Raw genomic sequence first — 144,179 nt, forward strand, 5'->3', positions numbered from 1 at the left:
CAGTATTTGGAAAAAAAAAAAATAAATTACTTCACTCTGTTGCTAAATGCAGCTTGATACCATTCAGTGACCCTGTTAGGAAAGCTCAGTCTTCGAAAATATACCCCTCGGTAACCTTGTAGGCAAACTGCAGAAAATATAAGTGGCTTTGAACTCTGAAGTCATCATAATCCACAGTCATAATTATGTGAAGTGAATAAATGAAGCTGGATGAAGTAATGATCTTTGATCAGCTGCCCAAGGAAAAGTCGTTGCACCAATGGTTAGCGAAAGGAATCAGAACGAGTCCATCTTCTCAAGAAGATACTGGTCAACTTAACATGTTTCATATGTGTTTGTGCTTTAGAAGTTATTAATTTTTCATTTACCATCATGACAATGAGCGCCTCAGAACTGCACATGAAATTTCCACCACAACTTCCATGGTGCAACTCACTATATATCCCCTTCTGGGGACTCCTCTGGATCTGCTGAGAGGCTGGGAAGGAAGGAGGTGGCCCTGGAGTTTCCTTTTGCCTGACAAGAGGACAACAGCTCGGCCCCTCGACCGGCAATGCACCACCACAACTGCGCTGAGCAAAAGCAGACGAACATGGTCAACAACTTATTTCTGCATCGTTGCTGCAACCTTCTGGAGCACAGCACCTCTCAGCCGTAATTCAAAACATCCCTGAATTATCAACAATGTTTCCAGCAAATCCAAAACATATCCCCATACCAGCTACTATGAAGAAAATTACCCCAGCCAAAAGCAGCACACATATCAAAAGTCTCACATCTTCACCCAGCATAGCAGATCTGGTGCATCCAGACCAAGTATTTTGATTTTACATTGACTTACAGAAAAATATCACCCAAGAAATCTTTGGCTTCTCAAATATCCTTTCTCCCACAACCCTTGCTTCAGTATTTCGAAATATATCCACTTTAACATTAAATGCTTAATACAAAGACAGGGGAAGAGAGGATGTTCATGGAGGCAAATTGTTTTTAGAACTATAAGCTCAAATCATGCCTGCAAAAATAAACTTGAATGCATCTAAAAAGGTCTTAAGATTAGAACAAACTTTACACTTTATTACTGATTCTTAAATGAAGAAAGAACAATGAGTTCAGGGGAGAAAAGCTGATAGGAAGTATTGCATCCTTCTCAAATTACTAAACCATACTTAGTGCAAGAGACATGAAACACACTGGAATAATGACATGCAAAGAACAAAAGGACAACTCCTACAAGCTACTGCAAGCATCGGAACTATTGTCTGATTGTCGTTATATCCATACAAAGGTTCAGCATACACCACAGCAGTGGTTTTCATCTGTAGGTCACTGACTACAGGGAATCAGGCTGCATGTGATCTAAACCCAGGTCTTAGTACTCTCTCTCTTTTAGTTTCTTCTGTGCCTTTAAATCAGGAACAGTGTCAAAAGCAACGTGTATTTGACAAATACAAGCCTTTATTTTTTATTATTTTTGTTGTGTACTTTACCTAGCAGGCCATAAAGTACCCTCTGAGCAAGCATTTCACATTTTCTCTCCAGAAACCAGGCAGTTCTTCTGTAACGAAACACCCAAGCAAGCAAAAATTTAAAATATTCCACAATCTTTGTGGCTCTCACAGATCCCTTGATTTCTCACTTGTACCCACAATTCTGCCCTCCCTCCTTTCCCAGCTTATATAGCCTGGATTCAAATCCTCTTCTAGAAAATGTGAATGAAGCAGTAACAACTGATTCTCCTTGCACAGACTGTTGTTTCTTCTCAAAGCGTTCTCTTGGTTTCTGCTGCAGGCACTACCACCAAAACCTGTGGGATCACTCGCAGACCTTCAAAGCAGCAATCTTTACCTCTCCTCCCCAGCCAGTACCACACAACTGCTGTGGTCCCACCACCGCAGTGGGAAAGACAGCATCTCTGGAGACACCCAAGAGACCTCAGCTTTCCCTTTTGTCATTTTAAAGTGCTTCTGCCTTTCCCACAGGTAAAACTCAATCCTTATGGTAAATATGTAGAAACTCATCACACATGGGAAATTCTGTCTATTTGGATGGCTCTTAATACTTTTTAGCTATTATAAATGAAGAGGAGAAAACAAATACCGTTGGAATGTGAAAGACCATCAGGCCACGAGGAAAACATTACCATTTTTTGCCTATTTTAAGTGAAATATAAATAAATCATAAGGAAGGGAGCTAGACAGCCACCTCTTCCAACAGAAGGCAGCTGCAGGGCGCTGTACACATGATGGACTCATACCTCCGCTGACTTGCCAGGGGAAGAAAATGGTGCAAGAAGCGGGTGCTCACACGGCAGGACACGTCTTGCCATTTTTGTATGCATGGCCAAGCTGCAGAGGAATAATTCACCAAGGGTGATGTGCAGGATTTGTCCCACTTGGTGCCTTTTCTATTGTAAATGCCAAAGATGCATCAATCTGGACTGCTTTTCACTTTTAATTTCCCAAGAAAGCACTTTCAAAAAAGAAGACGAGGCAACAGCAAAAAAATTGCCACTTGTTTCTGTTAGTGAGAGAACACCCACCATTCACAGGTACAGTAAATGTCTGCTTTCATTCACTGCTATAATGAGCCTGTATTTCTCCCAGTTTATAATGCTGCTTGCAATGCTAGACTAAAGAAACATCTTTCCCACTCACCTCCCAGAAACAGATACCAGCTGGCACACATGGAAAAGTACACAGCAACACCTCATACTTTCCATTATTTAAATGGCATGTCTTCATTTAAAACGGAAAAGAAGAAAAAAAACAACAAAAAACCCTTGCAGCGAGACATACACTTGTCCTTTCAAACCCAGCAAAACCACATGCATATTCTTTTGAGAAGAGATTGTGGCCATTATTGTTAAACAAGATTTTTTAGTTTTCCAGATTTTATGTTGATATGAATTTATTGGGGAAGAAGGAGCTACTTGCCCTCATTTTTAGCCCCTCTGTGCAAAAGGCTTTCTAACCTTCTCCACGGAGATGCTGAACGTGATGCAGCTGCCACTGCCCTCTTGGTAGAGCTGGCGTTACAGAACAGAAGCAGTCCAGGATCGCCTTTAATCAAAAAGCAATAAAGGACCTTAAAGTTTGCAATAAGAAAATTCTGTCAGTTTTGTAGCTAAACTTTTAAATCCATGTCATATTTTAGAAAATGACATGAAAAGAGTGACTGTCTCCGGCTTCTCCAAGCACGTAGTTAGAAGCAATCACCATTTGCGTTTCAGAAACTCTCAGGTTCTCTACTGCTTTCCATCACTGTGTTGTTAAATGTCATTCCTCACTAGCTGTCAAGCACTTTGCATTTTTTGAAACCCAGACAAATTATTAAGGAGCCTTAACAAGGTCTTCAGGACATAACTGTCAAGTCTCTCTTTTTTCTTCGTCGTCTTTTTTTTTTTTTTTTCTTTTTTTTTTTTTAATATCAGGAGCTGTTTTAATTCACTGCATTTTCAAGGTAGGTGTTTCTTCTTTTCTCAGCTACACTGCCAAAATCCCAAATTTACCTGAATTCCAGGGTCATATGTGTTAAAATTGTCTCAGCAGGATATACTACAAATGCTTAGAACATGGGAAGGTCAGTGAGAGCGAGAAATTTGTTGAAGAAAATCTACATGCTTGAAATTTGCTTGAATCACAGCAGCATGACTGGAAACCCCCAATCTGAATTTTCCAGTTAGCTTTCAAGTCATTAAGAGTCACTAAAATATATAAAAAATTATTTATTTATTTATTTATTGAAGTCACTGGTGCTAATCATCCCAAACATGGGGCTTGCCAGCTGGACCATCCTTTGAGTGTGAGCACATGGGCAATATCTTTCCTCCAGTTTTCTTGGATTTTGAAGACATTTCTTAGCTCATGGCTTAAAGGAAGGAAACATCAAAGCAGCAGGTAACGTCATGCCACAGAAACGCCTGGGTTGATTGCAGCCATGAGGACAGGGCTTGGCACAAGATGACTTCTGTGCTGACAGTATCTGTGAAGAACCTGTCTTTTGTCTCCCTGGGAGGAAAGTTTCTCCTAAACAACATACTTAAACCATTAAAGAAAAGAAAGTACAAGGTCTAAAAGCACTTAGTGCATAATTTTCAGAAACTGCTTCTGTCTTCGCAGCTCATACAGTATAAGTATTAATGAGCATAAATGTATTTTTTTGCTGCAAATCAGTAGTGCCTGGGTATAACCAATATAAACCTGTAAGTACATTTTCATGGTGAACACCCAGCATATTAGGGGTACTTCTACACCTAACACACACCAGCAATATAATTATGCCATGATTTAGTAAGCACGCAAAACTGTAGGTAGGAAAATCAGTGAATACCTACTAACAAGGCCAGAAGAACCTGGGGAAAAAAAAACCAAAACAACCAGTAGTTGCATTGTACTGCAAAATGAATCAAGGTAAAAATAATTTTCTTCCGAAGAAAGCAGAATAAATTCTAAGTGATAATGTAGCAGTATATTTTGCTCTGACTTGCATCTCCTTGCCCCATTAATGTGCACGTATCACTAGAAGAGCAGAACTCACAATCCTTAGAGATTTATAAAAGGGAAATATTGATTGCACTAAAAAAATGTATTATAGTAATGGCAAACTGCACCTATATTATTTATTAATTGATGCTTAATGTCCAACAGAATGCAGTTCTGAAACTGATAGATTGCTGGATTGTTATCTCCCTTAATTTCTTTTTAATAAATTAAAAAACACCACTCTGTTACAGACATCGTTTTAGGTACAGGGAAGGCATTTGATTTATACTGTTTCTAAATAGATGGCACTGTGATGAATTACTGCTTCAGAAGATCAGTAGATTATTAGGTTGTGTTCACTTTTAAAGCTATGATCCCAAGAAGAAAATCCTTGTAGGTGTTGCTGCTTTTATGGGAAAGGTGATGTGTGGTGATACACAAAATCCTGGTTATCTCTTTGTTGGCATGGGTAAAAAAGTAATACATTGGTCAGTGTCCATGGAAACCGTTCAAGGAAGCAGCACCTGCCTCGGTACAAGGTTTCCATTCCTTTGAGCAGGGCAGTCATTCACCCAGACCAGGTAAGGGAGGAACTGGATTTGAAGACGAGGATGATGCAAGGGGATGAGGAAGACGCCGTGATCAGGTGATGCACGTTGTGCACATTAATTTTCAAAAATACATTAAAGAGGTTTGCATGTATGTGCAGCAATGCATGGGCATCCTTTTGGGTGTGTAGGTCCGAGCAGGTGCATATTGTGAAGAAATAGGTGGAAAGGACCTCAACCATCAGCTCAGGAAGTTCCTCTTGAGAAACCTCATCCATTTCTAAAGTTTATGGTGGTATGCTCATTAACAGAGATCTCAACGCTTGCCTAAACAGTCATTCCAGCGCTCATGTGCACAAACATGTGCTAACACACATATGAAGATACTATCTTTCAGTTTGCTGGAAATACATATTTTAAACAAATCTAGAACTTGTTATTTAAAATTGTTCTATTAAAAGATTAATAAATTAAAAGACTGAATTACATTTTTCAAGCTGGCAGTAGTCTTCTGAAATTAATTTTTAATATCTATAATAGCATGTTTTCCTATGGATTAATAAAGCCATAACCAAGGGGAACTATTACTATCAACATGAGTCCTGGGCATCAGACAGCTAATTAATAGCAGATCGCTCTTCTCTCGATTACAGGTTTTTTAAAATGTGAAGATCTCCATAACTGAATGTCATACAGAATATTATGCAAAGTGTCGCACTTTTTTTTTTTTTACAAGATCAGCAGGAGCTGAGTGCCATCGGAAGGGATGTGACAGTACAGCGTTTGAGAAGCTGTAATGTTTACCCATCGAAAGCCTACAAATGCAAATCACAGTAGGACTCAAAATGGAGCCCCGGGGGAATCAGAGAATAACCGAAGCCCAGCTGGAATGAAAAATCCTCTGGAGCAATAAATTCAATATGCCAGGGTAAAAATAAAATAAAATAAAATAAAATAAAATTAGACCTGAATCGAATAAAGCCTTGTGAGCAGATTGGCAAACACAGTAGCAAAAGTTATGCTCAGCGATGAAAACCAAAATAAAAAGGATTGTTACCATGATGAGAATGGAGACTCGAAACATTAATCTAATCGCATTCTCGCGAATTAAAACTAGGACATTGTCATCTTCAAAAACACGGCTGTTAACAAATACTTCAGCCTCCTGTTGTCCATGTAGAACTAAGCCTTCTATGCGTCCTGTTAATGAAATATGTGTAATATCCACTTACCAATCAGTTTCCAATTAAAACACTATTTCCAAATAATGTGATCCTGCTAACTGAATTTCCAAGCGAGCCCTTGGCATAATACTTTACGAGCAGTTCTGCCATCCATCAGTTATTTTGCTGTCAGGTCTAGGGATGTGCTGAGCAGATGGCCGTGGATGCTGCCTGAATTCAGACTGCCGGTGTCCTGCAAGCGGAGGCGGAGGTGATGGGAAGGAACATCTCCATACAGAGTACGCTTAAAATTAACCCACAAGATGTCACTGTTGCTCCAGAGAAATGTAGCAGTCAGGGGATTTTTCTGGGCATAAATGGAGACTGGGAGTGGGGGGCTGACTCCAGCGGGGCTTCCCAGAGAAGGTCTGAGTGGTGCCATCACCTTGTAGCTCCACCATTGTGCCAGTCCCGCTCTCCGGCTTCACCACACTGCGAGGCCAGGGAGCTGCCACCAGCAGGGACCATCAGGACACCTGGCTGGAGGGCCAGTGGGAAACATCCCCACACTTACAAGGACATCAGGCCTTTGGAGATGTTGTGCACACCGGGGCCTTTGTTTGTTAGGGGCCAAGAAGGTCCCATGGTCATGGGAACATGGGGAACTTTGGGGCATGCAGGCAAAGTCTTGACCCTATTGGCATCATCAGGAGGTTTGACTACTGTTCCTCACATTCCTGAATACTCAGTGTGCCTGCCTCTTTGAAGAAAACAAAAAGCATGGAGGAACCACAGCACTACCTGCTGGAAGGTCATCGGCTCCTCCCTCCTCCTGCCATCTCCTCCCTGCTTTCTGCCTGACTCCCTCGCCTCTTGTAGAATCTCCATGCTGGATAAAAGTAAGCCTATGCTATTGCTCCAACTGGTGAAGCTGGTAAAGCGAAGGCAGCTGGTCCCTGTAGCTGCCAGACCCCAGTTTGAGCCACCTTGGTGAACTGGGAAGGCAAGCTAACACAAACACAAACCTGCTGCTGCTGCTCACAGCACACAACAACCACCAAGGTCTTCCTCAGGCCTCCCTTTTTCTTCCCCCAGCAGTAAAATATGGACAGCAAAAATAAATACTGAAGCAAAACCTTCCAGAACATACTGTCTCAGAGCATGAATGGCTTTATTCAAACCTACAGACCCCCAGTTTTAGACAAAAAAAGGGGTTTATAGCATTTACCCTGTATGGAAACACACCTACTGCAAGTATTCCAACATTTGTAGGGGCAAAGATTCAGACTAAGCAAAAGCACATCCTCACAGTATCATAACATCAGGCTTCCCTAAAGAGTTGCCTAGGGATTAGCTGTGCCAGTTTATTTTTCCCCAGCTGTAGATGAGGTTTCTCTAAGAGAGAGAAGGTAAGTGGCTCGTCTGTGCGTTTGGCAGGATGATTCCACTGAAACTTCTCAGCACCGGGGCTGTGGGTAGATGTACCAGCGACCTCCATCAGTACTCGCACGTGGGGTGAAAGGACAAACCAGCTAAAACTTCCTCAGGAGTACCGAGTTACCCTGGGGCTGATGAAGGCACTGACATTCCCAAAAGCAAAAATACTTAATTTTCTTGTTAATCCAGTCTCAGCAAAAGAAACCACAGCTGCACTATTTTCCAGCATTCACCCTTCAATTTGCTTCAAGATAATGGGTTTGTTGGAAACAAAAATGTCAAGGGTTTGTAATTTCAATCAGCCCCATAGACCAGCCATGCTATCTTTTGCTATGGAAGTGATTTGCTACTGCACTGACAAGGATATCTAAGAACAGGAAAGACCATGAGCAGAAACCTGTTTTCTCTCTTCAGTCACCCTGTAATGTCGGCTGCATCTCTGCTGTATCGGGATGGGGAAGATGGCCTAAGTATACACACATTAGAGGGCTTCCATATAAAGGGGTGTTGCTGCTGTGTGGCTCAAAGAATCAGACCTAGGTTTGGTACAACTGGAAAGAAACCCAGTTTGTAGCACAGTGCTATCCTAGCTGGTATTTCTCTGAGCAAGACCCTCAACAGAGCTAATGCAAAGAGAATCACAACCTGCATTAAAATCAGGTTTTCTGTCATGCGCTGCAATGGCACTCCAGGGTTCACTGCGAGTCCCCACCAAAACTGCGGAATAAATGGACACTACATATGGTAGAGCAGTTCTCAGTATGACCACTAACTCTGTTTTCATCTGAACGCATTAAAAAACCCTCCAGAACCACGTCAGTGTCTGTGCCCAGATACATGTGCATTTACAGGGCGCATGAGAATTCCACTAAAAAAATTACGTGATCTCCTCTGGGCTGAGTCCCTGCAGTTTATTCATACCATGCCCATGAGCCACCGCTGCACCGTGCAGGGAGCTGTACAGCTCAGATTATCAGCACCTCATTTACTTAGTGCGGACGTGATAATAAAGTCACCCCACCGATCACTGCCAAGCGTCCCGGTCACATGTCACGCTGGCTCTGGGCAAGATGGCAGTCCTGTTCTCTTACAGCAGGTTATAGCCAACATTAATCGTTCCCTGCGCCTGCCGAGGTGGCCTGAGGCTCAGCCTGCGCCTCGAGCATCCCTGCCACAGGCAGGCAAGGGAAGGGAGGAGAATACGACTGGCAGCTGCTGGCTGGGAGCTGCAGATGTGGGCAGCACGCGAGTACGCTAACAGAGATGAAATGGAGCTAATGGAGGAGCTGCGTGTGGAGAACGGTCTGCCCAAACAGACAGATCTGTGCTTGCCTGATATTCAGCTCCAGCTCCCTGAGCTGTTAATAGCCTTAGCTCCTCCCAGTGTTAGACACAGACATACCGTTCGGGAAAAGGGACCATTTCCTTTTGGAAAAAACAGCCTCTACAGACTGGGAACATCCTTCTTCTGCCTTGTTGTCTCTGTGTTGTCCAGCTGCTGGGGAGCAGCATCATTTGTTTCAGTGTGACTGCCGCTGGGTGCACGAGGCATGGCAACAAGCCCATTCCCACCTCAGTCCTGCTTACAACACATTGGGATGGCCACCACAGCCCACCCCCCACGTCACTGCCTGGTGGACACAGCAAACACACAAAATGAAAGAACAGCAAGCCGGGTTTGGTTTTAAGGAGGTAAATTATTTCTTAAATGGAGCACAGGCCAGCGACAGCCTGCAGCGGGGGCTTGGGAGAGATGTGAGTAGATGGGGCATGTTTCAGGAGGTGGTGCCAAAATCACCACCATGAATGTGTCCCTTGCAGGGATCAAACCCGCCCTCGCTGGGTGCCTCTGGCAAAGGGGAGTGAAAGGGGGGCTCATTTTTTACCAAAAGGCTTCTCTGAGGAGGTGTCACTGCTACATCAATACCAGGACCTTACACAACAAGGAGAAAATGTCTCTGGCCACAGCCTTACTGGATTTCTTCACAAGTAAATACAGCTTTGGAACAGATGTCTGTCCTCTGAACTGCCATAGCAACACACCTAATGCTAATTTGTTTTATTTCAAAGACTAACATTTTGCTCTGTATCTGCCGGCACCTCCTATAAATATTCCTAAAACTAGGTTAGTATGGAAAATGTGGAAAAATTGGGTTACTTTATTTGAATATGTTATCTTTTCTGTAGACAAACAACTGACTCAATAGTGAGCTTTCCTGTAAGATCAACCTGCTGTAGCAGAAACAACAAATGGCACTCAATTGTTGCCTCAAAGACACAGTAACCTTACCTTCCACTTCTCTAAAAGAAAGAATGACCCATGCATACTGCAGCATGAATTACTTTTCTCCTGCTTATTATCCAGGGGAGGTCTTTACCCATCACGTTACAGAATCATCTCATAGTATTTCAGAGTTCATATTCCCCCAGGTGCTTTCCACTATGCTTGATATTAATTATGCCTGATAGTTAACATTTACTGAAAGGTATCGTAATAACCCTCCTAGTCAAAGGGAAAGGTACTAATACCACAGGTAAACAAAAAGGGCTTTTCCCTATGGAAAAACGGCTATGCAATGTGTGGAACTGATTTCAGAGTGAGCTGGCTGCTTCACATCGGCACTGACTGGAGAGGACTGGATGTGGGTATCTGAAAGAAACACATCACAGGTGGGCTGAGATCTGACACAGGAAGACAGAGCAATGCAATCAGATGTCCAATCTGTGCAATCACCTCTTTGTATAATTCTCCAGGTGTCAAAAATATCACAAATCTGAATATAAATATTTTTATCATGTCGAACTGGTAGCAATATAGTTGAGAAAAATCTCAGTGCCAGGCCTTCCCCGACTACAGTGATGTTCCTCTGGTATAAACAAATAAAAATCAAGATCTTGCACAGCTCTTTATTTTCTCAGAACCTCTTACATTTACTCCTTCTTTCACTAAAACTTTTCCCAGCCCCCTTACCTTCCTTGTGTTTATGTCTGTTGGGCTTGCTTGCTTTAGGAGATCTGAAGGGGGCCTGGAGAGGAAAGAGGGGCTACTCTTGCTTCTGTGACTCTAAGAATGACCGTTCTAAATCACAGCAAGCATCTGTCCAGGATACTGTCTCTGATAACAGATAACTGCAAAGTGCAGGGACTTAGATCAAACATACAGTCATATTTCTCTTCAGTGATCTCCCAGTTTCTAGCAGAGTGCATCTGAGAGACAGCATGAAGCAAAGACATGACCTCTGACTATAGGAAATGGGGCAATGGCTATTTCCTTCATGCATTTGTCTGGTCTCTTTCTCACCCTGATGAACAACACGTGGCTGCAACCCCTTCGTGACGGTAATTTCCAGCTGAACCGCATGTGAAGAAGTCGCCCTTAGTTTGGTTTGCTTTTCCTTCCTCTGAAAGGACAGGAGTGGGCTCCTCAACCCTGGGCTTTGGCTTTTGTTCGGGAGCTCATCGCCCACCGAGGGGAACAGACTGGACACGCAGCTCCCACTTCAGCTGCAGCAAGAGGGGAAAGCAAGAGCAAGAGTGCTGGTGACTCCAAGTTCCTGATCCCAAGCATTCAGCAGGGACAGGAGCACACGTATGAGGCGGAGAGGAGGGGGAGGAGATGGGTCTGCCCTGCAAACGACCATCTCACTTGTCACTTCTTCTATTCTGTTGGTGCTAGACAGGATAAGCCAAAGTTAATCATTCCGATGGGACAGGTTAAAAAGAGCCACAAGACTGCATTTATAAGCAATCCGTTGGTTAGCTGAGCTAGGAAAGGGTTTGCTGATACCAATTTTAAGGAAGTTTTTTACAACGTGATTTTTAAATTGTTACTAATGACCTAGAATATTTTTGCATGACTGCACATATTATTTATAGCTTGGGTAGAGTTTAATCCCAGGTATGAAATGGATGATTGATGAGTAAGTAAGTACTAAGGTATAAAGTCACAATTTATCCTGGATTAAGCATCAAGAACTAACTGAGAACAGTACACTGACGTGCTTCTTAAAGCCATAATTCTCTTCATATTTGGCTTACTGCACTTTCCTGAATTGAACAACACACTTCATTATCATCCTGCCAATACTTACTATTATATAAGTACCTGAAAAGTAAGTTACCTAAGCTTAAAGTAACTTTAACCTACTTACATACTTAACTAGCTTACATTACTTAATTACTTTCACAACCGTATTGCAAAAACAGGTTTATTCTGTTGGTAACTGACAGCACAAACCCAAGTTGTTAATTCTCATGACACAGGGCAGAAAAAAAGCAATAGACTACTGTTTATAAACAATAAATTATTGTGAAATGGGTAGCCTATTAAAGGCATCATATAACGTGTCCTGAGATTCCTATAGTCAACGCAGTTTTGTTCAGCTTGGTCCCTTGCCACCTAAAAGTGCAGAGACAACACTTGATTTATGGCCCACGAAAATGTGAGCGGGGATGAACGTAACAGCAGAATATTAAGCTCTTGTAGCCTAGTGTTAACGGACCTGCTAGCATTGCTTTGATCAGAGAGCTAGAATTGTATACAAGTTTTGCCACTGCTGATAACGCTTTACACTCTGTTCTAATATTCATAATGAAACCAAATAAACTGAAGAGCAAACCAGCAACTAATTGCATCAGCTGGCTTACGGGTAGCAGCTTACGAAAAGCTGATGTCTTTTCTTTGCCTCCAACAGTCCTATTTATGGTGCCAGGCTCCATTCAGAGGGGCCAAGCGCCACGGTTGTCCCTCTAGCCACTGATCTGTGATGACCATCTTCAGCTTCCGGAGGGATGGCTCCCCCTCAAACACACACATAAGCCATGGTTCAGAGAGCAACACTCTCCGAAAGGCACTTCACACCCTGCTGACCACAAGGGCCAGCACCTCACCCACGCGAGCACCGGCACAGCCGCCACTGTGCCCCGACCTCGCGAAACCTGGGAGATGGTGTGGCGTGGGGCTGGGCTGGGACAAACCAGTGGCTCCAGGGTATGCAGGCTCTCCTTACACAGCTCAGGGCCCTGCGGCTCAAAACTCAAAGTCAGTGCATGTTTACATGTTTTTTAAAAGACTCTAATGCTGAGATCATTTTTATGTGGAGTTTTTGCTTCAGGCAGCAAGGGGTCTCTGATTTAAGTCTAATAAAGCAAGCCCCTGCTGTTCTGTGGCATGCCTCATGCTCTTCTATGAATCAAACCATGTGCTATTGTCTCCTGTCTGGATTTGCTTTCTGAACCCAAGCAAAATATGGTGCTATGGTATTTATTCTGCTTAAACAGCAAGCAACCACAGCTCAGAACTGCAAGTATCTCCCATGAGTCACAAATTATTCTAGGAGTGTCACTACAAAAGGAGGTCAATAATGAATTAAAATAATACAATTCCTTATAAACCATATCCACAAATGCATTACAAATTGGCAACGCAACCCCCTGACCATCAGTAGGAACTAATGACTCCCAGTTATTTTCTCTGCCCAGCAATCTGGCGAACATTTATTCTGAAGACTAAACAATGGCGATTTCAATTCACTGATACTTGAAAGATGCCCAAGATTATCCAGCTGAAAGGGCACTTTCGTTCTCCTTCAAGTAACAGTGCCACACAAGGTCAAAGCCATTGTCAAATGCACAGCTCACAGTGACTTCACTGCTTGTAATCCCTGTCAGGCTAACTGAACCCACGGCCACGTGGGCTAGGAGTTACACTGAGATTTATTTAGCTCACAGTGCTCCAGAAAATGCCAGCTTTCAGCACGAGAGACACATGCACATCATTTTCCAGCCAACTTGGGGTTAATTTCAATAACAGAGGCTGCACATTGCAGAAGCTTTTTGCAGAAAGATGGAAGCGAGGTTTACGCAGCCCAGGAGATGCATGACCAACTTCATGTAACATCCAGCCTGGAATTAACGAGCTGTGTTGAGAGTCATGCCTTACTAATTCCTAGAGCATCTCACATCTCTATAGGGAGCCCCAGCTGTTCTAGGTGGCTAGAGCTGCTTAGGACCACAGCAGCCCCTGGAAAGGGCAGCAGGAGGAAGAGGAGGAGCAAGCAGCCACTCTGAGCAAGGGGAGCGCTGTGCTTCTCTTGGACCTCAGGGAACCACACTGCTTTGGAAAATTTAGGTTTAGACATAAATTTAAGGCGGCTTAGCTGTCCCAGCTTGGTATGAGAGCTGGTTTGTATTCCACTTACTCAAAACCCATACTGATATTAGGTCCCCAGGGTGCAGCTGGGATGCTGAAGTCCCACCAACAGCTCTTGCTTGTTCTGGGTTAGCAATACAGATGCTGCTCATTGCTTGGTTTATAATGCAAAAAATAGGGAAAACTCCCTGTCATTAAGATGGTGCTAAGTTGTCCCAGCTGATTGGAAAATTCAGGCCCAGTTGTCACATCAATATCCAGGTTTTCTATTTGATACCATTATTTTCATAAAAGTTTGTCAAGGGAATTAGTGCTTTTCTTGTGTTTGCCATAAAGACGTATGTGAACAGGTATTTCATCGCCTCCTTTATTTGAGCTGGCCCAGCAGAGATTTTGCATGTATATCTAACCTGGAACTGTGTTTCAATTTGGACTATTTGCATAAACCTAAACCCAGGTAAGTATCAGGAAAGTCAAAATTCAACAGAATTTCAGCTTCAGTCCGGAACTGAAAAAGCAAGGACCCTGGCTTTCATCTAACTACTATTTTGAAGTTTCAGCACTTGCTAAGTATTTTATTTGGGATGCTCCTTAACAATCTGAAGTCTCAAATAGCACTATTACCAGGGCAATAAAATGGAATTTTTGTAGATTGTTTAGGATCCCCAGACAATACATGGCAGGGTGAAGGGTGGTAAAGCCTGGTGAATTGAAATATAAAGTGAAATTGAAATTGAGGCAGTTAGGGAACATTGCTGAGCTGAATGGCAGTTCAAAGAACCCTCACTAAGTGATGTATAAAACTTCAATACAGTTTTATTTAGGCTTGGCTGCACAAAGAAGTATGCGCTAATGAACTGAATCATCAAAAATAAATTGTTTCAATGTCCATTTCTTTTGAATTAATATCTGTAAGCTCAGTTTCATCACATTTATTTAAGCTTGTGTTCTGATGTTACACATGACAACATATTTGGAGGAACAGTATTCTGTTTGTAGAATTGGGCTACTTTGTTTTCTACAATGATTTTTTTCTTTTCCTTCCCAGTTCGGTAGTTATCTACAATGCCAGTTTTTAATTAGGGACAACACTTTATGTACAAGAAAGCATACACTGTTCAGTACTAAAGCTGCAGGGGGACATTTTGAAAGGACATGAAGGAATCTAGACACATAATGCCATCAGCTGAAATATTGAAGAATATTACTGAATTCCCTTATAAGGAACTAAAATTTACTGGATAATGTTACTTACACTTTGGTAAACAGCAGAGGATGCAACGAAGGCAATCCCTGTTCAACCAGCCCTCTTGCAGCAGGGGAAGAAAAGGTGACGACTGTGAACTGGAAGACATTTTAGCATCATCTGTGTGTACACCCTGGAGGTGAGAGTTACTGCTCTCATTAGATAAGCCTGGGAGGAAAGCACCTTTCCCCTCCTCTTTTTCTTTCACTGGACTGGGCAATCAGCAAACTGGGCAAAAAAGAACTGTCACAAAGACGTATGGGCTCTATTTTGAGCCCCCTGTGCCGGCTGGCCCTGCGGCTTGGCCCTTGCAAAGAAAGCCAGAGGAGTCAGAAATGGCAAAGCCACATTGGCTTCATGGCTCCACCTGCTTCAGCTCACTAACTCCAAACTCCAGTTGCAGATCATGAACTTTATCGAAGCAATACACTTTTGTTGGTCAAGGACAGTTATAAGCATCTTTCTGTTAGAATTTCATGGCAGCTTAAACAAGGGATAGCTACTACAAATGCTTTTTCAAAACTAAAACACACACACACAAAAAAAGAAAAAGAATCAAGATTTTACAATTATTTTACCCAAAAGGAAAAACCTGAGTTCATTTCATCTCTCATGTAAAGGAATTAAAATATTTAAGTACTATCTGCAGATTAAAGCTTGCTATTTCTGTTTCAGACTGGAGACATACTAGTGATCGAAACAACTGACTGGGCTTATCCTGCTATGTATTTTAACCTAACAGGCGATATTCTCTCTCTTCACAAACCCTACCTCTTTACAGCATCACACCATCATGCATACAACAGTATTCTTACTAATTACTCTGCACAAAGCATTGCTTTGGGGTGAGAGACGCGTTTTTTTAAATGACTGAAGTTCCTGAAGTCAGTGGCAATAGAGCCTTTGGACAGCATGATTGTTTCCTAAAGACAACTGATGATTTTTCAGTGTTAATAGATAAAGTTGTTCCTGCATATTTCATGGAGTCTGATCAGATGATAATTTTGCCTGCCCTAGCATAGCAGCGTTCCCCCAGCAAGGACATAATTTAAATAGTGGAAAGCCTCCCCAGTGCCACCGTGAATTCTCTGCCCTGGGCTGGATTGCACTCGAGAGCCCACCCCCTGCTCACTTCCAGACTATGTGGCAAGGTACATCTAACGAGCACATGCAAGGTCTAATTCTGAGTGCTTCTGTATTTGCAGTGTCAAGAGACAATACTGTAAACCCTGAAGACAGTGGTCTTAAAGATAGCATGCTGCCCGTCTAACCCCACCGGTGAGATCCAAGCATGTGCGTGGCCGAGACCGTTGATGAAGAAAATAAACTACACACGTACGCATAAACGGTCCGCTGTGGCAGCACGATGCTAGACTCGGCTGCACTGGAACAAAGTGCCTTCATTACATTTCTATGATAAATATTCCCCCTGCACTGCTGCAATTATCAACAGGCTTGATTAAGGGATTGATTTGAATGCAAACAGCATAATTGACCCAGGAGAAAAGATGAATGGATATGGCCAACACAGCCTTTAAATAAGTGTGTTACAAATAGATGGTAGCACAGGGAAATGTCACCAGCCACAATTTATTATTTTGCCATTCTCCTTCCAATGAAAAAAAGATTTGCTTTTGTTACATACAGCATCTGTACAGTTTTCCAGCATACAATGCCTTTCATACAGTCTCCCAAATTTTTAAATGGGTCATTTTATTTAGCGCACCCACAAAGTCATGATATATATTAGTTGGGACATAAAAAAACTGTAATGAACATTTAGCCAGAAGCTCTTTTATAAACAACAACAAACAAGAAGATATTGGAATAATACTTCAGCTTGTTGTCACTTTCTACTGAGGGGGGGAAAATGAAACAAAGAGACGGAACTTCTGGAACTACCAAGATCTGAACTCTGAAGCATTCAAAGGGTATTAAACTTTCCACAGAGTGTACCTATCAAATAATCTGGGACATCTATCCTTCATTTGCTACAGTTTTATCCCTGTATGGACTTACATTAATAGCAATTAGCATTTCTTTTGTGTTTTTCATCTTCAAATTGCCCTATGCACAACCTCTGTGAGACAGGCAAGTGGGGGGTGGTTTATTATCCCCCGTTTTAAAGACAGAGAAACTCAAAAGCGAGGCAAACACTGACGAAACTTCAACTTGATGTGTCAAAGCAGCTTCAGATGTGGGTCTAGCTGGATCCCACCGATGAATTAAAGGGGAGGAGAACTTATCCTCCAGACCTGTGCCCTGAAGCAGCTCCCTCAGTTCTCACACTGAAGGCTTTTGAGACCGGCCCATCCTGAGGTCCGCTTTGCAATTTCAGTTCACGTTACTTCTGCGCCTCAATGCACCTGACAGGGCTGTGTTTCAGAAGAAAGCCTCTGAGAGTCTGCTTTCAAGTTGTACCAGAAATAGTTTTGTTCATCTGGACACCTCCTCTTGTGGGCAAGGGGAGGGACAGACCCAGGAGTGTGGGAAACCTCACCCAGTGTGAAAAGGATGGGGCCGGCTGCAAAACACAGAATTTTCACAGATTTCAGAAGAGTATAAATGGAAGTGTTTTTTAGCTAAGTTGCATACGCTTTGTGTGGCCAGCCTAAAAACATGGAATGTCCTTAGGTGTATACTGCCACACGTTGGAGGGCTTTGGGACTTGGAAACTAATTCCTTGTTGTCACTTGGCAACTTTATTTTGCAACTTTGCTAGTATTTTGAACTCAATGAAGGCATAGTCTCAAGAATAAAAACTGCATCAAGAAGTACATGATGGAGTTAATAAACAAAGGAAAATAGAGCAGCTCTTTGTTTATGAGTATACCTTCCAAAGGCTGGTCCCTAACCTATTTTTCTAAGAAAACTAAATTATGAATTCAGTTAATGTACAAAAGAATAACCAAGCTCATACAATTACTGAAATGACAACATCCATCTTGCTTCTCAAAATTGCTGATGAAGGATGAGTGACACTCTGAAAGGTAAGGAGATTAATGGCATTGCTTTTGTTGTCCTGGAGCACGAGGGGAGACTGCTCCTTTCACAGCAAATAACTCCTAAACCCACAAATAAAACATTTTTTAATTTTTTTTTCTCCTCAGAAGAAATGGGGGTACATTTACATTAGCTTGAGGTTGATCAAGTGGCATGAAAAATGTACTCTCTTCTCTCTGCGTCATGGCTGCTTGGTTTGTAACGGCATCATTTCCATTTCTACTGCTAGAACTCATTCTATTCTTAGCATCACTTAATTCATTACATACTGAAAAATAAATCTCTAAAATTCTGCCATTTTAGTCCGTATCAAACCAAAACAGAATCAGATTTAAAAAAAAATAAAATCACCTTGTATTGAAAGTAAAAAGCCCCCAGAACTAAGACCCCACACTCGGAAAGTCTTTTTCCTTGTTGTCACCTCAACTCTGCACACTGGTTAGGAATAAGACAGTTATAAACTAAAGGCATCTTTAATTTAGTCAAAAATAATTCAGACAGCAGGCTGTGCTGTTTGGCACCTCACAAACACTTGTGAAGACTTGCTCATCCCTCCCAGTAACCCTGAGCGAATACCTGCCACCAGCCCAGGGTGCTGCCCAGCAGCCCCACCAGCACAAACAAAATGCACGAGGTGAAACTTGAATACACCTGCTGATTTGGAGGGGAACATATTCTCTGTCCAGACTGCATGAATGCATTGCCAAAAAAGCCAGGACTTCGCGTTTTAGAAATGCTGTCGTCCATTTTTGACCCTTGAGCAACACACTAGTGAGGCTAAGCTACATGGAAGCTGTATTAGGCTCTACACACTCAACATTTTAGAAGGAAATCCAGCTCTAGACACAAAATCCGAGTACCAGCTTGAGCTGTATTTTCTTTCAAAGGCCACCTAATTAATGTCTCCTGTTTTTTTCATATTCGTGCACCGACAATACAGACAAAGCCAGAACCACAGAATGGTACTACGTAACAGGTCATAGTTATTGGATCCATACACTCAGATTATTGAACAAAAATCTGAACTAAATAAAGTTAAATGAGTTTAAATATGCCTGTATAAAACACAGGTACTCAAAGTCAGTGGATTTTTTACTATTAGGTATTGCTAAATTTAGTTATTTTTAACCAATACTTTAGGCAGTCTGAAAGGTTCAGGCTGTTTGTGTCAATTCCAACCAAAAAGAACAATCACGTGACCAATATCAAACACAAGTTAAACCAACATCAGTCACCTAGTAATCTGAAAGGACAGGAAAAGCCTTTTCACACTACGAAATAGATACTTTAAGACCATGCTAGAAAATCTCCATGCCACTTAGAAACCAAGTTCTAGGCATTGAAGTAATGTAAATCTCCAATTGAATAAGCAACACAGCTCTCCAGACATATTTATCATATAAAAAGAAAAGATACAGATAGAAATTATTTTGAAAGAATGTCTCATCTCAAATCTCATGAAAACATGTGAATTATGGAAATGTGGTAAATGATACTAAGAATTCTCATGCATCCGAGGCAGCAGTAATCATGCTACATGCTTTGAGTAAATACCTGCATTTCTGTCCATATTTCAAAAAGGAGGTAAAGAGATGTGAGTAGGCAATACAGCAAAACAAATTAAGCTTACGACAAAATATATTTTTCTTTTATAGGACTGCCTGCAGAATTTTGCTATCTTTAAAATGGAAAAGCAGAAACAATGCCATCCTGAAAAAGAGCTGAAAAATATTTACTTAACAAAGTTCACTAAGTCTAGTAAGTTCCTGGCTTCCAAGGAGGATACAGTCAGTGCAAGGTCTGTGTCTCCGAATGACCTGAATGTCAACACGTAATTACCTTGCTCATGTTTTCCAAACCTGGCTTGACCAGAGTCCCCAGTTTCAAAAAACTCCATTTGCCAGCTACTCACAGTTACTGAAGTGCCTCTGGATGTGTAAACTGAGTGTAGAAAGATAGCCAAGCCTCTCCTTGTGAGCAACCGCTGAAAAGAAAAGCAGTGTAGCTGTTAACATAACCTGTGGTGGTGGTGGCAACAGGGCAGCAATATTGTATCTGATAACTAGGCTGAAAGAACTGTGCATTTTTTTCTACTGTATAATATGGTTAAGTATTAATTGAAGTAGCCACTGGAATTCGGATCTTTCCCTTGTCTCAGTAGATCCCTCTGACTACAGAGTCATTCATTCTCACTGGTCTAATACATCTTCACATATTTTACAAAACCTGGGGTGGATTCATCAAAACCAGAGAGAAACAACCCTTTTAAAACTGATCTACTTATTGCTGACAGGGTTCCCCAACTCCAAAGTGCCAAGTTCCAAGGAAAAAAAGTTACACTGGTGCACCCACATCCCAACAGAGAGCTCTAATACAGACCTCTGTGTTCAAAAAATGCCATTATTACCTGTAGCCATCTCAACGAAGGCTTCCTTCAGTTTTGTAAGGAGAACCCCAAGCATTCACCTAAAAAAGTTGGTTTATGGTTTGACTTTTGTGAATACTCAATACAGCCATTGATTTAACCAGATCTATAATGAAATATAATTATATCATAATCAATGATAAATATATTTATAAATATATAGCACTTATATGTGATATGTAATATGTAATTATAATTAAATATACTAAAATATAATTAAACCAGCCACCCAGAGTCTGTAGAGTTACTGATTAGCCTCTAGCTTGCAGATGTAATTCTAGGACAACACTGCTCTGTGAAGAGCAGCTGGGTTCTAACTGGTAGGAGGGGACAGAGAAGATGAGAACAAATCACACTGACATTACCTGTATGCTGTATAGTGCCTGAAATCCTACTGCCTACATAAATATACCAGCAAAATATTAAGTACAAGAGCCCTTAATTGGATTAGTTAACCAGCCATTAAAAAAGAAATCCAACTTGAAGCACTTAATGTTGATTTTTCAAGCCAGAGCCCTTGATTGTTATGATTAATACAACTCTACCCAGGTTTCCCAAGCCATTTATTACCATGTAACAGGGATAAAATTGAGCCAGGGGAATGCAAATCATAGTGGTAAGAACACTTTACAGCACAAAGCTATGCAGACAGAGGTCAACCCACCATCCTTCATGCAACACCTAGCAGCAGTGGCAATACACCAGCTCAACACCCAACAGCAGCTGAAAAATATGGATATCCCAAACAATTCCACTGCCTTCAGCTAAGCTACATGAAATCAAACACAAGGAGATGAGAAAATGTGAAACTCTACTAGTTATACTTACCTGAAAAGATATGCAAGAATGCTTAATCACTGTCTGGGCTCAGTTATGCTTCTGCCAGCACACACCGGCTTAGCCCCAGTATCCTCACCTGCATAGCATTTTGCCATTCTCTTAATGCGTTTGTGGTGTTCCATTACAAGGTGAATCCTGCAATAAATGTATCCTGGATGTACCCATCTTTCTCTTTAGATTCCTGCTTCATTGCTCGCTTTCTTAACTTTTTCCTCCTTTTGCCTCCTTCAATCATTTGAAGACGCAGTGTTTAAAATATTTATTATGTGCACATTCAGAAGAACAAACTGAAGATGCTTTGGGGCTAGAGATGCTAACTACTCTTGAATAATTCAAGTCATGTTTTTAAGTGAAGCACTTCATGTATCGAAGCAGCCACCAATACCCAGTGCTCTGCTCCTGCAAGTATTTTATCCCATTCTGATCTCTAGTTGCCCTAAACAGGCTTAATTTACCTTATGTTACCTTTCATCTGGTTCATTTTCAAACGTGTTTCAGATGAATAAATAATACAGAGTATGAGATAAATGCACACAGGCAAAGTTGACAGCTGTCAAGCCTCCCACCACCACCATATATTAATGTTCTACATCTCTTCATCCATCTTTTTTATGTATTACTCTTGATAACTGACTTTTGTACTAAATGTGTTAAGAACAGATCTGAAAAGGCCACTGCAGGGGAAAAAAAGAAATATTCAAATGCTAATCAACTTTTTAAAACCTGCATGTTCTACATTCAGATTAGCCTTCCAATTTAAAAAAAATGCAGACATTTTAAAACCGAGAATCCAAAATATAACATCCCCTGCTAAGCTCTCAGTTGAAACACTAGCCTAACGCTTTCATTAACCATATCGGTGACATTTCTTATAATAGTGATGAAGTCATTTAATTACTAAGGAGAGCTTTAGAAATATGTGAGCTGCCTTGGAAAGATGTGGTATTTGATGACTGGGTGCTTTCATGACAGGGTTGTAGATGCAGTCAGGTAGTTTAGATTTGGATCTGGAGATCATCAATCACACTTTAATCTTATTTAACAATACAAAAAATATTCCAAGAGGTAGACTAAGCTATTTTGAAATAATGTAGATTACATGCTTCTAGGCTTTTTTTCTGCATGTGCAGATGGACTGCTACTTGTAAATTGTTACTAATTAAAAATTGTTTTCTCTGCCACTCTGTCCACTGCAAACATTCATTTGTGTGGCACGTATCTGAAGGGAACAGTTGAGAAGAGCCAGTTATAATGTACCGAGGAGCAGGAAAGCAAGGATGACACAGGTGTCTTGCCGACACGTGGTGAAGCAGAGATTCAAAATCCCACCCTATGGCCCCCCAGCCCCTCATTTGTGCCCTCTGAGGAGCCTCGCTCTGTGCAGCGGGCACAGAGCAAGAAGGTAGGTGAAGCCTCTGGCAGGAGAGGGAGGTCACCCCTGCCTGGGACTGAGCGTGGTGGGCATTCATAATGGAAAGAGACACCTGGGAGGGTAATAGGTGTCCATACCCCATCAATTTGAGACAAACAGAAAAAGCCCCTGGGGAAGGAGTGACTCCTAAAGCCTCTCACAGGACCTTGTGCTCAGCATTCCACTCACCTTCTCCTTTACAAAGACTCCCAAACCCATTGCCTCCACTACTAGCTTTCCATTCTACTCAAAATACTTTAAAACTTCCTTGACTGGGCTCCCATCAGCCCCTACCTGTAGAGGAATTATAAAGGAACGAAAGCAGGTTAATTAACATTGACAATACTCAGCTGTGGGCTGGCTTCAAGGTGGTGGGTTGGCTGACATGGATAACGTGCAGTTGTGGCTGGTTCCTGCTAGGCAGTTAAATAGCTCTAACGGGTATGGAAGAGGAGCACTGGATGAAGAGAGATGCAGAAGAAACACAGGGAGGAGAGAGAGTACCCCAGATATAGGAGAGACAAGGAGAAGCAGTGAAAAGAAGGGGTCTGGATGAGGAGAGGTTGGCTGGAAGAGGAACCCGGAGAAGGGATGTAGCAGAGGCAAGAAGCAGGGTGGGCTGGCCTGAAGAGGCTGAAGAAACAGCATGAGCAATAGACAAACTTTTAAAACCTTGTGGGGGATTAGTGGCTGTGCTGGAGCAAGGCGTGGGAACTACTTATTGAAGTTAACTTGGTATGGGATGGCAGAAGCCTTGTTGCAGTCAGCTAGTTTTGATAGTGCTGCGACATGTACCAGCCTTTCACCACCACACTTCAATTCCTGCTGATAACTCAGTGCTCTGCTGCTGCACCAGCACCATAAAACTGAACTCCGAAGAATTACTAGGGTGATACTATCATGATTTTGCATGCTGCTGTGAAATCTTGAACTAGGCATGCATATGTGTGCTCACTTTTCTCTTTACAGTGCTTCTTGTGTATTTAAACATACCTCTGCCCACAAGCATACATATTGATGTGTGCATGCTCAGTTACCCACACACACTTGCTTGGCCTCTCTGAATTAGCTCTTTAGCTTGTAACGTATGTTCACATTGCTGCCTCTGTGTATTTACATAGCATTTGCGAAATGGGAACATTTGCAGCGTCCAGTGACATGCTCGGTTCTACCTGGCATTCCCCAACTCCTGCTATGCTCAGGGTGTTCAGTATCGATTGTCAAAACGGCGAGACAGTGTCTGGGACCAGTTGTTCTACCCATGCCCTAGCACAGGCTGAAATTCTAAATTCATTTCCAGGCTCCAGAATGCTCCCAGTGAGGCCTGGAAGGCTGCCATAGGATGACCACACACTTTTCCAGTTTCTCATCTGTGCTGCACCTGCTGCCCCACACCCTTGGAGACAACATACTGACTTGGGTCTGACCTCAGCCTGTATGCTGGTGGATGGTGGGGTGGGTCAGATCAGTGCCTCTCCCACCCCTTTTATATGCTATTATTTTTCACAGGGTCGGTATGGTTAATTGAGGCAGAATTTGCAGACTGTTACACACATTATGGTTTCATATACGCTTACTGGGCCAAAGTGGGCTCTGGCATTACGAAGACAGATGCTGTTAGGGGCTCAGGTCATGTTGCACAAGTATAACCACTAACGTGTCCTACCTCTGCTTCAATTACTTTTTGAGGAACAAAACCAGGACAAATCTGGAGGTAGATAGGTGACTTGCAAGAAGAAACAATTTTTAAAAATAGCTTGACAGTTCTACAGAAATATTTCCCGAGCCTCCATCCATGCATACTAACCATGCATTCGATACCATCCTTTGTGATGGCCCAGTGGAAGCATTTGTCAATGAAGCTGTTTCTATTTCTTTGTTTTCTGAATGTTTATGGTGTTTTCGTTTGTACTGGACATGACATGATGTCAGTGTAGCATTTTCCTTCCTTACATCTTTGTGATATTATTAGTGACAAGAAGAAAGGCATGCTGTGTGCATAGTAACAGCTTTTCAAAGGCAAATAACCCAGCTGCTGTGCCTGATCTTTATTTTATAAAGGGCAGCATTTAATGATCAATTATAAAATAAAAATAATGCAAGACAGACCAAGGCACCTGCCTTCGCAAAAGCTGTGACGGTGCAGGCAAAATGCCTGCCCTACCACCACGAACTGTGTCAGGCAGGGACAAAGCGGGGGCTGCATCTGCAAGTAACAGGGACCTGAGGAGACAGCTGACTTCTCCAGCCCCCCCCCAACCTTCTCCATCTTCTCCACTTAAACCTCTGGAAGCTGCAATTGTATGAACAAACCAGTTTTCTAAAGCTATAGCTTTTTTTTTTTTTTTCCCCTTTTTTTCATTAAGTAGTTTAAAAGATTTTTGGAACCATTACAAGCTTCAGATACACACGTGCCTTCGCAGGACACTGGCTACGGAATTGAGAATTTTCATCAGCTGGACACCCACAGCCCCACATCCTCGTGCTCATCCAGTTTCTCCGCCCCGCCTTGCCAGTCCCCAGACAGTTGCCTTTAAGGGAGGTGAGACCTTTCCCTGTTAAGATCACAAAATTCTGTGCTGAGTTTTGACAGACTTTTTTTCAATGGCTTCAGACAATTCCCCTCTCTGCTCCTTTGCCTTCCCCACCGAAGAGACTGGAACAAGGATGCCTGGAGAGCCAGTGCTGAAAAGAGCCACAGCCAAAAGCATTTTGAAATCCTACAGCTGGAAATGGGATGAAAGAACAAAGTTTTCTCTTATCGCATCTCTTCTGATTTATTCTATTATGCCAGCCGATTAATACCCTGAAAATTGCCAGCCTTATTTTCACACTGCGTGCCGTTGCACAGTGCCTTAAGCGGCTACATGAAATACGCTTACCAACTGAAAAAGGTGATTCATGTATATTGCACAGGCCATTTCTGATAAGCCAGGTGATCATATTAATTAAAATGGGGGAAAAAAAGGCAGGGGAGGGTCAAAGAGAGAGAAAAAATTATACATGCAGCTCAGTGGCGGATGGCATAAAGCAGCAGTTACATCCAGCAGAAAACCAGTCAGAAAGAAGATGTGTTTATGCCACGCTCCAGATCTGAAGCAAAGCAGTATTTCATTGTAATGACAGAAATGAAGCAATGCAACGAGCTTTACCCTGAGTAATAACTATCGGCTATCATCACCAAATGGCTTCAGGTAAATAGTTCTGTACAGAATCAACTTCCTCTATTGGGTTTTGCATCTAACTATGTAAACAGCTTGAAATAACCAAGCTCAGACATTTCTGCAGAACATTCAGTGTTTTTACCTGTGGGAATCACAGCCACTCACTGCAGTGAAACCGCTTCTTTAGTATCACCTCATACTGATCATTAGTCTGATATACAGGTAATCAGAGGAAATTATCTGCACTCATCTCCTCTTCTGAGTGGCTTCCAGCTCCACCAGGGACAGGAGGTGGCCATTGGCCCATGTGGGCACAGGCTCTGAAGGTACCTGGGGCTGGCACCCATGGTGTGTGTCCATCATCCCCTGGCAGCAGCGTGCTGAGGTACTGCAGAGCATCTCCCCTGATGTGGGATGCCTAGGTTTGGGCAAATCAATCTAGCTCCCTGTATTTTCCACACCACTGAAGCTACTGTGTAGCATCTTTGTTATCATCTCACCAGTTAGCTGGGAGCTATTTCAGAGTTTGGAAAGCCACTATCTTTTTTTAGCCATCTTATTCTGTTGTTTCCTCTTTTTACTCCTGATCTGAAGTCTATACAAATCATTGCAAGGGTGTTTTGGGGTTGTGGGGTTTTTTTTTGGGGGGGGGGTGTCGTATTTTCTTTTCAGGGTGCTGAGACCTAGCTATATTTTCTCTAATGAAATGTTATTTGCCAGTGTCATTGTGAGTTAAGTACACACCAAAATCAATTCCAAGTTCTTTTAAGTTCCTAAATGTTCTCCTTTTTGCTTCTATTCTTAAGGCAGTTTTCATCTAACTACTGCAACATATTACTGAAGCTAATGGTTTGGCAGGCTTCAAGGATGAATAGGATCTCTCTACAGCCAATAAGGGCCTTCAGAGTTAACTCTTAACCATCATTAAAACAGCTTTAGAAAGAACATAAAATCTCGTACTACAATCTGGAGTCTCTGGGTAACAAGGGTTTGAAAGAAATTCATCCTCTTGAAAGGTGAATCTGTAATTGCCTACTGCAGGATTTCTGTAGCTCTTCCCAAACCATCCAATTCCAGTCACCATCAGTGATCCCACAGCCTAGCTCAGCCACTGAGCCCATCTTCTTGCTCAGACTTATTTCCTTTTGCTGTATTTACAGCCTGCCTGTTTTCCTTGTCTGCTGACTAGCATCTTCACTTCTTTTCATTTCCTTTGTTTTCTGAAGAGCAGACTTCCATATTTCGGTATTTTTTATATTAGATACAACTATAAGATTTAGGTCAGAGAAATACAAGTTAAAGGAGTCACTTCCCTCGTAATTAATTCATATCCTTCTCAAGGTCAGGCTATATTAATTGCCTAATGGTTAAGAATAAAGGTAAATTTACATTTGATATAGATACCATATTTTAAAGCTACGAGAAATTAATTATACTGCAATTACCAGGTTCACAGTCTGTGAGTGCTGGTCCTTTGATACACCTGCTAAGCTCTGCAACATGCACTGTTCACCCTTAATGTGTCACTAAAATTACAAACTTAATGGGCAATGAACTGGCAATAATGTGTTTTTCATTTTGACAGGTCCACCAGAGGAATCCATTGGACAGGGCTCTAGTCCTCGTTTTTAGTATTTCAGTGAGTCAGTCCTGCCAGTTTTACTTTTGACTTCATTATTTTTCCTAATCCCAATATTTCATATATGTTTCACTATTTGCGGCTTAAGACTTTGTTGTGGCTCGTTTTCCTTCATCCGTCTCCGCTGAAGTAGCCCGACAGGCGATGGGTATGCGATGTGGCTGAACAGGGAGCAGCATCCCTGGCACCTCCTGCAGGAGTGTGGCTGGGGCACTGGCACAGCCCCTGCAGATGCCGCAGGGGCTGCAGCTGCTTTCTGAGCCTGACCTGATTTCTTGGCACAGCATTGCACCAGTCCATGCAGAGGTGCCCTGTGAGACTCCTTCCATCTATTCAGTGAGGTGCCTGAATAGATGAGGTTTCTTTTTGCTTCTCTCTGGTGTCACCCAGTTTGATTTGTTTGATACTGACTCTGAATCCAAGAGTTGAGTTTGACCACAACAAAGCATTTTTGTGTAAGACTAAAGCAGAGGATGGCATCTAATCCGGTACCTTTCATGCCCCAAGATCTTCAGCCTGCGGCCCTAGTAGTCCTATTCCCAGAATACTGTGAGTTCTTAATCTTTTGCATCGGACATAAGTGTTCTCAATACTACTTACTGCCACATGGGTTTGGGAGGGTGCACGTTGACCTCACAGTGTCACGGCCATATCAGTTCCCTGCCATTTGTCCCGTAAATCATTCAGCAGCTGCAAATATTTTTTTAAATTATTTCCACAGGTTCCTTCCACAGTCTTTGTTTTTCACTCAGACCCTCTGGTGACTACAGGACAGACTGAACGTGGCTTGCTGTTTTACAGACAAACCTGAAATCTGTAAACCCTGTGAGTTTTCCCCAAAGTTCAGTTAATTCTAGAAATACTGATGAACAACATTTGAAATGGTCTTCAAAACAAAACTGTCGTTCTTTTCAAGTTCCATTAATATTGGACAGACTTGCAAAAATCATTAGTGATGCTTTTCTTTTTTATGTGCTTTTGATTTTACTGTGCAGCTTGAATAACAGAGCAGCAGCTTGCCTGGTCTCTCTTTGTCACAGTTAAAAGCACTGGCCACAGGATGACATATCCCAGACAGAGGGAAGAGGTTTGGGATTTGTGGTGGCTCCACAGACCCCTGACAACAGAGGAAACAGGAGGAAATGTGGGAGGAATGGGTAGTGAGGGATACCCACGTGCTGGCATGGGGAGGAAGGGGATCCTGCCCACAGGGATCCTGGAGTCCAGCACAAATGAAAGCACAAACAGGGATTTAACCATGGATGAGAGAAGAAAATTTGGGAGGAAAACCAACAGCTCAGCTAGAACACTGAGCAACCATGGTTTCAGAAACACCAGGGTTTGCATCTGGGGATCAGGCCACATGCAGCTGCCCTGTCCCACGGTCTGTGTCTCACACATCTCTGTGGAGACCATCATCTTACACCACACAAAGTGGAGAGAGGCTTTGCAAAGCTGTTCTTCAGGCACCTTGTAATATCAGAGTTCTCTCACAGGGGATAAAGTTTTTAATCCACCACCAAAGTTTGCCAAATGTCTCACAAAACTAAGTCTAAGCTCCCTCTCCAAATTCAGTTTTCAGAAAGTCAAACATCCTGTTCCATGTTAATGGGGCCCATTTCTTAAAAATAAAACAAATAAAATAAAATAAAATAAAATAAAAATAAAATAAAAATAAAATAAAATAATAATTAAAAAAACCCCAACCAATCAACCAACCAAACAAAAAAACATGGCTCGCTAGTATGTCCCAGCTCTCTCCCCAGCCTCGGAGGTACCCTGCCTACCACTGGCCACAATGCTGAACTTAGTTGCAAGTGATATTCAATATTCTCTTCTTTAGCCTGAGAAATAATTAGGTATTGTATGTCCTTTTACAGACACATTCAGAATGGAGTCATAATGCAGTCCATAAATAAAACCTGTAATAGTTCCGTAGCCTGATAGTTTGACACTCCACAAATGAAGAAAAAAGGACAAACAACTGAAAATGGTTGTTTGACTTGTTTTTTAAAGTATAATTAATTACATGTGTAAGTACATTAGCTACAACCCTGGACAAGCAATTAGACAACTAATTATAGAGAAAATGCAATTGAAGGCTCAAACAGATGACCACCCGTCTGCTAGCCAACCCAGGTGTTTATGTGCTCTCTGGCTTGTTTATTTAGGTTTATAAAAACACATCTGTTCACAGAACTCGGACACAACTACAAAATGCAATACACAGAAGCCCAGAGAAACTCAGCCCTGCCACAAGCAGGTTTTCTGTCCTTCCCCCGGCCACCGCCAGCCCGATGATCAGCTCTTGTGCCCACCAAAGCACAAGTACTTCAACACGCCTGCAGAAACGCTGCTCTTCTCACTGGGTCTTAAAACATGTGGCCAGGCACGCTGCTCACCAAGCCCTAGGCTAGGTCTGTGTTTAATTGCATTGCTTAAAATTGGGAGGGGGTATAGCTTTTGGAACGTGTTTGGGGTTTTTTTGATTCTTCAAGGCAGAATTATTAGCCAGAAACACATTTTTTTAAAGAAAGATCCCCAGAATGGGATCTTTCGCTGTTCTTACCTTTCTGAAACATACCATGCTTGATGCCCAGAACTGCATGTTAATCGACCCGGACACACACAAGGCAGTGCATGTTGGACACACGTGGCATTATGCTGTTTAGAAGAAACTGTAATGCAAAATCTGTATCTTTGCCTGGTTTTCATACATCCATTAGCCACCTTCAGAGGCAAGCCAATGTCCTACTACCTCCACGCTTAAATACTGATGTAAAATGTCCAAAGCAGCCTCTTTTTCTTGGAGGGATACTCGCTTTTTTTTTCCTGTTATGGAATCATTTTCCTGGTGGGGAAAAAAAAAGGGTGGATAATCCTTTACATGAGAATGTGCCATTTCTTCTGGATTGCTGCGGCTCTTTGAAGATCTGCTGTTTTACCTCGCTAAACACAATATTTGGGAAGGGATTTTTTTCAGTAATTTATTCCCTTGAGAGAACTTTACAGCAACTAAACTAATTAGGCATGAGTCTAAGTAAACATGAAAATGCTAATACGCTTCCAAGCATTTGCACCTAATGAATTAGTTTTTGGTTTATATTTATCTTTCAGGCTGTATGAAAGTCTCCCACATGACAGGAACACTTCATTCTCTTTTCATGTTCATTGCCATCTCACCTCCCATAGCTCCTGTCCCAGCCAGGATGGCAGAGGTTGCCCCCATCTCTGCTGGACAGCCCAGCAAGACGCTTCACAGAGAGACTGACAATTAAAAAAATAAAAATAGTGTAATTAGGAAAAATATTCACCTTCCCATAACTGTTCGTAAAGACTTCATAAAGTTAAAAGTGCAAATAGAATTTTGCACTGAAAATCAGGTTTATTTTTAAAATAAATTTAGACTTTATTATACTATACTAGATAGTATTTGCACCTAAAATATTATCCTCTGGCTGCATCAGCACTGCAGTGCCTAAGCATTGAAGATTAAAATTTCTGTCATTTTTTGAAGGTTAGCTCCTAGGTCCTGCACACATATTTCTGGTCCTCAAACTCTTCTGTACACTCAGCCTTTCCTTCTTCTAGCAGCTGACACCAAAAGCCCTTCTCATAGTCAAATTTGAAAATCATGCCATGCACAAAAATACGGACACTCTCCAGGTCACAGACTAGTATGTGATCAGGAACGCGGAAAACACACGGCTTACGACACCCCTTCCAATGTCATCCTCTCACATACTCAATGCAAGTTTCACACTGATAAGATGCTGTAACCTGCTGTAACTCACCCCATCTCAGTTCTGTTTGACTTCCTCACTTTTACTGTTTAGTAAAACACTTATGACAACTGCTTTCTTTACCTAATGAGGATGCAGGTAACCTGTTGAGCTTTCAGTCGTTGACTACTCCAGAGTTACACCACACCTCTTGTTGGTAGAAGACTATCTTCCTTATGCAGGGGTCCTCAAACTACAGCCCATGGGCCGGATACGCCCCCCCAGGGTCCTCAATCCAGCCCCCAGTATTTGCAGACACCCCACCCCAACCCCCCACCCCCCGCCGGGGGTTGGGGGGGGGAACCAAGCAGCCGCAGATGGCTGCCTGCCACTTCATCCACGCACCGGCCCCCTGATTAAAAAGTTTGAGGACCCCTGTCCTAATGTAACAGAAAATTCTGAGCATAACTGCAAGGCTGCTTCTGCCACTATTAAGTACCAGGTAGAACAGCAACACTGTCAGTCTTTCAGATAATATAATTGTATTACTTTCCCAGTATCAAGGAATGCAACCTGCCCACATAGGGTCCTTGATGCTAAGCAAGGGCAGCAATTTTGCTGGATTAAGGGGTTATCGCTCTACTTTCTGCTGATCCCATCGCCCATTTCATTACTACCGGAGGTTACAGCCTTCTCCAAACTGTCGACTAATGGCATGTGTAATTGCTTCTAACCCAGTTCTGCCTAAATGAATCCAACAGCTAAACCGCTTCTAACGACAGGGGTTACCTAACACAGCCCAGCTGGGCAACACCGGCTTACGGAGAGGCCACACATGGAACGACGCTGACGGATCAAAGAGGCTGGTCATTTCAGGGATGGGGTGACGAGCAGCTGAAGATGAGGTGTGGAACAGCAGGACAACTTTAGCACAAGTTACCTGAACCCAAAAGGGCAGCCTGGCAGCAGTGTCACCGCGCTCCCTCCCTCTGCCTCCCAGACAGACCGACGCCCAGTTCAACAACATGCTGACAGCGAACATTGGGCCTTGTCAGCTGGTTCTTCCGCACGCCTTACCTTCTGCATCTCAGAACAGCAGAGGAGGGAACGCAGCTACAGTACTGTTAGTGAAACCGTACAGCCCAGCTGTGAGCTTTCATCTTGCCAGACTTAGGGGGGAAGGAGACACCCACTGAATATAGGGTGTGAATATAAGGCGCTGCCCTTTATATTTTAGTTGGGTTTTTTTTAACAAGAACAAGCCAATATGGACGCAGCAAAGGCAGGCTGAGGTGTTAACACTAAAGCAGGTAATGATGCTTTCTAAAAGCATGAAAAAAGCCTCCCGTGTGCTGAGCGGAAGCGTGCACGAAGCCCCGCTGTGGGAGCCAGCGTGGCACTGATGGAAGGGCTGCTTCACCCCTGAACAGCACCAATGCCGTCGGGAGCAACGTGAGAAAGGCTTACGGAGCCGGGTCCTCCTGCTGCCTTCAGGCACACACCGGCTCAGTATGAGGGTGTCAAAACTGTTGAACAGAGTTTGTCATCGGCTTTGTTCCAGTGAGCAGCTCAAGGGAGCTTCTTGAAGCGCTCTTAACTGGCTCAGGGCCTGAAGTTAATCAGAATGGAAAAGCACAGCTGGGATAGCTGGGCAAAGCACAGCTTACACATGTAAAGCAGGGGAGAGCTTACAAATATAATTCCATAACGACTTCCTCTACCAGAAGAATTCTTCCCTTCTGCTGTGCCAGCTCAGTGCACCTACCCCGGGCACTCCGTCCATCCCTTATGCTGTCAGAGACCACCTTCCCACCTCCAGCAGGTACCTGTGAGCCACCTCACCGACAGCTTAGTAACTCACCCTTCCATCCCCCTTCACAGCATCAGGCCCTGTTAGTGAGAAACTGCAGAGCTCAGGGGCTGCCGTACTGCAAGGCGACAGCAGTTGGTTTCTGTATCTACAGTTGTCAATCTGGTTATATCCAATGGCTTTGTTAATGAGATCCAGAACCACATCCCACCTTAGCATCAACACATTTAAGAAAATGCAACAAAGTTTTGTGTATCAACGAGTGAAACTCTGAAATTCTGTAACTTGGAAGATCTCAGATTGAGCCTTTTTCAAGAGTTTTACAAACAGAAAAGCATCACTGACCTAAATATATGGTTCAGCTACAAATCTCTTTTATAAAGATATCTAACAAGAAGTCACAAAACACAACAGCAAAAGAAAACAATCATGAATGTGGGTTGGTTTTTTTCCCCTTTCAGCTGCATTTAGAAGTCCACAAAGATGTTCCTGAGGACACGAAACCAGTGGGTTTCTAACCTGAAAGATGCGCTGAGTCACAAAATTAGGTGCCTTATTGCTTTTAAAACTCCCCCTTGATACTTGAATTCTTTGACAGATTTCTAGTTAATTTTAAATAAGACTACTTACCTCTACTAGTCTCTTTTTGCCAAGTATTTGTCTGGTTCCATTGTATTTAACATTAACTCTGTTATCAGATCCAAAAGGGTAAGATTTCACTCCGTAAGTCTGATTCCTTTGGGGGAAAATGTCCTCTCCTTTTTTCTACCATCTCAAAATGTTCTCAGAACCATACCTGTATAGCAATGATTCTGATAAGTGAACGACATCTCCCATGTTCTTCCAGCCCCTGATTCTCTGTCTAGCTTCAAAAGATGGTGGCTCATAACTACTGGCTCTCAGCAGGTACCATTATTTTCCAGATAGTGAGATACCAGGAGCTGAGCCAGAATTTACAAAATAAAGCTTAATTTACAATCTTCCTTTCTTGAACTGTAAATATTAAATGGAAATAGTTGGTGTAAAAGAATAACATAGATTCTAAAAAAGGTCTCTTGATGTTTTCAAAAGGAGAATGTTTTCCGGCTCTTTTTAACTTTTAGTTCACAGTGGTTGTTTGCTGGAGATTTAGCATGGGAGACAATTTGGCAATTAACCATCTCAGACATTTTCTAGCTACAGGAAGGTCCTGAAGTTCAAAATTCATGAATCAGAAAAAAAAACCCCTGCATTTAAAGGAGTGGTGGCTGAGAGTTTCTGAGCAGCCATCATAAGGATCTGATGGCTGCAAGGTAGCATCAGCCTCAGCTCTCACCCCCCCAGCTTCTCTCAGGCTGAAGGGTGTTTGAAACCATTTTCATAGAAATCTTTTTTTTCTGCAGAACGATCATCACATAAATCACACAAAGTTATCAGAATAATTACAACGCAGAAAACCTCACAACAAACTTTTGACCTTCACCCATTTCTACAATTGCATCATTTCTCAGTTGCTGCCCATCTATAATTAATAGCTGTAAAAAGAAAAGCATATCTTTTGCAAATTTAGCACATACCTGGTTAAGCTGCCACAGTGATAGCTTTAATAGAAGAGAAAGAGGCAGTGGGTGAGGAGCACTGGTGTGGTACACAGCCAAAGAAAGCGTGTGTGGGATGCTATCCGGCCTCCTTTGCACGCTCACCCCTTGTGCCTTTCCAAAGCATTTCCAGTTTTCCAGGGATATGTTCCAGTGATGAATAGAAAGCCAAAGTGACTGCAGAAAGTAGCCAGGAACAGGGGCTTCCCCATCCCCGCTCGCACCTGCTGTGTGCGATGCTCCAGGCTTGCCGAGCCCCTGCGCCAGCTGACACGGAATGCCTGCTTTGGGGTTAGTTTTACCACTTTTCAAGCATGAAACTCAATTATAAATTTTCTCTCCACACCCCACACAAAAACTTACCATTCCGGAGCCTGGGAGATAACATTTACCACAACTGATAAAGGCAGCGGTGGCAATCCTGACATGGGGTCAGACGTGATCACTTGTGACTTAAAACCCATCCAGGGTTTTTCTGGGAGACAGCCAGGGACTGTGGCTACAAGCAGCGGATCAAACGATGGTACCACCATGGCTCAGCAGCCTGCACCGGGGACACAGACAGCTTCACTGCGCCTCAGGCACCTCCTCCCAGGCACACCATCTCCCACCGCTTCACAGTCCAAGCTTCCAGCAGCCAACAGTGAAACCAGAGGGGTTTGTTAATTTTTTTTTAGGTGGAAGAGATGGGATTATTTAAGTAGCATCACTAGATGCGCTCTGTTACCTCCTGCTCTCGTCCCTCAGCTCAGTGGGAAAGGCCACTAGACCTCAGATGTGCCTGGCATCCAACACACACATCGCCTCAAACAGCAATGCCAGGGATTTTTATGTCACTGTAATGAGGTTTTTCAAGGGATTTTTGTCCAAAATTCAGCATTGCAAGTTCCTGATTGTCACGGACTCTGAGCAAAAATGTCTAGGTCACCTGTAAAACAGCAACTTCTCATTGCATTTGGACTGACACTTTCATTCTTTTTAATTTTTATTTTTTTTTATAAAACAGATCCTAATTCAAAGCCCTGCAGAGAAGCTGTCAAGTTAAATTTATGACAAAGGTAGCTGCTTCTGCAGGCTGGTTTTCAAATTGCTGGCTAGAAATGTGACTGACACGCGTGTCACATGCGTGACAGGGAAAGTGCTCGTTCCAAAGGACTTTTAAAAATCGGTATTTCTATAATTGATCTGAGGTTCATGAAATGGGAAGACAAAGCGGCTTTGCTGTTTTTCACAGCATTTATAGGCCATGTTTCAGGAAATTACTTCCTCAGGAACATTCTCTTAAGGACAGCATTTAAGCGTAAGTTTAAGTCCCACTGAGATTTCAGCAATATTGAAGGCTGAGTACAGATTTAAATGCTGTGTTAAGAGGGCTGATTTTCTGACAGACTTTCAAAATCCATTATTCAGGGAATACGCATTTAAATAGGGGTTCACACCTCTAAGCTGTGCAAACATTGCCAGCAATAATGAAATGTGCTGCTATGCAGACATTTCTGAACCACAAAGTTCCAAAATTTCCTCTTAGCTGAAATTTGTTCACTTCCTTTTGCCTGAAATTTTTTCCCCCAATACTCACTTTAACAGACATTAGTAGATTAATGTATTTTATCAGCTATTGGAGTTCTACTTTTGATTTTAATTAGGCTTGGGTCAGGTCCTTGGAAAAAAACAAGCTATTTCAGAAAATGAATTGAGAAAGTCTTTGTGCCTTGAAAGCTATTTGAATGTATGTTCATCTGCCCTGTTATATAATTACTTGAATAGAAAAATCTGGTTTTCCTTGTTTTCGGGAAGAATTGCAACGTTGCAAAAAATTTCTTAAAGAAATCAAAATTGCCCTTATAGCAACATCTCTGTATTTTTGGATTATTTTATCACATTTTTTTTTCTGCATTTCTTTAAACATCCTGACCAAAAAACACTTATACCTTCAAAACCTTTATTTTCACAAGTCTCCTCATTTCATCAACACATATGTTTTCTCCAAAGCCTTTCAGAAAAGTCCATTATAATCAGAATTTGAATTTAAAATGAAAAAGGAAAGTATGTGGTGAAAAGGGTAGAACAGATGGGAGAATAAAATAAACCCCAACGAAATGCAAGCTCCTTCAGCTGTTGCTTAAATATAATAAAGCCTCTAACATCACAAACAAGGTTTTGCTTTCCTCAGTGCTCTTCTTCCTTGCCTTTGAATTTTTTTTGCAGTAATTCCTAATGTTGCTGCCATAACTTCAGCCACTTGGATATGAAAACCATTGGGAGCCCGAGCACAGGTGGTGCAGGATGCCAACGGTGGTGCGTACTGATTAGACTTGCTAAGGGCAGGCTGCACCATCACACCACTTCTGACATCAGTTCCCTTTGTCGGCGTTATTTTTATCGTATATTCAAATTCCATTATTAGGAGTATTTGCTCTATCCAGCCTTAGATGCTCAACACGGCTGTCTAAACCAGGAGGCTCATAAGGTTTTTCCATAGCAAGTGGAGAAAGACAGACTCCTTCACGGTCTGGGAGTTAATTTCCACATCCATCATCAGCTATGGCCATACATGCTGTCTGGTGTCAGGAAAACACACCCATTCATTTGGGACCTTTATTTCCTCTCCTAGTCACAAAAAGAGAGGAAGGTCGCCAGGTTTCCCAAAGCACCAAAGGAGAAGCCTCATCTGTTGACCTGAGCATTCATACACCGCCACTAGTCTTCACCAGAAGCAGGTGTAATAGATGGACACCAATCTTTAATGTGAATTATTTTATGTGTGGGTGATTGTACCTCCATATGAAAAAGAGCAGCCCAGACTAGACAGTGAATCTGAAAAACTGGACCTTCAATAAATTGATAGGATCTAGCTCTCTCGTTTCTCACGTGAAAGCGGGGAAGGCAAGACAAGCATTCTCCCGTGTGAGCGCTGTACTACACCAGCTCAAGGCATCCCCACGGCAGGCAGGATCTGCATCTCCCCTGGGATGCGCCACCCCACTGTGACCACTTCAGGGAAGGTGTGTTTCAGGGTTGCTGGATCCCCAAGCACCCACTCGTCCTGCTGGAAAACTGCCTTGTTGGAGCACTGCAACAGCCCCACAACCATGCTACATGTATTCAGCGCATGACATTAACAGCTGCGACTGTGCCAGATAGAGCATGGGAGGTGTCACACCACACTCTTTGATACTTCAGCACAGGGGGAAAGCTACAATGGATGGTAGTAACAAAAGGCTACATCATTATACCTGATACCAGGAGTACGCCTGCTCCAACAGATCAGTGAGAATGGCGATGAGCGATGATCTTGGCCTTGGGAGACAGAGAAGTGCTCTTTTGGGAGCTTTCTTGGAATAGAAATAATTGGCAGTTTTCTCAAAGAGGAAATGGCTTGTTGCGCTGGCTGGAATGGGGGAAAATTCTAGATACCTGGACAAATGAGAAATAGAAACGTGTATTAAAAAGAAGAGTTAGCCTAATCCCAAAACTATGAACTACCAATATTTCTATTTATTTATTATAAGTAGGATGTATCTCCAGGACATATTTATCTGTACATATTTATTTGTGCATGTAAATGATGAACATTAAATGAAATGAGACCGTCAGGACCTAAACTCACTAGGATTGTGTTTATAGAGAAAGCTTCAAGCAAATATAAGTTACTGGTATTGTGATTACTTTACAGCAGAGTCAGGTGAAAAGCCGACATCCAGATTTCCACTCCAGCACTAGCAGAACTACTGTGCTATGCTTCCTCCCAGAAGAGCCCAAAGTAATCAATTTATTTATCAGAGCAAAAAATGTTTGAAGTTTTATAATTTCCTTAATATTGATTCCTGCTCACCGACGAGCTCTAAAGAGCCCTGATTTACATCACATTCAGTTAATATTACCACTTCATTTATAGTCTACACCCAGAGTAGCTTATGACTTCATCCCTGTATAGTCACAGAGGCATTGATAAAATTAGATATTTATGAAGCTCTGGCACTAATTATCGGAGACTGGGCTGGCTAAATGATGCCTTGTATCTGCAGGGTACTGCAACTAAACGAGTCTGATCTGTTAAGTTTCAAAACTCCAGCTAGGGGTCCCAATCACAAATCAGCCCACTTCTCCCACACATTAAGAAAAAAACCCCACAATTGAAAACAAACAACAACAAAAAAGCCCCCAAAAAATAAAAAAAGAAAAAGAAAAAAAACCCTGTAAGTCTTCAGATAACACCTGACTGCTGAGACCTGCTGCTGCTGTTTTCACAGTGTTATGAAATCACTCATCCTCCTCGCTTGTTGCCTCCCACCCTCAAACATGCAGTCAAAGGCTTGTTGTTCCTGCAGAGTAAGAAGCGTCTTCGGCTGCTGCCGTGACTGGGTTGGTTTGTTTAAGGGATGCCTCCTTCCAGCTGGTGCCATTCTGCCCACAGTGCCCAAGCAGGGCTGCTGCCGCGGCTTCAGGGCACGAGGGCAGCCCAAGCAAAGGGCACCGTGCCCTGCTGCTCCTCCCAGCTCTGCCCGACCGCCCACCAGGAACTACCGGGGAGGCAGATCCCGCGATCGGAATCTGCGAGCTGATCCCAATGGCTTCATTCTGTCCTCTATGGCTGTCATGAAAGAAACGTATCGGTAGCTGAAATGGAGCCACAAACAGCTGTGCTAATTATACCCAGCCAGTACCTTTATTTAATCACCTTTTAATCATTATTAACTAACTAGTAAACTGAGTATTTACACAACGCATTAAAAAAAATGCAGAGTACACATATCTCAGACAAAATCAGTGCCTTCCCAGAAACCATTACCACCCTGGACTGGATATTTGGTAAGAAAAATGTAGTTCAAGTAGCCTATTGCATAAAGCGCCTGACAAGCATTCTCTCTCAAGCATTTTTTTTTAATTTATGCAATAATTACGGTTGCTACTCGAGCAGTTTTACTTACAGCTTCATTACTTCATTGTATTAATGGTAATTTTATAATACAGTTTAGTACATTCTTCCTTCATATATTGACTTAAAATACTTCCAGTCAATACAAAAATTCCCCCTTCACACCAGTTTACTTCAGTAGTTCTCATATCTAGTACTTTCCATAAATATGTGATTTTCAGTATGTTATTTCATTTTGCACATTTTGGTGACCTTCTCTGAGAACCAAAGGCACTGGATCCCACAGAATACATCCTTTAAAGCAATTTCCATAATAGCCTGGTGATTAAGCACTGCTTAAAGTCCAAAGACTTTCAATGCTTTTGACACAAATAGCTCCTGCTACTTAAAGTATTGACAAAACACATAATAACCATACCGGGTTGCTATGGCAGGAAAATCTGAAGTCTCGGGTATAAAGGATTTGGCATGGCAAAATGGTGGGTGTTAAATGGGAAGGAAAGCTATCTCAGCCAGTACGCACTCGGATTTACAGGAGGAGTGGGTACTTGTGTAGTAAATGGCAGGACTATTCAGCTACTGTAGGGTACGTATGAAACAAACAGCAGCTGTTCTGAGGGAGATACAAGCTAATGTTCAATGCCTAAGGTTTAGGGAGAAACATCTAATTCAATACATTATAAAGCATTAACTACAGTCCTCCTAGACTTTTTTGGGTGAAGTCAGTCAATGAAGATCATTATAGCTTATGCACACTGAAAGACGTAGCTCTCAGTCAGACTACTCACGCAGGTCCTCAAAACACAGATATTAGAGAAAATCAGTAGTAATAAAGGAAAAATAGTGTTTTTCCCAAAATGGACGAGAGTTGCCTGAAACCAAAGGGATTTGAACAGTGCTCCTGGAAGAGGCTGCTATAAATTTGTAATCCCCAAAACCAAAAATACAAATGGTGGGGATGATAGAGAAACACATGGCCACAAGCATCTTCAATAGTACCTTGTACTTACACTAGAGAACAATCCTTCTCGTTTTCATGTAGACGGCACTATCAGTCTTATTAGCATGAGGACAAAAGAAAAAAAGCAGATGCAAAAAGGTGCAGTATTAATCAATTTCCTACATTCAAATACTCTTCTTACCAGCCACTGCCCTTACATGAGTTAACCCATCAAAACCCCTGCCATTTTCCAAAGGGTCTTGATCTGCGAACATTACCAGCAATTGAAGAGTGGTTCATTAAGAACCAGCCCAGAGTAGCAGCATCTTTTGAGAATGAAAACCAAAACAAGTCAAGTCTCAGGAAACACTAACACAACATTTATTCTATTTTTCCTTAAATATAATTACGCTGACATTCATGATGGTAAATCTGTGGTCTGAACATATAAACCATCTGTGTCAAAATTTGACTCCAAATAGTTTAAACTATTAACATGAACCACATGTTAAACCTCTGATTTTCACTGCTTACCTTGTTTCTTTTCCTTCTCCATCGTTTTGACACTCACAATAAAGAGCAAAATCAATTTCACTTTTCCTATGAGAGCTAGTGCTCCTTTTTTATCATATTTGTATCATAAACAACAGACCCTACCAATACAATACTTGGCTACGTTCAAAATATGTATCAGTTAAAAGAGTGACATATTTTAGTCTCAGAAGGATTGAATTGCGTTGAATATCCTACATTATTCTACAAGAGACTTTGTCATCAGAACATAAGTTTTAGAGTAAATTTGGCTCATTATCATCAAAACATGCACACTGTTAAAGCAATGCCTCTTCCAGCAATCCAACAATGGTACCTTATCACTCTCTAGGAGGAAAACATAACTGAGTTTTCTATCTGTCAGTGAGACTATACTAATTCTTTTGCCAAATTCCATGCTTAAAATAATATTTTAAAACATATTTGCATCCTACACAGTTAAATACGCTTCCCACATGGTTCTTAAAAGTTTCCTGAGGTCCTACTACAAGAATTTTGAGTAACTGGTCACAACTCTTCTCCTTGACCATACACTTTTTATCACTGCAAGGATCCTAACAAAAAAACACTGTATTGCAGATGAACAGTTTTCCAGTCTCCAAAATGCTGATTTTCTTCCTGTAGAAACTCTTCATTTACACCTGCTCAGTGCTGCAAAGCAGCCCAGCCTCAGAGCTGACACCCTCCTGGTAGGCTCCTTCTGTCTGACTCATAATTAAGAAGATGCTGAATGATTTTTTCTTTTATTCCCCAAAACTTGAGTTGTCCAATTACAACTATTCAGCTTATTTCAAACAGCTTTTGTCAGTACGAATTTTGTTTCTCTAACAAGGAAGTTCAGCCATTCCTTTCATAAGCACATATATGAATTTGGATGAAAAATAGTCACAAATTGAAAAATACATTCAGCATGATGCCCACCAAATAGAAATATCCTCAGAAATGAATGCTTTCACAACAAATTTAAGATTGCTATCAGCTTCAATTAGAGATTTAGGTGAGAGTAATTACAAAATTTGTTAATGGGTACAGATGTCCAGGAAACATGATCTTACGTACACTTTTCCAGACAGAGCTGCCTGGTCTTCTCATCTCTAGCTGAGAGAATCAGAGTGGCTGCAGGACTAGGACCCTGAGACACCAGCTACTCCTGAAACAAGAATACTTGCAGTTTCGGCTTGGTCCACTTTTGAAAAAGTTGGATAATTTCACAGAGGTGTGCAAACCCCAACCGGTCATTGCCACCGCTGGACAAACTGGTCACAAAGATACTATGTCTAACAGAGGGACAGGTCTAAGCTCACTGTAATGCTTTCAGACCACGCTAACTTGTGGAAGAAAAAGGAAGAATTCACCCAGGGAACTTTCCTAGAACTCTAAACTTGGGTAGTCAATAACAAATGAGAAAATGTCTTTGCAAGACATATGCATAAATTGGTTCCTGTTACATTTTGCATAACAGGGTTCACTAATTATCTTCTCCTCTCTGAAAAACTACATAAACATCACTGCAAAAAAGCAATTAAATCAAGTAATCTGAAAGTGACATAACACTGTGATTCAGAGAAGTGTATTTGATAAATACATAGAAGTTGAAACTAGTATTCATTCTTAACATCCCAACCTGCATTATTTTTTAGCATAAATGTAGTTCAACTGATCTAACCAGAACAATTCATTATGCTAGACTCGCACTTAGCTATCTTTAGGGCCAACATAACCCTATTAGCTGTAATTACTCCACCATTATGTTCACTGAAATCCTAGCATAGAGCATACTTCAGATGTAATTTTAAGACCACCCCCTTTCTTAAAGATTTCACAAATTACGGCACAGCACAATGAAAATTAATAAATATGATAAATGCCCTTACAATCAAGGCTGTCTTCCTTTTCCCTCAGATTTACAGTAAAATGCTCCCTTTGCAGTTCTGTGCTCCAGATGCTAACCTGGAACACAGAAACCTGGATTAGTATCCCCGCTCCAGAGGGACTTCAGGCTAATAACTTTGTACATCCAGGACCTGAGTGACCCTTCTGTAAAAAAGGGGGGCAAAATGCTTCCCAGGGACTGTTATGTTGTCAACTGGGCGGATGCTTAAGGCACATTTACATAAGTGGCTTCCGCGATGTGATAATAATAAGGGGAATCATGGATTATAATGCATTTCATTTCACTATCGTTAATTTTATTGAATCCAGTTTAACAGATTTACTTATCTTCACATCGTTATCTTAGCGCTTCACAGTAGAGTATGAACTGTGAATTTAATTAATAATTTCAATATAGTATGAACTGTGAAGCTAATTAGTAATTTAATTACTATTCCACTTACTTTTTCACAGGATTGTTAAGAAAAATATAAAGGAAAGACTAAACCTAGCAGCTGATCTCGAGATGTCCTTAGTAAAGCGTTCATCGATGTCTTTTGGTTTTATTCTTTTGCTCATTTAATTAGTTTAATTCCCCTTTGTATGTTTCAACTTATTGTAAAATTACTGTATGGTTATGATATTTTCTACAGAAAAAAATAATATGCCCATGCAATTAATACTACCAAAATACAAGTGGGAATAAGTTAAGTATGCCCTCAAACTGCTAATATCAGCTGTTTCCTGATTTTTGAGACACTGTTGATATGGGTTTAATTGAATCTATTTGGATAATATGTATACTCTTGTACATAAAGACAAGTTTTTCTCAATTATCTTAATATGTGTTATACCAACTGTAGCTATGTCTACGGGGAAAATATATTACTGACATTGTTTTTTAATAATTAATCAAATTCTAATCACATTTTTGTGTTTCCAGCCAGCTCAAGCATTTACGTTTTTCAATATTTACCAAGCAGTTACATTTTTATGTGAAAAGTCCCAGTAGAAAAAAACGTTGAAAATGTATACAGACACAATCCCTTTATTTCTCACCATTCTACTTCATAATCCTCTCTTCTTGCTTTATTTTTACATTGCATAAAATCTGTCGGTTTGGGTGTTTTCAGGAGCATATCAATGCCTTAGAAGACACAACTCTCATTTTCAAAATCTGCCTAGATGACTTTAATTTCAGAGTAAAATTTGCATTTGCCATTTTAAATGACAGTTCCTATTTTTAGGTGCTCCACTGTGCTTTAAATCATTCTAACCTCGCTGCCTCGGAATATTGTTTTTTGTTTCCCTGCTCTTCCTCCCTTCACCATATGTTTTAGAAGCCTGCTATTTCTTTGAATGCATTAGACCTAGCTTTCCCAGACAGCTATGTGCACTCTTAACATTAAATGCATACTTGATTATCCTGGTGCTATGCCTCACTGAAAATAGGCATAGTTAGCTAAGTGGAACAGAAGGAGATCAATAAAACATCTATCTGTGTTGTTAGAAGAGTACCTCATGTACTGTGCGTATATGCTGTACATAAAGCAGCACTGTAAAAGATGAAAATAACCTTCCAATTGTCTCAGCCATTAATCACTTTGCTTTATATCATCATTTTCACTTGATATGAGACCAGCCAATACCGATGCTAAGCACACAGCCAAGAAACAGACAGATGCACGTTACCAATATTAACTAACACATTTTGAGGCAATAAACTCACTTTGTATCCTTCTCTTACTGAAGGATTAATTCTCCAGCTTAATAACTGTACACATCCTATCCCATAATGGTTCTCCTTCCAGCTAGCTGTTTCCTCACCTCGTGGTACCTCTTCCCAAGCTCCTTCCCATAAGACACCGAGCTAAATCTCATCCAGAATGATTTTGCTGTGTGCACATAACTGTAATAGTATTTCAGGATATATCTGAAAGTCCCCTGAAACAGTTAATTAATCTTGTCTTTTTCCTGAAAACTTCAGCAGCATGCAAAATTGTTTGGTGAAATCAGGATCGTGGTGGAAAACAGATGCTGTGTCTGGAGTTGACCTTTTTGGTGAATAAATTACAAACAGAACAGCCATTCTTCCAAGGGCTGTGGCATTACTCTGCTGTTAGTATACACCCTTGTGTATTCAGCTTTTTGCACGGCAGAAATGAGAAGGCAACGTTATGCTCCTCCTGAAGGCAAAGTGATCGTCTCCTCAGGGAGGAATTTTTCAGGCAGGCAGAGGGGAGACATGATGCGCTTAATGCTCAGGAAAGAAGCAAGGAGGAAGGAGCGTTCTTTGTAGTCTAACAAGTATTCAAATCTTCAGTGGAAGGCCGCATATGCAAGGTCACTACACTGAAGCTAAATGCCAGATGATTTCCACACACAGACCTTTTTATTCTTCATTGATTCCAACTGTATTTTTTGAAACATATTTTAATAGAAACGAACTGCTCTGTGGGAAAGTTCTGCAAAGCAACAGATACAGTGGGCTTGACCTCAAACAGTAAGAACACATATTTTCTTTTTTTTCTTTATTTTCAACTTGGGTTTTCATTCTGCTTTGTACCTTTCCATGTACTTGTTTCTGCATTTTCAATTCTTACATTTCAGCCTGTAGCTGAATACTCCACAGGCCTGGCAGAGGATCCCAAGGAAATGCCTCTTAAATTCTTTCTCCAAATAACAGAAAACCTCTTAATGATTCCTGCTCCCAAACCTCAACAGTCTTTGATAACAAATTAATTCTAAAACCACAGAACCTTTTCTTCCCGAAAACGTGAGATCGTGGTAAGAATCAACCAAAACTGCATCTTCTTACCTCTGCCTGTTCAGAATCCTGCTGGCTGTACATTTTACCTTCCTTGCTTTTCAGGATTCTGGAAAAATGCAAAATAATTTTCCTGAATCTTGTAATTAGACAACTTAATATATCCACGTAGATGAGTTATAAAGAGGTATGTCAATCCACATGTTTCATACGGATTTTTTCCTCACTCCCACAAGCCTCTAAGACACAGAAAGCATATGAGTGTGAACTCCTGAAATTCATAGTGATGAGGAAGGCTGGCTTTGCCGTAAATTAATATCGGAGGCAGATTTATCGCCTGCCTCAGCAAAGCAGGCCTGTATGTGCTCTTTCTGTCCTACTCCAGAAGTGTGCTCCTCGTTTAGCACCTTCCACGTTTCATTTCTCAGGCTTCTATCTGTACCCTCGTTTGTAAGCGCACACGGCATCTGATGCTTCAGCTGATGCTGCAAAATGCCACGAGCAGCTGATGCCCTCTACATTCACAGACATTTGAAGAATGTAAAAAGATAACACCTTTGGAAATGAATCTTTTTGTACCTCATCACCTACACCTGAAATCTTACAGGGCTCTACCTACAAGATAGCTAACAAGACAGCACTTGTTAAGCTTAGAGGGACAGTTGTTGCTCAGTAAGAAACTTGTTTTGGAGTTACTCAGTCAGATCAAATACACACGTCTCTCATGTCCAGACTTCAGCAGACAGGAGGTTTTCAGCAGCTCATTACATTTGGAAGCATGTGTTCTGCTGAAAACAAATGAGCTTTAAGATCCAAAATCAGTTCTAGTTTGAAGGTTACTGCCCACATTTATCACCTCTTAAAGGCCTTCCCGGAATCCATAAAATAGCAGGTTTTCTAGATGTTTTCTGAGAACACAATAAATTAACACTTGGCACACGTCAGCACTTTCCCAGATGGTATATTGAAGTATTTAAATCATTGCAGCAAGTCTCCCTTTCCCCACGTAAGGCAAAACAGCAGAATGGAACTGATACGAACAATTTAAGTGCATGTTGAAAAGAAAAGAAATGGGGGTCTTGGTGAGATTTTAGTAAGAGGCGAACATTTAAGTCACCTCATAACTGCAGAAATCACTGAAGTGTGCTGTTAATCATCTCCTCCTAGAAAGATTTCTTTCCTGAAGTACTTCCTCAGGACCACAAAGCCCATAGACAAAACACTGGAAGTACAAAAGAACTGCTGTAAATTGAATGTTCAAATAAATACCCTGATCGCACTTGATAGCTAACATTGAAAGCTCACTTATATCCTGTAAATACATGCATTTCCAAGTGTAATGGAGATGTCTTTTCAAATAAGGGCTGTGTGCGTAAAACGGTCACTGCAAAGCACAGCACTCCAACACCCTTCACCAAGTCCAAGTTAACAAGTTATAAAGAGACTGAAACTCCCCACCCTCCATCCCACGAGCCCACAGGAGTAAGATACACTCAGTTTACTTTATTAAGGAATGTTATTAAACCAATCAATCCAGGACCTAGAGACTTACATGAATCAAAAATAAGCTTTGTTTCTGCATGCTGTAACACACTATATGTCCTTTAAATTAACTTTTAAATCACAGAAATACACTACCTTGGATCTGGTCTCCAGAGCAAAGCTTTATAAAAGAAGTCTCAAGGTAGTTATTAATTAAGTAAAACTTGCACATAAGGACAAATAAACGGTAACCAACTGTGTTTTGATACTGACCACTTTCTGTACAGTGAATTTGCTCAGAAGAGTGACAGTGGAGCATGAAAGGATGTGTCACAAACTCCCAGCCCATTAACTAATTAAACCCTACATTTTGAAAGAATGGCCACTATACCCACCGAACTTTTCTTACTAGTGCCAGGTTTTTTCTTTGGTTTTCTGGGTTTTTTTAAAAAGAATTAGTCTTCAGACACAGCATATTACAAAGGTATGTAGAAGTAGCAGGGCTACAATAAATCTCTAAGAGAAATCTTGCTATGGAAGAGCACTAAGTAGTAGGACATGAAAGACGGGCAGCTTCTCAGATGCTGCGCAAAGCTTGAATTATTTAGACCATACAAAATACTCTAAAAAATGGATTAGAAGAGGAGCGATAAGGTCAGGGATAATACAGATGTAGGAAGATAGTAAGTCTCTTTCATTCTTAATCACTGGCAAAGAATAACTTGTTTCTCTTAGTTTGTTATTGACTTCTGATGAGGTACTTCCAATTTATTAATCTAGAAATCCCACAACTGTTACCAAAATCAACAACTATGCCTCTATATGTCATATTGTACGTCATATAGCATCACCCAGACGAGTTGTACTGAAGATCGCACTAGGCTGGTTTGCCTTCAGTGGAAAGCTGGCACTCTCCATATCAGAACACACTTAGCTGTGTTTTCATGAATGTCCTTTTACAATAGTATCTTCTCATGGGCTACAATTTCAGATATTAAAAAGAAAAACAAGACAAGGCCTCTGAGCCAGATTCTGCTGTTGCTCATGCTACCATCTCTCCTATTTTGCACTGCAGTAACTCAACAGCTGCAGCAGCATTTGCATCCAAGCCTGTCTCACCACAGACTAAACACCTTCAAGACTCTTTTGCTAGAGGTCTGCATAAGGGAGTGAATGAAGCAGCTCCTGCAAAGGCAACAATTTCCTCTTGAACAGGAGGGCTGAGAGCAATTAAATAGAGATTTAGCAGGGCTCCACCAACATATAAGTCACCAAAAGAAATAATCTTCACTAGGTGATGTATGGCAGAGTTATACCACTCCTTATACTCCAGGTGCCTTATACTCCTGGCACTGGCCCAGTCTCCAAGCCTCACTCTAAGCCTTATGCTAGCACAACAGGGCAAGCTTGAGCCTATTGATTAGATACCTATTTATGTTATAAAGGTACTTTAATACATAATGTCAATTTTTTTTGAGAATCCTATTTCTCTGTGGAAAAAAATCTATTTAATATATTTTAACTTAAATAAAATGACCAGTTTGAGAAAAATTAAGTAATATATCTAATAAAATCATAAAATGCAATTTTAAGCTACAGTGAGCTGAGTAAAATATGGTATACGAGCTTGCATTTTTTATTAGAGCTCATTAATCTTGTTAATGACTTATTGAATATTGCTACACATTATAAAAATTGATCCCAGTGGCTACATTGTTATATGCTTTAGCAACCTCTTTGAACACCCACCTTTAACTGACAGAGTATTTCTCCAGTCTGTTCTCTGCAACGTTGCAGGAACACTGTAGCAGGTGTGATTTATGACTGGAAACAATTTAAAAGGTTTAACATTGTTCTGAACCGAACATCAATATTTACTTTTGTCCCCCTACATGGATAAGGGGGTATATGGATCATCAACAAGAGAATAAGTGACCCAGGAATGTAAGCTATCAGTTTTGCTTTCTCTGCTTTGCTGTCTGAGTTTCACTTCAAATCTATTTCAGATGTAGAACATCTCAATAAATCGTGCGTAGAACAAGAAAATTTCTGTCCCAAGTTAAGAAGTTTAAACACCCCCCGTATTTCGCCGAGGGTGCCCAGCAATGCGGGAAGACCCTTCAGTTGGCACCTTGGGAAAGAAAGGTTTGACCTGAAGCCCTGCCTTGGCCCGACCTCAACTTCGTGCCTTCCTTACTGAAACTACCTTACAGCCTCCAAAATGGATCCGTGTCTGTACGTTAGACACAAATCCAAAGGAGTCCACCTTCAATAAATTAATATCCCTTCTGTGATAAAGCTTTATGATATTCTAACCCATACCAGCGCAGAGCAACTCAACCACACTGTTCCGAAGGAGGCATCCCCCAGATCCACAAAACCATGTCAAAATACATGCGCATTTTGTGCAGACACTGGTAAAGTATTTGATGTGTTGCAATATAAAAAGAAGGGTCCACATTATAGTCTGCATTCTCCTGTATTATAGACACATAAAGTATAAGCTAACACAATAAATACAAGCTTGAAAGAAGCAATGCCTACGATAAAGACACAAATCCTGGAGGGAGGGCTGTATAATGTAGCCAGCCTTCCATATTAATGTAAACCACTCAGAGGAGAAGACAAGACACAATAAATCTGGTTTTAAATGGAAGGAAGAAAAGCTGACACAGGGTTACTGGCTTTTAATGCCTTTGGTAACCGACATGTCATACACATACTTGTTTCTTTTGAGTAAAGTTTACTGGCTGAATAGTGGAAGAGAACATAACTGTACATTTATCATTCCTTGTTTAAATGAAACTCAGAGATATTTAGGGACAACCTGAATACAGCTAAACGCTAATGTGGTTCATAGTAGGCATTAATATTAATTGCTTCAAACCTTATTTCTAAGGGAAACAGAAGTAATTGACAGCATCATTAAATACTATTATCAACTCACAATTGTAGGAGAAGCAAAAAGGAGGACTGGAAGAAAAATTTTCCTCTAGAAAAGGACAGAATTTGTAATAAAGACAAAAGTAAACTACTTCAGGTGATATATCACTACAGGAAATACATTATTAACTGTATCATAATGCATTTAACTCTAGTAATGATGAGATAAATAGCACTGTTGTTTTATATTTAAAAGAAAAAAATGTGTATTTATTACAACTGGAAGCTATATCCCATAAAATGTGACTCTTTTATTAAGCAAGTCATTGGTCTTTATAGCTTTGCCATACTGACTATGAAGTATCTTTTTATGCAAAATCTTTTGGTTTCTCTAAATTCTCCAAGCTGATTCCTATTCCCTCAGCTGGGCAAAGTCGTCTTTGAATTCATGGACTTTCCCCAGATGTGTGTTACCAAATATGAAACAAGAAATCAGCTCCATCTAATTCCTCTCACAAACTCATCTACCACTTATCAGCTTCCTAGGGCAACCAATAATTAAGTAACTAAAGATGGCAATTAATAATTAAAACATCCAGATAGATTTAATAGAAAATTAACTTCTTTTTTATCTCAGAGCTTTCTGCCTCACTGCTGCAGTCTTCATAGGGCTTTTTCCCATTGTTGTTTTTGCTTGTAGAAGTCAAGAATCCTGACAAAAGGTTGGAGCCAGTGATGTGCTTGCTAAAGCAGTTCACCGTAAAGTATGCCATGCCAATTTATTTGTAGGTGATTCAACCAGCAGAAATAAATATAATCCTTTATTTCAGAAATACAGGAATAAATCAAATGTTTGCGAGAGTAGCCTAAGCAGAGACAATGGGAACAAGCAAAAGCTGCACACTTGTAACAATTGTTTGAGAGGGAGGATTCACATTTCACTAAAATACCACATTTTATGTTCTTGAGATTAATCCTGTTACTCTTTGGCTGGAATCCTGATGCTGCTCCCATTTAGCGGACAGCACAGTTAATCATGTTTTTATATGGCTCATAAAGCAGATGAAGTCTGTCCTACATATGTCACAAAGTCCCTCGTACGTTTGTCACAGCACCCTGTACAGGAGCTGGAAGCTGCTGGTTTGGAGCAAAAGCATTTTCCAACTGGTGACCAGTTGCGGGCTGCAGCGTGTTGCAAGCCTTCCCCCCACCTAGGGGTACTGACAGGAACAAGTACAGTGCTGGAACAGATTAGCTTGTTTGGTTTGTGTTATTACACTTGATGAGCACTGTATAAATCCTTTACACAAGCTGTTGCTTTAATCTTTGATATTTCAGGTGGCGTGATTAATCTCCTTCAGAGAAAAAGAAAATGGTTGCAGCTCTGCTCCCTTTGCTTCTTGCTGGTACAAGCTGGGCTGTCATCATGGTTTAGCAGCACTGTCACTGAGGGGATCATGTAGTTTGTTTTTCAGATCTTTCGCTGCTGAAGCTGGAGAGCATAATGGATATTTACAAAACAATGACATTCCAAAAAGTTTATTCACGTACTCACATCCATCTTCTTTTCTTTACAGTTAGCTTTGCTTCTAGTCATAGTTCTTCTTACTAAAAGTACATGACCTCTTATTTATTCCCTTCTTGCCCTTCCACTTTAAATTCTGCATTATCCTCCATCCTCAGGTAATTGCAAGCTTCCCCTTAGTACCACGTTAAACAGCACCCTAAGCATTCTTTACTTTCACAAAAAACAAATGTTCCTAAAAATATTTTGCTTCTCTTGAAAAGCAAGTTTCCTGGGATTTTATCCTCCTCACAGAGTAAGGCAAGTCACTGCAGCTTATCACATAAAGTTCTGTCATTTCCATTTTGAAAATGGAAACTCTGAGACAGATACAGAGATCTATTATCTATTAGATCTGCTATTACTCCCTGGTACCTTGTATCATACATGATACACTGTTATTTATTGCTGCTATAAGGAGATGCATTTGAAATACTTACTGTGTTAAGAACAATGACGAAGAAAAGTTCCCCAGCCTGAACGCTTTCCTCTCATGCCTCTGACCAGCAGCATTTTGGGGGATAAAGCACGGGTGAGATGGCCATGGGTTCATCCCGGGGGCACCTGTGAAGAGAGCAGCAATAAGAATGCACAAACACATCAATACAGTCCCACATCAATCCACAGGCATGATTTCTAGCTCTCTCAGGACCTTGGCAGGTTTTATTTTTAAATGGATGGTCTGGATTTCATGTCCACTACAAGGAGTTGCCTGGTTACCCATGCTCAGGCTAGGTTCACTGCTGGAGGTGCAGAGCACTTCACCATGTGTCCAGTAGACAAGTTATACCAGGGAGAAGACCCACCCCAGCACGGAAGAGGCATGGCACAGCTGCCATCATTCCCCAGGAGTCCCATCAGGAGGAAGCAACTTCAGCCTTTGCCTGAAACTCCGTGTCTGAAGCCACCCAGAGCCCTCAAATCATTATCGGCTGGCACCAGTTTCAGATGGCATGCAGGGGCTGGGATACACGGTGCGGCTCACCCCATAATCCCAAAGCAGGACACTTGGCTTCAGCCTGTGCTAGAAATAACACAGAAGCATAGAATGGTTTGGGCTGCAAGGGACCTTAGAGACACCCCTGCCACAGGCAGGGACACCTTCCACCAGCCCAGGCTGCTCCCAGCCCCGTCCAGCCTGGCCTTGAGCATTTCCAGGGATGGGGCACCCACAGCTGCTCTGGGCAGCCTGTGCCAGTGTCTCATAGCCATTTCCTAATAGGAAGTAATTTTAAAATATTTTTTTTTCCTTCGGTGTCTCAACAATTATGGCAAAGACAGCATGATAACAATGCATAAAGACCTCACAGTGCATGTTTTTCAAGCAAAATTTGGGAAAAAAAAATCTATAGTATACTTATGTAGTCCTACTTAAGAAAAGATGGTAATACATGAGAAATCTCTATTTACACAGAGCCAGTTACTGTGATAACATTAAGGATAAAACCTTGGCTATGCCATGCAGGTTTTAAATGAGGGTCTCCTGTGCTGGCGACACGTACAGGTCAGATCTGCACCTAGGCCTGGACAACTGAACATGCAGAGGGCAGACCACAGAGCAGCACGGAGCCACTGTGTGCCCCAGGCCAGCAGGATGGCATCGTCCTGACATACATAACAGTAATGCTCATGAGCAGAACTAGAGCAACGCCTGTTTCTCTGCTAGTTGTGTTCAACATTTGCCGACATGGTATTTTTGCTAGAGAGAGCTACACGTGGTGTTGGTTCCAAGTCAGAACTTGACTTCATCTGAAATTTCAAAATTCGAAATTTTTTCTGCTTCAAGGAAAGTGCAATTTGGGGGGAAACAACCACAGCTCCACAAATTTGATTTCAGAATTGTTAAATCTCATCTCAGCCAATTTTAGGGAATTTAATTTCTTTTTCACGTTACTCAGTATTATACTCAGTAGTATTCTTTCCTGAATCATTGAGGAAAGTGCTGCTGTTATAAAACATCAACAAGGAAGAGCTTTGATATACAGAGGATCACACCTATGTGGAAGAAAATGTCATCATTCCCAACAAAACACTTTGTTTCCATAATACTAATTTTCTGTGGGAATTTCCACTGAAACAGATATGATGCCACACATTAAGAAAACATCCATATAAACTAACTGTTCACAATAAAAAAACATTACCGGCAAGAAACTCTGGCCAGCTGTGAGATTAACATACACCTAAAAACACTCTGGATAAGCCCAGCCTTGTCCTCCAATTCTAATTCTAGAGTCTGAAGACATCTTCTCTGCCGAGTTTGTGCTAATGCTTGAAAGCATGCCACAGTCAGACTGACACGTTGGTCCCAAGGGCTCATTTGCAAAGGAAAGCAACAAAAATATCTGTTATGTTGTCGCTAGAACCATGAAAACCATTGTTTCAGATGACGGTAATAGGGGAAAATACTGCAGGATTCAGAAGTAGTAATACAGACCCTAATTATATATATAAAAAAAAAGATATGAAAAAATGCAGATATGATTGTATCAGTCAAAAAACATACTAAAATCAAGAAGCATTTCTAAAACTCTGTCATACTCTGGGGCTGAAGTACCAAGCCCATTTGGAAGCATACCTGGAGCTCCGAAAGCAAAGGCTGACGCCAGTTCTTCCCGATAACTAAAGCAGACATGTTTCCTAGAAGTTTATGGTGACGCCAATCTCACGCTGGTGACAGCGGTAATTTGTTTCCACACAGCTCTGTACACCAAGCAACAATGATGCTATTTGCTTATATAAATAATAACATTCCTGAGCTCACAAAGTTCAAACCAGAGGAGTTTACAGTCTTGGGTGCCTTCTCCTGCTGACTTACCAGATGCCAAACAAGGCCGAGCTTTGAGGCTGGACGCCAGTGTTGGCCACTGGAAGGCCAGCTTAGCTGGCTACAGGACAGAGGCCCTGCAGGTCCCCCTGCCAGGAACAAGAGAAGGAGCCAGTCAAACCCTGGCCGCTTTGGTGCTTGGGAAGAGCCAGTGATCAGGAAAGCATTCACGCCATAGGTACAGCTGGCCCACATGAGTCGCTCTCCATCTTATTGAAGTGATACCAGTGATGCATTTAAGGTCCACAGACCCATGAAAAGACCCAGAAGGCAGAAGAAAAAGTGTTGCCCGACTGGGAAATGTCAGTCTGTGACAGGAAGGCTGTATGTCTTATTTAGGACAATTTCATGTAAAGCAGCCGTTGTCATCTCTTTGGTGGGGTTTTTGCGGGAGTGGTTTGTTGGGTTTTTTTTAAGAAACAATTACCACAGCTGCTTTTGGTGAAGACCCAATGGAGTTTTGGTGAACTCCTTTATGCACTTCCTTCAACAATCTTATCATCCCTGCCTTTCCTTCTTTAGCTAAATTACTGTAACCCAAACATACCTAAATTAGAAATAAACATATGCACAGTGTAATCTGGCAGGGTTAAATCATCAGTGGCTAAGGATCACTTGCTCAGAGCTTTGGTCATGAGCTAAGAGCACGTTTGTTTGTATCAATAACAAAAAAGAAGTTATAAATTAATTGGGGCCACTCATGATAACTGAATTCGGCCTTGTTCATACATCGGGAACATAATTGTATTTTCTATGTCTTCATTTATGCTACGGCAGGCTACGGGCAGGCAGCTGCCACAACAGAGGAGATACAGGGATAGGGAATAAATGGATTAGGACAGACCTGCAAGAGGCTGGCATGGGAAGAACCAGCTGGGGGAGGACAGGGACATTCCGAAAGGTGAACTGCATAAAGCAATGCAAATTTAACAGAATGTTTATTTTCCACAGCAGTTTGTGTCTTCAGGCAATTATTAGCAACGCTTAGCAACACTTCCAGAAGAAGTAGATATTTAGGGAATGAAAATACCAGCTAGTGCTCCAGTGGGCTGGTGAGACAGTTGCATGCAATCTCAATCTTTACATGTCACATTATTTGCTAGGGTGGGAAGGAAATTCCAATCTCTTTTCCTTGCACCCTGCAGTATTTTGCCTAACAAATCAGGGACCAGAGTATTCTTATTTCCTTTCTTCTGAAATGCAAGACATCGATGACTCTCCTCAACTGGATTAAATGCTTTTCTCATGTATATCAGAGGCAGAGGGAAGGGACACAGGGCTGGCAGAGCTGGGAAGGCCAGCTCTCTGCACCCCCACCCCCCCACACCCCGTCCCAGCCTCTGATGGCAGAGGTGGCACTGCTTGCACTAGGAGGAAGCAATCAGCCACCCAGCTGGCAGAGCTGCCCTGGTTTCTGGCAGGCTTTGCCACACTTATTTGCACTGCAGAAAAGCTACTTTTATCCAGCTGAGCTGTGAAAGCCTTTTCTTCGCCAGGCAGGTGCCAAAGGTTTCCAAACCAGCCTGAATCACAGCCTTTGCTGTGAATTCAACAGGGATGGAAGCAGTAGCCTCGCAGAAAGCAAATGACTGTAGCTCACCTCTGTGAGAAGCAATTGATCCTTCTGAACTCAGCCCGGTGCTCAGAATACAATACTCACCCAAAAAAGCGAGCAGAAAACTCAGCAGAAAGTGCTGGCCGGTCAGCACAGAGGTGGCAGCCGGCTCCGCGCGGTGCCCTGGCACGGGAACACTCTCGGCTCCCACAGCACAGCTGAGACATCCCCGTTTTTTGCAAGTACCACCCAGCAAGCTAACTCCTACTTCATGTTTTCACCTCCTGCAATATTCTCTCCAAGTCAAAAGAAAGTCTTTGGAAGTTCTTAATATTCTAACTAGTTGTTCTACATGACTCACAACTGGAACAGATTTGGATATCTCACCACTGAGCTTAAAATGGGGCCAAGAGAAATGCACAAAGTCTCTGAGGCAGCAAAGAAAACTGAACACAACGTTTCATGTAATATTTTTTTAGGCAATTTTCCACATACATGGAGAATTCAAAACAGCTTCTTTGTGTTATTCCATCAGAAATGCTTATTTTTTACCAAATATTTCTTCCTATATGTTTCCTACATGAAGAGTAAAAATCCCATAGAAATAATCCCTAATAAATAAGAATACTGAGGTACTTTATACATATTACCACTTCTTGTCAATCTGACTTATATGACCATTTTTTGATTAATTTACATATGATAGTAAATAAATAAATAAATAGGAGATACTCCATGCATGCCGCTGAAGAAAGGTCATTGTCTGTGTCTGATTTTGCAAGAATATCTGGTTTGGTTCCTTCATCAGGAACCATTTAAAAGCAACACACCAAGCTAAACTGCATACCAGTCTTCCAGAATCCTCATGTTTTCATCTTTACTAAATGTTCATCTAGAATTAATTCAATACTTTTCATAGCCGTATACCAGAAGCTTATTTTTCTTAATAAATATATGAATTAATAAAGAAATAGAAAAAAAGAAGTCTTTGAATTGCAACTTAGGTAGGATTTTCAATTAAGAGTAGATATAAAAAAGAGACAAGATTTGCCCCACTACATCACAATCTCTCAAACCATTCTGATCCATAAATTTTATAATCAAGATTAATCTACCAGACCTTTTTTCCACTAGCTGATTCCATCATTGATCTGATACATGAAGTAATTTACATTAATAACCACAATATTATACAGATTATTTATTTCATAATGGAAGCAGAAATATAAAACCTCAGTAGAAATTGATATTAAAGGGTTTTCAAATCATCAAATTTAAATAGCTGTAAAACAGTTTAACTGTACATATTTGGTAATACAAATCTAATGGCTTCAGGGGGATTCTCGTATTTTGCAAGGCAAGCCAGGACAAGGAAATACAGTCATAAAATGTTCTTTTCACTGCTTACGTCATTAGGAATTGTGAGGATAGTTCTCTTAACTGTTAGAAAACAACAGATGCCATCACTTTCTTCTGCTGCCTTTTTATGCCATAGTACTGTACAGCTGACAAGGAATCCCTGTTTCTAGTGGAATGAGGGACTGTGGAAATCTTTGCAAACACACTGACTGAACTAGACATAATTTCTATGTGTTTCCTTGCCATTAATTATTGAATAGTGTGTTTTATTGATAATTATTATATCATTATTACTATTATTGTTACATTGCTACTAATTAAAATCACTGCAACTAATTTAAATCCAGTTTTAAAGAGTCATAGGCCCTGCACGGACTACACATGCTACAGCGTGGGACGCTAGTGAGGGGGCCTCCAGCTCTTTCGGTGTTGCTCAGGATTTTACCTCTGGTTCCCGTTCAAAGGCTCAGAGGAAAGCCAGAGGCTGTGTGGGTAAGCAAACGAGAAAGTAGGCAGGTTTTAAAAATCTCACCAGGAGGAGATTTTCAATTAGAAGTTAACAAAACCGAATGCTTTCAGGAAAATATTGCTACTTGTGCTCATCAGAAGTTCCTGGCATATATGATTCAGGGAAGTTTTCCATCCCACTCTCATCCTAAAGCCCTGCCTCATGTCCAGGCAGCAAGAAGCCCTAATGAAGAAAGGGAGAAATAAGGAATGAATTCGGAGATATCTCCTTCTTACATACATCGCTCTGCTCTGCCTCCCTGTGGGGTAGCACAGCCACACATACAGTCGTGTATGTATATATATGTACAAGTATGTATATACATACAGCAAACCAGAAAATGGATTTCAAAAGAACAGTCTGTTTGGTACTGGAGGTGAAAAGACACAAATTTTAAGAGCAAAAAAGCATCACTTGATCATTTAGTCTAACATTAGATGTAGCACCACTACCCAGATAATGAACCCCCTACATAATATTCCCCAGCTGCACAAGTTCCCCATTTTCCCTGAAACCTCTTTCTCCCACTGCAGAATTCCCTACTTCTCCACCTCCATCCACTCCCTGCACGTCCCCATGGTGAGGGAGAAACCCATAGGGTTCTTTCCCATTTCCAGCCACCTCCAGCTGCCTTCCACATCCTTTCCTGGTTTGAGGGACCAGAGGCAGCAGAACAGCGCTGGCTGGTGGGGCTGGCCAGTGCCCCCTGGAATAAATGGGCTTTGAATTGTATGGTGGTTCTGCTCAGCAAAACTGTTGTTCTGGCTTTCCCTCCACTTCCCAGCCCCTGCTTTTCATGAAATGCATAGGATAGCTATCTTCTTCTAACTTGGTTAAAATTATCTGGTAAGTTAAAGGGAAGGAGGGAGAGAAAGGGTCTCTACAAATAAACTAGCAAGAACACAGTCTTGTAAGCATCACCTCCTTGAGAAGGAGGACAGACACATGTGTACCAGACAGTGTGCCAAGTTTTTTCTATTGAGACTGCTCTAACACACTAGAGGCACCAGTTCCCAAACATCTTGGGAGCACCTGGTCTTTCCTGGAGTTGCCCAACAGGCAGAGTCTGCACTGCCATCATGTGGAGAACGTTGCTTCATCTTTGCACACTTGCTGAATATTTTTTCCTCTGCACATCCCTTACAAGGTCAGTCTGTCCCAAACCATGTTATTTCCCATTACTATCTCTCCCTTTGTTTGCTCTGAATCCACCAGCTTCATGGACCATGTGCCTGGGCTCTATTAAAATCTAATTGCAAGATACAAATAACAAAAAATAAAAAAAAATTTAAAAATTCCAACATGAAAGCAGTGGATCCAGTAGGGAAAATCTGTAAGATAAAGGAAACAAATAAAGCACCAGATTTAAAAAAAAAGAGAATGAACTAATTAACTTTCTAAGGATTAATTTAGCCGAAGAACATCTGTTTTCACATGTCCCTCTGATGAGATCTAATGTAAAGGCTTGTGTTGGCTCGCTTTGAAGTTGTATTTTATTATCTAAGAAGTTCTGTGCACAGATTTTGATAGGGATTATAGATATCCTAGTAACAGAGGGACCCCTGAGCCCCTTGTATCTGCTGCTGGTAGGCTCTTTATTTCCACCTGACTTGTATCTATCCATACAGAGTTCTCTACTCTTTGTTGAAAAATTCTCCACTGGGCACACTTTTACTTTATATCCTATTTTAAGAACATTAAATGTTCCATCCCTCATCTGCTTCCTCCACAAAACAGACAGGACATTTCAATTCTTCTTTCCCGTATATTGTGCTACACAGCCAGTTAGTAACCTAAAAATCATACAAAGCCCTTACCCATTTCTTAAATTCCTTTGCATTTGCTATTCCCCTAATTTAATAGCTCCTTTTCTAGTAACAATATTTCAAATCATGTTTGCACAGTACAAGTGTGATCCCAAGGTTCTCTAAAAATTAAGAAACCATCTGTAATACCGCAAGAAATATTTTTCCACCTGGAAAGTTTCCGAGTCACCTGCTTGCCCTCCTGATCATTAATATGAAATATAAAATTTTTGACAAATCCAGAAAAACGCTCATGTAGGATGTTCATGTGTTCATGTGGGCATGGACCCTTGCTTCCTGTAGCTATAGTTTAAAGAAAGTCATTAAAGCCAAGATTTCTAGGCAACTTTTTTCAGCTCTTCAGCAGTAGCTGTTTCTGAATCCCTTCCCCACCTCCATCTCAGGTTTGCAAAAGTAATTTATGCAAATTTCAGTTCTCCCCAATTCAAGCAAACAACAACAACAAAAAAAAAAAATCAAGCAAAGCGTAAGGACTGCATTTTGGCCAGGTGTGAGTAGTGGAGGATGGATAAGAATGCAGCACATTGTAAAGACAGGAGACGTAAGATGCAGAAGATGGGAGATGGCTGTGGGCTGAAGCCTAAGCAGGTTCGACACAGACCCATGAACAGCAAATTGTGCAGCTGCTCGGTGCACAGCATCTACCAAAGAGACTTACAGACCAGCCTGAAGATGATGGCAGGTGTTAAAATGCTGGATTCATGATGGATGACCCACAGACCAGCACACACTCACCTTTCTGAGACAGGCAAAGCAGAACTGAACAGTGATGGGCAGGCACCTGCACAAGAACGCAGCACCCCTTCAAACAAAGTATTCCAAAACACCTTGCTGGAAATAGTAAGAAGCTACTGAATTTCAGAGTCACCAGCCAAACAACGGACTGCTGTAGGCTGGTGACTCCGAGCTGAGCTGGCGACCAGGCTTAAAGTTTTTATTGAAGAATAACCATTCAGGAGTTTTGATTTTTTAACACAGCAAATCCGGGCATTTTACAAGGAATCTGAATCAACCGCTGTTTACTGTTTTGCCCAGCCAAAGGTAGCGCACCCAGACATTACCCCGAGCGCCACCAGATCTCCTCCAGCAAGCAAATACACCATAAATTCTCTGTCACGCTCTAAGCACACCTGAAACACCCTACAGTTGTGGCTACACGAACAAGTTAACTTCAAGTTGGACCAAAATTATAGAGTTGTAGTGCATGAGCTATTCACCACGCTACAGCTGTCCCCTTTCTCCACAGTACATGAAGAGCAGTTTATTTATCTACAAAGATAGCTACTGGAGGCAGTAGTGTGACCACCGGCAGTCACAGCAGGTTAGCTAGCCTGCTCTCGAGCCACAGCCAGCCAAAATAAAGCCTCTGCTTAGCCAGAAAGCAAAAAGCAAGACTTTTGGCAAAGCATTGAATTATTTTCCAAACTACATCTTTTAGTGTTCCCAAGACAGGAAACCTGTTATGTATGGTTGCCACAGATTTTTATGGGCATATAACATTGTATATAACTGACCATCCTTGTGTGTCATTCAAGATTGATTATAAAAGTCAAGATGCGTCAGCAAATTTGTATTAACTCTATGATTTAGAGAGAGCATCATCACAACTGGAACTTGGCATTCACACTGGCCACAGTAATAAAAATATTTGGACTCAGCGATCAGCAAAAATTATATACAAATGTCTTTGTCCGTTAGGAATCGGGCAAACTGGTGGGTTCTCAGCAATGCTGGCATCGACAGTTATTTAACACCAGTCACTATATCTGTAACAGATTTCTCAGGCCCCCAGCTCTGGCCTACCTAGACCTCTTTACGAATATAGAATTATTTTCACTGATGAACTAAAATAAAACCCCACCACAATTAATAAGTAACTTCTTTTCCTACCTGCCATAACACAAACTCATGGGTCACTAACTCTTCCTCCCACTAAAGCTGATCATGTCTTTAACACACGCAACAATGCTAATGCGAAGTACAGAAGAATGTTTTCCATCATTCTACATTATTTCACTAAGCATGACAGCTAAAAAATAAAGCGTTGAATTCACAGAAAAATCATTCCAATCCACCTACCCCCAGCGAAACATTAATCAGTCTCTAACTTGGTGATCATACCAAAATAATTTCCCAGAACAAACCCTAAACTTGTTGACTGCTGAAAAACTGAGCAAGGAAATGGTTTTTTGTATTTTTAAACATCTAATTGATTCTGTGGCTCTGTGGTTCCTAGTCAATACAACAGTAATTGGAAACATCATGACTAATGCACAGATCATTTTACAGGCCCTTCTTATTTGCATAAACATCTCCTCATTTGCCTTCTCGCCCTTGCCAGCTTTTCACAATATTTTTTCTACTTCTATCCAAATTACCTCTGATGTGCTAGATGGGCTCCATAGCCAGCACGTTTCCCAAAATGTGGTGTTCTCCTTTAGTCATTCCCCTGCCACTGCTGCTGCAGTACTGCGGCTGTTTTTCACCACGCTGCACCTACGCAGCTGTGCTTAGTTATTGCCATTGACAACCCTACCCTTAGTATGAAGTGTTGTCTTATGGAAGCATTATGCTGTTTAGTATTAGTAATAATACTGATCAGTAGTTAAGCTACATATGCAGTTCTTGTTCAGCAGAGCAAAAAATCACGTTTATGCTTTAGTTTATGAAAAACATTATTTAACTTGCTACTTAAGTATTATTTTGAGTATGCCAGTCTGATTACCTGGGCCCTTCTAGTCAAACAAAAGCTTCCTTTTTCACCTTATGTACATTATCAGTCTCATTTGCCATTTTTATATTGAAAAACAAGATTTCCAAAATACTTCCCACCTTCTTAGTTATCAGGAGATGGGCCTTGGGTCTCTCTGGGAACCAGCCCTTTTTGGAAGCGTCAGTCTGGACCTCTGGCATCCCACTGCTCACTTTTGGAGAACCTGCAAATCAAGCCCAGTGCACCTCCATCCTTGTCAGGAAGAGCCGCTATCCCACCTAACACATAACTCATGTGTTCCTCCCGTACCTTCCAAAACTCCCGTATTTATTAGCGGACAAATCATCCTTTCCTTAAAGACTTTCGTACATTCCCTTGCCCTCAACTTGTACCTGCAAAGCAATTGCGATTCCAGTTGTGTCACTGTTAAATATGCCATTAATTACTTCAGTAAGACATTATACCATACCCAGAACAGACTGTAAACATTTTATGTCATTAGGTAATGCACTGAGGCTTTTTTTAATGCCATAACAGCTCTATTTATATACTATGTTCTGCATAATTAGCTACTAATGAGGCTCTAACTTTCACTGCTGTAAGGCCTAGATATCTGTTCCTCTTTCAATGAATTCATTTTTGCTGTCTCATTAACACACTAAAAAACCTGAAAATTGTATTTTAATTAAAAGCTAAACTACCTCTGTCTGGAGACACTAATGAACAGATACACTCCAAGGGAAATGCAAGAACTTTGTCAGTCAAGAGGACAACATGCACATACTGCAAAAAGAGTAACACAAAAAGATAACAGCTCACTTTCTTATTTTCAAGGGCAGGGTCTTCTCCACTTTCCTTCTTTTTTCCCCACTTAACTTTCTCCTTTTCTTTTTTCTGCCTTGTGACCAACTAATCTTTAAAAAAAACAGCCACAAGTTGAGTTTGTCTTCCAAAAATTTTAGAACTCTCACTTTTTACTAAATCATTTAATACACTGGCACTCCGTTAGATAAATATATTTGGTAACACTAACCCTAATGCACATGGACAATCAAACCACCTCCTGTGTCAGGTTTTTGTATGTCCAGCAATGCTGCCTACCCTCAAGCTGATGAATTACAAGCTAGAGCCTAAGAAATAATAAGACTGCCTTAAAATCATGAGGGGGGGTGGGTGTATTTTGAGTCTTCCTGATGCCTTCTATTTCTGTCAGTCTTCTGAATCACATTTCCTGCCTTTTCTCCATAGCTGCAAGGGCTAAAAACATAATAGCAGAAATACATCTAATTACATGACTTCACAATCATTGCAATAAAATCATGAGCACTGACCACGATGCTTCATTTCCTGGCTTCTGCAAACACTTGAAGCAATTGATCAAGTGACATATTAAAATACGTCAAGTTGTCAGGTAGAAACAGTGAATAATTTTGAAATACACTGGTGAAGGAACAGCATCCCAACCATCTTATCAACACACATACAATGGCAATTGATTTTACAGTGTTCCAGTGGTAGAAACAGAGACTCAGTTCTTGAAAGAGACCTCATAAGAGAATATACAAAGAAAACGTTATCTCCAAATCTAAAATAAATGCAAAGGTAAAAAACAAACAACCAACAAAAAAACAACAAACAAAACACCACCCAAAAAAACCCAAAACCCACCTGTTTGGAATTACTCTGCAGTTGGATGTTCAGTGTGCATTCTGATCCAAGATGTGCCAGCCCCACAAGCCCTGAGCACATGCTGCATGCCTTACTGTTTCTTGCCACCCTTTGGCAGGAGAGGGAAGACTGAAACACATAAATCAGCTGGAAATGCCATTCAGACGGATGAACCAAGGTGCCTCTTGGATTCACCTCACTGCTGCCTAGTTCTTCATAAGAACAGTATTACAGCTCCCTAAGAGCCTGAATTATTTGTTTATTTAAGACTTGCTATTCGACTTCAACATCACAGCCTTATTAGGTTCAGCAGTCACAGAAAGATCCATCAGTAACCAGAAATCAGCAAGATCATTACACACTCTTTTAACTTCAACTCATCGCTGTTTCTAACTAGTAGTTACTATGCATCTGAATGGTAAGTCCTTAGGACTGGTAAATCCTCATGCCACTTAAAGAAAGATGCGCTAGCACACTTCTGCTTAAACCTAATTAATTTTTTAGTATTAGAGCAAAATCACGTTGGCTCAATCTGAGTGAGCCAAACACAACTGTCCCAAATGTGGAATGCCTGCATATCCCACAGGAACACTGTCTGCCACCTCTGCACACCCTCGCCCAACTAGTTATCTGTACACTTTTGCTCTGCTTCTGGTAGCTTCCAAGTGGTGGCTCAGGTAGTAGGAGAGATTGTACAATATACTGTATGAATTCACACATTCATACATTTATACAGAATGACTATTATTAATGATTCAGTCCCTAGAAATAAATTAAGGACATTTCCTCTCATAATAATTAGATAGACTAATGTAGTTTCCAAACTACGCTAAAGCAATGTGAAAAGACGTATCCGTTTGCAAAGAAATAACACAGGACAGTATAAATAACAAATAAAATAGAAGGACTGCAAGAAGTAGGAAGCACAGCTTTAGAAACAATATATACAGTCCTAGAAATATTCTGAAATAAGATTTGATATTCTTACACATAAGCACCCATAAGATACTACAATTAGATGACAAAGAAGGGACTGTATAATTTACTGGAAATTCTTGATATAAGGCATACCAGGGAAGATCATAGTGCAAAGAATTCTGGATTAACTGCCTGCTTCCTTTGCAAACACAGGATTCTGAATTCGCCATTTCACCTCGCTTCTTGGGATAATCTGAAGCTCACTTAGCAGATGATACCAGACCCCCATACACCAACACGGGTTCTGCTTCTTAGTCTTAAATTCAGGTACTTCATTCTGATCTCCTTAATGTGAAGAGCACCTTAATCTCTTATGAAGGCTTTTCCTAACATTAAACTAACTGACGGTATCGTGAACGCTTAGCAGCCTACTCTCCCTAAAGATGAAAATCCAAAGTAAGCCAACTTAATTAAGTATTAATTCCCTATAAATCACAGACTGAATTGTTCATTTCTGCTTCAGTCTCTGATCAATTATTTGTGGCATGAAATGATTTACAAGACACAGGGGCAAATTAATTTAGGTGACAAAAGTGATTCCATCTCTTGTCAGAGATACTCCATTCTGGTTTGTTTGGTTTTTTGTTTTTGTTTTTTTTAAAATCATGAATTAATAAAAAGTTTTGGCCTGCTTACAATGCTCTGTGTTATGACTTTGGTATTTCTTCATATAACCCCACAATAGCATTTACATTCTATTACAACCACCCCTCTTTTCCTACTCAAAGGGATCATTGTCAAAACCGTGTTTTAAAGAATGCATTAACTCCTCAGGAATTCTCTGAAAGTCTTCTGACTTCAGCTGCTGGAAAAGTGCTGGCTTCTTTCAAATACTTCACATCAAGACCGTGAATATAAATAAACTTGCAATTAATTAATTAATTAATTAATTGTTACTGCCCTTCAATGGAATAACTCAACACAAATGTTGATTTTTTTGTTGTTGTTTTTATGGTGAATGAAAGATTGTACTATGTAAGCAGCTGAATACACAAAGAAGGCTACACAATTATGCTAGAACATTTTCATTCCTGAATACTACTTTTTAAATCTCTTGCTATGAGCTTCGGGATACAGAAGTCAGAGGTCATAACAGCTGCCAATATTTTGCCTTTTTTAAAAAAAGCTTGTTGCAAACAAAAGGCAAAGCTGGGAAGTACTAAGGAATAAGTCTCTGACATAAACCAAATAATAAAAACAAACCATTTTTTTTCATGACCAGCTACAAAGACTGAGCAAACAGGATCAGTCAGCAAGCTGCTCTTAGAAAAATAAAAAAAAAGTATTTTAATGTATTCTGGATATCAGTACAGTAGGATAGGAGATAGTAGTCTTCAATCTAAAGTTATGGAGAAGACACAGTCCTTTAAGAGGATCTATGGCTTTACTTTTTAAATATTCTTTTGAATTATGTAGCATATTGCACAAATCTGATCTATTACAAAGGCAATGAGATTGCATTAGGAAACATTTCCATCTCTCTTGCTGATGAGGATTATCTCTTTATAAATTGCAGGATGAGTACCTGACATATTTTAACGAGTGTTTCTTGTAATTCCCAAGGAATCTTTCTCAATATATTACTGGATGATGATTTTTAAACGCTCAAGACAATTTTCATTTGAAATAAATGTATCGTTTAATGAGTCACAGAAAACAAGGACACAAGTAAGCTACTATGCATGATGAAGAGAGGTTCGAAGAGCACAGTTGCCAGAAAGCATGGCTAGAAAAACTAGAAAACATTAGAAATATGCAATAAAAGCTAGGGCTCTGTATCCATGTTTAGGTCATTCCTAAGTTTATCAAAGCATTGGAACGTGATTTAGGAAGAGAAGCTGTACTGAAATTAGCTGGTGTAATGCATCAGTTGAACCAGTTGCTTGCAGAAAGCAAGCTTATTTGTCAAGAGACTAACACTTGCTACACAGAACTCTGCAAGCAAACTAGATGTTTTCAGGGCTCTGCAATGAAAATAGATTACAAATTACTAAATTGGCCAACTGCTTCGTTACCTCAGGTATCGATGACCTGCATTCTTCCAGAACTAACATTATGACAGCTGAATTTTAGGCTAACCATTTAGACAGACATCTAGTCTTGAGTTTCCACTGTTGTCCTGAGCTGAGGCCAAAAAAGCACATACAAACACACACCATTCAGAAAGGATATCATTACTGGAAAGCAAACAGAAAAAAAAAATAGTAAAGTTTCATATTATTAATCATGTTTTGTCCTCATCACTGAATTAATTTTCTTTGCTTCAGCATGGGCATGTTTGCTATCTTTCCCTATCCTCTGCAAAGACAAAAAAACCCACACAACATTAACTGTTTAAGAAAATTTCATAAGAATAACACTTGAATAAAATGGGAAGGTGAAATCCCTCATCGACTTAAATAAACTACAATCTTTCCGCTGCCTGGGGGAGCTGGAGGAGCAATCCTTATGTTCAGTGCCTACTGAGTCAGCCTCTGCCCTACCCAACAACACCCTCTGGTTTCACCAGGAGCTCTGCCAGCATGCAGAGGCAGTGCAGTAGCACTGGACTCAGCCAGTTCTGGATGTGCACCCAGAAGCCCTATACATGCAGTCCATTGCCTTAGACAGAATTTCCTCATAGTTCACTCTTAACCAGAGCTCTGTTGGTTTTAGTACCTGAAGCTAGATCAGGAGAAATAATAATAATAATAATAATAAAAAGATCTGCTTAAAATGCCTTATAAAATTATTTCAAAGCTCACAAGTCTACTCACAGCAATTCACGTTAGAAGGTAACATACAGAACCATGGAATCACAAAATGGTTTGGGTTGGAAGGGATCTTCAAAGATCATCTAGTCCAACATAAGCAGGGACATCTTTCAGTACACCAGGTTGCTCAAAGCCCCATTCAATCTGACCTTTGACACTTCCAATGATGGGGCATCCACAACCTTTCTGGGCAGCCTGTTCCAGTGACTCACCACTCTCATCATAAAATATTTCTTCATCATATCCAAACAAAAGCTATCATCTTCCATTTTGAAACCGTCGCCCCTTGTCCCGTACTAAAGTCCAAGTAAAGTCTTTCTTAATCTTTCTTATTTGTAAGCCCTGTCTCTGTGTTGAAAAGCCACAATGAAGTCTACCCAAAGGTTGAATAACCCCAAATCTCTCAGCCTTTTTTTCATAAGACAAGTGTTCAAGACCTCTGATCATTGCTGTAGCTCTCCTCTGGACTCGCTCCAACAGGTCCATGTCTTTCTTGTACTGGAGACTCCACAACTGGATGCAGTGCTCCAGGTGGGGTCTCCCAAGAGGAGCAGAGGAGGAGAACCACTTCCCTCGACCTGCTGGCCATGCTGCCTTTTATGCAGCTCAAGATACAACTGGCTTTCTGAACTGCAAGTGCTTATTGCCACCTCATGTCCAATTTTTCATCCACCAGCATCCCCCAGTTCCTCTCTGCTCATTGCCCATTCTGTAATGATACTGGGGACTGACACTGATCTAAGTGTAGAACCTTGCAGGTATTATCTAATCTGACTGAGATCTTACAAATTAGTGTAAGTAGTCCCATACCCCCAAGCATCACAGGTTGTCTGCAAAAAAACCCCAAAATCAAACTCTACCTTAATGGGTAAGGCTGTACATGAGGTGTGCCTGTCTGTGGTGTTGCTTGGTACTGAAAGGGCAGAAGAGGTCTCAATAGTTACACTGATGTCTTCTTTAAAATTATCCACTTTCCCAAGAGCCTATGCCTTAAAGAAACAAGGTGGCTGCAAGGTAAGAGAAAGCCTTTTACCAGTCTGGACTCACAAATATACCTGATGCACGCTCTTAGAAGGATTATGTTCATTTGTTTAGGTAAAAAACCCAACTGTGTCCTTCCCTACCACCACCACATCTTCATGCTCTCTCTACAGCATTTTAATTCATGTCATGTGTCAGGGAAGAAAGTGATCATCCACAGAGATCACGAAAGAACTTCCCTCTGTCTGCTGTACAGCACTGAACACTGTAATAGCTAGCTGCATAAAAAGAACCATTATCAGCAAATACTTTAACAAAGAATGATGGAGTTGGTATTTTTCACATGAGTAATTCTTATGCTTGTCCCATTGTCATCTGATTATGCCTGAGTAATGCCATTAGTCAATGGGATTTCTTGTGTGAATAAGGATAACTCTCATGAGAAGTTAAAGAATTAATTCCCAAATATTTAATTTTAATATACAATGTGAGCATTTCAAATGGCCTATTTACACAATTTTAATTTGAATAAAATAGAAAATGTCACCTCAATGCTAATACAACATTCCTGTAAATTATGCACATTTTTAAAGTTAATGAAGTTGTCATTATCTTATTAAAATTTGCCGTAGTAGTTACTTTTAACTTATTACATGACTTTTAAAATATTTTGCAATTAAATAACTGTAATTCATTTGTATTACTTGCAGGCTGTAAGAAAATTTTTTTTTAATCGCACCTGTTAAGATGAATGATGGTATTATATTTTATTACACGTGTTCAATCACATTCCAAAATTTGGCTACTTTCATTTCACACAGCAATATGGATTGTTTCAGTCCTGGTCTCAGTGATATCACCAACAAAATTTCAGTTGATTTCCCTGGAAGCAGGCCTAAATAATGGATTTATGGTGCTGATAATAAGGATAAAGAATTATATTTAACACTACATTTTTCAACAGTTTACTGGTCTATATGGAATAAAACAACCACAAAGAAATACACTGCCTTTAAGTTTAGATGTAGCTAGGTCAACGTAGGTTAGGCTTTAATTAGTAGAAAGAGACATATCTTCATTTGAAAACCTAATCTTTTCCCTTTATCTCAATACACATTTGCTGCACTTATGATCAGGAATTCATAAACACAATGACAATGTGTATTGTTGCTGTGCACCATAATTGATGTGGTAAAAAGTAATCACCCTGGTAAATCCTGGTAATTAAAATTACACATATTCACCCAGCTGCCCTCTTACCTGCACATCCCTGGCACCCATCCTTCTTCCCTCCGTCTCCACACAGATGCCATCTGAACCAGCCGGAATGTACCTATCTGAGAACCAGGCGAGCCTTTTTTGGGACAGAAAGGAGATGGCATCTACAAAGATCAGCTTGGGAAGCTCAAAGTTTTAACTGCTGCCAAATTGTAGCACACAAAATACTTTGAGAGAAGTTCCTTCTGGGAGCTGACTCAACCATTTTTTTCCAAGCTAACAGGATTTATTCATGTGTGGAATGATTGAATTGGAATATCGTCCAGCCTTTATCAGCCAGTGCTCTCACTGCAATTTCAGAAGCTTTGGTTATATGAAGTAAAGGAGAATGGCAGTTAACAGAAAAATCCTTAAGACCTGAGCTTTTTTATGGATGCAATGGAAATACTTTCAACTGGTCATTGAGCAAGTTGTTCTCATTGGCCTTATGAAAATCAATCATACCAACACTGTACTCCAGGCAGCACCTGTCCAAAATGTTTCTATGCTGTGCAGCTGTATTTACATATTTTAAAACATTGTCATAAATAATTAGTGCATGTTTTCCCCTTCCTTTATCAATAAGACTTGGAATGTCAGCTTTGCCCACTGCAATCTCCATGTTTTACTGGCATGGACTTGTTCTAGGACTGAAGTTATGTCCCCAGCTGTGAATGCTGTCTCTCCTCTAATAGCAGGACAACAGCTTCAGTTCTGGGTACATCAACTGCTTTTCTGTTTTCTCCTCGAGCAGATGAGAAAGTAAAAGCTCGATGTCTCCACATCCCATTCTGAGGACTGTCTTAGAAACTTCCATCTCTTATCTCCACTGAACAAACAGTAAGCAGAAACAGCAACACTTACCACACAAAATGAAGTTGAGAGACCAACCAGTCTTCAAAAATGTCAAGGAAACCTGCTCACAGTTCATGGTTTAAACTTAAAAGTCTTGCCTTTTAACTGTGTGTAAGCTGGGGGGGGGACACCACATTTGGATGCAACCTCTCACAACATACAAAACCACTGCAATAAATAACCATTGGCTGTTAAAGTGAATTTGGGTATGGTTTACATACATGACAATTTTCAGGAAGTTACATTTGACTGTGCATGGAACAATTGATCTGTAAACTCAGTTGTGATGTTGCCATTCATTTATCCATTACAGTTTCATGAAAATAACATGTATAATAAAAGAAATTTCCCAATTTCCAGTGGCAATGCCCAAAAAAGAAAGAAAAAGAAGCAACAACATTTACTTCTTATTTGACATTAAAATGAAAAGATAGCTTTTCTTGCATATTGAAATCAAAGAATAGGGCTGAGAATCCAAAACAGCCAAAAGGAAGCCTTGAGATGATTTGTCAGGAATCGTTCATTTACTTAAGGCACACTGCTGCCACAGCCCTGCCAAGGGCTGGCTTAGACCTTCCCGCCCTAGACCATGGCCGAGGCAGCTCAGCAGTCACAGAGGTTTCCAGCCCAAGCAAACCCTTAGGAGGAGTCTAGTTCCCCTGCCAGGGTCTCTTCCCAGTGCTCCTAGCTGGGCCAGGACCTGTTCCTTGCCTGGCAGCGTGACTCCCCGCTGCCTTCATCCCTCCATACTTGTGCCAGCCACAGTGTGAGGCAGCCCAGAAAGCACCCAAGAAACTGGGATCCAAGTTCATGTCCTCTCCTCTGTAGCCCAGCAGGTGCAGAGCTTCCCCTACCCCAGGCATGCTGCAGAGGACCTGAAAGGTGTCCGTGGGGCATTTACCACTTCCTAAGCCCATCTCTGCCTGGATGCATGGTCCCAAGGATGAATCGCTTGTCCTTATCTTCAGCAGATGCCCAAGAATCTATCTGCAGGGCCACCCTGCAACATTTCCCAAGCAGAAGCCGCCAGCTGCACAGCAGCCTTCTGACCCTTCCACAGCAACTCCCACCAGGGCAATGTCCTTCCCTCCTCCAAGCCGGGTCATAACAGCAGCATCTTACCTCTGACTTTGTGCAGGAGGAAAGTTACAAACGCCAGGAAGAGAGAGGAGACCCCTTAGCATGCAGCAGCTATAGCAACTGCACCTTGCCTGGCTTAATCCCGCTCTGCCTGCAGCCCATTAAACAGATCCAAGCAGCAGGAATGATTCACGGCTCTTACTCAGCACAGTTTGCAATGCAGCTTCTCACCCTGCCGCAACAGGGCACGCACCGACGGGGAAACACCAACTCTGTCACACAGCAGCTGCCCCATACTGGGAGCAGGGGGGGTATACCCACCCCCTCTCCTTTTTTGTACCTTCAGACTTCTCACTCTCTTTCTGTGTACACACGTGGCTCTGGCAAGGACAGCTGGACTCATTCAAATCGTATCAATCTTAAGTCTTGAGCACACAGAAAAGCACCAACTATAATGAAAGAGAGAAACTGAGTTTCTCTTTCTACAAAGTGAAGTGTATAAAGACTTGGGCATGCATCATGTATTTATAACTCTGTGCCTGTTGCCGGATAGCTAGACAGAAAAAAAAAAAAACAGTTACTTTAACGTCAATTAGATTACTGGGGAAAGAGGAAGAGGGAGGGAATTTCTTTTCAATGATCACCATTTAATCTATGGCTGAAGATAATACAGATAATGTTAGGCTCTGCTATACCAAGACACCAAGCCATATCCCCATCCTATTTACAGCAGAGTAAATCAGCAGTAACTAATGTCGAGTTCTACCAGTGTTGTAAGTTACAAGGAAATTTCTCCCACTGAGATTTTACACACAAATTCATTCTGCTGGAGACAAATTTGGGAAAATATTGTATTCCTCTCACAGTCAAGTGATGGATTAGACAGCCCCAGAGGATGTTCTGGCTCTGTCACGGTGCTGCTGCGCTGTTTGCTTTCAGATTTAGGCAGCGTCTTAGCAGAGACCTATGAGTGTCATTTGCTGCTACCAACACAGACAGCTGGAAATGTCCCTTGAATAATGGAGAGCTTTCAGTCACCAGGAAGAGTGAAGTAGCAATTCAAGATTAATGTGCAACTAAGTGAGAAAAAGGCTTGCAATTAATCAGATGATTCAGTAATTCCTAAACACTTTTTCTTTGATTCTGCTTTCTCAAGAATATGTAAATAAAACTTTACACACTTATTTTCTTTTCTCTTTATGATGAAGATAAAAATTCTGCTGCTAAAATGGGAGACAGACTTCTAAGGAAAATTAAAATGCAGCTGTAAGGTGCAGTGGGATTAGTTGTCTGCTATGTTATTACCTATTTATGTCGCTGCCACTGATTAAACTGAAGAAGAAAACACACGTAATATTTTGATAAGAACTCATCTCAATCACTGTCCAGTAACTGTGTCCATAGAAGGACTAAACAGCATCTTCCAGGACTAATACTAGATTAGGCAACTGGTAGAAGTACTTTGTAGGCTTCATTAAGCTTAACACAATACAAGCTAGCCTACTGCAAAGACAACATCATATTTCACATGAAGAGGCTGAACAATTGGAAATTGTCTACTAGACAGAAGGAAAAACTTAACTGAAAAGAATATCTTGCAAAATTATTCAGTGGAACATGCTAAACTGATGGAAGTCAATCCAAATGCTCACGCAGACGCCACAGTACAAATGGTGGTGGTTTTCCAACTAACCACTAGCAAAGCGACGTAACTGAGGAAATCCTCGAGACAAAACCCAAGAAGTGACACCTGCCAACTGCTTATCTGCCTTTGAGGATTTCAATGCAAACTGCCACAGCATCTAACGACCTGCATGTCTTTCTGCTATTGCCCCCAGAACAGCAACGAAACCCCAAACTCCAAACCAGCCTTGACAAGAGATGCTTACCTGAAGTATCTGTTATTCTGGCTCCCAACTTAATGAAGTTTTAGTGTGGGAGACCATTTTACCTGACAATGAGGCAACACAAAATTAACCACGCTAAGGATTGCAAAGCGAAGTATTTGACGCTCTGGCGGGTTTATTTTGCTATCCAAATATCATATCCTTGCCTGTGGCCAAGCACAGAAGCTTCCTCATTGCTCTGGATGGAACAAAATGGTTCTATCAAGGAGCAATCTTTTGTGCTACCAGTATTTTAAACACCTCCTATGCAGTTGCAGCATATCGGCTGATGAACACACGGTCCTACATGAACTGCCTAGACTGGGCACTAACCAGCTCTCATGGAGTGGAAGCCCTTTCTCTAAAACCTTAAGAAGATGATCAAATACCCAGTCACCAACTAGCAGTTTCTTGTTTGAAGATCTAGGATAAGAAGTGTATTTCTTCATTATCTTCCAAGAACTTGGGACAAACTATTCCTGTTTGTCAGGGGTGGGGAGGTCAGAAGGCTGCAGACTGCCCCTACACAAAAAAGCGCTTACCCCTCTGTGTGGCATGAAATATTTTGATTCTCTTGGTGGTAAAATGTAAAATGTTTCTGTAGAAAAACAAAGCAAAAGAACTTCATGGGTTAAGGAAAAAAATGAACTAATTTCTGCAGATTATATATACTCTAAAGAGTCAGAAAGACAATTTTTACTGAGTTTCTCTCTGTACTGTCAGAAGTAGAACAGAAGGAATTTTCCACTGGGGTATCTGGATGCTCTTTCTTCTTATCGGATCATTATCTCAAGCCTATTTCCTCATTCGGGAAAGTTACTTTTCCATTACAGACTCTTGGAAAATGGAATTAAGATGAGAAAATGTATATTATGAAATCAATTATAGCCTTAATGGGATTTTACAATAGCAGGCCAGAGAACAGCATTACTTTTTCAGCTTGTTTGTTATCCTTCTACTAACTTATTTGAACACATAAACTATACTGCAAGAAATAAACAACAAATAGGGAAAGAAAGAAATCTAATAAGAATATAATTACATATGTTCCCCATTTGGTGTAAACTGATATGGCTCTAATGAAGTAAGTGAAACTACCAGAATTTTATGAGCTGAAGCTCTGTCAAGTCTTGACATAATTTCTGGCTAGGAGTTTTATACAGCCATCTATAACCAGGGCATTTTTGGTCTTCCTAGGGAAAACCGGCTTATGAGAGGGGCATTCCTTTGTACTTCACTGAACATACAGCTATAATGAATGCTATGCTCCAGGGTTCCAGAGATACTTCTTATTTATAGTACATGCAATGTGAAACAGTAAGTGGCAGCTACATCTGGGTGGGCAGAGACAGCAGGACCTCACATGACTTCAAGTGTATGATCTGCAGTTCTCTGAAGACACCATGCCACATGTTCTGAAGAAAAGAAAACACAAATCGCTTTTCCAGTTACAGAGTTTAGGTTCACTTAAAGTCACTGTTAAGAAAACATGTTTGAGTTTCTGTTTTGCTTCATTTTTTAAGATGATTATGTACAGAATTTATCGTCTGTTTGAAAAGGGAATGGGAGTGGGAAAAAATTGCCATCCATTTGAAAAAAGCCTGGGGCAATGTCATAGTCAGTCAACTGTAATAGTGATAATTTTGAAAAGCAAAAATCAGTTTAACTGTATGATTTGTATGGGGTCAACTACAGGTTCCAGATTATCACTCCCAAGGGCTTTAGTCCATCAGTTCAGTGAAAAACTTCACCTACAGAGGTTTTGTTTGTATGTAGCAACTGTGGAAGCGATTGCCAACAGTCTCTGTTCGGTCCTGAACTGGAAGCATGGGTCTGCTACCTACGCATGGATGTGGAGTCCTGTTCGGCTTCCTCCAGCTCACACTACGCACTGAAATTACCCATGTTTTGCTGAGGAAATCACTGATGTCCAGAGTTAGTTTAGTAATGCATTTCAAGCTCTTACAGGACATACAGAATGCTCGTTTACTATATTTTTTTTGGTGACGTGTTAGATGGTTTCTCTTTTCTAATTTCAAAGGCAAGGGATAGTAGGCAGAAAATAAAGTTAAAATGAAGGGAAAAGCAGCATCCTTTCACATCCTCCTTTCAAGATAGAACATATTAGTTCCTCACCACCACCAATTTGGAAATTGGCAAAAAGATGCTCATATAGTAAAAATGCTTAATAAAGTAATTCTGGAAGCTAAGCCAATCTCATGTACGCACAGTGAAGACTAAGTCCATCTAAGACTAAGATACACAACACTACAGCTACCACACCTGCTGTCTAACATGGCATTTGGCAGATATACAGAGATACAGGTTTATCCTGTCATTACTTAGAGCAAGTAGAACCATAGTGTCGTGATGACAAGCCAAACCTACGACATCCTCTATCTTGGTAGGTCAGGCTGAGCACTGCACCAACTGAGATGGAAAAATGTTTGGTTAACCTGGGAGAGGAAAAAAAGGGAATCCAATCCTCCAAACTCAGTCTTCTAGGTAGACAGACCCAAATGTAGCCAAAATGGAATTTTTTTTTAGAACTGGCTGTCAAAAGCTGCTTCAGTGACACAGCTAACCTGTTCTTTTGATCCCTGGAAAAATTACAGACTAAATGATCCACTTTAGTGACACTGCAGGGTTCTTGATTTACTCATTCACCTACATTAAGAAGTTCACACAACACAGAAAGAGATTCCTGCTGGCATAGTGTGGCAGGTATGACCACATATCTACCACACAGAATCCTGCATGGAAAGAAAAGCAAGCAGCAGCTCTTCCAACAGACAGGCAGCCTGTGCAGGACACAGCGCAGTGCAGTACAAAGGAGACCCCACACATCTCTGGCAGGAACCAAGTCTCAATAAGACCAAAACTGTAACATTCAGAATTTCCATATATCTGAACTAAAGGAACAGATTAATAAGTACTCATTGTTCAAACAAAAGTAGGATATCCACCTCATTTTCAGACCTTCACTGGCTCCACTGCAGAACCTGGGAGCGTGCCAGCCTTCTGGGGCTCTTTCCTTGTGCAGACACAGAGGTTGTGCCTCAGCATGCCACCAGATCCAGGACCAGGTGCTGCAGAAGGCAGCAGGCATCACTGTCACAGCTTCCTGGGTACATGTGGCTCGAACTTGTACTGTTGCTGATTTGCTGAAACCAAAAAAACTGTTCAGAAGGAATGGGCTGATTTTGATGGGGTTTTTTTTCATTTATACAGAAAAGAAGTTTCACAGTTGTCACAATGTCCCATGCTGACATTTTCTAAATGACAGCTTCCAAATTTTGGCTTGAGATCACTTTTTGCTTAGAGATGTAAATCAATAATAGTATTTTTAGAATAGTATTTTCAGAAAGGTCAGCATCAAAATGAAATTTCACAGTTGACATAACACCCAAAACTTTCTCGATTATTAGCTTACAAACACTTCCAAGATTTTTGGCATTTCAAACACAACTTTAGCCAGAAAAACAACCCAAACACACTCTGGGTACAGATAGGGTGCCACAAAACTTTGGGCAATGAAGTAAACAGAAACACTAGACCCCCTTGACGGTCCACAAATATTCAGCTGTCATAGAGGTGCTGGAACTGGTATGAGTGGAGAGTGAATATGCATGTCTCGGCGTGGAAGCATCAATGGGCAGGGCAAAAGAAGGGCTTGAGTTACGACACATGTGGATGACTCCTACAGTAACAGGTTATCAAAACTGCAGCATATCTACATGCACCTTCTTCCAACACAGATTTAGAGAAAAAGGACAATGAATAAATCCTAAAGGTTCACAGAAATGGTACAGAGTGGGGACACTGATTGCTGTCAGCTCTGCTACAGCTCCTGAAGAGCCAACCAGCAACCTGAGGAAAGTCCAGGAGGTGTGATGAGAACTTCAGTGTGACCCAGTGTCCCACCCAGTGTCCCCATCCACTGCAGCACTGTGAAGAATCTTGGCCAGACTGCCTAGATGTGTGCATCTTGGTGCCTGAGAGACCACTCACACAGAGTATGTTGGTATAAGAGTGTGACTACAGGTTAATTAAATAATTTTTAAAATTATTATAATCTTCTCCTATGCAGTCTCACAGTAAGCTTTGATTCCTGTTTCTAAAACACTGCATGACTTTATCTTGCATTAAGTGATGGCAAAGGCAAGTGGAACACGTGTTTGTCGGGCCACTCCAACTAAAACAAAAGCTGACATCTCTTTGCGGTCACTCCAGGAAAAATTGACAAGTGGTTTTATGAAAGCAGCTTCACAAGGCTTGATTCTCTAGCTCTTGCAACACTGCCAACAGGCAATGCACTACCAAATCCTGCCACATTCCCTCACGGCACAGTCCAGGGCATGCAACACATCACAGACATCTTTTGACTCAATTTTCCTTTTTGTTATTACATGATCTGAACATCCATGAACAGTTTCTTATTTACAGTTACAGAGAAGATTCTCCAAAAGAATCTGTAGGTAGATCTGAAAGGGCTGGGAGTGGTGAGATAGATGTAGGAAGGGAGCAACACATTTTGGTTGTTCCCTTACCAAAAACTACAGATCTACTAGTAAGTATAACCTCTGTTTTTCCACCAGCCTCTTCTGTGCTTTTTACTGCTAGTCCATTTACGATGAAACCCACGTTAGGTTTTACATACATGAGCTGACCTGTAAATGATGTTTATATACCCAGAACCAAAATTACAATCCTCAAAATGCCCAAACTCAGCTACTTGTAACTCCACTCCACAGACTCCTACATTTCTGCTTTTGTGTCTGTGCCAATGCTTCGCAGTCTTAAAAAAAAGAGAAAAAAAGAAAAAAAAAAGAAAAGAAAAGCAGCATTTTCCACTTGTGTTTTGTATATAGTATTTTAATGGAGTCACATAAGCCCTCCTGATTATTGTGGGGCTGGTCCTGTGAGAGTGCTGGGGTGGTTAGCTCAGTTCATGTGGGTCCCCTAGCCAAACAGTGATCTGGGGGAAAGTACACATGTACAAGGGGATCCTATACATGTTCTACCTTTTTTTTTTTACGAAAGTGCAATCCCCTGATGTATACCTCTAATTGATTTTTCTCTGACAGGACACAAATGAAATGAACGAACTCAAGTAGTTTCCCACCCTGCTCTATTGGACCGTCCTCCATAATTATTCTGAGTAACCTTTATTTTAAATGCACCAGGTAATTTACGAGAAGTTCTCCTCTATATCCTAAAAGGTATTCAGGTGCTGCTGAGAGGAGCTTCACTTCTTAAATGATGGGAATATGAATATTTTTTTCCCGTCTTCTCAGAAGATCCTTCTCACTACATTAAAACAGACATAAATCTACAATGCTGACTCATCTCTGCAGCTTGTATTAGTTCAAATTTTATATACCCGCATGAATGGTCATATATTACAATTAAGTCTTTAGTAGTAAATACTATCCATGTCAGAATCTCATTAAAAATATCAAAAATAATTAGAACTGGGCTTGTGTCTATGACTGGGAGAATAATATTAACTTGTCAGGTTAATATCCATTTACTCAGGAGCCTTAAACTAGTTTTAGAACTACTATTCCGTGTTTTGTGGGCCATACACACCTAGACATTGTTGGATCAAGTACTGTAGAATGTCCACTTAACAAATGAGTTAACCTATGTTAAGACCTGGAAACGCCAATCAACCTAATTAACACATACAATTGTTTCTCTCTTAGTGACTTGTGTGGTCTTATATCAGACCTCACCTTCTAACTCATCAGTGTTTTTGGAAAGACTCCAACCAGCTTCCACATTACCAGAGAAAGCATCCCATAGTAAGCTAGCTGACAGAATAAAAGATAATGCTTTGCCACTAACAGCACATCATAATCCAAAGGGGGGGGGGGGGGGGGGGAGTGCTAATTTTCCCATCAGAAACACAATAAGAGTCTCACCCTGAAACACCTCTGTCATCCTAAAAGGCAAAAAGAAAAACACCATAGCAAATGATTAAATAATCTGAAAAGAGAGAAACATTTACTCAGGCAGATGCTGGCTATTTTCCACAATGCCAGACATTTTCCTTACCCTTTGTTCAATGTCTTTAATAGATGTTATTAGCTGAATTGGACTGCTGTACTAGTCTGGACTTATGGTTTCATTGAATAAGTTGAGCCTCGTAAGGACGACTGCATTTACTGAACCGAAAGGCAAGTTGCGATCCAAGCTGAATCTAAGTTAACTCACCTAGTGATATCCTGATTCTCAAAATAAAGAAGAAATTGATACAATATTGGTGAAGGTAGGTTTTCATGAAAATCTTTTTAGAGTAAATTCTTTGTCACATTCAAGCTTTATGCAATCTGTAGATCTGACCTTCTATAAATTAAACCTCTAGCACTTGTTTTGGAATGTGCCTGAACTAGGTTTCAAAATTATTTCTTCCCCTCAGTTCCCCTGATACGTACAATATGCTTCCACTTTCCATTCTTCCAACTAATAAGTAACTCTAGCTTCCAAAGCATTTATCATTTTTTTGAGTCTATCACTCGAGATTACTCAAGTTCAGGCTCCAGCAATGCATCTTAAAAAGCTTCCACTTTGCTCTTAAATCTTAAAAAAAAATTTTGGTGGAGTAGCATGTTTGATCAGACAGCTAAAACCGACTAGGTTACTCAAGTAACCTCAGTTACTGTCACACATATTTCACAGACTGTCTACTCTGAAGGTATGCTTTGGGAGTAGGGTTAATGCTTTAAGCTTTGCTGTATCGATTTCAAGATACATTCCATCATAAAAAGTTTCATCTGTCTCATTTCTAGTGGTATTTCTGATTCTGTTTTCAGACAGATGTCTATGAAAACTATGAATCTATAAATGTAAATTAATTTCAACATGTGATAACATGTAATTTACAGAGTGTGTGTGTCATTTTAAAATAGCATTATATATTTCTTAATTCTACTACATTCTAAGTGATTATATATACTAGGTACATGACAAACATACTTGTAGAAACATGAAAAATAAACAACAGGTGACATATTTAAAGACTGACAACAAACATTTCTTTTCCTTTCAGGACATTTCCCATTTATAGCAGAGAGACCAGTAGAATACAGACATGACCGTTAATATATATGTATCTCTCATATAGATAGACATAAGCACCTGGAAGGTTGTGGATTGTGTTTAGTGAAATAATGGGCTCCTACTACCTTCTGCTTCTAGCCAGTTTTCAGTTCTCTCAACAGTACTCAGCTGGATCACATCAAGAAAACATTAGAAAGTGATGAGAAGTTTACTTTTTGAAAAGGAGAGGGGAAAGAAAAATATTCCACACAGAAAGTTTGCTTTTATCTTTCACCTCCCCCTACTGACCATGGTCCTATTGAACAGTTTCATAGCACATGTATTTCGTCAGCACCAGGACCAGCCTAGCAGTAATATGAAAAGTTGCTGAAATTCTGGTTTAAAAACAAGTAAAAATGGAAACACTAGCAAATACTATTGAACAATCCAAAATCTTTGTTTTAAAAAAGGATGAATACAACGTTATAAATACACAATCATAATTTTCAATGGATCAGAAACATTATGCTAGTATCCAGGCAAAATACATGGTAACTTATTTCCAAATAACATAAATAGTGAATCCATTCATTTTGCATTTTTAAGTAACATAACATGAATAAGGACACCAGTTTTCATAGACAAAATGATGGAGAAAGCTGGAGAGAGGAAGGCAGATATAAAATACACGCATACATATACTGCTATTTTGGGTGAAATAAGAAGAAAAACTGTCAGTTTTATTTGCCTTCCTGTATTCTGCATTATTGCATTAAAAACATCACTGATTTTCACAAGAAATTCAGAATAATTTTGAAAATTCCAAGCTATTTCTGCAAGTGACTCAAGGCTGAAGATCTATTCATTGTTTGGCAATTTCAAAATTATCTAGATAATGGGCTTATGAAATGTTACACTGTCAAATATTTAAAAGAATATTTGCAGTGATTCAACCCATCAGCTGTCATTCAATGCAAATATATGTGAGTTACACACTGAAAATAAGGCAACAGGGGAAAAATATCCCATGAAGAACTATTCAGAAATTGGAAAACATTGCAAATCTGAAACAAAAGCAGACATGGAAACTGATCTTTGCCTCTTGCACGACACTTAGTGAAATAACAGACTTTCAGCCAATTATTGATAAAAAATCTGACCTGAACGAAAACCTAGGGACAGGTTGCCATGGCCAGCTCTACAGGGATGCAAAAAAAGCAGCAGCAGCAAGAAAAGCATAAAGGTGTTTTTCCTATCCTAGAAAAAACCACTTAGAACAGGTGGGGTAGCAACCTGCAGAAAGCAATCCACAATATACTGAAGACATACCTGTGGTTTCTTATCCCTATTTCAAAGGTCTTTTTTGATCTCAAGTCAATGTATTTATCTCAAGGAAGCACGTAATTAGTTGTTGCCTTCCCAACTGGAGGGGTTAACACAGCTGTCACACCACCTTCTGAGGAGCAGATGCTGTTCAGCAGCAGCTCCATGCAAAAAAAGCTTCTCGGAGTTCTGGCAGTGTTTGGGGCATGACTGGCTGGAAGGGTTACCTTGCCCTGTGGCTGGATTTCCATACAGGAAAACCAGTGAAGATAATTCACTTAAGAAGAGCTATTGCTCAGAGAGTTCCCTTTTGAGGTTATCCTTGGCAAAGCAGAAGCTGTGAGTATACTTGAGCTCCTGGGTCTCTGTGAGCACTCAGCTGCCAGTGTTTACAACCTGTTTGTCCTTTCCAGAAGCGAGGATAATTTTAGGAAGTCTGTGTGACAAAAGCCTGCAAGGGGGCTCCTGTCTTCTTGCATTTCTCCATTCCTTCTTCCAGCCCTGCTAGTTTCTCTAATGTAATGGTGGGGGGGAAAGAGGGTAGTATGTCCCTGGGACAATTTTTCAGTTTCTCTGTTATATTATTCAATAATCTTTGCATTTCTGAATGGAGAAAAAACATCAGCAGCCTATGCAAGCTTCACATCCTCCTCTTTCCATCTGCATCTGCAAACACTTTACTTGTCAGGTTAGGAAACCAGCTTGTACCCTGGCAACTTTCTCACCAAGGCTGCTATGCTCCTGCCAGAGCTCATGATGCCAGAGCTGAGCAGAGCCAAGCCCCAGACACCAAACCATCAGCTCTCAGCCAGTTCTGTGTTCTGCTCCCATGTAGGGTCACCTCGCTTGAGCTAGCGGAGCCTGCGTGGGTCAGCAAGGAATTAATCTGGAAGGAGAATCAAGGCACGCACAAGGCAGAAGACATTATGGACCCATTTTTGTTGCTGTATTTAACTGCACACAAGCGTTCAAGAACTGGCATGGTACTGTGATTTTCAGAGAACTCTCTTCAGCATTTATTGCCCTTTGATCCAATTGTTTGTATTTCCATTCCTTTGAAGCTCAACTCTAAACAAATGGTTTGTTTTTTTCCCCTGGATAATTCAGTTCTCAGCCACCGAGAGTGGCAGCCGATCTCAAAACCTGACTTCTGCCGTGTCAGGCCAGCCTGATACACAACCCACCTGGCTAGGCTTCCTGCTGTGAAGGGATCTCCTTGGAGAAGACAGGAGAGAGCCTCTGAACCGCTTTACACCGTACTGAACTTTATTCTGGGCAGGATGAACTGACCCAGGTGTAACTCAAGAGCAGCCTCAGAGTTGCTCTTAATCTCAGGCAGCTATGGAAAATGCCCATGCAGCAGTCTGGGTTTTCATAAATAAATAAATAAAACACAGAACACTTTACACATAGAAATTAACTAACGGTCTCGGGACTTATCAGGTAATTAATCCTGGCATTGATTTCTGTGTAGTGACAACACCAGGTTATGGATTTCTATTTAACATTTCTTAGCTTTGAAGCAAATGTCTGCACTGTTTTCTCCTAAGATCTGATTCCACAAGCTGAAAGCGGCTCACTTGTTCCCCACTTTGTATGTTAAGCCAGGCAGCCCATGCTGCCAGTAGGAAATGCTCCGAGGACTCGGTTTTGCTCTCCTCTATACAAAGAAACTACAAACACCTTTTCATTACGCATTTCCCAGCGCTGTAACCACACCACTTAAGATTACGAGGGTTGCACAGGTGTCACTGATGGCATCATCTGAAGGCAACCACACAGAGCTGTGTTGGAGGCATAATAAAGCCTGCAGAGACTCTATTACCAGCAATGAGACATGAAATGGAAAAGAACCCAGGCTGACTGTCAAGAGCCTGGGGTGAATGTGCCGACCAGACTGCCAAAAAAAAAAATTAAACAAAACAAAACAAAAAAACAACCAAAAACCAAAAAAAAATAAGAAAAGGAAAGCCAAGAAAGAAAGAAAACCATATTTGCCCTTGTAAACTAAGCAAGTTTGAAGTGGAAATCAGTTAGCTGTATCAAAAAAGGAACCCTCCTGAGTCCCCTTTTCCCCTGCCTCCTCCAAGAAAGTGCTGCACTTCTGGCTTTCCCAAGACTGTAGATTTCTAAAGAAGACTACACAGCTCATTTGAAACCAGAGTCCACAACTGGGATGATGTCCTGCGTGTCCAATACAGTGTCATGTTCCGTCATTGTGACTGGAGTATTCTATTTCATAAGCCTGAAAAGCACGCTTGGCTGTTTGGCGTATATACAGTTTACAAGCTGCCATATTATTTTTTTCCATGCAATAATTAAATAAAAATATTGTAGAATATTTTTGAAGGATGAACATTTTGCAACTAATGGGTCTGGCTCATGTGTCCTTGTTAAAGCTACATTTTGAATCACTGAATATTAACTGATTTTCCATAAAACTTCTTTTGTTTACTGTCCAATTCTGCATAGCAGGAGCATTTTTAAACCATCTATTGTAACCCTTGTCTACTTCCCTGCCTTTCATTTTCTCCAGAAATTAAATACAACAGTATGTCTTTAATGTTTTTTATGGAAGAAATCTAACCTATTCAGATATAAAAATATTTTAAGCCCTGCTGTTATACGTATAATGGTATAATAGATAATCCAAAATCAGACAGTAAATGTGATACCATAAAAGATAAAAATATATATTTTATTGGGAGAAAGATGTGTAATCTCCAGGTGTAGCTTTGATTTAATATCTGTTTTGGCACTGTATGTTACCAAGTTGGATTTTCATACAGTTACCAATAGCTGTGATACATGAATACTTAAACTACTTGCACTTTCTCTGTGGAACAGCATACGCAAGAACACGATGGCTTTGGTTTATTAATTTAGGTAGATACAGACAGATTTAGCAAGCATAATAACACTGCGTACAGCAGCAGCGTGGCTCCAAAAGGGATCCTAATGTACCTGGACAGAGGTGTCAATGTAGGATGACTGCAACATGACTGTGATTTTAAAATAATGCTGAAACCTCCTCTCATGTCACTGTAACGCCACAGTGAATTTGTTCCTGTTATTTATGAGAAAACAGTTTCTCTACAGGCAATAATGAACATTCACTGGCATAAAACCAGACAGTAATCTTACCCAGAGAGCCTGCCAACACGGTAGGTCTAATCCAACTACACTTGTATGCGTGCACTCCGACACCAGCTCCTGAGGCTGTGTTCTCCTTTCACCTCCTTAAACCAGGTGGCCTGAGGAAATAGCATTCCCTTTTCAAGTATGAGGTCACAACAAAACAAAAGGATCCACCTCATTGCAGGATGAGGATACCACAGCTCTCAGTAACAGCTAGCTTTTAAGCACCCTTGCACTAAACAGCATCTGCACATCTGGACTGGCACAGTGGGTCCCCGCACAGTGCAACAGAAAAACTGGTGATGCTCTCAGCTTTGTGTCACTGCCCTGCAGTGAGTAACACCGAGCTGAGGTCTTCAACTCTGAACCTTGATTGTGCTTCAACATGAGACAGAGAGTCACGAACCCAGAGCGCTCAGCACCAAAATATATCTGGGCAGGCCCTGAAACAGGCTTCCAGAACTTGTGAAACTTTTATTCCATAGTCTCTGTAGCAGCGAAGAGATTTTTGAGAGGTTTGAAATTAAATATTACTGAGTATTTTGACAGATATCATGACAATCTTTTTCAATTACCTTTCTCCTGTGGATCCTGGCTGAATTCTCGAGTCTTTCTGTCTTGTAGCATCTCCTCCTCAGGCTCCTCATCTTTAAAATGAAAAGCATTATCAGTTGATGGTGCTGTTGCTGCCTTAAAAAGCGCTGTATGTTAGCTATATGTGCATGCCAAGAAAGAGTAGGTTGGAGCCAAGCCTTGTTCCCTGTGATGAACCTCAACAAAACTCATCAGCGTGCTGAATGGAAGCAAAATTCTGCTTACCTGAGGACATAAAATCAGAAACGCCCCAGGCTAGAAGTTTCAGATGGTCTTCAACCTAACCTAAAGGAATATTTAGTAATTGTTAGAGCAAAGTCCAGAAGGTCTGGATCTGGAATATCATTCCAAATGTGTTTGCAGGGTTAAGCACAGGTGTTCAATAATGTCTGGAGCTCTCAACAGTTCATGTGTTGCCAACCCAGTAATGTCTCAGAGCAGGCTGACACACTGGTCCATCCCATGGAGAACCTGCCCCTTTCCTTTCCAGCCCCAGCCAGTGAGTGGCTAACAGCACTAAGGATCATAGACATGCTGGCTTCTTCTCCATCCCCTGTGGGGACAAGCTCAGAGGAACGTCACTCTATTCCAATCAGCAGAAGAAAGACATTTCCCTCCTCCTGCTTCCAGCTTTCACACTAGGGAGACGCAAGCTGGCATGGGAGACTGGAGCCCCATCCAGCACTGGCCTGGCTGCCTGGCTTTGAACCTCCTTGCCACCAAGCAATCTGCCCTCCTTCACACTGCCTCTTCTGCTTATTTCTTAAAACGCTGCTCCTCTGCAAGTTTTAAAAGCATACCTCATATTTGCCGTGAGAACAAGGATCTGACTTCAAACAAATCAGTCTGCAGCTACAGAGTACATGAAAATATCAATGGAGTATCACTCCCGCAGTATTCAAATTCCAAAAACAGAACCATAGAGTAACCTAATAACTGATCTCTAGTAAAAAACTGTATCTCTGTTAGTTACAAAAATTTCCACCTGCTCAAGATGTATCTTCAATACATTCACATTTGCTATAGTTTATCTGTTTTAACTTTTAGTACAGAAGATGAGTAATAAGGATTTTAACTATATGGTTTTTGAACTGGAAAAACAATTAACTTTGTTACCTGACTAGTTTTCACTTTAAACCATACAACAGTACTGCAATACTTAATTTATTACTATAGCAATCAGTAATTTGTACTGCAAATACAAGTGTAGACAAACGATTTAAAATTTTGTCATATTTTATTGTCATTCTTTCAGTAGATTAACAGAACTGCATAAATCATACTTCTTTGACTGATCTTTAAGACTGGGGGAAGGGAGGTGTCTATTTATAATGTAAATGTGGGGGGATAAAAAAAACCCAACTTTTTGAAATTGGGGTATTTTCACAGATCCTGACCTGACTTGTAAAGTTGCTGAAATTACGCCTTTATAGAGTAAGAACATTGTGATCCTAAGATGAACTTTTGAGAAGCTACCAAAATTCAAGCAAGTATATAAAAAAGGATGAATCCTGGGTTTCTTTCAGAACGGAATTCATTGGCCTAATGTATTAAAATGCAACCTGGTAATATAGATACAGGGCAGGGAGATAATGGATGACACCTACAGTAATCACTGGAAAACCTCACTGAAATAAGAACAGTTTAATATTGGAGCAGCACATTTCTGATTTAATATTACTTTCTTAATATCCTTGACTAAATATTACAGACTGTAATTTAGACATCTTCAAATATTTGCTTGTAATATGAACAACAGACTATATGGATTGGGGAAACTGAATTTGTTCAAGATATTTTTATTAAAACAGCACAATTGTTAAGCTAGTGTTTCCCATGGCTGCAAAGCAGATGTTTTAAATAAGGCAATTTAAGTAAGAAACATTTTGGCAATGGGAACTTTGTAAATACTGCTGGTAGGTTACCACTATGGAGTCAAGCAACAATCAATGCACTGCCAAACGCTGTATCATATGAAGTGAAGAAGCCCCACGGTCCATCTTGATGAATGTACACATGCATAGAAACAGAGAAGTAAGAGCCAACAACCCCCAAGTAGCATTCATTCCACATTAAAGCACAATTCTACTCTAAATGGAATGCCTCTTTATTTAACTGAGCTACTACCTGTGTAAATTCATAGACATGGTTGATTTCCCTAGTAACTAAAATAAATGGTTATTAGTTTTAAGTCCTGCTAGCACTGAAAAGCTAATAGAGTTCTAGAAAAGTGAGCTGGTTTCAATTTTGGCTTACCAGCACCCGCATAAACTGAGTGCTCACTGCAAAATCTTCATGACTGATGAGGCACAAACCAGAAAAGCCACAGCTTTGGCTTTCAGACTACAAAGCTTCCAAAGATTTGCAAATAGCTTTTCTTCTCTTTCATTTGTGACAATTAAACGTATAATAGAAAGTCACTGTGAGCAACATATATGCAAGTATATAGCATTTTTATACCATTAAAGGCAGAATCCCAGTCTGAGATGAAGAATTGACACATAAAAATAGCAAGCAATTCCAGAATTGAGACTACTCTCCCTGCTGATACAGTCCCTTCTCATAGTCTAGGTATTTTAGCAAGTGCTTTACATCCCCTGATCGCTGATGGTGTTTCTGACATGATATGAACTATCAAAGCCTGGTTTCATAATTGTGCGCTCTCTCTCTCTCGCTCTCTCTCATTCTCTGTGCTATCTCTGACAGCATTTTTAGCATTTAACTGACCTAAAAATGGCTAGGATCCATACCTTCTTCTTGTTACTGAAAATGCAAAAAAAAAGTAAAAAAAAAAATAAATGGTTCCACTAAAAATAGTACTCATGGAGAAACTAGGATTCAAGAGATACAAGGCAAAATAGGGGAATTCTGCCTCTATTGAACTCGGAAGCATCATCAGCTGCAACAACCTCAGCTGTTACAAAACTGGTATATACTTGAAAAAGCATATTGACAATCATTGTGCATATACAATACATATGAAGCAATCCAGTGCTCAGAAGAATCACCCGTTGAACAGAAGTGGCAGGCAAGAGAAGCTATACCTCACAAGCTGCGCTGTCACAGCAGAGGATAACTCAACGGTGACAAAATAAAAGCTAGATAACAACCTCCTTCCTCTATGAGAGTAAAAAAACCACAATAGCTCTAGCAGTCTGTGTTTTCCAAGCCAGTAAAACACGAATATATCAGACTGTATGACACGCACCAAGTTTAAGCCACTGAGCAATGCATACATGATCTGCTCTGTCTTCTCCCTTGCGATGACTGCAGGAGCCTTCCTCTTGCACAGCCCTCCTCTTTGCAGGCTGGCCTGTCTGTGGACAGGCAGGTTAAAGCCAACGTCCTCAGCTGCAGCTGTCACCATAGCTAGCAGCTTCTACTACTGTTTGATTCAAGACAAAGCATCAGAAGAGAAGACTGAGCTTGACTTGGGTACGCTCATAGCAGAAAGCAGATCTCAATAGCACGTGCTGGCATGTTCACAGTAGCAGGATCCTGCTGGCTTGTGCAAGTAAGAGCTCCCAGGGCGCTGCAGGATTTCTGCTCTTGTACCTAGCATGTCAAGATAGGCTGGACTTACACCTGCTTTTCTCTGGGTAGGCTTATCCAGCATGACAGGAACTCTTCTAACCTCTTGTCCCTTACCAAGTAGTAGGGAAAGCATCCTCATCACTACAGGCATAACTTCTGCCTACATCAAGCTTACAGCCCTCTGCCAGATAGTGTTGAAATTACCCTTTTTGTTTGTTTTTTCCTGCAAGGACATTCCCCAGAGGACTCTTCCTAATGTAAACACAATTGCCATGCCGTAATAATTAAGATGCGGTATGCAGCTAGCAGTTAGAACATGTAAAACGGGGTGATGGGCAATTGACTGCAATGACAGTTCAAGATAAATCTAATACATGCTTTCTGCATTTGAGGTGAAGCATGTAAACATTTTAATATAAAGTTCTTTAAAATATATATTCTACGCTACTTTAATTCAAGCTACAATAGTGGTTTGATAAATTTCCTATTTCTAATTGGCACATAGCAAAAAATTTCTACACCTCTGTGAATTGTCCTGTATATTTAACAGGATTTTACACTGTGTATCCTGCAACATTTTTGTGTTGGAAAACCTGGACTCATAAACTGAGTACCTTCAAAATTTTTGATGTACCCTCCATAACATGTGGCATATTTGAATTCCTAGAATTCACAGCTTTAAAATTTCTCTGAATGGAATAATTAGATACCATCTTGTATGCCTGCTACAACATTTTGCACTTGAATTACTTTTAAACCACTGTAAGATTCAAACAAGAATTTGACAGAAGAAAAAAAGTGGTAACTCTTCTGAGTAATTTAGGCATGTCAAAAATATAAATTGTTGCCTTACTTTTTTTCCTTTTTATGATTTGTGACATAAGAATGGATTACATCTGCACTATTTTCTGCTTTGGTTATCGCTTTTGTCATTCCAATGAAGACAGAGCAAGAAAGAATGAAAATCAGTTCTTACAGTTCAACGCAAACTATTTGCATGATAGTCTTAAAAAGAAAATTAATAGAAAAAATGTTTTAAAAGTACAATTCTAATAATAAGAATTGGAACCTTCATGGAAAAATCACATAAAATTAACTCATGTATATGTACTTCTGGTACAGTGACTTAATTCTCTGTGCTGCAACATCTGAAAGCAACTAAAATATGATGACCTTGAAGTCCTCAAAGGGTTGACTACCATTTCTACCTTTTTTCTCCATTGTTACAGTCAGTGTCATTACAATTAATTTATGTGGTGCCATTTTCCAGTCTAGTTATAATTCTTGTCACAGAAATGAAGAATTTGAAACCTTTTATGAATCATTTTTAACATTCTGAATTTGGTTTCTTTGGTAATTCCACCTCCGCATTCGTCTACAGGCACAGTCTCATGAATACATATGTAAAGGTTCACTGAGCCAACCAGATGAAATATGGAATATCAACAAGATGAAACTTCTTTCTGCTTGCTGAATGGCATGTTGCTACATATCACTAGTAGACATACCAATTCTTATAAATCATGCTGTGACATGCATAAGAATGAAGATGGAAAACAGTAGAAAACTAAAAAAACACTAATGGTGTGCTTTTAAAGTAATGTTAGAGTCATTCTTAGATGCCAGCACGTGCACTTAGACATGACAGGATGTTTATCTCACTAGCCACATAAGAGATTACCTCAATGCACTGTATTTTAACAGTAGAATGATACACTCCAGATAACTTTGCATCCCAAAATGGCACTGGCTCTGAAGTCCATGAATTCTATAGATAATTGTGTCCTCTGTGTATTGCTATATATATAGCCCAGGTTTTAGGGCTGAGACTCACAACGAGCAGAGTCACCCAGCAGCACTAAGCAAACCCTGAAGAATGTTCCTCAGTGACTTAGGGGTGGTCTGCCCACATTGCAGCCATGGTGCCAAGCTCTTAGTACAGAATCGGGTCTTGCCTTCTGACAGCATTTGGGAAGCCTTGCATTTACAAATGGCAGATCTTTTTCTTGGCATCATCATTTTCTTGTTATGTTTCAAGGTATTTGAGAAACTTAGTTCCTTGATGAAAATCAGCAACAATATTGATAAATTAAAGATTTGTCGACCCTATAGAGTGCAGAGATCCCAGCTACTGTGCTGCCACTCTGCTACATACCCAACTGGTACAACATAGAGCAGAAAGCATGCCTTGTTTTTCTCATATCAGACTGGAAGGCAGGGATTTACTGCTGTGAAAATGTCATTTCCAGCTCTGGAAGGAATGCAGATGGATCAAAACTATGACCCCTATTTCATTGTACAGTATGGCCTTGTAATTCCATCATAAATCCGTAATTCCATTCATTCTGCCATACATCAAAGGTCAGCAAACTCGTGGTGTTAGTCACAGAGACTGTTAAGATTTCTTGAAGTTACTTTTCCTCCAAGTATTACGAAGTTTCAAAACACATGGCGCATGAGCAGAGTACTCTAAAGCACAAGGATTTTGCATGCTTCATTCAGCAGCAAAAGCCAGGCAGTCCTGGCAGGGACCCCAGCGAGGGACTGGACTGCTCCTCCTCGTACTCCCTTGCTCCTGCTGTCAGCGCTTGGCACAAGCACTCATGGTGGCAGCAGCCACAATCTGGCAGAAAGGGGGGTGCACCCTGGGCTGTCTCACTGTATCACAAGGCTTCGAAATGAGCGTCAGCATGGCAGGTACTAGCAGAAGGCTCACAGACTTTTACATTGCCAGGGAAGCTGCACCAGCCACTACAACCTTCAGCTAAACCTCTCCCTACAAAGAAGTCTCTTGCAACACAGGTGCACCATGTCCCTTTTTTTCTTGTGATATGTAAGGTCTAATTTTCTTGAAGTACAGAATTAATAACAGACTGCAGTGAAGTACCACAATCAAATTTCCATCCCTTTTCCCTCCAACACACATTAATTAGGTGTGGAGCACAAAGCAAACACAAGCACTAAAACACTGGGAAATGCAAAATGTAGGCAGACTGAGCTACCCGTGTGCATCTGCTCTAAATACAAATTTAACTGCCCGAGGACAAACCCTCTTAAGAGGACTTCTGCTTCACTCTCCACACAGAGTGGTCAATGCTCAGATAAATGGGCAGCCAGTCAGCATTTAGTTTTCTTCCCTTTGTTTAATGTGTGGCCTCAGGCTTCCTTTACTAAGCACTCTTCTGCTCTGAATACAGATTCTAAATGTCAGAGTGATTCATGTCCGTTTATTCATTTGAACAAACAAGGAATTGCATATTGACATGTGGGGAAAAAACCACACAAGTGTCCCTCCTAGGTTTAGCTCTTGATTTTTAAAAGGGGAATCTTTACTGAGGACTCGGTTGCTTCAAGAATTACTTTTCTCTAATTTTAGTATAACAAACAAGTTACCTGTATGTTTTGTCTTTAAGAGAGGGACTTTTTAAATCTTACTAATTTTTTGCTTCATTATACTCTAGTGTAAGAGCATTATGCAACTGCATAATACTTGCCAACATGCACGTGGGTCCTAAACCCCACACAATTCTGCTATGCCAAAATTTCATAGGCTTATTGTGGTTTTTTCCACCCCACGGAGCAAAACGAAGGGACACAGAGCAGGTAAGAATTCAATCAAACGAAAACCTGCAATTTGTATCACGAGTAGATTTAATGTTTTGGTATTTTTATTTTTCTACCTAAAATGCTCTTGGTTTTAGATCCAGTTTGAGACGGCTTCAGTGCTACCAATGAGTCAAGAGAAGCATCTGCAGTACCTCTGCTGCATTATGAACTTTTATATATATGGAGATCCATCTATCCAGTCATCTACACAACTAATATAACTAATATTTGTCATTTTTTCATTCTATCAGAGGTTCATGACTCATTCAAAGCTTTTTTAAAAAATATTTCCTGCTCCTACTCCTACTAGACTGGTAACTGCAGAAGGTAAAGAAAACAATACGAATTTAACTTTTTTCCTAAGAGAAATAACATGCATTGTTGGACTACTACTTAGAAAAAAAGGAGATTTACTGATATATGAGATTCATATATTACCCTGGTTTTCCTCTTAGCAAGGGTGGAACAGAGAATCATAGGCGGGGAAGTTTACCTTTCTTTTCCACTTCTACATATTATCTTTGCAGTTTAAACAACAGCGTAGTGTAAAAAAATACAGCAGAGTAGCTGCAGTATATAGTATTGCATCTGGATGCTATCCATTTTCAAGAAATGCCATCTATGTGATTGAATTTGGTTCTAGTTTGGGGAGAAGCCAGGATATTTCAAACACGATCGGTTTTAAACTTAGTTATTTGTCTCTTCCTTTGTTTATAAAAGCATGTAGATTTATGAGAAGAAAAAGCTGTTCTGAATGTGATGTGTTTATAATCAGCAAGATGGTCTATAGTGACTTGGACTTTTAGACATGTGGATTGAATTTCAGCTGTGTCTCAGCATAACAAATGATTATCACAGAAACAATTCTACCTTCATCTGAAGTCTATCAGATCAGAAATTAAAAACATTTTTAAAAGTTAGGCTATTATAACCACTCCATAAAATGCCAACCTACCGCATGGAGAAAGACAAAGAAAACTCCAGCAAGAAGATAATGGGATTATTATGTAACTTTAAACTATGAAAGCTACTTAAACAAACCTGGGTGGGGTTTTTTTTCCTTTTCATACAGGTTTTGTTGAAGTTCCTATGGAAAAAATGCAAGTGAGCAAAAGAAGCAATTCTGGTAAAAGATGAATTTATGAAGTTACTTTCTTAAGAGTTCAGTCTGCTGGTTGCTTATGTCAGTGTCAAAGAAGGTCTGGCTAATGTCTTTCCAACCATTAAAGAATAAAAAGGTATCTCTCTTAGAAGTGTTTGGTGTTTGTTTAACCCAAGAAGGTATGAGCTGCAACTTCTCTTTTAGCTGGGGCGTTTAAGAGTGGGAACAATGACTCCTCTCTCAACAGGCACTGCGTCCTTTATCAAAGCCACCTGAAAGCAGCCAACAGTTTCCCAAGCTATCAGCTGACACGGGGGGAAAGAACAGTGGCACAACAGCGGGGTCACACTGGTGGACAGACTCCTTCCCTCGCTCCGTCTCCCCTTGCCTTCCCTCCCTTTTCTCAATCTCTTCTGCCATTTCCCACATGATTGCGTTGGTCTAGTTTCCCTAGAAAACCATGCTAAAAAGTCTGTCAAAACATAAAAATCAAGATTTATCCGTCCCTTGTGAAAAGTGCTTAGTTGTATGGCTTAATGAACAGCTAGGAGACAGCTGGGTGGTGTTATTTTTCTGTTTTGCAGAAGAAAGAATGAACATCACAAGCACCTTCCCTTCCCACACCACTGCAACCCTAAAGTAAGAAAATGCATGAAAAGAAGTTCATTTAATAGTGACAGGCATCATTATGATCATGGGAAAATAAAGCTGTAGTTCCAGCCCAAGGAGGAACCTTTTCCCTTCTCCTTAATGCTGTAGCTATGCCTGTGCTGGAAACTGAACACTGCCAGGGCGGGGGCTTGAGCAGAGACCCCTGCACACCACCACCTCTTCTCTTACACTGAGGCAACACCCACTACCTGATTTTGGCCCCTGCCAATTAGCACTTTCCAAATCAGTTCCCGAGCACAAGCCAGGCCGTTAGCAGCGCCCAGGGACTGCTCCCCCTCAGCAGCCCCACCACAGCCATCCTGTCAGAGAGGTTAAGAGAGTTCAGCTCCATGAACCTGCGTGATATCATGCCTTCTGGCTGCAAAATAGCCTGAATTAATTTTATTTTTTTAGAAGTGCAGATGTAGACTGCAAGTTCAGCTCCTAAGGCGGCAGAGATGCCATTACTAACACACTGTTAGAAAGGTCTCTTCTACTACAGGTCAAGTAAAGCAATTTGTGCTTTACTGACTGTTTTCAGAAGGCTATTTTAAGCAATAGGTGCATTACTGAGATTTCAAGCTCTCCTTCTGATGCAGAGAAAAAAAACCCAACCTGTGTCAGCCAGGCACATGTAACAAACCCAGCTGGTTTGAAACTCATACTTATTTGAAACATAGGAATCTTACACAGCATCTTAAATCCTGGCTTCAGCCAAAATTTCAAATGGTAGTTTCCCTTCATCAAGGTTCTTTGCATTTGTTTATCATGAAATGTGCTTATCTTCATAGCCTTTGCAAGTCAGAATCAGCACGTTTCATGGCATTCAAGCAGCTGCATGTCAGATTTGTAATTTTTGGAGTAGCACAGCCAGCCCACCCTAGACAGCTACACAGCTTGTATCAGCTGAGTTGGCATCTATTTTGGGTAGGATTGTAGGTTAGTTGAAGGGTCTTAATTTCAAACAGAATCTAAAGACACCAGCTGGTACTCTAAAATGCAGCTAGCAGGCATTAGTTTACACAGACTCAAAGATGATACACTGTGTATGTTATTAATCGATTCCTGACCATCCCAATCCTGGATAAAGCAAGTGACAGAAAAAAAACCAAACACTGGCAACACAAGCAACTAGACACAATTCTGGTACAAATTGCATCTCAGCAGAGACGACTGAACCACAAGCCAGATTCTGCAAAATAGGAAGACCTTGTTGCTAGCACCTAGACAGGACTTCAGAACTTGATTCCAGTCTAAGAGATTTTACATAGCCCAGATCATGAAATTAATGATTATCAGAGAGGAATGAATAGAATTAAAGATTCTGAACATCATTTATTCTATTTGTGGTTGCTGTTGGTTTTTTTGATGGGTTTATTGTTTGGCTTTTTGTTGGTTTTGTTTTTGGTTTTGTTTTTGTTTTTTTTAAAATAATGTACTTGATAGCCCACAGATGCCAACATGGGGGGAAATAAACAAGTTTGCTATGGAAACCCTACTAGCACAGTCATTATCAAGAAGATCCAGCACAAACGCGGTCCTCAGCATCAGCTACGGATGCAGAGAGCCCTACAGAGTGAAAAAGGGAGGAAATGTAACAATTGAAATTACTTCCCTGAATTTCCATTTTTAGCTGCAAAATGCAGCAATTTAACATCAGTGGACATCACCAATCTTTTGCCTATTATTTACGAAAACAAGGGAAAGAGATGGGGAACAATCAGATACATACATCCTGATCTATTTCCTGCAGTTCAAATAGGCATGGTTAATTAGTGTGTGTGTGTGTGTCTACAATTATTCTTAAATAATTTACAGAAAGATTCTCAGTGGGACATTATACAACATTTCTCCTGGCTGATATTATTAGGAGTATATCACTATTAAAATTAAGTTTTACAAGAAGCTTTGTATGCATGCTCTCCAGGGAAATTTCAAGAAATTGTCTGGTCACAGTTAACTCAGATAAGGTCAATTAAAGGAAAGCTTAAAATGCACTTCTCTCCCACATTAAAAATCAAAATTGTCCAAGCCGAACTCCTGGATTTAAATACCTATTGTCTAAACACTATGGTCAGTAACTAAGACTACTGGGCTCTGAAAGGAAGCTGTAGCACTGAGACTTACTAATGCGCTGCCTCACAGAAACTGCGATTCCTACAGATGTTAAAAGTAAGACCATTCAAGAAGTACATGTAAGGCTTTTGGCTACAAAGAAGCAATGCTGAGTGGAGACAACATTTAAGAAAGCTTAGTATGTTGCTTTTATTCCAGAGTTCTTTAACTGCGCACACTGCAGTCACGACAATCATCAATATCTAATTTCTAGGAGCACGCTTTTACAGATCTGTGAGATAATATGTTGAATTATAACATAGTTTTAATGAAAATACTAATGCAGATGTAGATTAATCAGATGTTAGACATGCTCTACACATTTGAAAAGCATAGCAACAAGCAATGGGGGTTCATACAGAACCCCAGAGACATTCTTCTCCCATAGAGAAGGTCAGATACCTAGCACTTTACTGCACACACTAAGTCAAAGCTGTTTTGACATACAGACAATGCAAAAGGAGGTTTTTTCCCCTAAATAATGCCATATAGAAGTCATAAGCAAAATAAAAAATGAGAATACATTCGTTTTTAAGGACTCTTATTTCTCCTCTTTTGCCATTAGCATCCAAATCCTGAAAATAAGAAACAGTAGATGTTTGGATGCAGGATCTAAAAATAAAGTGCCATTTTGTTTCCATATGAGGACACTGAAAAGGTATAGATTAGTGCTGAAATAAGGAAAAGAATTTCAGGAAGTTTTTTTACTTGCCAGGATTTACCAGGAACATTACAGAAACTCAGATTAGGTGTCAGGAGTTTAGTGGAAATGCACCTCTTTAATCTGTGCTCATACATGCCCTCTTGGTTTCACAAATCAATTGTTCAGATACAAGAAATTTAAATACACATTCCAATGTCTTAGTCAATTCTGAAATAAGATTTGCCAAAAATTTGGAACCATATAGACTCTAATTTTGTAACAATATACAATAGCAAGCATAGCAAAAGACTGTTCTGGCACCATGAAGTTCCACTGGTTTTGAACAGAATCACATTAGTTTAAGTACCTCCTTTTGCAAATAGAAATATTTAAAGATACGGGAGAATCCTCTTAATTAAGAGCTCTAAAACAAATTGTTAAACAGAACTTCAACACTCCCAAATCTTAGACTGATTAGGAAATTATGCTTGGGTCTTTATTTACATTCGTTCTTTCCTTAACTTCTGCCTCTTTTGTTCTTGTCCAGTACTCAGCTACAATCTTCTTCTGCTAAATAGCGTGCTGAACTGTGCAGAAAGGCCAAATACATTTCGATGTAATTCAATCAAAAAAGCTGTTACTATGCATTAAGCAACCAATATTAATCCTCTTTAATTCTTGTAACGTACTGTTCTTTGATTAAGGATTTTTTTATTGTACTTTAAGATTAAATCCTACCCATCTGTTCAAAAGAATAGTGTCATTCTTCAGTGGCATGAATAAGCTGAGAAGGATTTGCACTGGAGGTGGCTTTTGGGGGTTTGCTATTGTTATTCAACGCTTTCACCACAACTGTATATGGCAATTTGCAACAGATAAAAGAATGGCACTGAAAGGACTCTATTGGATAATGCCTGAATTTACTGGAATGAGACAGTCTGGTCTATCTCCCAGAAAAATTCTTCCATTAGTGATATTATGATAATTTCCATGATTATGAGGAATACATTTTGCCAAGGCAGTAAAAGTGCACTCCCAGAGTTTTATTTATTGTCCACTCTAATTTTGTTATTTCAGTCTAACACATTTATGTTCCAAGTGTAATAGTGTTTTTGAATTCATGCCCAGCTTACATTATAAAAATACATTTAACATGAGGGCTTTCTTTTAATATATAGTATCTTCTAAAAGGACAAATCTGGCTCTGGCATTTCACTTCTCTAATCATGTGGTACCAAGTTATATAAAGAAAACTTGAGAGATTGATGTGATCTGGCTAAGAAGACAATGATTGTGCAGATCCTTAGGTAGACTTAGCACCTTAGCACCTACCACCTTAATTAAAAGTGAAGATAATGAAGAAGAGTAATGACAGTTCTCCATAAATGTAGCTGGATATCTAAGAACTCTACAAGAAAAAAAAATATTGCAGAAACAAGGGTAAAGAACCTAATTTCAGTGTTTTGACAACAGCTGTATCATGATCAATTCTGAGGACAGTACTTCACCAGCTTCTGAAATACTTACACTCAATACTGCTCAACTCACATGTATGGATGGATATATGAACAACAGAGCATTTTACATCCTTAGCTCCGAGTTACACAGTACTTCAGTGGGAATTTATTTAATTTTTTTTTTTGCATTCAGACTTCCAATGGAAATTGAAACTTTCAATAGTAAAATATGAAAACATCAAAATCTATCATTAATATGCTTTACTTTTAGTATCATTTTAGTAGCTAGTATATATAACTAAAAAGAAATTTACAGTGGGTTTTTAAACAAACAAATCGTTTTCACAGGAGCTCAGACATTAATTTGAAAGATGCAAACATGTTTCATACAGAAATAGTGGCACATTATCCTAGCCATCCTTTCAGTCAAATCATTTTAGTCATTAAAAATATTTAATATGTACAAAATACATAAAATTTATGTGCATGGATTACAGGACTCAACAATTTTAGCCTCAACCTCTTCCTGTGAAATAAGTGAGTTCTATGAATCATCTTCCCTTACATATCACACTGGTGTGAAGTTGTCAACATGGCAAAGTCTCATGAACGCTAAACGAATTGGTGGATGCACCCCACCTTTATACTCCTCCAGCCATATTTTGTAAACCTGCTATAAACTTCTTATTCTATTGGGGTTAAAATGCAATGTGAAGAGGAACCACTACACTAGAATTAGATTTTCTCTCAAGACCTGAGCCTCCTTGGTGACTCTGTATGATTTAGCTGGCTTTTTGGGTAGAAATACTAATGCCCCAACCTCAACCCTGCTTCATGGACTAAATATCACTTTTCCCCCTCTCACCTCTAAGCTCATTGTTTACAGAAACCGTCTGAGGTCCCTTTCGCTCAGCACCAACCAAATCCCAGCTGTTAACAGAAACTCCTCTTGACAATCTGCAGTGACCTCCTTTCCAGTCTCTGATCCATTACTAGATTTTCATACCCTTTGACCTGTCAGTCACCCTTAACATTTTTCTACCTTATTCATACTTCTTTTTATTTTTTCTTTCACTAGGCTGACTTGTCTCACCCCACCTTTTGCTTGCTTTCTGTCTATGGCCAAGACTGTTCTTTTAACTCATCCTTTGCAGAACCCGGCTCGCTGCCCCTCCAGCTTACAGTAAGGCATCTCATTAGCCTCCATCTTTGATTGAGCACTGATTTTTCTTCTTCATACCTTATGATTGGGTAATGTCAACTGTCAACCTAAATTCAGCTGATATGTGTCTCTGAACCACAGACGTCTCCGTATAATTTTCTCTGTCTTTGGCTTCCGCACATGGATGACTTGCTATCATCACAAAATGAGCAGAGGTCTTATTTCTCAATTATTTTGAAGTATCATAGACTAAGTAATATAGCTAGTATGCCACCTTTACTAAAACTGTCAAAACTTACGGTCTTTTTTCCTGATTTCTGTACCATCCTTTTCTTTAGTAAATTAAATTTTCCCGCCCCTGCTGAAATTCCTTCAGAATTCTGTCACTTCCTTTAGATACTACTATCACAGAACGGTTTGGGATGGAAGGGATCATTAAAGCCCATCCAGCCCACCCCCCTGCAGTCAGCAGGGACATCTTCCACTAGATCAGCCTGCTCAGAGCCCCATCCAACCTGACCTTGAACATTTCCCGGGATGGGGCATAGGCCACCCCTCTGGGCAACCTCTGCCAGTGTTTCACCTCGCTCAGGTCCTCCACCTCTTTCAAATGAGATGTGTATCTGATGATTTATATATTGGCTCAATGTGGACAGATTTACAGAGACATCAAAAATATACTCTTGATTCCAGAATATCTATTTAAAGTTTCATCATGTCAGTGTAAGTATGCAATTCACTGTCTGTGTATTTCTGTATATACGTATCTGAGTGTGTGTAACTCAGCTATAGCCTTCCTGGAAGATCATGTTGGCAGTCTGTTTGCTTCTTTTTTATTTAAAAACCCAAATATAAATATGAGGAATATCCTGATACTACACATCTTTGCAATTTTCTAATATGCCAGCTACCTACTTAAGATTTCTGAAAAATTTTTAACAGATAAACCTTAAAGATTGTTATAAATAAACTCATTAGCAACATCCAAAGGCAAGCTAAAATGAGGAAAAGTTTTCCAACTGCACTGTTATAAAAAGTTTTAAAAAAAACCAACCCAAGACAAAAAAACCCACTCAAACACACACACACACAAAAGTGTGAATAATTCCATGGATAAGATTTTGAACATTAGTATCTGCATCGGTATAATATAAACAATTATGCTGCACAGCAGCTAGCTCGGAAAATGAAAGCAGAGAAACAACAGCAGTGAGCATATGCTAAACTTGATGTACTTATGAAGGTTCTGGGAGGAATTGTGTTAACCGAATCCAACGCTGTATATTGGAGCAACCTGTGCAAGGAATAAAGTTTCAGTTTAGCTGCTTGGGTTTTGTGTGCCTGCAGATCTGTGAACACCTTTTAAAACCTCAGTTCTGTTGCATTTAGAGGATCTTACCTGATAAGAACATGACACGTCCTTTTAGGTGCGTGTCAAAAATCCTACCCTAACCTTTAGCCGAGCAAGGCTGGGTGATCACTGGAAGAAACACATCCTCTTGCATTAACCCACGTAAGATAAATCTCAGAACAGTGGCAGCTTGTGTTTTTCACACAGGTCAGTACATTAAAGATGCATCTCAAACTGCTGTCTCCTGTGCAAACTACCAACTGCTTTGTCTTCACTATGTCCACATCACAACTTCAAAAAAATAAATCCTTCAAGTACACAAGTAAAATATTTTTTACCCAACTTTGCCACAGGCATATTTTGGTACTTGCAGTCAGCTGTTTTTAAAGTAGTCCTGTAAAACAGTTGTATTAACCAACTAAAGGTTTTTGGTGGTTTTGGTTGGTTTCTTTTTTTTTCAATTTAACCCTTGAGTTAATAACCAAAAAAAGGTATATATCTGGAGCCAATTCGTTCTAATTAAATTTGCTTTAGATGAGCAGATAAATAAAGGAACTAGTTTTTCAGCCTATGAAGATTTTTTTCATAAATGTGTGAAGTATGGAGCTGCTAGAAGTACTATTACTCTGCGCGGCTCTGCCTAGTCAGGAGCATTCCTTCAAGAAAGATGCAGGCCAGCTGGAGAGACACCAAAGATGGCCACTGAGAACAACAGTAAGTCTAGAAAGTATGATCTACTTCAAAAAATGTACCCAATGAGATTCTTCAGTCTAGAGACGCCTGGAGTAGACTTGGTAACAATTTTCCAATGCATGTCTGCTGTAAAGAGGAAGAAAAGTCTGTTTTCATGTTGTAAACAAGATGTAATGGTTCCCAGTAACAGCAAGGAATACGTTAGCGTGATACTGGGACAGGCTGCATCAGTGAAGTCATGGAGTGTCCAACACTAGAGATCATTAAGAACAGGTCGGAGAAACAACTGACAGAAATAGCAAGTATAGCTGATCTTCCTTCAGGTACAAAAATAACAAAAATAGGCTTGAAAGTATTCCCGTTTTGAATCTCAAGTTATTTTTAACATTGTCTTTTTGAGTTTTAAGATACTCCAGAAAAAGATTCTGAAGCAATTTCACCATTTCTCTTACTCTCAAAACAGAAACATCACATTAAGAGCAGTCTGTGAGGTGCTTATTAAAACACCAGAAAAAAAAATCATTTTAAATATCACATCTTAAAATTTAGGACTGTTTTCTGGACCTTTGCTTATCAAAACTATAACTATTACCTATTTTGCAACTGATCGCCTTAAATACCATTTCACACGTGCAATTTGAAGAGCACAACGCTGCAAACTTCAGGTTTTTAACCTTAAGGAACTAATTACAATTTGATTTAATCACTATAGAAAACCTTCCATCTATACCAAGGATACTGACCCACTCTGTATTCCAAACAAGCTTGTGATTTATCCACTGATTAATTCCAAATATTACTTAAAATGATCACATGCAGCTGCACGCATGTCAAACTATAAATAAAACAACTCAGTGCAATTATATTTAATATGCTATATAAAACCTTTAATCTATTTATAATAACATATGTAATACACGCAGTTTAAAACATATGTAAAACAAGATCAGAAAAAATTACAGAAATGCTGTATGGCTAGCAGAAGTTTGGGAAAACTAACCAAATATAATAATTTAATATTGTCATACTTCACTACTTAAGAGGATAATTGAAGTTTGGGTCAGAATTCACTAACAGATTATTCAGAAGTATTTGGAATTTTGACAATGTCTTTTCTCTCTGATGTATACATCTAACAAACCAAAGCATGACTGCCATTCAAACACAGCACACACACACACAAAATCTTCTGAAGTACTGTTCTGACAAATTCCCTTTTTATTTTTGGATAGAGGATAGAACTGGAGTTTGGCTCCGCAGCATTTTTTAAATTAATGACTGCAGAAAAGGACTAGCCATCAACTAAAAATACAAAATGCTTTCAACAACCATTAATTTTATTCAACAGAAAGACAAAAGAAACATCCCAGAAAAATGAATACCAAGGAAATGTCAGTCACATTTGTGAAACAATTTTGTAACTTCTACTTTTATTTAGATTATGAAATGGCTGATCAAAAGTGGTAACTACTCGGAAGGGGCACCAGGCTCCTACACCTGCTTTTTTTCATGCTCACTAATCAGCAGACGAGGACAGCCACCTCAGTAGTGGAAGGCTCGTGTTCAAGTCCCTGTTTCTTGGGATTCAGGTAATCAGAGATGAAAAAAATCTGTATCAAGGCCAGACTTCAATGGTACTCCCACAGCATCAAAGAATATCCTACTGTGATATATCCCCAAGTGGAAACACACATTTAGATCTGAACTATGACTGCAGCATAAAAATACTCGTGAAAGCTTTTGTGTTGTTTCAGCAAAGCCAAATGTAAAGATCCCAATAAATATTGGCGGGGACAGAGATCCTTCTCCAGCTGCCATCCTTACCTAGCCTGTTTCCAGGGCCCAACAGTATTAGGCAGCAACATATCAACAATCCTGTACATAAACAGTCTTCCTTTTCCATGTTACAAGGGAATTTTTGCATTACTCTTGAAACAGAACAAGGTCTCAAGAAAAAAAAAAAGATTAGTCAGAATGAGTTTGGCACAATGCTCTGAGTGATGCTCTGTTTGTGCTGAGAAAGGAATGTGCTCTGAATAATTAGAAAAGATAAGTGGGCACCTTAAGGAGATAAGGAGACCATCAAGTCAGGAGATCACTGAACAAAGAAAACTGAAAGGTCTACTCCACCTAGATCCCATCTCTTGTGAATGGAATGATTAGGTGTCAAAATCAAATGAGTATGTATGTAATGATGTTGTAACCTCTCAGGAAAACTATAAATTACCTGACTTTTCACTGAAAACTTTTGGAGCTAGTTTGTCCGGTGTGAATCGGCTAGCTCCCCAATGATGCACGAAATAAGTACCTTTGCTGCTTAAAGACAAAATTTGTCTCTGAGCAGTTACTCTGTGCCATTTTGGCATCATTCCTAACGCTTTCATCAAAATGATTGAAGACTTGTATGAAATAGTAGCTTCACAAAAGAACAATTTCACGTGCTTAAGTATTTAATGCCAGCAGAATTTTGTGACCAGACCCGAACAAGTTTCTACCCTCAGACTGAGGATGAAGAGATCTGCCTCCCTACCAAGCACAAACTGACTCCACCTGTGAGTGAGGCAGCTGGTGAACGGACGGATTACAGTTGGAGTGGACACCCAGGGATCAGCCCATGACAGCAGGATTGTTATCAGGGCTGAGAGAGAGAACCAATGGCACTTGCCATCAGTCTGTCCAAAGCTTTGCACAAGGATGTCAAATTCACTCTTAATTCAAGGGGTTCAGTTTTGATGTTCTAAATGAATCATCAAAGTTGAAATTCAGAAACCAAGCTGTTGGCCAGAGAAAACAAAAAGCTTCATACAAAGTCCTGATTTTTCTCACACAGATGACGTTACCTGTGATCCCAAGGAAGATCTTTTGAAGCATTAATAAACCATATGAGATGAAGGTGACTTGAAGATGCCAGTGTCTTCATCAGTTCCTACAGTAAGCACTGAAGTTGAAGCAACTTCTATAATAAAACTGATCACCTCAAGAGTTTTCCGTTCCTTGGATCTGGCTGCCCAAATGGGAACTTTGCACATATTTGTCATCACTCTTATGTATCTGGTATGCAAGCATCGTGTTGTTCTCCACATACTTCAGTCTTGGGGTACAGAGCTGTGACCCAGCCTCCAGGGCCATGAAGCACACACTGGGTCATCAGGGGATGGATGTTACTTGCTGTCGGTGAGGAAGGACCCTTACAAGACTGGTTTCTCAGACAAGCCCAATACAAGAAAAGACATTAGATTTAGCCAAAGTGAGAAAATGTGCCCCCAAATGTGCAATTAAAAATCATGAGCTCAGTTTTCCAAAAACTTCCTTACACCCTGTAGCAAGGAAATGAACACTATGAATGAAGACAGGAAGAGAAGGCCAGCTTCAAAGGTATCAGAGATGAAGTAAAAGGATGCCTATTTAAAAGGGAAGCTGAAACATTTAGCTTATCTAAAGCAGTATTTTTATAATAGCAGAACCATATTTAGCTAATGCATTCACACATGGAATTAACTAAGCTGTATTTAAAGCATACTATTTATAATTGTTAATTCTCTATTTCTCACAAATCAGACTAATGAGGCACATACTTAATTTTGAAATTATTTTTAAGTTTGCATAAATTGGCATGGCTACATAAAATTATACTCAGTTGGAAGATCTAGGCCACTACATGTTGCAAATAATTTAGGTGAGGGGGGCAAGCAAGCCTTTACCACCATGTCGCTAGTAATACATACAGATAAAAGTAAGTTTTGCATTTATAGTTACAACGTATTAAAAGTCTGCCCAGACAAAAAGTTAAGTAAACTTTCAGAGAGAAATCAGGAACCATTTTTTTTTCTTTTACCTTACTATTTACATTACTGCTTTTTGTCTCTTTAATCTGTTGGGTTTTTTAATCATAGCATGTATGCCATTGCCTTCTTAAAAGTACTAAACCAAACTCTAACCTGAAGTTTTAATATTACAAATAGAAAAAAAAATACTATCTGGAAGTAATGACTTTGGAGCATTTTTTGATAAAAATTGATATAGAGAAGACACAGAAAATCTTAAAGACACCAAAGTTTGAGGGTCACATTGCACAGAATATAAAGTTGCATCAGTTCTGCTGGACAGAGTGGCTGCAGAGGACGACAAGTTCTGCTCACAAATTTTTGGGGCAAGAACGATGATTAGCTCATGCAGCTTCGTGAACAAGCCGACTGATTTACAGGGAGCAGGAAGCAGGTAACAATGGGTAAAATGCCTTTTTGCTCATTTCCTGCATCTCAGACATGGGGGAGGAAGTGGGATGCTTCTTTTTCAATACTACACGCCTTCTCTCCATCAACACAGATGAAGAAGGAGAGACTCAGGAGAGGAATTTGAGCCATTATAATTTCCTGCCAGCACATATCTCATTTTCAAAGCTGTGCTAGCCCATAGCAACTCTTCATATACGTACGTGCAGAAACACTTATTTTCTGGTCTGGTTGTTAAAGGCTGTTAAAGCCTAAAAAGAAGATTAACATTATGCAAAGAGATAGATGAAGGTCAATTAAGTTAAATTTTACTAACATAGCCTGAAAAAAACCACATTTGCACTGAAAATGTCTGGCTGGTATTTGGAGGTGCACTGGTAAATTGCCCACATGATTTTTCACTAATACAATCTTCCTTCCCAGTGACTACTTTAGGGAACTCCAATTCTTTTTTAATTAAAATTCAGTAAACCCAAACAGCTCAGTTTAAAGGCTGTCAATACCATTCATCCTTTCAGGTAGTGCAGTTTTAGACAACACAGATACATCAGGTATTGCTGTCAGCCAGAAACCCTGAATTAAGGTAAACTGTTTAAAGATCACAAACATTTATTTAGAGGCCCATATTTACTTGCAGAGCACTGTTTCAGCAGATATAAAGTACCTGGCAAATTCTAAATTGAGGTAAAACACCTTTACAGGAAACATGGTCTTCTTGGAGCTTAGATTGCTTTGCAAAATGACACGAGGTAATGGCAGCTCCTATGTTAAAAAATGGTAAGAAAGCAGAAAAAGCCGAATTTGCAGTTGGCTCCCAAATACGTGACAGTTTTCTCTTACTCAGAATGAATGGCAATGCTCACAATCTATGAGTATTTGTTTATTTCCGAACTGCACTGACTGTATTCCTATAGAGTACTGCTTGCAGATTACCAGCTAGCACTGCTGAGAATGTTTTCAGAAATGGCTTAATATGAGGGGTGCAAATAAAAGCCCAAAGTCAGAGAGTACTTTTGCCATTAACTTCAGGGGCCTTTAGATCAAGCATAGAATACTGCTTCTGGGATCCTTAAGAAAAATGACAGAAGAACCCACAAGATAAAGGAACCTAAAAGAAGCAGCTCTACTAAAAATTGAATGGGGCACCTTTATCCAGTTTCAATCATGTTATAAGAACCATGGGATATCCACAAAAAGAGAGCTGGTTCACAGCATTGCTTTTTCCAAATTTAAGCTGTGAAGCCCACTGTGATAATTATCTCACTGTTGAGCAGCTGGGCTAGATTCCAAAAGGGACTCAAGAATAATATTATCTATTATGTTTCAGTGCTTTCTTCAAAGTAGTAAAACACACCTGAGAATTACTCTTCTGTGGAAAGAAGGTAGTCAGTCCTGAGAGGCTGGCTCTTATGGAAACATCTCCTAAGGACAGCAGCATCCAGAGCCTACCTGGAGTGCTTCCCTCTTACTCGTCTCACACTGATCCGACAATGCTTGTGTAACTACCTGCGAGGGGTACTTCACAACTAGGAGTAAACCAAAATTAGAAGGGTGCAAAGATAGCTTCAAAACACCTGAGTCAGCCCACTCTTGTGAGCTGCAGGTGCTGTGGCATAGCGCTTAATCAAAGTAACAGTTCCACCAAAGGCACTTATACCAGAAAGCAAACACAAACAGTCCATTTGGTGGGGAAGAATTGGTTTGGGGTTTTGGCTGATTTTGTTGGTTGTTGGGTTTTCTTTTCACCATTTAAATGCTAGTCAATTGAAATCAGCAGTAAGCTTTCCCAAAAATCAGTTATTCCCATATTGCCCATTACAGAGGTTCTGGAAATTCTCCTGAACATTTAAGTGTGGTTAATGCTTTAAGCTGTTAGCGGTGCACATTCATCACTGGGCTTCACCTGGAAAGAAGCGCATCTAAATAAAGCCATTTCGAGGAAAACACTGTTCTCACTCATCCAATCATACAGTTTGTGTTACTTGCAGGAATTTTTAAAAACTCTTACTATTCATAGTAAAAGCAAACATTTGGATTAATTTTGACTAATACTTGTACAAGAGAACAGTGCTAAATAATCCTAACAGACTGTTTTTTAAATGCTTTGTATTTTAAATGTACTTCCACATGACTATCACAGAAAATGCAAATTCACAGCTAACAAGAGTCTCATGAAGTCGGTATGCCTTGATCTTAAATGTAAAAGTCTGTTAATTATACAACTATTCCACCATTTCATTACATATTAAACTCCCCAGTAAATCTTTCCCATGATGTACTTCTGTTTCAGAAAAAAAAACCAAACAAAACAAAAAAAAACCAAACCCAAGCTGACTAAGAACAAACTTTAATCTATTTGAATGCCTGATAATCTGCCAGAAGTCTACTGCTAAGGCTACCATTCAGAGTTATATTGAAAAGAGCAGCTGAGTAGCAGAGAACAGAACTGCGAGTGCTTTGAGGCATTTTTCCAATCTTTCTTTGTGTTTGTCCATAACTGGTTATGAGACTTAAATCTCTGGTAGAAGAGTAACTATCTAGCACTACTGTCCAAATAAGCATACTCATAACTTTTGATATTACAGGCAAGAAATCTTCCTCACATCCTTTTCTATTTTGTTGCTAAAAAAAATTCCAAGGAGTCATTAAAATGTGTCAGGTTGGCAAGGTACTACAGGAGGACACAGAAAACATGCTGTGCACAGCACAATCTGTTTCTCACAGTCGTAAGTGAGGGTCAGTTGGAGTGAAAAGAACTGTAAGAGCCAATAAAAGATTTAGGTGAAAGTAAGTAAGGTTTTTTTATCATTTTCACCCTTTTCTCTACATGCTTTGAGCCTTTGGGGGAAGGGGGGGGGGGGGGAAACATGTTTGAAGATGCTGTTTCTGAGTCAATTTAATCAACTGCACAGTTCTGGGGAGTTAAAGAACATACAGGTACCAACTTCAGCTGGATTGCACATGCCATCACAAACTGAAAAAAATACCCAGTGCTAAAACAAGGTCACATCATTTCACCCTCGATGTGATGTCAAATGTCAGACCCATCACGGGAGGTGAGGAGAAATACATGAACACATAGTACACATGCAATTCACCTTTTCTGGTCTCCAAGAATTAGTTCGGTCCCAATGACTCCAATCTCAAACACCACATGCAGGGATGACCTGCAGTGCCCACAAGATTCACAGCCGCCGCTGGCTCAAGCTAGAGACACTAAGCTCTTTCTGAACCTCATCGTGCCCTTCCCAGCTCTTTTCCTACTCCCCAGCACCAGCATCTATTACTCTCCCCATGAGGTGGAGGTTTCTTGCAGGTACCTTCCAAATTCAAACTAACATCAACTGCAGCCTAACGTTACGTACAGGAAAAGAGAAGCATTCACTCTCTTTTTCCCTCATGTTTCTTGCTTAGAAAAGACAGACAGCCCTTTCCTTAGGACAAAGAGAAGGGGATATACTTTGGATAAAGCAGCATTCCCATTGATGAGTGATAGTTGTTTGGATAGCTTATTTCACAGCTTATTTAACCACAGATACATTTGAGTCATTCTCCTACACACACTAAATCACCTACAGCTAGACAAATCCCTAAAGCAACTGGAGTAATTACAAAAATACTAATCAGGGACTACAGCCTGTGTTTTATTTACTAGAGATGTGTGCTATGCACATTGCCCCAAGGGTCCAGACCTGAGAAGCTGTCCTGAAAAACCATTCCAGGAGCCAGCAGCATGTGCTGGTCCAGCTGGAGCACATGGCAAACCACTTCACGCTACCTGTGTTTTTGAAAACAGCAGCAGTACACACATGGGAAAAATAGGGGCTTTTTAATAACTCTGCTTTATAGACAGGAGAAATAATAATGCTAGTTTCTTCCAGCTTTCCACTAAGACAGCTGAGTTCATAAACAAAAAGTTCATAATCTAAGTGTAATAGATTTTGCTTCCTCAGGCAACACAGTACTATGAAAGTGTTTAAAATGGACTTTTCTCTGTGTAATCAATAAAGCTTTCACAGAAAGATTGGTTCTGTTCCAAAGACTTTTTTAGCTGCTTGCACAGGACTCCCAACACCAAATAAGCCTTTTATCAATTTCTATCTTATAACTCACTCCCATTTCTTTATAACCCCTCCTCAAAGTACACTGACTTTAATGGTGGAAGATTTATTTAAATCACAACCTACAAAAAAAAAAAAAAATCAACTCACAGTTTGTAACCCAAAACCCCAAATTGCCACTATATGAAACTTAAGTTTTACTCACAGAAATAATATATATATATTATAGTGTATTTCATGGTATCCTCATTTTAAAATGTGTGCAGGGAGTATTCTGCAGGTAAAGACTTATAATAATGTCCAATATAAGTGGAACTTAAAATGTATCCTATAAGGACATACGTACTTTCAAAGAGTACACACGAAAGTATCAGCTTTTCCCTCTGAGAGCAAAATGCAGGTTAGCCTCCATTTCCAGCTTGCACTGAGTAGTTAAAGCAAATGTTTTTATGAGATGCACCCCTTCGTATGCAAATCCTTTGCTGGAAGCATGGGAGGTGGAGAAGCCTTGACTTGCTGTTAAGCCTTTCCTCAGAAAGATTTTCCACAGGGCAAAGGCTTAAAAGCTGAGACAGACACACATATTTTCATCAGGGTTATGAGACAAACTTGCTTTTGGCTGGTTCTGTGAATCATTCAGTGAGAGGCAACCTGCATGATTTCTGCATGGTTCTTAACCTGTGGCAGCACTGACTTAGAGAAACGTATCAACAGCAAGCCTTGGGAAATGCCATGAAATAAAAGGAATGCCGCAACATACAACACCAATTCAATGAACCTCAACAAGCTCTGTGGTAAGATGAGAAGCTTAGTGCAGACAGAAGGGTAAAGAGGGGGGGTGCCTCCACCCTCCTTTGGTCTTCTTCAAGGTTAGCAATTCAAAGAAAGATTCTGGAGAGAAAAAGCTGTCCCAGCCCCATGGGCAGGCTTTTCCACCATGAGGAACCATCCAGTCATGAAATAAACATTTTTGTAATTCAGTACTTTCAGTGGTTTTACACTAGTCTACACTACTGCAGCTTAGGCCACCTCAGGGATCAAAACTCTGCTGTGCTACAAGTCCATATACAACAGAAGAGAGCTTACAAAATGCCTGTGCTTGCCCATTTTCCTAGTCCACATGCGCCTACTTCCCCACTAAAGTCAAACTGAATACACTGCTGTGAGGAGGTTTTGCTGTCAAGAATTCTTTTCCTCTGCTAAAATCATTATGCTAAATTTCACCCAGAGAAAACGGGCCAATAGAGAATTTACTAAATGTTTTATCTCACATTTCATAATGCTGATAACCACCATAAAAAGCTGACTTTGCTACTTTTATAATGAAAAGTAAGGAAAGTTTGATAGTGCTAGGACTAGTTAATGTGTTAATGTAACATTTGGCTTTCCTCATATGCCAGCCACTTTCTCTAATAGAATTACAGCAACAGAAATACTGAGCATTCATTTTTATATGCTATTCACTCCCATTTCAGGAACTGAAAACTTGCCTGAGTGTGAAGAAAAAGTAAGTGCCTTTAGGTTCAATCCTGTAAGGTGCTAAATGCCCACAACTCTTACAGAAATCTGAAATTTTAACCTGTTCGTACTCAAGCAAACTTCTCTTGACCTCTTTTGCAGAAGGAATTTGCACAAATAAGGAATAAGGCATGATACAGGCTTGTCTGCAGATGGAAGCCACTATGAGATAAATTAGGGAGTGAATTCCAAGTCTAATAGCTGTTCACTAACCCCCAATGTGGCCACATTTAGTCCATATGAAAATATGCCTAGTGTAGAATTAGAGTGCCCACAGGGGAGCTACTATAGAACTGTTACTCTGAAAAACAAGTATAAGAATTTTGCACACAATGGGAACTGGTGCTGCTCAGTGTGTTTTACAGCTGGATCTCAAACACCATTCACTGTACCCATGAATGTGGTACAAGAATACCAAGGAGGCTATTCAAACAAGTAAAGATGATCTGGTGTAAATCCCAGTTGCCTAAAAGTAGGACTGTTTCAGAGACTGGAGAATTTTTATTTATTTATTTATTTTTAGGGATGAGAATAATTAGTTTCAGCATTTACAAGTAAATATTGCAGAGATGGTAGAAGTAGTTTAGATATATAAAAGGAAAAAAAACCCAAGAAACATTAGCAAAAGCTCCATGTATGGTTGGATCTATGTATTAATTACATTATATTCCGGATTATCTTTCTTTGAGATTAACCATGTTCAAGTCTTTATTAGGCAATTTTATTAATAACCATCACTGACTGGTTATCTTGTATTTCTGATTTCCTGGTATTTTTAATATCTGTGAGCTCTGATTGTCTTATTACCTTCTCCTGCCTAGCACATTCTTAACTCCCACTTCGAACTCAGAGTATCTCAGAAAAATCTATTTTTTTCTCTGATCTGTGGAGGAACTATCAAATTGAATGTAGTCTGCTCTGAAAGGCAACAGGAACTTGCACAGCTCTGGTCTTTTTTTTATGTGGGAAGATATGAAAGTCAGTCAGCCTGGTCATAGGAGAGAAAACAGACTAATGCATCCTTAGAATTTACACATTAAGAAGGCAAAATATTTGGTTTATTGTAAAGGTGAAATTAGCAGAAATTCAAACGTGTGGAGTTCTACTTATTTATGTAGGTTGAATCAAAGAGAATACTTGTCGGTACAGTGTGTACCACGGCAGGAGTCTGACTTGTTGGGTTAGCTGGATACTATGACAATGTAAGTTATAGTAGTGTCTTATGTGGGTTTCCCAAGGCTGTTTCTCCTGATGTAAAAAAACAAAACAACCATCAGGCATGCGTGTAGTGTTTCATATCCAAATGAAGTTCATTTAGCCTTTCCCCTCCTACTGCTATGTCAATCCATCACATTACTGACGTGTGCAGCAGAGTGCATGGCTATACATCCATTTCGTAGTGAAAAAGTGATCGACGGTAGTTCTTCCGATTTATTTCACCTATTGGTTCCAAAAAATCAATTTCAACACTCAGGAGGTGGCATCTGTAGCTCAGACATGTTGGTAGCAAATTTCTGCGCTCCCATTATGTGTCTACTGTCCCTTCTGTTTCAAATGTCACCATTACTGTGTTTATTTTTCCTGAACAGAATAGCATTGTGGGTTACTGCAGTATGTCAGAATGATTAAAATACCCGCACTTGTGGCTATCTGTATTCTCCATGACAATCAAGTTCCTGCAGATTCATTAAACAACAACGAAAAAAATATCTTTGGGGTGCTGAGCTGCCGTAAAAAACCAGACTCTTAACTGATCTACATCAGGTATCTGATTGATGAACCAAGATTCACTAACTCTGAACATACACAAGTGACTTGATAAGCATTTATCCCCATTATGCTGAGAGATTTAGCATCCAGTTACCTGCATTCCTGAATTTACCCAGTAAATTTCCCCAGTGCCAGGCGACAGCTTTCCTGGACAGAGTTCTTCTCAGTCAAGAGCACTGGCTAAGCTTATTTCTATGGAGAGTCTTTTCACCTGGATTTAACCATCTTGTAACCTGCCCACTGCATGACCTAACTCAGTTGTACTTTTTTTCCGGAGTCTCTTACTTAATCCTCTGCTCTTCAGTTTTCTGCATCTACTTACACCAACCTTGTAATTCCAAACTGCTTCTAGTACTTTGCATAAACAGCTCTCTGTGGTGGGGACCTTTAAACCTCATCTGAATTAAACCATTCATATAAATAAAAATTCACCATTTTTAAAAACTTTGGTTTAATCTAGAGTATATTCTCTGCATATTCCCTGCCACAGAGACTCATTTTTGCCTTAGTTTTCCATTGCTTAATGCATTTTATATGTATTTTTTAAAATACATTTTTTTACAGTCCAAAAAATTGAAATGGTAGTGCATACTCAACCAAAAGCAAACAGTTATGAGAAACGTGGGCCAAGGAACATTTCTACAAAGTCAGATATGATTACTATATGTTAAGTAACAAACTCCTTGAGAATCAAATATAAGACGCTTATACTGAAAAAGGACAAATGCTACACTTGATTATATTAACAGTAACAGTATGTGTCAAACCAGTACCATAATCCTGCTCTGCTCGGCAAGGCTCAAGCTTCAACAGCAAGACTGATTGGATTCAGTTTGGGACATGACATTTTAAAAAGAAAAATTGAAAACTGAGCAGATGAGAACAACAAAGATGACAAAAAATGGCTTAGAAAATACGATTCAGAGGAGTTTATGTTTTGCATTCTTTTGACATGTATAAAGAAAATGAAGCTTGAGAAATATCCCTAAAATAAAGATGGAGTAAAAAAAAAAAAAAAAAAAAAAAGGCAGTTTCCTCCAACATCAAAATTCCTGTGTTTATCACGTTCTGTTTAATAATTTGAGTGAAAAAAAAGATGAATGGGCAGAAAAGTGAGGTTATCTTCCCATTTGTTATGACACAACATCATATAAAGATGTTGTAACTATGAAATGTGACATACTAAATGGATCTATGGAATGTACGTACTAAAGGCAATCTGAACGTGTGAGTACTTTCATGTGTATGCTGTCACGAGATCTGTATGTTCTATGGCTGGTAAGCGAGCACCCACTCACTATTTAGTTGCCTATCCTCATTATATATCTAAACACAATGCTGAGTAAAACACCTTCATTTCCTGAAAGGGCACAATTTCTCTTCTAGTAATTCCAAGTTCTTGTACAATGTTCAATAGCACAATTAAAATTTTACAGAAAATAGATTTCCATCCAAAAAAAGTAAAAAACTAAGCCAGAACATTTCCTTTCCCACCCCCACCCGGCTCTCTTAGAAATATTTTGCAGAAAAAAAAAAATAAAAAAAAGAAACTAATACAATGCTAGTAAAATTAGACCCTGAATGTTTCATCTTGCCAGCTACCCATCTGGAAAGCCTTCTTAAATTCAGTTTTCATGAAGTCAGAAAAGCACTTCTGAGTACACGGACTTGAAAATTTGAATTTAATTAAACATACAGCAAATTAGTTCAGTGCATCTCTGTTGTGTCCTTCATAGTCCATATTCAAGAGGACGCATCAGTTTTCTGTATTAGCACAGTGTCCTAAGCAATCCATGTTTTATTGTCTCAGCATGTCCTGTACTCAGGAACTGGTAACAGCACGAACAACCCAGGTCAGTCATTCTGGTCAGGATGGAACAGACCTTTCTCTTCTGGTACCATAGGTACCATTGGCAGATGCTACTTAGAGAGCTAGTGAGGAATTCAGGTTGTGAGGTCTCCATGGTCTGAATCCTGCAGGAAAATTAATTGCAGTGGGGAGGAGTGATAAGAGCAACGGTTCACTCAGAAGCTGTATTTCTGGAGAACGCTTAGTGCCAAGGGCATTTTCAGAGACTTCAGCTACCCAACTTTGTATGTTTCTGGCAAACATCCGTAAAATGAGATTTTTCAGAGACTAGTGACTTGATAGGCAAATTTCATAAAGATGGGAAAAATTAATCCCAGGCAGAAGATAGTTCCTCTGATCTCAAGCCTCTGCTCTGCCATACAGAGGATATGCGATCATTTGGGTTAAATGGTTGTATGATTTTATTAGCATGGGTAATAAATTTTTCCTTAATTCAGTTTCAGAAAATGGCTGAGCTATTTTAGCTGAAATAGCAGGAAAAAGATATCTAAAAGAGACACTCAATATGTGGTGGTGGGGGAAGGAGCGAAGGTCACATGAATTTTGAAGCTACAACAGTACCTGAAAATAAGGTCTTACAGTAAAAAGTGATGGAGGACTGGGACAATAAGAAGCACTACCCAGTCCACCTTTTGTATCTATGGAATACCACTTACCTGAGGTAAATATAACTGCTTGCAATCTTTTAAGGCTTAAATGCTGAACAGTCTAAACCAACTGGAAATCTAAGTTCAGGTTTAAAAGCACTGGCCCAAAGGTATCAATATTCACTACTGGGTTTTGGGACGGTATTTATTATAATTTTTTTTTAGAAATATATGGATGCAAGGCTAGTATATCCATTTGGAAATCCACTTTTTGATACTAGATTATCATTTAAATTCTGATTTTCACATTATGTATGTATGAACTACCACAGAAAAGATCTTTTCAGAGCTGGCAAAACAAACTCTTACCTAATGCTGTATGCACACAGTGCCCCCTCCCCACACACTGACACACACTTACACGATGCCCCCTTTTTTTCCTTCTATTACCAGAGAGGACAAGAACATTAAGGAGTGAAAATGCTCAGACTAGCAATAGTAACAGATGTTTATTGCTTCTGAGGAGTCTACTCCCCCAGCACTGAATTAAGTGTTTTAAAATAAACAGGTAATAAAACAGGAATACCATGCCATAGATCTGTCATACCTAAAACAAAGTAACCACCTGGTAATTCATGTACCTCTGTTCAGTGCTGACACTGTAAACAAGAGAATCATGAATGCTTGTATTCATAATATCCAAGAGCAGACAAGTAGCTCTAATGCATCATAAAGTCTAATCAATAAATGCCTGTCTGTGGGGCCTAAAAAGAGTCTCAAAACATAAAAAGCTTAATTTTTAAGTCATAAAAGGTTAAACACATATAGCATTAAAAACCAAAACAAGAAATTGTCAATTACATAGCAAAATATAACATCTTTCAGGTGCTGTGTAGCCTCGTATCTGGACAATTTTTGCAATTATTTCACTGCTCTTTTTTTGACAATTGTTGCAAACTTTCTCATGTTCAATGGTCAGAAATCTAATTTTCAGGGTAGATTTATCTATGCCTAGGTGAAACATATTTGTCTATGTCTTCTGTCTTTCTACTATTCACATTTCCAACACATCTTTAACACATATATAATGTTGTCTGTCAGTCTCCCTTGTGTCTAAGCCTGTCAAGCACTCTTCTTCTTTTACAACACACTTTCCATTCCCTTCTAGGCTCTCTGCATCTCTCCAGCCCTCATCTTTCTAGAATGGCTGACCCAGATTTTATATGGCTTCCCAAGTGAGATCTCAACAACCTTGTGCAATGGTATGAATATTTTTTCTGTTGGAAATACCTTGCTGGACACATTCAACAATCACATCTGCCTTCTCTTCACTGTTGTGTCTTGGTCTCTCACAGCCATTCTGATATTTAAAGCAACTCCTTCTTCATCTATCCAGTTTTTAATGTAAATTCCTGTTACTTGTCAACAAGAAAATATTGCATAGTTTTATAAATCCCATTATGTTTGTTTTGAAGATAATCCAGTTCTCTCTGTACGATATCCCAATTTTCTATTTGACCGACATCGTCCCTGATTTTGTTCTTTTTATTATTAATATGAAGATTAAAATATACTTGAAAATTTAGTTTAAGAACCTTTGTAAAATCTAAATTTGTTTAACTTTTGTCAAAACTGATTTTACCCCTATATTTCTTGATCTGCAAAATATGACCATTTTCTTCATCAATCCATTTGTTCTACTCTTTGGAGGCTCATTTTCTTAAATCCTACATTCTTCTGGAAATGATCTTTTTCTCATTATTTTTAGCGCTCTTTGAACATTTTCCCTCCCCTTTCCCACACTTTTTATACACATTTGTAATAGATTTTCTTCTTCTGACTCAAAGAAATTCCAGCCTCTCCCCATTCATATCCAGCCAATTGACTTAATGCTATGAGCTCCTGTGAATCAAAGTATGTCCTGTTAAAACTGACAACCTCCATCACAGATATGCTTTTGCCTTAATTCTTCCCACTTAGAATGAATCAACTCACACCTAATGTGGATGCTGCATACTTTTCTCTCTCCCATTTTCCTTCCCTGAACTATGCAAAACCTTCAACACATCTGTTACAGATGTTATTTCACCATGTTGTTTTTTCAGTAGCATAATACTATATATTCTTCATTCATTCACTCCATTTTGTCCCATAGAGTCCTTGAATTAAAAAGCAGACTCTTATTCCTGCTGACACTGTTGGGACCACCTCTAGCTGTTTTCCACTTGTTCTGTGATTTATCTGACTACCATTCTCATCATTAGTAGGAGGTGCTGTTTTCACGTTGCTCTTTCTCCTATCCAGTAGTTTTTCATTACCTATGGTCATAAATTCATTCTCCAACTTTTCCTTTACAAACAGATATAGAAACTAATAAAAGCCTTTCCCAATCACCAGCCTTCATATCTTAAACATCTCCCATCACTGAATAAGCCTCCAGGGTTTTTACAGGCAAGTCTATCTCCAGAAAGAAAATGGTCCAAGAGGGAAGTTTCTTTCCATGCCTGTGTCTCCATGGTTGAATATCCTAAATCTTTGGTTGTTGCAACAGCTCCTTGCAACCTTACATTGACAATTGAGGTTATAACTATAAGAAAATGGGTCAGGTAAGAGAAGTGTTCTATAAACACGAGAATTAGTATCCCAGTAATGATTTATCAGAAAGGGGCAATTTTTGAAGTTGCAAGATCTGTTTTATCTACAACTAAGCTAAGTCATTGCAAGCTTAGAAGTTTTACTGTTACTTTTCCACTTCGTATATAAGTTGATTTTAGGACAATCCATACAATAGAGAGAATTTGACGAAAGTCATCCCAAACACGGCACATAGCCCTTAGTCCATATGCGAGGACAGGTCATTTCTCAAAGCTGACATCCAGTCACAGAAACAGGGATGTGGGGCCATACACAAGAGCACAGAGGCCTGAGGCTCATGAATACATTGATTAAGCAAAATCACAGTTCAAAGTGACATTTACAAATAAACCAACAAACTCCAGGCTATTTTATTTAGAACAATCCTAAATTATTCTGCATTTTCAAACCATTTTATCTAGTAGTAGTGGATACACACAGTTTCAGCTACCCTTAACAGCACAAGAAATACATACCTGCTGTGAAATACCCACAAGATAATACTTAGCCCTAGCTCTGTGTTAGTGACAACAGTATTTAGGCTAGACAGTGGTTTTCAATAGCCAAATTAAGCTTCATCCACGTGTACGTGCATTTGCACGAGATGTTTCTTATTGAAATTACCAAAATTAGTAACAATAAATACTGCTAGTTTTAAAAAGCTAATTCCACTTTAGCCCTTGCAATAACACATGCACTATAAAGAGAAAACAGATAAAATTAATGCAAGATGTGAAAGTAATTTTATTTCTCTTGGTTTAGTTTATAGTTGAAAAATAATGTTATGCATAAAAAAAAATGCTTTGGTTTTCACTAGAATTTGGAAAGCCTGTGAGAATGGCAGAGAAAAAGTCATCAGCAACAAAGCAAAATTATAGTACAATAAGATGACTCCATCAGGCTTTCCTGTGAATACATTGATCTCTTTACAGAATTATTCCATTATCAGAAAAAGTAACATTGCTAGGATCCTTTACCACTAAATTGAACTTACACTGATTTCTTCCTCAGTGATGCTCATCACAGAGGCTGATCTGATTACTAATTAATAGCTTACTCTTCCCCTTTAAAGTAAACAGAAATATACTTCTTAAAAAAAACCTGCTACAAGACTATCCAGATAAAATAGAGACTATTTTTACACAAGTGTTTAAGATAAGCACGGAAAACTTCTGCTAGTGCTAGATGCATCTCTGAAATTAGAACAGCAACAGCTGGAAAACATCCAAAGATTTGTTTTCCTCCTTGATGTCTCCATGGGTCTGAACTGTGTGAACTAGTTTGGGAAAACACATTTTTCTCCATTATTGTTTAGTTCTGTCCTCATCATTACTCAGCTTCTTATTCATTCCTGTGTGTTGTCTATAAGTTCTATTACAACCTGTCTGGTATAATAGCCATCTTTGCATTATTCATGTCTATTGATCATTTCCATCTTGAGATACTACTGCAACAGAATATACAAACTGACTGAAAAAGCAAATATGAAGAAACAAGCGATGTGCCAGAGCCTCAGGCTCATTAAGGAATGTGCATGCTTTGATGGAATCCTGTTTTGAGTCATAGGAAGCTACAAAAGTTAGGTCATTTCTGCTTTAGCCATCCCTTGGGAGAAACATGAATTGCTTTGCTTAACAATGTACCACTATCTCCCCATTTCTGGACTTAGCACATTACTATCTTTGCTCCAATACTCCCATCTGCCTGGCCCTCAAGCTCTCTCCTTTGCTCCCTTTCTCATCCTCTATCCCCCTCCCATATCAGTACAAGGTTCATTACACAGGCACATATGTATATCCTACATACGTAGGAGAAGCTGTTCCATACTTCTGATGAACTTCTTGAGATAAAGAAACCAGAATTGCACATAACATTCTAGATGTGGGCATGAATTTTCATATTCTTTATTCCTTTCCTAATAACCCTTAATGTTTGATTTGCGTTTTTACCCTTAATCGGTGGAAGTGATTAAAAGGAACAAAAATCAAGGCACAGTAAAGACATTTGCAATGAAACATTTTAGAGAAGTAGTAAGTCATAATTTTGAAATTCAACTCCTTAATCAAAATTCTAGAGCTGTCAGCAGTCATGAATGTTTTTGACATGGATGACAAGATGGTATACCATCAACAATATCAACAATATACTGCCCTATATTGCAAAAAGCAAGCATAGTTTATTTCAGAATGGCACAGCCAGCAGACTGAGGAAAGTTATTATATACTCAAGACAAAATAAGCCAAGTGTGCTTTTCTTGCTTGTTTTCAATTTGGCAGACTTTAAATTCTTTTGACAGTAGAAGCTATGCTGAGAACAGAACTCAATTTGTGAAGTTGATGGTAGCCTTATTTACAAGCAAAGGAGTAAGGTTTACTAGTTATCCATATATCATTCCATACATTTTTCAAGGTAATTGTGATAGTGACTTCCAGAAAAAACAGTGAAATAGAGCAGAGCTTGTTTAGTTTTAGCTTTAAAATCTTTTCTGACCCACAGAGAATGACCAACACTGTTTTCATGGAGAACAGTCCAAATCTTTCCTCTGTGGTAGCTCTGATTTCCCAGAGAAGGTACAACTGTAAAGCCAGCAGTATACGTTCAGGAATTTAAACCTAATGTTACTCCATAGATTAAGTAAGGAAAGAGTGTAATTTTGTATTATTTATATGAATGTGAATCTTTGTATAGATCCAGGTAAGTCTTTTGGCAAATTAAAATAATTTGACTGCAAAAGACCTTTAAAATTAACCTACAGTTACTTTTGCACTAATTAAAGTGTTTCTTCTCCAAGGCAGTTATTTTCATTAAATTCTTAGCTCTCATAAATAAAGAAATACATTTTCCAGTGCAGAACGAGAACTTCAGTGTCAAGATCGCTAGCTCAAATTGACTGAAAAGAATGTTTTCTAAAGATGTACATTTGATTCTTCCTACAACTATGCAGATTTTTCAATGACTCTGATGGTAACTTTTTTGCTACTTTGAGAACTGATGATGGTGTAAGGGTCAGAAGATTTAAGCCATAGAAACTTACATCTGAGATAACATGTATCGACAACTGATGAACTTTGCCTGCTGCTTCTTAGCTCGTTTTGTACAAAACCACAGTTGGAAACTTTAATTTCATTCCAGGAAATGAAAACTTTTCTTCCATTTCAATAGGGCCAAGATTCCACCTAAGCACTTCCACTTAACAGACATTCTGCAGAGTCCTCCAAATAAACCTAACTACATTCTACCCATGGAAAATGCCAGGACAGAATAGTTAAGAATTAGAATAGCCACTTTCATACTTAAGGAGGAAAAGCAAAAAAGGTACAAAGCCTTACTGATGCAAAAGCCATATTCCCTGATGCAAAAGAACAGGTAATGCTCTATTCTAGAATTTGTTGTAGAACTTATTCATCACCAAAGAGCTCTACTGGATTTAGCTAAATGCACTTACCTACAAATATTTCCCCTAATACAGTTCCCAATGTGGAACTTCAGTGGAGCAAACCAAGGGAATTTCAGGGTAAGTTTTAAAAAAGAAAGATTACAAAATTGGCACACAAGGTGTGGGCAATTATTTCAAATACAGAGGAAAATTATTATTGCTGACCACCCTTTTAAAATTGTAAGTAGACAGTACCAAACTCCCTAACTCCTATCAGTACACAGCTGGGACCACTGTAAGGCAAGCACAGACAGCGTGTGTTGTGGCAGAAAGGGGAGTGCTTTAAAAGACAGCTTGGGAAACAGCTGGAATTGATTATGCGGGAGGCTGCCAGCTTAACTAGGGATAGGAAAATGGCCTATTTTTTCTAGAGTTCACTGACTGTGCAGACTATTCACTTGATAACACTGCCCATTTTTCTTGCTTTATGCACATTGATTTCCAATCCACAAAGCTTTGGATGTTCCCATTTGTCTTCCAAGGGTAAATCTATCAGAAACATTGCTGTCCTCTCCTTTGAGGAAAAGGAAGAAGGAAGGAAGATCAAGCAATGCCTTTCCCCCCGCCCCCCCCCCTTTCTCCCCGCATGTTGTGCAAGAGTGTATTAGAGAAACAAATATTACTGCAAGGAGGGTAAGTGTGACATGGCTGAAGTTGGCTGTTGGTGGGGGTTTTGTTTGATGGAGAGAAATGTAACAGTAACTTCAATTACACTGCAGAGTTCACTGATTTCAGTGGAAAATGTGACAATGGAAGAATAAAGGAAAAAAAAAGGAAACGTGGCAACAGCAAAAAAGGCACAAAAAGTGAAATTGGAAGTGCAAGAAAGTCTAAATATAAGGAAAAAAATCACCTTCTCTCCTTCAGCTGATTCTTCTGACCTATTTTTATGCTGATATAATCTCACTGGTTATGTAAATTTATACCTCAATATAACTGTAATCAAACAGACAAATTACATACTATCATTTTTATTTATGTTTGTATTTTCTTTGATCTTAATTGGGGTTTATTTTCCACTCCTTTAATACTACGCTGCTGACAGTGAAGAATAGTGAGCATAAGGCACACATTGCTTCCTAAATCCATAAACAGGTAAGGGTAGAAATAATTTTGTTCCCATAATTAAACAATGAACAGACAAAATGACCTTTAGGGACTGAACACTCATTAAAAACTCTATTATACTGACAGGCATGAGGGGCTTCATTACCCAAACCATCCTGTAAAATGTTACCTTGACTAGAGGATAGCTATCCCAACAAGCTTTTGTTAATACTGTTTTAATAATCTCTTTAAAAATATTTCTTCTTACAGGATTCATAAAATGATTCTCTCACACATGTTTCAAGGTGAAAATAATACTCTCTTTGAGTACTCCAGGCACACAGCTTGTAATGCTGTTTTCATAGGAGACAAACTGTATTTATGTAATTATGTTTATATATCGACAAAATGTTCTCTCTGAAAAAGCTTTATAGTAGAACTGAGTCAGTTTAAAGACAGAAGAAAATGAAGAGAGCTGCCTGTTCCTAATGGTAGAAAATCTTACCTTCTGTTTACTTTGGCTCTAGCAGGCAACACAATACTGAAAAAGATTCATTTACAACTGGAGAATCACAGAATCACAGCTGTGAACAGAAAGTTCACAGCGAGCAGAAGTACCAGATTACAACAAGCATATTTTACATGTTCTAGGCAGAGCTTATCCAGACAAAATTAGGAAAATCCAGAGGTGACCACTGCAGCACTCCTAGTCCTGTGCTCAGGAACAGCACAAGATTTTTTTCAAATTTCTGAATATAAGAATATACCTTTCTCCATCAAACTTGGACCAGAAATACAAAGGTTTGGAAAATGGAAAGCAAAGTGGAAGTAACAGCAATGGCTTTGTGATTTCTATTACCTTAAGAAGTATTTATGACTAGTATCTCTTACTGTTAGTAGGCTAAGCGATAGCACTGGCAAGAAGGGAAGATGCACCAGGTCATTCAGCCAGACTGTGCAAACACAATATTCTCACTTTGGTTCCCACCTGCCATTTTTTTTTAAATCACAGTAAAATGATCAACAGCAAGACAATGCAGGCTAACAAAATCTTACACTTATTTCTAAGCTCTAGAAAACATAATGGCACACAGTATAAACAGCTCAGGAAGAAGCGAACTTTAACAAACATCCACATATTGCAGCAGAACTTTTAAGCAATTGTTTCACGAGTCTTTAAATGTATTTTAAAGGTGAAAACACAGAAAAATGTCTTAAAGCATGAAAAAGTTTTTCACAGCTGTCTAAACTGTAATTTGATACTTAAAGCAACAGTGAATAAATAGAATTCTTAAAGCTATTATTCATTGCTCTACTGAAACCACTGGGTGTATCACTGAGATCAGGGTTCATAACATTCATTTATAAAATACTAAAATACCTTTTTTTCCAACATAATGCACAGTCTAGTTTTTTCTTTCATACTTAAAAGTCATCTTTACTAGATACTTCAGCAGATGATAACATGAAGGCTAAAATATTCAACAGGAAAGATGAAGGGAGGAAGGTTTGAAAAACCATGGAGCTGCCAGTGGCTGTTTTCCCAACTCAGCTTTTGTTCTCCTCTACGTCTTTTCGAACTGGCTTTCTGAATTACCATCACCTAATGTTGGAACCAAGTTACATGGTTCGGAATCATCTGGTCTCTACAGTTCTTTCAATATCATTTTGACAAAGAGCTTTAAGAAAATTCCAATTACTCTGAAACTCTTCAGTAAAGTATCTTCATTTAAATATAGCAAACATATTTTTACTACCAGCCCACAGAACAAAATAATTAATTCTTTCAAGTTTTCTATGAGCACCATCTGGTCGTTGTGATTGTTGCTATTTTACTTATCAACATGTTTTAACAATTCTTCTTTTGACAATTTAGTCTTTGACAGTGTCTTTTTGCCTGAGAACATGGGGTACTTTGCATTCTCACAATGTTTGTGTTACCCACAGAGAATGCTGGAAGCCGTCAAGTAAGATGGAGAACGTATCAACAAGCTTTGTGCAGGGAAACAATTTCAGGTGGTACTTTCTTGGAAGGAGGGGAAGTTTTTACAAGTTCAGCAGTGGAGTGCTCTTTCTATAGATGTCAGGGTACCCTGTAGAATGATTCTGAGAGGTATTTGCTCCTTAATGAATAAAGCTTGCATTGAATGCAAACCCAAAAAGCTTTGGAATAGATGGGAACACCCATGCCTGTGCTTAGGAGACCCCTATGTGTGAAAAATTATGAGAGGACTGGGGGAAATAAATTTTTAGTAAGATAAGTGAGCCATCTGAAATACAAGTAGGTGAGGAAAGAGAACTTAAGATAATGTGAAACCGCAGAGGAATGCCCCATTAAAACAAGTTAAACTTCTGGCTGATGACAGGTATGAATAAAAGAAAAACAAAAATTCTTCTCAGGTGGCTTTGGGTTTTTCGGACAACATTAAACCACTTTTCTGGTATACCTTTTGAAATCTTCAGCTCATTCAAACTGACATTTATGCACTCCTAACTATACCTACAGATTCAGAAACATTAAACACAGCCAATTACAAAAAGGGGTTTCACTTGATAGCTACTGAAGGGAAGCACTTCTCATCTATGGCATGAAACACCTTTTCTCTGAAAGCTGACTTTATTACAGTATATCATGTGTTTTGGTCTTTAGCTGGATGTTGAATATCAGGTATTTTTGACAACTAAAACCAAAAGTAGTTAATGCACTTGAAAGTCACAGAGAAACATTTTTGACAAATGCCTTCAAATGTAACTGTTCAGAAAATGTCATTTATTGTGTAAGATTTTGCATATCATTTACCTGAAATGTATTTATACAAGAAACAGTACATACGCATTTCATTTTTTGTATTTGCATTATGAATCATTAAGCAGAGGAGCATATAATTCTCAGTGTAATCAATGACAATTTACAGAAGGTATCATCACATGCTCTTAATTATGTTTACTTCTTCCTTGTAGTCAGATCTCTACTTTGAACTAATATTTACCAGAAGTCTGTGTCTACTAAAAGATAATTTTTAGATTACATATTTCCAGCAAAATTTCCATATTACCAATCATCATCTACTGTTACCAAGTAACTTTCCATCAATAGGGAGAATCAGAAGAACAATCTAGAAAACAGGGAACAGCTCGGTTCAAACCTCTCAAGCAATCTACTCTTTCAGCATCATGAGGCTTCGGAGCAAGGCTTCACAGTTTTCCTGAAGCACTATCGTTAAAGTGCTGGGAAATAAAGTCCACTGTTTTAAACTTGTTCACCTTCTCACATGACTTCATTAATCTCTTCAGATTTGTAGGATCAACTAGACATTCTTTCATTATCTACAAACTCACATTATTAAAGGAGCATGTGCTGCTTTTGGAGGATAGATCATAAAGATGTATTGGCAAAAAGCAGAATTTGGATTCTCTTTTGGATTTTTTTCTTTCTTTTAAATTTATCTAACCTTTGTGTCGAGACTGAATTTCATTACATTCTAAGTGAACCACATCAAAGCGGTTCAAACCATGAAATGGTATGGTAACACTTCTAAGCTAATACCCAGCCAAAACACCTAGCTCTAAAACAAACATAGCAAAAAGCCCCAGCAATAGCATCTAGTATGGTTTCTAACGTAATCATATCTAATTTGAACAACTCTTTTTTTCCTTTTTAGTAAAGAAAAATTTTTTAAACAAAACCAAAAACGACCATGTTTATTATTTAACCTACACACACAACGGGCATGTCAGTGTACTCACTCAAATGCATTTGGGACCTCAGTGCTTTGTAACATTTATGTTGTGACCTTTACAAAGAGAATACTCCTCTGCAATAAAACTGTAAAAATTATACCTTTCTAAAGTTCCGATTGGAAAAAAAATAAATTTTAACTACATGAAAACAACTTTTATATTTTGTGCTGGAAAAAGGAAAATGACACAGAATAAAAAAAAAAAAACAACACAACAAACCAACATTTACACCTATATTGTTGTTGTTATAATATATTCACCCTTTGTTAAGCTGATCAAGCATAAATTGATCCTCTATTTCAGATATGGTTAATATGTGTACTTTCTTTAAGTCTAGTCTCAATATGATTAAAAAAATCTGCTGTTCTTTTCTTATTCTCAGCACTGCTCAGAGGAATCCATGTGACATCTAGCCTGTAATACCCCCCCACAACAGCCCCAGCTGTTTAGTAAGTCACCTTAATGTCCACCACTGAGATGAAGAAAGATATATTGCCTTCAGATTGGGAGCATTTGACATAAGAACTTCCTAACTTATCTAACGTATTTCTAACAACAGCCAAGCTAGATGGTGTTCTGAAAAAAAGCATGCTGTTATTGATGGTTTTCTATTTTGTAAATCTTTAATAATCACTGGACAAAACTCTCTGCCTAGAAGCCAAACAGCAGAAAAGGAAAAACAAACGAATGCACCTCTGTCATCAGAAAAGCCTGTGAATTTAATTTTAATACTGATTCAGTACTTCTTTCAGTCCTTACTGAAGCCATTTTTCTGCTAACATGAACAGTTTTGCCTGATAAGGCCTGCAAGATTTTACATCTTCTGCCCGCACACTATTTCTAGGAAACAAAGATAATAATTTTAAAATGTCAAATTACTGATATTGATAGCACATTCCTTGCACCAAATACTTTTGTACCATTACAAAAGAGCTGTTCTAAGAACATATGTTTTAAAGATAAAAGACTAAGGATGGAAAAGACACATATAACGTATACTGAAATATCGCATATATTCAAAGGCCAATAAAACACAGCATTTAAAAAGTCTCATGTAATCCCACACTTTTAATATGCACGCACCTTCCAAGCTTTTAATGCTGCTACCAACTAGAATTCACAATCTGCCTCTTTCCCAGGCTCTGTTTCAATCCTGTATTTTCCCATCTCCCCACCATTCTATACACAACACTTTTTGGATGGCAACACCTTCAAAATGTAGTAAGAGGTGCAACAGGAGTATGGTATGATGCATAAGAGGCAAGGGTTTAGTCTACTCTAATGAATGAAGAAGAAAACATTACTATAGCCACTATGATTTCTTTCTGTGTCTTAGCTGCAACTTGATTTTCTTTGCAATGGTTCATTTTTAATCCTCAGGCTATATGAGAATCTGGTTTTAATGAACACCTGGGATAAGCAGTTATCTTGCATTTTCAGAGCTCAGAATATTAACTATTTGACTTTTACTTGGTTTTGTAAGTCTGAAGTCACACGCATCTCCTACTCCTACTCACAGCAGTCTGAAGATTAACATAAAAATTGGCTTCAATCATTTCCATGCTGAATTTTTTCAGGAACACACTAGGAAACTAGAACCAGAACTGTATTGATGATACAAATTATCCAGGACTCCAGTCCTGAGCACAACCACCTCCTGTGGCTCACGTAAAGGAACTTAGGAGATAATTGCTATCCTACTTCTCATTGTGTGTTGAACTTTCAACTGCTTGAATGTAATCAGCCTGATTATGCTTGAGCGTTCAGTCTGCCAGACAGTTAACTGCTTGAAAACAATCTGATCCAAACATTGGACACTGGTATAGGTGCAGGTTGAAAACACTAGCAAATAATGTAATTTTCCATCAATTTATTTTCTGTTTTGCGAAACCACTTAAATCTGCTTAAAACAGAACAAAGAAAAAAACGCATAAACAACAAAAAAACCCTAACTCTGACTATTTGAAAGACCCAGAAGGACTTAACAATTTATGGTGAAGACAGAAATGGCTGAAGAATACTTTGTTGAATGGATGCCCTTAGAACATAGCAAAGTGTAGACACATATTTTAGATAGTTGATCCTAGACCTCAAATCTCAACTGCTTAGAGGCATGTCTCTGCAGTCAAAATTCGGCTTTCCACTGCACTTAACCCAGCCTGAAATATTATAAAATGTCATCTACAGTAATTTTTCTTTCTTGCTTCTCAGCTAAAGTCATAATTTAAGGAATCTAAAATGAGTCTATATTCTGATCCTTGTATTATGAGTGAGGAGTTAAAAAAGACCTAGCAAATGTATTATGAGCTTTAAGGAAGGATCATATAGCTATTCATATATCCATAGTATCCTATCATTCATGCTCTCCTTTAGCAATGGGTTAAGACAACAAAGTAAATATTCAATGTTATATATGAGGAATAATGTTCTAGAGTGATTAACAGACTTGTCTGCTGCCATCACAGTAACCATTTTAGTAATATCACTACAATAATCCAGATCTTTTGACTGCTACAGCACATTGCTTCCTATTAATTTCATTTAACCATTCTCAGCATCATTTCCTCATTGACTTACCCTATCTCTCTCTTTCCAGTGCAGGATATAATAAAATCTTTCAGGTTTTGAGGAGGGTTCATATTATTTCCTTCATCTATATGTGGGAAGGTAACATTTCAGAAAGGCTCATACTAGGTCTATTAGATTAGAGAAAAGGTTGGAAGGATTCTTAACATAAGTTTGGCAGTGCCGACTTTGGACATGGAAAGCCAGAAATAAGAAAATCCAGCCTGTCCACATGAGGTTGCATTTTGGCTACTTCCTCCTTTGCAGATACAGTGGAGAGGAAAGGAGGCTCCCTCTCTTAATTATCTCCTGTCAGCTGTTCAACAGAAACAGAATCCAGAAGGAATCTTAACAGAAATACGCAAAGCGCTATTCAGGATCACCTGCAAGTTTGGGGTCAGGCTTATCTAGGGGCTACATCTCACTGCAAAGATGTGAACTGCTGACACAGCTGCGTTCTCTAACCCCAGTAAGGATGTTTGAGCAGATTATAAAGGAGTTGATGTAACATTCATTTGTACAGCTGAAAATGTATCTCTTGCCGTATCAAAACATTATTCATCTAAGCTACCTATATTAGCATGAGTGGGGAGGGAGATGGAGAATGCTTGTAAGATGCAGCAGTAGGTCAAAAAAAAAATATTCCCTTTTCTCCCCCTGTTTTTAATAGAACTTTTACCGTTTCTAGATGGAACAGTAAAATTGCCATGCTATTCAAAAGAGAAGCTTTACAGTAACCATCAAAAGAGTGGTGGGCACTGGCCATGGAACTGAAAACTTTCAGCAGTTATAAATAAATAATGAAATCTGCATGGTGCTCTGTCCTAAGAAAACATTTCCTGCTGAAAGTATCCGAGGGCAACATACAGCCCCTAGTCATCCCCTTTAGAACTAAAACACTTTTTTCATAGGAATTTTAATCAAAGTAGGGGTTTTTTCCCCTCAACATCAGGAAACTGGTATGTTCTGCAATTCATTTTTTTGTGCCAATCTGGTTTTATACATCAATTAGGTGGGGATTGCAGGCTGGAAGGGAAAATAATTAGGTTTTCCTGTGGCTTTTTCTTTCATGCATTCAGATGGTACATTTTTTTTCATCCATCGATCCTCAGATAAAACCTATCTAAATTCATGCTAAATACAGTCTGGTTATAACAAAGAAACAATAAAACCACATTCCCAGAATATCCTGGTTTGGGTTTTTTAGGATTTTGGTTGGTTGGGGTTTTGGGGTTGGTTTTCACGGGGGGAGGGTAGGGGGGTGGGGGTGGTGGGGGGTGGTGGGTGGGCAGTGTGTGTTTCTTTTCAAAAGGCAACCTATCCTAATGGACATCTTTACTTTCTTAACACATCCTGGGGGGAAAAAGAGATGCTTTAAAACAAGGCTGGCAGCCAGCTGCACAAAAGTTATTTATAAATCTTTTATGGTCTTGTTTTCCAGCTATCCAGCCATGTTGTAGTTGGAATGCCTCCTCATGTTTTAGAGCAACTAGATATAAACACATAGAAAGCCAGATGCCCAGGATGGCAGACGTTTTACAGGCAACCAGCTGGGAAATTGTTTTGAAAGCCAAGAAGGAGAAAAAATAAAGTTTTCTTAGGATTGTTAGAGTATATGAGTGATGAGATGAATAACTGGCCTCTGACTCTACATGACACATCTCAGGATGCTAGTGGGGAAATACAGCAAGCTGAGGTGTACTGCATAACCTGGGGACCTACTAGAGGGTGCTTCCAGCATGATAAAGAGGGGACTACGTGATTCCACCACATCTCCAAGGAAGAGAGCCAAGTACCGCCACAACCTGGTAACTCCAACCTCTATAGACCCTGCTCATTCACTGCCTCCCCTAAGCAAGGACTTTGCAGTCTTTCGCACCAGCAGAGTCCCACTTACATGATCTATTCAAGCAGGGAAGGGCCATTTGAACTATTGCAGAAGCACACAGCACTTCAGAGAACTAGAATCCCCAGCGAGGTCTAGATGCTAACTTTTCTGGCTCAGTCTCAGACTAAATCCCTTTCCCCCCTCCATGCTAATAGTCCTTTTCTTGTAGTTTGGAATGAGAATCATCTTTTGTGTTTTCTGTCTGATATCTCTGGTCCCAAACAAAGAGGACCTTTTCACATGAAGCTGTCACCAACTAATGGGAAATCGAAGTTGCTGTGTTAATTCAAGCAGGTCCACTGGGGATTGTACCATGTTAAGAAACAGTGGATCATGCAGGGATCAACCCAGATCTATTTACTACTTAGATCAGCAATCTGAGAAGCTTTATCATGAAATATCACAGAAAATCAATTCAGAGAGATGTAAAGTACGCTGGACCACAGTGCCTCTTTACAGTTTCACAGAAAGTAACAAATGTAAAGGGACAGAAGATGTTAGTCCCAGTAAGCTAGCTCTACTTGCCTGGTTAAAGTTCATTAAAGGAATTAAAGACTCATAGTAAGAAGTGGAGGACCAAGGCAACATGATTTTGTTAGCCAGTTGGTTTAATACTGAATCACACAAATAACTGACACAGTTATTGTTTTCTAATTATTTTGGCTACTTGGATTCTTAATCATAGATAAAAATACAAAATTAATACAATGAAAAATTTATCCTAATAATAACTAACTATACTCTGTGTGGACAAGCTTCTTAAAATAAATCTCTACATCTACTCCAAAAGCAAGACTGGACTTCGGTAATTGTCTTTAAATAATTAAACAAAAAAATCTTAAAGGGAATTAAAAACCAGCTGCAGTTTACTGTTACCTGTCACACAACGTGAACAAGCCTGACTGCTTGGGTTTCTAAAACATATATATGGGGGCTAAACAATAACTTCATGGCTGCTTTATGTTATCAACAAAAAGAAAAGCATTTGAGAATACTGCAATATATCATTAGTCAAAGCTCATAGATGCTGCTAACAATCCTGGAAGAGACAGACACTGAAGTGCTCCTTCTTTTCAGTGGGGTAGCAACAGTGACGGGTAAACTGTAAGTGCAGCATGATTTAGCCACCTGATAACCACAAGCAATGTTTTGCTAAACCAATGGTGAAAAGAGCAGATGCTGAACTTGGTACTTACCAAGCATGGAAAAGAGAGGGTTTGTCTGGTCAGTTATGGGACTTTGATGAGGAAAACGTCTGCTGTTGTGATGAAATAAGGTTGGTTTAGTCCACATTAGAAAATGGGATGTAAGCTCTTAAAGATTTTCCTGTCCCTGTATGGGTGATGAAAGCATGAGTCATGGTTCTGTTCTGCTGTAAACTCTCTGACAGGGGTAAGTTGCGATTCTGCTCCAGGAAAATCAAAAACCACTAGTATTTTGCTAAGGTTCATAATCTACCTGAGGAATATAGAAACAATGAATTTATCAGAATGAATGCTGCTGTGTTAAAGGACTAATTCAGAGATCATGAAATTCTGCCAAAGATAATGTCCCTGTGTGTGACAGAAATGCTAAACCTTTCCTTTTTTGAAGTAAGAAATTCTCTCACATAAAAGGTAGCTCATCATTAGATTTCATGAAAGCTTTCAACATCAGACCCAGCAAAAGCAAGTGTTCTGACAACTTTAACAACTCCGCTAATGATTTTTTGAAATAGATGTGCATTTCTGCCAAACTAATATCACCATAAAAGCGGGTTGTAATATTCACATGCATAAATGGAGAGTTAAACGTTGAACTGGTCATTTGTGCCTGTTCCAGCATGGCAACTTAAAGTTGCAGTAATTGCATAACCACATTACACAGCCTAGCAGTCTTTCACCATTTTGGGGAGGGAAAAAAGAAAGGGGGGAAAAAAATGAAAAAAAAAACCCTAAATATTACCAACAAAAGGTACTGATTATCATAATCAGGCATATTGTTTCACAGGTTACATTTTTTTTTTTTCTGTAGAAGTGTGGCAGTAACTGTTTTTCTAAACTTATTTACATTATGTTCAGTACAGTATTTCCATCTAGATTTACTACCTTAGATATATTCCAGCACTAGTATTCAGTTTAAGATAAAAGTGTAAAGTGGATTTAAAAAAAAAACCAAAAAACCAACATTTTAATGAAGTAAACTAAATAAGACCATCCTTTGCCTAAGTATTCTGTTTCAGTGATTTCATCTGACAAGAAAGCCAAGGCATGCAGCAGGAGGCAGGTAACTTGATTAAGTCAGTGGTAAGGATCCGAATGAGGTGTGTTGCGGACATATCCAGTACGGGAAAACAGGCAGAACAGGAAGAGCTGTGATTGCTACAGAACACAACCCTTGATACGGATGCAGGTCACCAGTGAACACAGCTGAAAAAGTTCTAAATATACTTGACCTGCAAGTTTCTGCTTTAATAGCTAGACCTGACCTGCGAGGACTACTAACATTGTAATTGGAGTAGATTGTTAAGACTTTCATTAGATTAGCAATAAATTCTTGTCTTTGTATATACCGTGTTTTCCTGTTCCCCTTAACAAGACCTTACCTTAGGTGTAATGCAGTAGTCTGAAACAAGCTTCTCTTTTTATCCTCAGAAGGTGTGAGGAACAGGCCAAGAAGCTTCCATGGTACCCTGTCCAACAGCATGCCTTACTGTTATGCTGGAGGAATCATCTCTGAAATTAAGACAGAAGCTCAGTTTCTTCCTTTTCTGTTAAGATTGCTTATTGGGTTGTCTAAAAGATTTTCAGACAACTATTTTTTATTTTACATTTTTTTCTACAAGCCTTACATACATCCATACTAACCAGTTGAGTCTCTGCTGCTATCAAACTTGAAGAAAATAAAATCATTTTAACACTGCCTAGAAACACAGGAGTGAGATAAAACTAAAATATGTCATCCCAATGAGCAAAGAAATTATGTTCTACCCACCTTCCATAAGTCACAAAGACCAAAATCTTTTTAGAGCATATCATTTACTTTCAGCCTTGCACAGTGAGCCCTCAGCTCAGGGATGATCATGGATCAAAAGATGCCTCACTGAATTACAAGAAAAATGGCTGTATTCTGTTTTGTTGCAATCCTATTAGTCATAGCAAACCTTGTGTGCATCAGTTGAGTTCCAGGAAAATTATATGCAACAGCAACACCCTTTTTCAGAGGCTATTCCAGTACCTTATCTAATAATGGCTGTGACTTTAGAAGACTTTCCCTCCCCCCCCGGCAACAAATCTACTAATCTTCCAAATCCTTATTAAATTCCACATCCATCTACCTCTTAATACTCCTGCATAATACTGTAGGACTGCCCACAGGATGAAGGCCAAGTCTCTGCTTATCCTCCACACAAACCCTCACACGCCTCAGACTCTTGAACAGTGAAACTTTCTAAGAGTGCCAGTATACTTAGAATTAGGGATAAATTTGCTTCTAATGCTAAGCTCCATGATATGTTAGGTTTGAACAGGTTCAGGTTATATAAATTATTATTTAAATGGAATGTCCCTGCACTTCAGGGCTCCAGCTGTACTGTGCTAAGCATTTCATGAATTCAGACAGAAACGACTGCTATCCCAAGGGAAGAGCCTGTGGGGAGCTCCCAGTGTCCTTCATGCCTTTAGAAAAATAAAGAACATTTACCATTGAGCTCTAGAACACAAATTCGGTTCAGATGATATATTTTCCAGTACAATCACCTTCCTATTTATGTTATAGCATAACCATAAACAGAAAAGAGAGACTTTATAAGGAACAAGAGTTGTTTAAAAGCCAAACTCTAAACTAAGCCTGTAATACTCACCCAGCACTTAAACACAGGAAAGCACGCAGTCTTAATGACTTATTTCACGTCAACAGACTTCTAAACCTTACAAAATTCAATTAAGAAACTGAGCAAAAAGCAACCATATTTTAATTAATTTCAGTGAAAGTAAGAACACAGAACGTTTTCCCTAAAACTGTTGCTGTTGTTTTTTTTTTTTCTTCCTGATTTAGTGCCCGAGTAGGATTATCAATAGTAAAAATACCCCACTGAAACTGTAAAAACATTTCTCCACAGGATGGAAACAAAAGGTAATTATTTAAAAACTAGGGGGGGGAAAATCTGATCAGAAACAAGACGTTATGTACCATATATTATTTTTATCACCAAGAATTCCCCATATAAAAGGCAGGGAGAAAACCATAATTCAGAACTGGGAAAACAGAGGGACTGTAAAAGTGAAATGGACTTCTGACAAATGATACTGTATAGAATATGAGTTCACAGACTGACAAAACAGAACACTCCAGCACTAGTACAATAGCATAGTGTATATTCCAGCTGCAGCACAGATGTTTCAGTATTGGCCTTTTGAACTGGCACACTTACCTGCCAAGGCTACTGAACTTTGAATTTTTGAGGGGTTTGGGGGTGAGGTGGTTGGGGTTTGGGTTTTTTTTTGTTTGTTTTGTGTTAATGTGGTATAAGGATAGTTTAGAAGTTATGACCTTTCATTCTTAAATTCATAAGTTACCTGAATTACCAGGCCTGTTCATGTTCTCCCAGCTTTATCCCAAACAATGCAACAACATTAAACCTTCAAGTATGCATTGCTTGATTCAAACTCCGTACCTTGCATATTCTCAGAATCTCTGAATATTGGGATCTTTACACTCTTTATAAAAGATGTACCTGAGTTAAAGTAATCCAGACTACTTAGAATTAAGGGCATCAAATTTGTGGAGTTAATGGTTGTGTTTTCTGCTTCAGGCAATTATTTGTAATAACTTGCACAAAACCCTTCTTACACTGTTATCACCATACAGCTGTAAAAATTACAGCAACCTGCAAATAGAGGTAGGGTAAGGAAATACGTAGATTTCATGACTGAGTTACTCTTTTTAGACTGTTTCTTATAAGCATCTGTGCAAACTGTAAGCCGTTCCTTCCAGGGGCACACTAGCAACGTCAAGAAACACCAGCGCGCCCTCCTCTTTCTCCTCCTCTGATTACAGACTATGCGGTAACAAGCTCTACTACTCCATACAGGAAGCATTTGGATGTTCTTTCTGCCCAGTATAGTCCAAGACTTCCCCTGTTTTTTCCGTAGCTGTTCCAGTTTTCACTTGCTTCTATTTCCTTCTCCTCTAGCTGTCTATGGAAGCCAGTTATTCCGATCAGATGGCGACAGCTTGCTTAGTATCAGGCACACAGACATACTTATGTTGGCTTTAAATTCTACACAAAAACTGATTTTCTGACTCTCTCTATCTTCCTTTCCTCTGACAGTGATTTACATCTGAGAGAACGCCATTTAACATGCTCAACTTTACATATGGAATCTGTCTTGTTGGAGGAAAATAATTTACCTCTGCATTAGAGAGTTGAAATAAGGGTAAGAGATAAAAACCCTAGCACCTATGGCTCTTTAAAATCTCTTCATTCCGACAGCCATGCATGCAGAAAACTTTCAAAGGAAGACGAGACTTTCTATACCCTATCAGACCATTGGTGCATATTCTGCTATCTTGCCCGTGCCAGTGCTTCAGAGAAAAGCAGAACAGAATCCCTGTGATGCTCACACAGTAGTCAGTTTTGTAACAAGTGTTTGCCTCAGCACTGGGAATATTTTTCATGGCATTAAATCCTACTTACTGCCTAAGCAAAGGCCTAAAGCGCTGCTCTTTAGAAGACACTCGTGTTGCCACTGAAGTTTATTGGTACACACAAAAATACTGGTCTCTCAAATACTTTCTCGTTTGTCATTTCCTTCACACATGCAGGTATTTTTTTCCTTGTTTAAAGACTTTGAGTTGTCTATCACTTCACATCAGAAACAGAAAAACATGTTAATACAACCTACACTGCATTCTTTTTCAAAGAAAACTGTGGTTAGCCTTAAAAAATCATTTGCCTAGTGTAATAAATGCCTAGTTCACAAGAAGTGAACTTTTGCTGATTTACCTCAGCTAACGGAATTAATCAAAATTAACTGCTTCATTTTTCCTTTTGAAAACTCTTATGCTCAAAGAGAGGTTACTGCACTGAATTGCATTACTTTTGAACTGTGACACACACACATGCCTATCATTTCTTTGTAGTAACTGCTTTAAAATATTGAAATGGATCTACTTGCACAGGATAGTTCACATAGGATTTACCTGTTATTGCACTTCAAAGTATAATCTGTCACTTATGTGACAGTATAATCAGTAATAAGGATATTATATAACTAGTTACATCGATGAAGATAGCAAGTTAGAACTCTTAAAATATCAGGAGGATATTTTATTACATCCTTTGAATTAGATACACAAGGTAACTTGGGTAGAATATACTCATAAGTCATCTTAATCATAAATCCAAATTTTAGGCTTAGAAAGCAGCTGAGATTGCATTTCTGTGAACAGAAACTGCTCATGATCTCTGGGTGTTCACACTAAAAAAATATAAGTTATCAGGTATCTGAATTTTTGCTTTTGGTCATGCCCCAGTTGCTTCAGTCCTGCTAAATGTCAGTTCGGTGACTGACCTTATTCCTACACCTTGCACATTCTTACACGTGGGTTTGAAATCTGCTGGTGTTATCTAAAGTATGTTCTCAAAGGATCTCTAAATAGATTAGGGGGTACCTAACGTATAGCTGGAAAAAAAGAAATCATATCAGTATTCCTTGTATACAACATGTTAAATATGAGATTACTCATCCATAGCACAGAAGATATTGCTCAAGTCACTCCCTCACTCCTGTAAAAATTATTCTATTTTATAATGAACTAAGTAACCATCAAGTCAGTAAAAGAGTGTAAGAGACATACAATTCATTTTCTAATCATGCCACAGGAATCTCAAGAAGTAGGCAAAATCTAGAGTTCTGTCTTGGCTCCAAATACTTCAATGTCCTCTACAGCCAAATGTGCAGTATTCCAGATAAGCACAAAATTACTAAGTATAAAGTCCACTTCTCTTTTTTAGTGCAGTTTTGGGAGAGAAAATTGACTTTTTTCTGATTTGTGGAAGAGACACTCAGTTCCAGTGAGAAGTTGCAGAACACAGTGCCAAAGATTAAGAAAGTTATCTATGTGCTAGAAAGTGACAGATTTTACAATATGTACTTACCAATTTTTCAGCTCCTAGCTTAGTGCTCTGGCTTCCGTCCTTGCTGTCATCTCTTCCTAGGTACTGTCTTGAAGACTACGAACTCCCTTAGATCAGTAGATAGTTAATTAGTCAGAAAACTCAACAACAGAGTAGCTAAGTACCCTCTGTTGATCTAGCTTTTAATTCTTACATACAGCTAAAAGAGTTTTAATACTCAAATTGAGTTTTAGAATATGAAATGGGTATAATAAAGGTTATGTATTTTATGAAAAAAAATCAAAATAAATTTTAATTTTAAAATTTGCTACAGCAGTTTTAAAATACTTTGGTCTTTATGTCAAAAAGTACTAAATTATGTTACCAAATTCACTCAAGCCACTAGAAATTTAAATCTTATCAGAAACAACATTGTGCAATAAGCTGAAGTTGTGATGAAGTTTATACAGAGATTACGTATTTTAAAAGTTCATAATTAGCAAAGAAAGAAAGCCAAAGAAAATTATATGACAAAGACCCAGTGTTCATTACAGAGAAGCCAGGGAGCAAAATATCAGGGAGCCCTATGGCTTAATGAAGTAATGAAATGTCCAGAAAGATAAAAGCTGCTCCTTTTGCATAGCACTTCATCCAGCACTGCCTTCTGATACTGTACCTGACCTTTTCTTTTTCAAGTCCCCTTGAATGCAAAGGAAGCACAACTGTCTTAACTGATTAAGTCTTACAGAACAGCCATAGTCCCTCAGCTTCGCTGGATATCAGCATCCTTGAACACTCTGTTTTCTAGAACACTCCTTTTAAATACTGTTTGGTTCAGTGGAGCTTCCTTTCTTATTAGGAAAAAAAAAAAAAAAAGGAATTTTAGCCTTTTAAGCCCCAAATATCATAAACACCAATCTGAAAGACAGTATTAAGCATAGCATTTTACTTGCTTTTTTTCTAAAATGAACCTTTGTTCATTAAGAAAAGCTGTCATACCTTAAGTGACATGAACTATTAAGAAAAATGCAGCATAAAGAATATTTTACCTCCACTGGAAGGTATCATGCAACAGATCGGAATACCATGGGAATCAATTCAGGAGACCCATCTACTTTGAACTAGCTATTGCAGAAGAGCCATAAAATTCTGCCAGACCCACTGGAAGATCAGAGCTTTTTCACTGTAAGATCTCTACTGTTTATAATTTTGAAAAGTTTTCCAAGTATTTTGAAAAGCTTGATGAAATGGCTGTAAGCTGCAGTACAGCTATGGCTCGCCAACAAAGAGTGGTTAAATACCTAGAATTTAGCTAAGAAGCCTTCAAATCCTGAAAAAGTGTTTAAACACGTTTAGCTTTTTTTGACTTGAATCGAGAGTTACTGAGTTCAGTATCTGAAAACGTTTGCTAGTGACTTGGTGGTCTGGCAAGAGTCAAGCCTACATCTCCTGCTCTGTGAGCCAAGCCAAGCTCCTTCCCAGAGCTCTCATCTGAAGGCAAGTGCCTCGGAGTGACTCCGGAAGAAAGCACAGCCTGCAGCCAGATGATTCCACTGAGACAGAGTTCTGGTCACTCTTCACGTTTATTTTCAAGAGGCCATAAGAATTTAAGCTTTCAAACAAAAAGTATATCTCTGTGCTGACAATTGTGTATGCCTTAAATCATGGGGTTTTTTTTGTAAAAATGTTGTATCACTTCAGCCCACAGAAGAAACTGGTTACACATGAAGAAAGGCCAAGTGCAGTGTTGACCCTTCCCTGAGTATTCTTTTGACTTCAGCAATCATTCAGAGTTTGGAGCTCTTCTGAGCCACAAACTGAGACTGCTTCCACACCACTGCATTTAATCAGTTTTCTTCAGTTAAATTGCTTTTTCCCATTTTGAACTTCGATCTTATGGAAATAAATTCTGTAACATAATTGCAGAATTGTAACCTGCCAGCTGGTATCACCATTGGGTGGCCTCAACTTATTGTTGTAAATATTTAAACAACTTTTTTCCTGTTCATTTTTCCTTACAGTTTTTTGTTTATAGATTTCAATTATCTGTCAGTTTGACAATGAAAGGAAAGGAATATGCAAAATGATAAACTCAAATTTAATAAGATTTTCTTGTAAATTTATTCCATGTATGTTACACTTTAACTTCTGTATATCTGATAATTGCTTGTATTTTTAAGACAAAAATGTCCCTCAGATGCATAAAACATTTCTATCTAATCTTTTTTTAGCTCTCTATATCCCAGAGAACAATCAGTCCACAGTTTAGAAGAATTAATAATAGACAACAAATGCTGGGGTTTTCCTTTTATCTGCCAGCTCAGATATATCGCTGAAATGTTTAGGTTTGTAAAAATCCGTGAGAATGGGTTCCACCAATTGAGAATAAAAGCAGAAAAACGAGGACTGAATTCAGCACTGGATGAAAGCAAGCAGCATCAGCTTCAAAGAAATATTTGACGATACTAAGAAGGACACAAAAAAGAAATGAACCTTCAAAGGGAAAAGAATGGGGTTTTGAATGGCATAGAACAAAAAATACTAAAAGGAGAAGAGACACACAAGGTAGATGAGCAAAGCAACGCAAAAAGAAATCAAATGTTTGTAAAGACTCATTAGCTACACAGGGCATTGACAGAGTATGGAGGGAAGGTCTGCAGAACGGCACTGGAAAAAGAAAAAATACCAGAAAAGGAAAAGCAAAAGATCACGAAAGACAGACAAAACCCAGTGACATGTAGCATGCTGTTGAGGTTCATGAAATACTGAAGATGTAAAAATGTGCTCCCTGCCATGCTTTTGCTAGAATTTGCCTTCCACCCTCAAGAAACGTACCTCAGCAGCAATGCAGGGAGGAGGGGAAATTCACCAAAGAGAAAGCATTTACACCTTGCTTCCCACTGTTGTACACTTATCACATAATCCAGCAACTCTGGGAGTAAAGGATGAGTTGCACACTTCGCTTCTTCATCACCTTATTTGTCACCCTTCTTTTCCTTGAAGTTGGCAAGGAAGAAAAAAGCTTCACTGCCACATGTGTACATTATTTTCTTTCGTCAGTGTCAGTGGGATTTTCTGTGTAGGCACTTGCTCTGTAAGACAGTCCATCCTCCAATAAATTACGGCATTAGAAAATAACCCCTGAAAGCTGGGTAAAGTAAGTTTGAGACTTTCAGTTTCTAGTATTGTGCAGCATAAGCTCAACTTACACGTCCTGTGAAAAAGAGGACTGCAGGACTGCAGGCAGCCTGGGACCCAGTGACGAGAAGGAAGCCTGACTTCAGGGACCCCAAAGAAACAGTATCAAAGATGAGCTGAGGAAGAATGCTTGTGTGCACTATTTGGTTTCTTGCCAGGCTATAATCTACAGGGCTGCTATCTATTCAAACAACATTTTATCTTCTCTGTCATGTTACATACTTGAAGTAGCTACAAAGCTCCTAACTGTCGCAAAGATCCAAGCTAAATTATAACCATAAATATATGCAGCTTCAATTAAGAAAAAGTGACGCCATGCCTCTACAGTTATTTATAAAATGCAACTGGTCATATGCCAAAAAAATATGGACAAGATAAGTAAGTAGTGGGTTTGGATAATTACAGTTAAAAATTACTGCTGATAAATCAGCCAGACTTAATAGATTTACATCTACTAGTAAAACGGGGAGAGACAAAACTGTCTTCATACTGTTATTAAAGCTCATTGATCTAAGTCAAGAAAAAAAGTTATCTCTTTTTGCTGAACACTGGGAGAGAAGTTTTACTCTTTGAAGATTTACCATAAACAAGATGAAAACAGAACAAGAAAAATAAAGGCTCTTTTCTCGTATCAAAAGAATTTCCTAATTTGTGTTAGTTATTGGCTATTAACTGGAGAGATTGACCTCCACTAACACACACAAAAAAAGTGCTTTTACTAACTTAAGGATTTCGGATGGACAAAATTAAAACTATAGAGTGTATTACAGTAATACCTGAAATAAAAATATACTTAAAAATAATGACATATTTTAAAACACTCTAATGGTCAGTTCCTTTAGAGGATCAGTGTAATTTCACAGAAACTAACAGGTAAGATTTAAATGTACTAAAAAATTTCCTTTAGAGACTTTTCTGATTTTGGTTTTGGTACCGGTTGCTTCCTCCTAGAACTTCCTTGCATGTATGGTCAGTTTTTAACCATTTAAAAAAAAAAAAACAAAAAACAAAAAAGGAGTAGGTGTGTTTACCTTTCTCTAGGAGGGTATCATAGAAGAAAGGATACTGGGTTGTTGTCTGTGTCTTTGATTTAGGTCCTCCAAGCTTAGTAAGCTTGGTTGCAAGCTTTCTATATAACCTCTTAAGGGAAAACAAAACTTGATAAGCTCTGTCTTTTGACTACAAACAAGAGGAGGTTTTCCTCACCTCAGGACAGCATTGATTATTAAGAGTAATAACAATATTGTTGAGAAACATTAAAAATATTTTTGCCTATAACTGGTCTCTGGACATTTCCTTTTATCTTATTATACATCTTAAAACCTCCGTATCCTTTCACATAAATCAGCTAAGCAAATGAAGGCAGATTAAAAAAAACAAAACAAAACAAAAACCAACCACACACAAAAAAGTTCACAATAACATCATTTTATATTCCAAAGATATACCTTGTAAAAAGATAAATACCAAGCCAGAAAGTATGTAAAACTGATATTTGAAGCAACTGGGCTAAAAAGATAGGAAACTCAATGCCATGGTTAATATAAAAGAAATGCAGATGTGCAAAGACTTAGCTAATTTTCCCAGTTTGGGATATAAGCCTGTGTTATTAAAGCAAAATGATTTCTAACAAAAATGACATTTTAAAAATTGGATACTATTTGTGGTGACCAATCCTGAACTCCACATACTATTTCAGAAGTTCAACTGGCACTGTCTTCCCATGTACAGGAAGGGAAGAAGTGTATGTTCTTTTTTTAAGTACAAGCTTCTAATAATACACAGTTCTGCAGCTTAATTAGAAATCTTTCATCTTTCAGTATTTTTAATAAGAGCTAGGAAAGAACCTGTTTTGGTATCAACTGTCCTTAGTAGCAACATTTCACAGCATGCAACCTGAAAAGGTTAACCTGTCAGGCAATAATAGGTGAGATACAAATGAAAACGAAGGTAAGGAAAATCATCTTGAAGTGAAACTATTCTACAAAACCAAAGTGATAACAAGAATCATCTTGTTAGTATGAATCACACATTTTTCATCTAGGAGAGTAAGCATCATTCTTAAAAATCTGTTAACTACATTAAAGATAAAAGATCAGATAAAAATCAGGTGGTAGTTTGTTCAGTTGTCAGCTATTTTGGCCATCATAATTACTATCATAGTATTAGCATAACAATTGAACAGTACATTCCAGATGAGAATTTTAATTAATTTACTTGTTGAAGGCATGCTATGCTTAGATTCTATGAATAGAGCCAGCTGCAAAACAGTTAATTCTTTGTTTTTAACATCACGTATAATAAGCTACCTGACT

The sequence above is a fragment of the Falco rusticolus genome, chromosome 1 (assembly GCF_015220075.1).
Source record: "Falco rusticolus isolate bFalRus1 chromosome 1, bFalRus1.pri, whole genome shotgun sequence".
Taxonomy (NCBI): domain Eukaryota; kingdom Metazoa; phylum Chordata; class Aves; order Falconiformes; family Falconidae; genus Falco; species Falco rusticolus.